Source organism: Miniopterus schreibersii (assembly GCF_964146895.1).
Source record: "Miniopterus schreibersii genome assembly, chromosome: 10".
Lineage (NCBI taxonomy): Eukaryota > Metazoa > Chordata > Mammalia > Chiroptera > Miniopteridae > Miniopterus > Miniopterus schreibersii.
Genome location: NC_138110.1, coordinates 81,857,749 through 81,979,644, shown reverse-complemented (window position 1 = coordinate 81,979,644; position 121,896 = coordinate 81,857,749). Strand labels below are relative to the sequence as shown.

Here is a 121,896-nt window from a genome sequence, read left to right as displayed (position 1 = left end):
AATACCATAAAAAGCTATTAAAATGTCAAGTATTCAAATTTTAATCTCTGTGGGCGACAACACGTATGCAGCAATGTATCTGTGTCTATATGTGCCACTTGGACCCCTGTCCTTAGCTGAATCGGTGGATACTTTTATTTGTGTATTTGCACCGCGCGTTGTAACGAATTGCGGGCGCTTGGATACACTGTGCGAGCCTGCCTTAAATGTAACTGTTGAAGGATACATCCTCGGGGGCGTTCCTGCTGCAGCCAGCAACAGCTGTCCAGGGCCTGGCTCCCGCGCTGCTCTCCAGGCCCGCGCGGGTCGCCGGTCCCCGGAGCTCGCGCGGCAGGATTCCGGGGCGCTCTCCCCTCGGGTCTCCGCCCTCCGGCCCCCTCCCTGCGCCGCACACACACCTCGCAGGCACGCGCGCGCGCACACCACGCGCGCAGAATGGCCCCTGCGTGCAGCCGGCTCCGCAGGCGCAAGCTCCGCCCAGGGAGCCGTCGGGAGTAGTTTCTGCTGCAAATGCCCGAAGTTGGAGAGGCCCCGGGCTGCTGCGGGGAACCGGCGGCACCGAGACACGCCGCCGCGGAGGGTAACGCCCGGGCTGCGGCGAGGCCGGCGGGGCCCAGCGACCGCGGCGTCCCGGACCGAACCCATCGCCGCCGCGGAGCCGTCACGAGGAGAGAACAATACGGCCGGAGCCGCGGGAGAGGCCGGCTGCCCCTCCCGGCTGCCTGCGCCGCCACCGCGGCCCGGGCGCCCCCTTCGCCCGCCCCCCCCCCCCCGCGTGCCAATAATGCGTTAGGGAGTCGAACTGGGGTTTTTGTTCCCAGACTCAACTTATTGCAACTAAGTACGGCCCATTGAGAGTAGCTGGGGTGAAGAAACGGGAGTTTGAAAAACAGAACAAAAAAAATAGAACTTTTTGAGGATAAAAACAGTCATTTTATGTTGCCTTACAGCAGAATCCGTGTTCTGAAGTCTTTCCAGAGGGACCCTTTGATCTCGGTTCAGGACTTAATGCTCTGGTACTGCGCGTCTGAACGCCCCAAACACATTTGCCAGGAAGTTGAGTAAACGCCCCCCCCAGGCCACCAGTAATGCACACGCACCGAGACCACCGGAAGGACACCCACAAACCGCTCTGGACTCGCGGCTCGGGGCTCAGGTGCCCAGGCCGGCCGAGATGCATCCCCGACACGTCTGCACGTATGGACGCGCGCGTGTGTGCGGACCCGCGTGTGCGCGTAAACAGCTTCCCGTGACTGGAGCTGCGGCGGCCGAGTCCTTGGGAGGAAGGGGCGACCACGAGCCGTTGGAATCGTGATTCAGGTCTATTAGGAGCTGCGTCTGAGTCATCGCGAGCTCCAGACTTTCCCCGCAGTGTGGCAGAACTTTGTGCTGATGAGACAATAGTGGAGCGAGTGCGTTTCCTACAGGGCAGACCATTCCGGGGCTGGGGGAAGCCTCGGGCCTGCGCCCGGCCGCGGGGGCCCGACCCCCTCCCCGCGCCGCGCAGCCCCCCGCGCCCGGCCGGCCTCGGGTTCCCCGCTGGGCGGGCGCGTCCCGGGCGCGCACGGGCGGCGCGGGGAGGGGGCCGAGCGCGTGGCGGGCCCCGCGCGCCCTCGCGCGTCCCCCGCGCCTGGGCGCAGCTGGCGCGGTCGGTCTAGTGCAGCGCTCGGCTCCGCGCCTCGGGCGCTCGGCTTCACCTTCAGAGGCGCGGGGCGTGCGCGTCCTCCTCCCCCGGCCGCCGCCTCCCCGCCAAGGTAGGGGCCGCGGTGGGGGGCGCCACGGGCGCGCGGGGGCGGGGGGCGCGGGGCGCAGGGCTTGGGCCTGGACGCGCCTGGATCCGCGGTGTGCGCCGCGGGTGGGGGGCGCCGGGGAGGGGCTCCCGGGAGCGGGGAGGGCGGCTGGGCTTTCCCTGCTGGTAGTTGCTGGGCTCCGCAATTCCAGGAGAGGGAAGATGCAACTTCAGGCGGCGAGGAGAGCGCGGGGAGGCGGTTTTTACCGCAGTGGAGGGGCGGGGTGGGGGCCGGGGTGGGAGCGCGGAAGAGGCTCTGGCTTTGTACACTTCGTCAAAGGCAAGGCGGGAGGAGGGGAGCTGGGATGCGCTCCATCCATTAGGAGACAAAGAACAAATTGCCTTACTTTAAAGTAAAACGCTCTGGCTAATGAAGGTGAGTGATGGGGCTGCGGGCCCGAGGAGCCGCTTCAATTATTCAGGGTTTGGCTGATGGGATCGATGCGGTGGGCACGGAGCGCTGCTGCCTCGGGGACGTGTTTCCGCGGGGGGGGGGCGGTGTGCTTGTCCTTCCCCCTCCCCTGTTTGCCTGTCCATCGGCTGGGAGCGTACAAGTGACCCCAACGTTAAAGAAGTGAGAGGCTGGAAGGGAAGTTAGGGCAGGGGTGGGGGCCAGGGCGAGCGTTCTGGCAGTCACCCGGCCAGGGTGGGGAGGGGGGTCGGGGTGGCAGGGTCTCCTGGGGGAGGCACCCAGCCAGGCTAGGGCGGGGGCGGGGCGGGGGAGATATCGATAGCAGTATATACCCCGGTATGTCCAAGACAAGAATGCTGTGGGGTGGGGTGTGTGTGTTGGGGGGGGGGTAGAGGGTGGAAAAGCGCCCCGCCTGCCATCTCCCGAGAGAACTAACATACTGAACAGCTGTAATGGGTGTTGAGATTAAACCGCCTCGTCAAGTTTGAAAGAAACTTTGTATGGATAAGTTGCTAAAAGCCAGAGAGTGAGGTATTTAAAACAGCGGTTTATGGAGGAAGGTTGGTGCGGTGACAATCAGCCCCGGTGGGCTGGGAAGCCCGTGGACCCTGCGGTTAGGGACCAGAGAGACCCAGCCTTTTATCCGAAAATGTGGGTCTGTAAGTCAGCCCCATTTATTACCAGCGTTAACAAGCTCCCCGCGGCAGCACCAGGATCAGACCCGCAGCTTCGGGGCTCTGCTTGTGTGATTCGCCTTCCGCCGCGCTTGTGGGTCGAGAATTACTGGGTCTCCGTGTGTGCAAAGATCAACTTGCTGAGCCCCCCTTTAAAATATATTCATCCTGCGCCTTATTTAATCCAGATGCACAAAAAGCCATTTGCTGCTGCATTGTTGGTTTACATTTTTTTTTTTTTGAAAAGGCGACTGGTGTAACCTGTGGAATTTGAAATGCAAATAAAAGCCTGTGGGAGTTGAGGCAGAACAAATCGGCGTTTATAAAGTGAAAAAGATTTAATGTCTTTGAAATCATTGCAGAGGGGGAAAAACGAGCGAGGGGGAGTCATTTTTCAGGGAGTGAATTGTGACGTCAGGTCTTTTTGGAAAAGATATTTTTAAGGTCTGAAACCCGGGTCTGTAAAGTGCTTACAGGAAAAACAGATTACAAGATTAACATCTGTTAACATGATCGTTTATCTCCAGCCAAAAATAGGTCAGTTCTTAAGGAAACACGATGGCTGGCGCACACTTAAATAAAATGAAAATAATGAATTCACACATTAGGACCGGCGTCTTTTTATAATCTGACCGATGGAAAAACATTCTTAATCTCGAGACCAGTGAAAGGTCAGAATTCCCTCCGAAGGTTGAGGACAGCTCTTCACCCTGCGTCCACCCCTCCCAGAGGACCCCCTTTCTACTCTGCGCTCCCTCTTCGCCCCTCCCAGGATTGCTAATTTCCCTTCGCATCCATCGTGGAAGCACGAAATATACTTAAATGGGTATTGCCTGAGGTCCCCCTCCGCCCCCCCGTTAAAGAAGGAAGACTCTGCGCGCCGATGGCTAACTTTCAGAGCTCTGCTGTTCTTTGACCATGAAATGAAACGGTGGGGAGGGGGGAAAAAAAGGAAACAGCCTCGCAAAGTTTCCCTGCCCCCTGAGCGAGAGTGACGGCTGTGCCGGCCAATCCGTAGCGGCTGGCTCCATCCCGGAGGTAATTTGGGGGTGCGCGCGCGCGTGCACGCGCCCATGTGTCTGTCTGCACACGGTGAAGTCCAATCAGCCCGGCGCACCCACGGGCTCCCGGTCTGCACCGCTGTGCGCGGCACACGGGGCCGCGCTCTCATCCGGTGCGTGCAGCTAGATGGGCGCGCAGCGGCCCGAACGGAGACCCTGCCTCCTCGCTGCGTCCTCCTGCAAGGCATGGACCTGAGAGGCGCTCTCGGATTCCAGTGGAAACGTGCAGAAGGGAAAGAAAAGAGGAGTGATGCGATTATGCTGTTCGACAGCTGGGGATTGGCTCCTTCCGTCTCGTTCCCACGCAGCAGGCGCGCCCCAGCGCTCTTGGGGTTCGGGTGATGGAGCCCGCTCGCCGGGCTCCAAGCGCCCAGAGAACAAGGATTGTGGAAACTGCTGTGAACTCCGTAGGCAAGTGAAGGCGGCGTGCACCTTACGACTTCAAATTTTATTTTCTCTCTGGAAGTTGAGACTTAGCCCTTGGCAAGTTCTCGAATGTGACCTGCTCAGGGTCAGTGAAAGTTACTCGGGCCCCCGGTTTGTGAGTGCGGAGCACGGGCCGCGTCGCCCACACAATGGGCACAGTCACGGGAGGAGCGCGTCACGGGCCTCCCCGCGCTGCGTGCCGGCGCGATGGGCGCCAGCTTCCCGGGAACGCGGGGAGTGCTGCGCGTGGAGCCCGCGCCCCGGACCCGGCCGTCAGCATCTGTCGCTCGGAGGTGCCCGGCCGCCGGGCTCCGGGATGGGAGGCGCTGCTGCAGTGCGGGGCTGGAGGACCCGCGTGCGTCCCCGCCCTCCCGGAGACCCTGCTGCGAGGCCCCTGGGAGGTACCCGAGTTCCGGCCGCCCGGCCGGACCGAGGTGACCCCGAGGACCCACGGACGACCCCAGACGACCTTCGTCGTCCTCCCGCAGGAACCGAAGTCGGTTACGAGGCGGGGTCCGGCCCCGCGCCTCCAACTCGGGCCATTTCCGCCCCCCGAGGCCGAGCTGGACCCGATTCCGCCTCCCGCCTCCCAGCGAGCGCGCGGGCTGAGGAATGGGCAGCGGGGGGGGGGTGCCGCCGGGTTAAATGTTCCCGATTTCGGTTCCTCCGCGCGCTCGGGCACCCGGCCTGGGGCGCCGGGGGCTGCGGGGCGGGGCGGGGGCGGGGCGGGGGCGGAGGGACTCACCTGCCCGCCCCGGGGGCGGGGGCCGCTTGTTGCTGGGCTTCCTGGGGGCGGGTCGTGGGCGGGGCGGCCGGCGGGAGGTGGGGGAGGGCCCGGCCCGTCCCCCGCCCCGACGCCCGCCCCCCGCCCCCGTCATGTGGAGCGGACGTCACACGCCCGCACTGTAACCCAAGAAGTGAAAGAGACGGGGACCCACGGCCCAACTTCGCACCGTAACAAAGGCGGGGGTCCGTGCGGGCCGGAGGGGCACCCGCTGGGGGGGAGAGGCCGGGGTGCGGTGGGGTGGGGGCGGGATAAGGGGGTGGGGCGGCCGCGGAGCGGGGGCCTGGCCGGGGCGGGGCGGGGGGGTCTGCGCGCGGCGGGGGAGTGGGGGCCAGGCCTGGCCCGGGGTCCGTCGGGGGGCGGGGGTCTGCGCCAGGCCGGGGGGGGGTGTCTGCGTGGCTGGAGGGACGCGCTCTGGGGCCCCGGCGCCGTGGAGACCAGGTAATTGGTTTCTATTTTAAACTTCACTTTGTTCTGGCGGAGGTGGGGCGGTGGGAAAGGCGTGGCCCCCAAGACGATTACATAAGTGTTCACACCTGATCCGGCCCGGGCCGGGGACCCCGCGCGCCGGTGGGTGGGTGGGTGGGAGGTGCCGGGGCGCACGGGCCGGGCGCGGGGCGAGGGGCTGTGCGCGTGGGCGTGTGTCCGGCCTGGCGACCCGGGAGGAGCCCGGCGGACCCGGGGCCGCCCGGGGAGCCCAGATGTGCCCGTGGGCGTGGGCCCGCTGCGGGCCGAGTCCACCGGGTAACAAAGGGCAGGGCTGCGGGGCTGGGCCGCGCGCCGCGCTGACCTAACCGCGAGTCACAAAAGGAACTTTAGACGGTGGTCGTCAGGAGACCTTAGTGTCCCCCGTGAACCTGCCCGTAAGCCCGCAGCCCTGGTTAAAGGCGGTTCAGAAATGGATGCGTCTCCGCGCTGGGGCTGCGCGGTGACCCCCCTTGAAGGGCTGACCGGTGCCGGCAGGGCTGGCCGCTCCCCGCGGGTCCTCCCCGAGGTTCCCCAGCCGCCCGTGACCCGCCCGGGGCGCGCTGGCTGCGGGGTGTACGCGCCGCTCCAGGAGGGAGGCGCGCGCGCGGTCCCCGGGCTGCGTCCTCGGGCCGCGTAAAAGCTCCTTTTCTCGTTGGGTCTCCTCGGTTCCCTCGCCTTCTGTGCGGCGTCCAGATCCCCGTGTTATTTATATTGACACGGACCGGCCAGAACTAAACGTGCCGCGCGCGGCGGGGGCGCGCGAGCCCAGAGTTCCCCCCTCTTGGTAAAATTGGGGAGTTGAGCCGGGCTGGGGGGCGGGGAGGCCGGGCCGAGGGTTGGGTTACAGGGAGGACATCTTTGGTTTCGCCACAGAGCCGGCCGTGCCATCTTGAGTGGGCCCTGGGAGAAGCTGAGCTCAAGTATTTGGGAAAGGGAATTAGACGCTGGATGGGCCGAGGCACGGATGGAGCGCGTCTCCTGTTTTCTCTGGGCTCCTTCCTAGGGCTTTGTTTTCTTAAACTTGCTGATTTGCATGGACTGAAACACCCAGGGCCCATTAACATGCCAAACAAACAGCAGCCCCGGGACGCGGGGAGAGCCCACAGCAGGCCTGGGAAAGCCTCCCCGAAGTGAAACCAAACGGCTCGCTGCAGACTTGGTGGGGACCGGATCCAGCCATCGGGAGACCGGGCTTTTGCTTGTTTTTTGGTTTCTCAGTCATCTTCCCAGAGACCTCGCTGCGGGGTTAACGCACTGGCTGGAGCACTTTAGCTCTGGAATGTGTCACTGGTGACCTGGGAACGCTTTATAGGACTGAAGTTAATCCCATTTATTCGTAAACAATCTTTAAAGTCGCCCGGCTGTCTTAGAGATGAGTCAGTCTGAAGGCCCAGGGCTTCTAACTTTAAAAGCTGTCCCAGGCACCAGCCTGCAGGGAGTAGAAGGAGAGGGGTTGTGGAAGGAGGTCAGTGCTTGCAAGCACCCTGTCTCCACTTCCACAAATAAAACTGCACCTTTATTTTCACCTGTGTTGACCTCACTGGTTCCTACGTGGCGATATGTGAGCCTTGGAGGTGAAGCTTTTGATGCTGAGATGAACAAGGGAAGGAGGCCTGTCTGAAGCTTGGGCACCTTGCAAGGAGGTGTGGGCTCTAACCGACGGTTCCGGCCTTTCCGAAAAGAGAAAAGTGATAGTGTGACCTGCAGATTTACACACGGCTGAGTCACGGGTGATTCTTGAAAAACCAGTACTCGGTTTATTGGGTTGTTGTGGATTTTTTATTTATCCAGTTTCAGGATATGTATTGCTCTTACTCATGATTGACCAGAAGGAGTCTTTTTAAAATTGGGAGGGGGAGTGGCTGTGAGTCCGACTGGAGGTTATGTTTAGAGTTTCAGCAGCATTACACCTTAATGCCAAGGAAATAGGAAACCGAAATATAAGCTGATTACGTCCAGCGGGAAGGAGCTTGTCCAAACGCGTGTGCTTTCCTGATATAAGGTGCTTGTTTTAAATGTTCAAGACAGGACTCTGTTTTGGTTTTTGTTCCATTTTCCCTGGAGAAAAGGGCATGTGTGTTAATGAAATAATTAAAAATGGCATTTTGCTTATAGTGTAACTAGGTTTCTGAGTGAATGAGGCTTCTCTGTTGCATGCGAGGGAGACAAACAACTTTTTCATTGGCATTTGAAGGCCAGTGTAGCTGGAGACGTCCACACTGGGGGACAGGCATGGATTTAGGCAGAAGTCACAGGACTGATGGAAGAAGGCGAATGTTCCCTGTACTTGATGAGATATCGCCATTGTAAACACTCACGTGTAGAAGTAGCGTTCCTTCTTCAAAGGCAGACATCTTACTATGTCAGTGTTTATGCATTTTCGCGTGTGGATAGAGCTGTTCCGACACAATCAATTAGTTCTTTCAAAAATGCACCTCTTGGCTGCCCTGTCCCCTCCTCCTCAAAAGCCCTGGAGGCTGTGGGGGAGTCTGAGGAGCCCCAGTCTTACTGATCGTAGCCCGGAGGAGGATACCTGTGGGCGCACAGGCGTGCTCGGGGCCTGGCGTGGGCTGGCCCGACCCAGAAGCGTGTCCCTCCGTCAGCGTGGGCACCTGCTGCCCAGCTAGCACCCAGCACCCAGAGCTGCCTGGGCTGGCTTACCACGCGGTGCCTTTGGTCTTCATTTACACAGTTATTAACATCTGAACATGAAGAATTAATTGCGTGACTGTCTTTAGCTCCCAGACCCTTACCCTGCTGGTGGAAGCTACATCTTGTGGGCTGGCGTTTTTCATGTGAATGGCAGTGTGGGGATGTGGGTGTGTTCTGAAGCCTGACCAGCGCTGGGAGGCTGTGTCCATGTGTCACGGAGTTGGGTGGCGGGACGCAGCTTCTAGGAGGCAGATGTCAGTGTGGATGGCGCATTCGAGTCTGCGGCTCCGTGCACTTCGCCCGGGGGAGGGGGTTGGGGAACGGCAGTTATTGGGCTCCTTTCTGTGCTGGGCTTGGCGCTCACCGGGAGCATGAGCTAACCCGCGGGACTGTGGCCCTTCTCTCCCTCCCGTCCTCCCTGGGGCTGTCACCCCCCAGCCTTCCTACCCGGTGGCCAACAGCGTGTTGGCAGCAGCCGATAAAGGACTGAATGTGTCTTGGGGCCTTGGGATTGACGGCATTTTCCAGATTCAGGCCTTGGCCTTGGTCCTTTTTGGCTCCAGAAACAAGTGCATTTGGGTGCGGGAGGTGGACAGTTCTCTCTGATGGAGGGTGACCTCTGGCCTCAGTAAGGTGAGATCACATCCCCTCCCCAAATGTGTACGAAGAATCTATTAAATTAACCTTATGGGGAGACTAAAGAAAAACTTTATGGAGTTGAAATGTCTCATCGACTTCTTTAAAAAGCATCTTTATTTAGAATTAACCTTCTTCAGCAGGGGTGTGGCTCAGCTGTAGGAAGGGCCCATACATGGCACCGACTGTGGGTGACTCCGGCCTGTGGGGTGTGTCCGAGCGGCCGGGGAACGAGCAGTTGTAACTGTCCGTTTGTGTTGTCTTTGTCCCTCGAATCCGCCTGCTTGTGATTTGAGCAGCTGAAGCTTTTCTTTCCGAGGCTTGCTGGCCGTCAGATTTATGTCCAGAACGGGACGATTTCCAGTGGCCTGCATTCGAGTGGCAAGGAAGTGTGACTCTGTGGCTCTGACGTTCCTTAAAAGCCGTTTTCCAAAAAAGATGGGACATTTAGCTTCACTTCCAGTGGCACTGAAAACCGCAGAGCAGTAGTTAGAAATGCAGCTGTTCCCAGCCCGCAGGCTTGTAAATATCTGTAAGGAGCAGAACTCCGCGCAGGGCGCAGGGCAAGGCACTTGCAAAGCAGCTGCGTCAGGCGCAGTAGAGACGCTTTGTGTACTTCAGGTACGCGCTCCTGCTGGTTGGTTTCTTTTCCCTGTTGTGTGTGTGGTTGTGTGTTTGTGTGTGTGGTTGTGTTTGTGTGTGTGTGGTTGTGTTTGTGTGTGTGGTTGTGTGTTTGTGGTTGTGTGTTTGTGTGTGTGTGTGTTTGTGTGTTTGTGTGGGTGGGTGTGTTTGTGTGTGTGTGGTTGTGTTTGTGTGTGTGGTTGTGTTTGTGTGTGTGTGGTTGTGTTTGTGTGTGTGGTTGTGTGTTTGTGGTTGTGTGTTTGTGTGGGTGGGTGTGTTTGTGTGTGTGTGGTTGTGTTTGTGTGTGTGGTTGTGTGTTTGTGGTTGTGTGTTTGTGTGGGTGGGTGTGTGTGGGTGGTCAGCAGTTTAATCCTTAAATTCTCAAACTCACTTGAAGAGAAAAGTATTTCACAGGGTAGGGCCAAAGTAGGTTTACAATTGTGAGTACATGAAACAGAGTTTATGCTTGTGTTATTGTGTATTATTATTTTCCATACAAACAATTGTAAACCTCCCTTGGCCCAAACCCACCTAATACGCAACGGTGAAATGTAGACGGTTAGTTCCTTGACGGGGCGGTGGGAACAGGGCGAGAGATTAATGCTGTTTTCAGGACAGAATTAACCTGGCGTTTTATACCTCCAGGGGCAGGTAGACTGCCTCTCCCTGTTGGGCACCCCAGGGAGTTGCTGACGTCAGCTCCACCCTGGGATACAGCTGTCCTCCTATTTTCTTGCTCGTTTGGGGGTAGCGAGTGCAGGCGACATGCGGTGTTGGCTTTCAGGGCCCGTGAAAGGGAGACTTAAAAATCCAGGTTCTCTGTTAAAACTCTGTCGTTTCTTCTTCATGGCTAAGAATTAATAAAATTTTTCCAGCATTATTTAGTAACCCTGGACAAACCCTCTCCTCTTCGAGTCTTCCCATGTGAAAGGAAAGGGTTTTTGTTTAGGAATTTTTTCCTTTGTTTCAGGAAAAGGCAACATGTGTCTGTCTGGGCCATATGGCACTATTTAACCTACACGGCTCAGGCCGGCTTGGCGCTGGGCTCCCTGATTTATTTCAGAGTTCGAGAATGTTCTTTGAAATTCAGTACAGTGCAGGGGCCACCAAAAGTGGTGCGAGAGGCTGTCCCTGGCTCCGGCAGCTTGCTGTCCCGCTGATATTTAAGGGTAGTGAGCTAGTGTCGGTGTTACTGTTCCTGAAATAATTTTTGTGGGAAATAGTTGGACATGAAGTCTTTACTGATTGAGTTAATTCAGGAAGGCACGGAGCCCAGGGCGAGTGGTTAAAATTTCTGCTGGTTGCAGATAGGCTGAGGTTGGGCTGGACTGGTGAGAAGGGACCTTCCCCGCTTGCTTCTGGATCGCTCCAGTGATTTTATTCTAGAGCTAAAAGTGTGTTTGTTCCCCTTAAAGACGTGGCTGTGTTTTGTTTTGTTTTTGGATGGATGAATCTGAACAGATCTTATTTCATAATTTTTTATTTTATTTTTCACTTTAAATAATTTTTTATTTTCCAGTTACAGTCGACAGGCAGTGTTCCATTGGTCTCAGGTGTACACCCAGAGGGTAGACGCTGTGTAACTTACTAAGAGATCCTCTTACTCCGTCCCCGGCTCGGCCGTTACGAGGTTATTGACTGTATTCCCTGTGCCGCGCTCCACGGCCCGTGGCTGTTCTGTACCTGTGATCCTGTTTCGTGGTTTAAACGTCTGTGGTGCTGCTCTGGAACTATCTAGAGGCAGATCTGTAATGTTTCTGCTTGAGAGTTTGTTTTGCTTACACATGCGGGACACGTCTGCATTTCTGGATTGACTTGTGTTTAATTCACAAGGCGGCTTCTTCAGCCACATCTCGGGAATCGGTGAATACAGAGCATCACGGAAGATTCCACCTTCATTTTTAACATCCTGCATGGCTGTGGCCTTGCTACCTATGTTGATGCGTCCTAAACACGTGCCAACACATGCTACCACATGAGAACACACGAGCATGCTAACCTAGGCTAACGTGTTAACCCACACTAACACATGCTAACATGCTAGCACACACCAGCACGTGCTCACACATCCCTGGGCACCTCTCTCATTAGCTTGAATCACAGTTTTTCCTGTTTGAAGGAAAGAAACACGTTTGTCGGTCCTGTGCCCCACAGCAGGACCTTCGTGTGCAGAAAGGTGGGCTGGGTGGCACTGGGACAACCGCGGCTGTGGGCAGGAGCGCCGCTTTTGTCGATGCATAATTTATATCGACATTATCAGTGACCCGGAGAGCACTTTCATGCCATTTGAGGAAATATCACCGTTCACACTGATCATCATCCCCCTCGGGTTTAGATTCCTCATGCCCAAGCGCTCCCTGTCGTCGGCGTGGCCATTAGCGTAATGAGGATAATTTGCCCCTCTGTGCCGCCAAGCATCGGTCAGGTCCGCGTGGTCGTGGTAAGTACGGCGCAGCCCAGGTGCTCACGTGGCTTCCTTGCTTCAAAAATGGCTTTTTACTTTTTAAAATAAGAGACGAAGATGGTCTCATTCCGGAAGCCGGCTTGGAGAACGGGACCCTTCGTAAGCGAATCGAGAATGTGAAAGTGCCAGGTGTGGCCACGTAAACCTGGGGACAGTTCTGTAGAGTCCTGGGATCAGTGGCGGGATTAAAATTGTCCTCAGTAAATGACCCTGGTGACAGAAACGCAGGATCTATTGGTGGTTTTGTGGGGACATTGGCTCATCACTTGTTTCCTAGGTTGACAAAAGGTCACGACCCGCTTAGGACCCGAACGTCAGGAGGGAAGGTTAATTTTCCTAATAGCTACACGTTTTTCAGTGCCTGGAAGACCTGGTTAAAAAGGGAATTTACTGCTGCGAGAATGTGAGATTTTACGTGTCCGTGGGAGACGATTTACAGCCCTTGAGAGGACAAGTGTCAACCTGCGTATCAGGCCGGCTCTACGGTAGGTCCACCGACAGACCTGGGAGCCGTAGACCATTTGGGAAAGCGCATTAGACCCTTTGGGCCCCAAGGCACCCTCTGGATGCTTCCAAGGTGGCGGTTTCCTGCCCTGCCCCTTTCCTGGAGCAGCGCCCAGAGCGTGGACTTCATATCGGTTGGTATTGAATAGATTCTTTGAATGACCAGGAAGGAAAACATAGAGTTTCATGATCCTTTACCTTTGTGACTTTAAGTTTTTTCGATTTGGGCTTGTTCTAGAAGGTTAATACTGAGATTTATATATATGAGATAGTGGGCAGGAAACAGAGAGGGTTTTGGGCGAACCCTGACATTTTATAGGTACTGAAACACAGGGATTTGGTGACGCGGCCAGGGGCGCAGGGATGGACAGGGCTCCAAGCCAGAGGCCTGATTCCCAGCCTACACCAGGCTGAACGTGCAGAGTCAGGTGGGGGGGACAGTCCACATTCAAGGCCAGCTTGTTGCCCTGACGGTAGCTCCGTTGGTTAGGGCACTGTCCCCATGTGCCAAGGTTGTGGGTTCATTCCCTGGTCTGGGCACATACAGGAATCAACCAATGACTGCGTGGATGGAACAACAAATCGATGTTTCTCTCTCTCCCCTTCTCCACCCCCCACCCTCTCTAAAAATCAATGAATTAAAAAACAAAACAGAGCAGTTTGTTAAGAGTGGGGCTTACTGGGAAGTGCAGACCCGGCCAGGACTGGGCATTTAGGAAGGAGGCAGTGTACCGTCCCCATATTTATTTCCCCTCCATGGGTAGCTTGTGCTCCATGGCCGGGGTCACAGATGTTTCCTGTAAGGGGACAGGTAGTGACTATTTGGGGCCTCTCGGGCCCGCCTCTCTGTGGGCACCACCCAGCTTTGGCTGGTACCAAGGAGCAGCCGTGGGCTCCTCAGGAGCAGATAGATGCACTTCACTTACGGACTCAAACTTACTTCATCTCACGTGCCGCAGAATATTGTCCTTTCCACTTGTTCCAGCCACTTAAGAATGTAAAACCCATTTGAAGCCGACAGACTTTACAAGAACAGGTGTTGGGCAGGGTTTGGCCCCGGCTGTAGTTTGCTGACCGGTGGGGACCGTGCTGCCCGATGGAAATAAGATGCACCTGTCATTGGAGATTTTCTAGCGACCACGTGAAAAAAGTTAAAGAAATGGGTAAAGTGATGCTATTATGTTTTATTTGACCCAGTAGATCTAAAACGTTGCTTGCACCCAAAGATGACATGCAGATTACTACCGAGATGTTTTTTTTCTTTTTCACACCAAGTTGGTGGAATCGGCGTTAATTTTCCACTCTTGTTCCTGTGTGGACCTGGCCCCGCTGGCCCCACGCTGGTGGTGCATCTGTGGGGCGCAGGGAGGATGGCTCCGTTGGGAAGCCCCCACTGTCACCCGCGGCCAGGAGCTGGGGTTGAGGGAGGGTCTCCACCCTGAGAGTTCAGCTACTTTGAAACGGACACCGAGGGAAGAGAGCCACTCAGTCGGATCCTAGTAAAGAGAAAACGGTTCTTTTTATCATTCTGGGGTCTGTTTGGAGCCCGGGCTGGCCGTGCGGGCGCTGGGCAGGAGGCTGGGGCTGGCCCTTGGCAGGCCTGCCCTTGGGAGTCCCGGGGAGGTTCACCGAGGGTGCTCTTGGGTCAAGGACCCTCCTGTGTAGGTTTTTCCCGTGTTCCCTGCGGCCAGACCAGCCTCTGACAAAGAGCCCATGGGCCCTGCGACAGGTGAGAGGAACCAGTGAGGCGAACCGCAGCCTCCAGGAGGAGTGCGCCCCCCAGGCATGGGGACCGGGCGGAGGGTGGGCCGAGCCGCACTGCCCTGTGAGGTGGGTGACCCGGCCGAGGGTGGGCCGAGCCGCACCGCCCTGTGAGGTGGGTGACGGGGTGGAGGGGGGGCCGAGCCGCACCTGCCCTGTGAGGTGGGTGACCCGGCCGAGGGGGGGCCGAGCCGCACCGCCCTGTGAGGTGGGTGACGGGGTGGAGGGGGGGCTGAGCCACACCCGCCCTGTGAGGTGGGTGATGGGGTGGAGGGGGGGCTGAGCCACACCCGCCCTGTGAGGTGGGTGACGGGGTGGAGGGGGGGCTGAGCCACACCCGCCCTGTGAGGTGGGTGACGGGGTGGAGGGGGGGCCGAGCCACACCCGCCCTGTGAGGTGGGTGATGGGGTGGAGGGGGGGCTGAGCCACACCCGCCCTGTGAGGTGGGTGACGGGGTGGAGGGGGGGCCGAGCCACACCCGCCCTGTGAGGTGGGTGATGGGGTGGAGGGGGGGCCGAGCCGCACCCGCCCTGTGAGGTGGGTGACGGGGCCTGGAGGGTGGGCTGAGCCACACCCGCCCTGTGAGGTGGGTGATGGGGTGGAGGGGGGGCTGAGCCACACCCGCCCTGTGAGGTGGGTGACGGGGTGGAGGGTGGGCTGAGCCACACCCGCCCTGTGAGGTGGGTGACGGGGTGGAGGGGGGGCCGAGCCACACCCGCCCTGTGAGGTGGGTGATGGGGTGGAGGGGGGGCTGAGCCGCACCCGCCCTGTGAGGTGGGTGTTCATAGGTTGGTTCACCTCACGGTGTGAAAAGCAAGTTGACGGGATGTAGACGCTGTTCCTTGGCCGGGCGTGAGGTGCACCCGCCGGGAGCGCCCGGCAGGCTGGCTTCCTGTTTCGTCCGTGGGTGTGGTGGCAGAATATCAGCCACGTGCTCTTCCTGCCGAGGAGCTGGGGGCTGAACGAGAGGACGGTGTCCCCAGCCTCCCCCCACACTCACAGAGGAACGTGCCCCGGGGGCTCTCTCCCCCCGGCCCCCGGAGACCTGAGACGGGGCGGTCACAGTCGCTGCCAGGCCTGAGTGACAGCTCGGGTGGGCTTGTGGTTGGGGTTTTGACTCAGGAGCCACGTGGACCGAAAAACTGCCCCTCCTCAGAGTGGAGCTGGATTAAGTGTCTCTCACCAGGCCTCTCCTGGTGGGCCATTTAAATATCATAATATGAATCAAAATAAAAATGAAAATTTTCCCCATATCAGTAACAGTAATGGCTCAGAAAAGCCATTTCTTTGTCAAAGCAAACACACCTTTAAAAAAAAGTATATATTTAAAAATATATGTTTTTATTGATTTCAGAGAAAGAAACACCCGTGATGAGCCGTCCATCAGCTCCCTCCTGCACACCCCCTACTGGGGCCTGGGGGTTCACCCCCAAGGTGGGCCTGTGCCCTACCGGAGTCGCGCCTTGACCCCCACGGTTCGTAGGCTGCCGCTCAGCCACTGAGCCGCGCCAGCCAGGCAGCCAGCGAGCCCACCTGAGGAGGCTGCCGCTTAGGGACCTGAGGGCTAAACGCGTCCTAACGGGGGTGGGGGGGGTGGGGGGGGTGGTGGGGTGGGGGGGTGTTCCCGCCCAGCGTTCCTTTGTGTGATTCCTGTATTGTTCCTGGGCTGCGGGAGTCCCAGTGAGAGACGGCGGGATGCAACGGGTCCTGCCTCGAGGACATGACAGTGGTCGTTCTGTGGTGCTGGGAGCTTGTCTGGGGTGGTCTGGGCGCCGGCGGAGGAGAGAGTCATTGGCATAAAACTGAAAGAGAATCACATTGTGTATTTAACACCTGCCTCAAGGTGGGCACCAAATGCCCTGGTTTTTAGGGGACACAGCTAAGCCAGTCTCGGTCCCCAGGTGTCTCAAGGCTGCCGTTCTGTTTGGTGGCTCGGTGTTGTCCCATTTTCAAGGGGAGACGCAGTGACGCTGCTTCCTCACTCCCGGCTGGTCCTGTTCTTTGCGACGGGGCCGCCCTGGGCACACCTCTTCTCCCTGCCCGTGAATCCAGACGCTCAGCCACACGTTTATTGTTTTGACTGAGGGTCAAGTTCAAGTTCCACTTCTTGCCCTGTCTGCCCTGAAATGCGCCTTCCGATAGCGGACGGACTGGCGTTGGAACCGACCAGAGCTCTGTTTACTGTCTCGCCCGCGGAACTGCTGTATCGACGTTTAGAAAACTTATCAGATTTTTATTTTTTAATAAGCTCGACCGGCGTTCAGGTGGAATGGCAAAGTCCAAGTTGACGTTGTTCGGCCGTGATAAGGAGGCCGCTTAGCCCCGAGGCTTCAGCGGCTCGGCGAGACAGGGCCCTGGGCGTGCGCTAAGCCAGGCAGCCGGTCGGTGCCGCTCGCAGGAGCAGTGCGGGCCGTCAGCGCAGTGATTGCGGTTAGCGTGGGACCTGAAGTTCCTCCGAGAGCCTTGCAAATGCACGTGTGTCTCACTGAGGGGGTTTCGTAGGTGGGCCTTTATGTTGAAAATTACTGGAGCTCCCTAGCTGGTCACCCCCTGTTGGCCATCCATCTGGGGGTCCGGAGCTGAGGCGGTTTCTACCCCATCCTGTGTTATGTGTAGGTGTCCAGCTGCCTTAGGATCTGCCCGTCAGATGGCACCTGGGTGTCACAGTAAATCAAGCGTCCTCGTGTAAATGGCTCTTTCTTAGACCTTGATGGGTGGTGGAGGTTCGTGGAAAAGAGACGGAGCTGTAGGCGTCCACTCGGGTCAGAATCTCTCTATTCATTTGAAAGTCGCTTTGTTTAATTCACTTTAAGATGTCTGAAGCCAGCGCCAGGAATGCAGGCCGTGTCCTGGTTTTATTTTTTATTATCTTTGTTGAAAGCATCACAGATGTCCCTCCCCTTTCCGCCCTGACTCCCTCCTCCTGGCTCCCGCCCACCTCGGCTTCCCTGCCCCATCGCCTGTGCCTGTGGACTGTGCCTGTCTGCCCATAAGTTCCTTGGTTAATCTTTTCCCGCCTCCGCCTGCCCTCTGAGGTCCCCCGTCTGCTCCATGCTTCCGCGCCTCTGGATCTATTTCGTTCGTCAGTTTATCTTTTTTTTTTTTTTTTTTAAATATATCTTTATTGATTTCAGAGAGAGGAAGGGCAAGGGAGAGAGAGAGATAGAAACACCAATGATGAGAGAGTCATTGATCAGCTGCAGCCCGCAACCCGGGCATGTGCCCTGACCGGGAATCGAACCCCGATCGCCTGGATCCTAGGTCGACGCTCAGCCGCTGAGCCACGCCCGGCCGGGCCTCGTCAGTTTATCTTGTTCATTAGGTTCCACGGACGAGTGCGGTCCTCTGCTGCTTGTCTTTCTCCGACCGGCTCGCTTCGCTTGGCATGTTGCTGGCTTTGAAGGAGAGGGGTCTTCGTGCTGAGGGCACGCGGAGCGCCTTCGCCCACCCCGGTGGCGTCCACGTCGTGACTTCCGTGGCACCCCCCTTGCTGGCAAGGAGTTGAGCCCGATGTCACTGTTCCAGGGAATTACGGGGAGCCAGCTGCACGAGGCCATTACTGAGTCAGAGTTAAGCATGGACAGCGGGTCCCCCACATCTTACACCGTCTGCTTGTCCTGCATCAGGGATAGAGACAGAGGCGCGTATTTGCTCTAAGACGTACACAGAGGTTGTCAGAAGCAAGTTCCGCAGAAGTTCACAAACGGCCTCAGATGCCACACTTCCCCCTTTGGGGCCACGAAGGGGCTTGGGGAGGGTGTGGCCGGCACAGCGGATGACCGGTCCCCCCAGGCTCACCCACCTGCCTGAGGAACGGAGTGCCGGCCGAAGGCCTGGAGGAGGGCTCTCCCGCCCAGTGGGACGCTTTCCTGCAAGGCACAGCCCACGGGCTGCAAAGTCTTCATCACCTTTGCCACCAAGATATGTACAATCGAAAGAGGAAATTGCGTTTTGAAACAGAAGAACGCGTTCGGCGTTTCACAACACAGATGTAGTTTTATTTTATGCAAGCTGCGGTGTATCGAGTGCCTGCCATGTGCCAATCGCCGTAGTAGTCATTTAAATACATCAGCGTAATTACTGCTAGGAATATTTTCAATATTTATAAACTTAAAAAAATATAAAAATATACATAAATGGTCAAACACAAAAGGCTCACGCTTCGCCAGCACAGCTCACGCTCTTTAAGGGATGGGTAGGGGGTACTTTCAGCATCCTCTGTGTGAACCGGTCCTGATCCACTTTGGCTGTGAGCAGCCAGTAGGAGTGGCCGTGGACACCCGGGAGCTGGACGTCCACCCGGGAAGCTGCCCTGTGTTTATTCTGCCTTGTCGGAGGCTTGGGGGACATTTGTCTTGTTAGCATTTGTCCTAGTGTCAGAGAACCTGTCTGATTTAGTGTTGTGCTCTTGTGGGAATATTTCTTTAGGATAAATCTGATTTTTGAAATGAAGGGCCACTTGAGTTGATAGGTCTTTCCCAGTTTCCCCGCGAAGGTATCAACCTGCCATTTCACACCCCAGCAACGGTCCACGTGAGCCACGGCCCCGCCTGTCACCACGTGGTGTTCTTAGTGTCCTGAGTCTTGGCCAACTTGATAGGGAAGCGGTCTCGCTGTATTTAAAAATCTTTACGTGGTGTTGATCGCGTCTTACGTTTCCTGGTCATTTTATTTCTCTGATGAATCACCTATTCATTCATTCGGTCAGCTTCTCCACTGAGTTTTTCTTGATTGGTTGCTTTTGGAAAACATTTTGTTAATTAGGATCCTCGCCTTGTGCTCTGTGCTTGTTGCCTTTTGTTTATTGTTTCGCATCTTGAGTCTTCTGGAAGTTCTTCTGCTCCCGAAACCCCCGCATAGCCTCGGCCGGAGCCGCGCCCGGAGGTGTCTGGGTGTAAGAGGTTTCCCACCCGAGTGGGCGCAGGCGGGTCTCCCGGTTCTCTCCGTGGCTCTCAGTTTTGGGTCCTGTTACTTTTCCTGTTGATTCCTGAGTAAATTTGGGGCATTCATATTTCACTGGAAAATCAGTCATTTATTTCATCCGTATTATCCAATTTCTTAACCCAGAGTTTTGAAAAACGTATTCTTTTAATTTTCCTTTTGCTGGTGGTCAGTAAACCTAGTGTCCCCCCCCCCCCCGCGTTTTGCATTAGGTCAGCAGGTCACCTCTCTCACTGGGTTACCAAACAGCCAGTTACTGATGTTATTTATCAGTTTTACTTTTGTTCTGAATTTTTTACTCTTTAACATGGAAAGACAAGGGCTTTCATTCCTTTTCTTGCTGTGTTTTGACCCGAGCGTTCCGTTTGTCTGTCTGTCTGGTCAGGGTGGCTGGTTGCGTGTGTCCTGTGTGGGCACAGGGGTTGCAGGTCTGTGTCTCTGACTGCAGTGGCCGGTTTTCTGTGTCCCCCCCGTGGTGACGCAGGAGTCCCAGGAGAGGCCCTGCAGTTGCCCTTTGGTTCCCTCTCGCCCCACTAGTCCCGTGGGGACTTTAACACTTTCCCAAGGGCTGAGCTTTCGTCAGGGCTGCTTGTTCACCCCGGAGCCCCCGGGCCCGGGCCCTGCGGCGTGTTGGAGCCCGAGAGGCCGTCCTCGTGGGCAGGATGAAGCGGCCGCGTCCTCACTGCCTGGCGAGCAGAGCGGCCGGTGTGGGGTCGACGCGCCCGTGACGTAGACCTTCCGTTTCACTCGGGGTCCCCCCGTCCCCCGCCTTCCCCCTGCCCCCCGGAAGGCGTGGCTGCCCCTCCCGGGCCCGTCCTCTGCTGGTCTCCCCACGTGGCCGCTGCAGTGGTCACACGCTTTATGGATTTTTCCTTCTGTTACTGGACATAAAGGTTTAGGACAGTTAGCCTTCCCTGCGATTCCTCCTCTTTGCCCTTAACAATTACACTGTGCAATTTTAGTGCCTTTTTATAACCACGAATTAAACTTTTATTTGCATTTTTCTGGTGTATTTTGTCCGCATGTGCAATTTTTCTGAGTTCCTTGGTTTTAGGTGTCTGTTTTAGAAAACACAAAGTGGGGTTTAGTTTTTTATGCTGTCACAGAGCGTCTTTTAATAAGTGTCCATTTATATTAACGCTAAAACGGATTTTCTTTTTCCTAATTTTTTATAAAAACCTTTTATCGTGTTTTACTCTTTCTCCCCTTTTTTTCTTTATTTTCGGTTTATTGGTCCCTGGATCATCTCCTCTCCTTTAATTCTTGAAATCAGAAGGTAGGTAGAGAGCCTGATGCTTTTAGTTCCTCGAGGGGCTATTTTTATAGCTGTCGCTTAGACTGTGTTTCTCAGTTTGCCGCCTTCAGAAGCTATAGGCGCTTCCTCTCTGCGGAAGTGAGGACGTTGGGGACCGTCCCCCCACGTCGCGCCGTGGCTCCGTTGGAGGTTGTTGCTGTTTATTATTTCACATTATATTTAATGTCAAGAACTGTGGTGATTACGTGTTTTATGTGTGGATCACGGGTGTGTGGACTTGACTCTGCGTATACTCTGCTTACTGGGTTTAGCGATTCCTTATGTTTTTACTTTTCTGCTTGTGTGTCTCCTGAGTCCGCTTTGGGGTGACCGGGTGACCTCTCCATGTAGATTTGTAAGGACGAGCTGGTGAGGACACTGGGCCTGTGGACAGTCAGCTCCTTGAGCCGAGAGGTGCTGGGTGAGTATCTGAGAGAATGGACGTGGTCCCAGCCCAAGAGCAGAAGTTTGGTGCGGGCACCTGTGTGTGCATGTGTATCTGTGTGCACACGCGTGTGTGCATGCATGCTGGTGTGTGTGCACATGTGCACATGTGCATGTGTTTGTGTGCGTGCCTGTGGGTCTGTGCACGTATGCATGCGAGAGAGGTGATAGGCAGGTAAGGTGTGCCTGAAGGGCGGGCGTCTGCCAGGTCACCAGGGACAGGTCATCAGGACTGGACGCTGGGGAGGACTCGGGGGACATCCGCTCAGCAGTGCAAGGGCCTCATTCTGGAGACCCCTGCGGGTCTGCAGTGGGGGCTCCCAGCGGGGGGCTGAGGAGGGGTGTGCGGGGCTGATGGTCGCGGGAGGGTGGTGCCTGCTGCTGGACGCGTGGCCACGAGATGGGAGACGAGGGCCCACATGGGAAGGCGTCCTGGACACCGTGAGAGACAGAGGGGTCCAGGGTGGGGTTGGTCCCCAGGAGGGGCTGCAGGGTGTAGGACAGATGGAGGCCAAGGGGTGAGCGTGGGCCCGTGTGGACATGGTGGGTGTGGGGTCCCCGGGCAGAGGTGGCACCAAGACTGGGGTTTGCTTCCAGAGATGGCAGTGCCACCTGGCTGGGCTGTCACCAGGCCTGGGCCAGGGTCTCAGTTGTCTGCTAGGTGCGGGGTCTCCTGTCAGGTGACATCACATGATCCAGTGAGGTGCTGACTCTTCGCAAGGAGGCCTGACCGCCCGCGTGGACTGTTCCGCCCGTGGTGGCCTGGGCCTCCCGAGTCCCTGTGGAGCTGTGGCTGGGGAAGGGGCCAGTACAGGCCCTCAGGTCTCACCTGGGAGAAGTCAGGGGCGATGATTCAGCTGACAGAGCTGAGGCCCCTCTTGGGGTTCAGGGAGCAGGACGAGGCTGGAAAGCACCCTGTGGGGGTGTCAGGGAGATGAAACACAGCTCAGCCTGGCCACCTTTCGGGGGGGCACTGGGTGGGGGAGGGCACTCCTGAGCGCAGGAGGTTGAGGGTTTGCTGAATGTCATACCCGTGAACTGACCATACACCCTGCACACTGATCAACTTGTTCTTTAAAACTTTTTATTTTATGTATTTATTTTTAACTATGTCTTCATTGGTTTCAGAGAGGAAGGGAGAGAGAGAGAGAGAAACATCAATGATGAAAGTCATTGATCGGCCGCCTCCCTCATGCCCCTGATTGGGGATGGAGCCCGCAACCCGGGCCTGTGCCCCGACCGGGAATCGAACCGCGATCTCCTGGATCCTAGGTCTCGATCTCCGGGATCCTAGGTCTCGATCTCCTGGATCCTAGGTCTCGATCTCCTGGATCCTAGGTCTCGATCTCCTGGATCCTAGGTCTCGATCTCCTGGATCCTAGGTCTCATCCTGGATCCTAGGTCTCATCCTGGATCCTAGGTCTAGATCTCCTGGATCCTAGGTCTCATCCTGGATCCTAGGTCTCGATCTCCTGGATCCTAGGTCTCATCCTGGATCCTAGGTCTCGATCTCCTGGATCCTAGGTCTCGATCTCTTGGATCCTAGGTCGACGCTCAGTCGCTGGGCCCCCTGGCTGGCGTTACACCATTTCAATAGCAATAGTGTTCCTAGCTCTGCTTCCTGCGCCTGCTGGCCGCGGACTGATGAGGACTGTAGGTCAGCACCTTGGATGTGAGTAGAATAAATGCCTGAAAGGTGTCGTTTCATCAGCTTACAAAACACTTGTAAGGAAGGAAGACTGCTTAGGGGGATAAGGGAACGTGGAAGGAATTTAAAAAATCCATTTTCTTGAACTTGATGGAAACATTTTCAAGGGCAGGGTGAGCCTTGCGGAAGGAGGGGTTTATAGAAGGTCTTAGGTCTCATGACCTTAATGTGAATTAAGTCAGAACCTCCTCGCTTTTGGCTGAGGGTGGTTGTAAAGTGTTTGTAACGAGAGAAACACGACGGATTAAAATTCTCAGAATAAACCAGCGTGCACCGAGGGGGTTCCTGTGGAATTCCCGGCTGGGGCGCCCAGAGCTGGGTGATAAACGGGCTCCTCGGAGCCCACCCCGTGTGTCAGTTAAACGCCGTCTCTAGAACAACGTGAACTTGGAGTTCGTGGGGCGGCCGGTGTGAAGGGGGGCCCTGCTGAGCAGGTCTGCGGTGGACGGAAACGTGTCCTTCCTGGCCTTCTCCCTCACAGCCTCGGGTGAGGGTTGTAGCCTTGACGCTTTCGATCTGGTCTAGAGCTGAGACTTGGGGGTGGGGGAAAGGGACCCTTTTCTGTAAGTTTTTTGGCCCAGAAAACTCAGAGCAGAGAAGATGGGGTGGAACAGGGAGCAGGGTGACCCACCAGCAGGCTGCTCTGAATTTGGCAGGAGAAAATTGGCCGCCTCATCCAGAAAAAAAGTTTTTAAACAGTTTGTGGATTCCAGCCATGGCCTCGGACACACAGAAGTGTAACCCTCGTTTGGGGTGATGCTGTTTTAAGGGTAACATATTTCACGTACTTTTCATAATAGAGTGTTTACCTAAGGGAGCCTATAAATGGGAATCACTTATACTTTGTGTTAGGATTTTTAAGGGTGTACAGTGTTAAAGCATTTTCAATGATTGCAAGCATTTAAACCTGTATAATTTTATTTTGAATTTTTTATGGTCTTAAAATAGAGTGTTCCAAAAAATGTATACACACGCTTTGAATAATTATAAAGGCAGTATTTATTAAAGTACGTTTCATTTTCAAAATTGAGCTCCCATCTGTTACAGTGTGTATACATTTTCGTGGGGCACACTGTATACAACGTACAATTTGCCATGTTAATGGTTTCTAAGTGTACAAGCTGGTGCCCACGTTGGTTTTTATAATGAATGAATATTGTTGAGAGGAGCGTCGGGATACTGTCTGAGGTTCCAAGCACAGTGTGACTTAACTTCTCAGGGTCCTGGGCTTTCGAGTGAAATGGCACAAGATAGAAATAGCAGTCGGAGGCTCTGTTTAATCCCAACGTGAAATTTTATTTTTAAAATTAAGGTTTCTGGTCAGGAGACTAAGCTTACTATAATCCCTTTTATCTGCACTGTGGATCTCCTCCCTGGGCCCCACCCAGTAATTTTACTTAATTTCTTCTTACACTGAAAGAAGGCACTTTCCCTTGACGCCCTTGTGGAAACTCTGACTAGGGGTCTGGTTATTTCGATGCAGAAGGGAAACCATGTGATCTAACATCATGAGTACTTGCTTTTAACCGGCCTCTCTGTGTAACACATTCATAGACCTTTACTGCAACTTGTTTTTAAAAAGCTCACTGAATATAAAGATATAATGAGTGTAGCTTTCTTAGTAAAAAAAAAATATATATATATATATATGTATGTATGTATATAAAAAACTAGGACAGCAGGTCCTTAATAATAATAACTTTGGGTGTAATTTGGGGCTGGTGACCTCAGCTTGGCTAATTTTACGTTTTGCTGGGAGAAGGAAAAGGCTGTCCCCGGCCGGGGCGACGTCCGCACACCCTAATTTGACATCAGTTATTTATATTTGGGCATATGGAGCTAAAGATGTGGAAACACTATAACTTCATTTAAAAACACACACAGAACGGTTCCAGAGTGAACTTGAAATGCCTTGGGAATCAGCCCGGGAAGCCCCTTCCTTCGCTCCCGGAGAGGCGGGGAGCGGCCTGTCCCTTCCGGAGGTGCCACCTGGGGTGGGGCCCGTGGCCGCACACCTCTGGGGGCCCGTCCCTTCCGTGGGGGCCCATCTCTGGGGGCAGAGGGGAGGGTGCTGGTGTTCGCTGGGCGGGTCTCAGCGGGGCCACTCGTCTGCCTGCACCCCACGCGTGCCGGCCTCGCGTGGACTCGCGCGTGGACTTGCGCGTGGACTCGCACGTGGACTCGCACGTGGACTCGCACGTGGACTCGCGCTTTCTGTGCTTCTGCCTCAGCGGGCAGCCCGGAGGCTCCCGTGTGCCGGGCTCGCAGCCGTGTAAGGAGCCGCCCGGGCGCGGCCGCCCGCCTCTCGGGGCCTGTGCGGACTGTCCTTTGATTAAAGCAGGAGATGGTTTGATCTGCATTTGCAGGAAAGAGCCTCTGAGTCGAGAAACTGCCAGGGAGGCTCCTCTCTGTGCCGACCGCCCGCACCCACGGGGCACCCACCGGGCAGGTCCTCGTGGTCACCAGTGTGGCCGGGGAGGCTCCCGGGGGAGCCCGGAACACCGCTCCGCTGCGACAAAAACACGATCGCGACAAACTCAGAAGGTCGAAGGAAGACATTAAATTCGATATTAGCGTGAAAGAGAATTTTGGTGCCAACCGGGGTGGGAAGAGAAGGCTTATGTATTTTATCTGCGTTTTGGAGACAGTCGTTCGACTCCAGTGTCGGAGGAGAGTCTGCAGGTGCGGATCCCAGGCGAGCCCGCCGGCGACTTGCCACATTAAATCGGGTGACCCGGGGCGTCTCAAACGAGGGGTGGCCCAGGCGAGGGAGACGCTGGCCCCGTGGTCCTCGTGGTCAGGGCTGCAGGTGGCCTGTCCACGGCCCCGTGTGCCACACAGGTGGTCCCAGTTTCAGGGGCCGGAGAAGCGGGAAAGCAGACCGTGCTCCCTGGAGGATGCTGTCCTGTTGGTGTTGGGGACCAGGGTCCCCTTGGAAAAGGAGCCTCTGCCTGGCTCTGCGGTTCTCGTGCACCGTCGCTGGCGGGTCAAGTTCAGTGGGTTGTAAATTCAGTTCCTGCCCCTCCTTTACTTCTGGAAAATCACGAGAATGCACCTCAGTGGTGAGCAGGGCGATGGCAGCTCCCCCGGGCTCTGCGGGGCCCGTGTCTCTCTCCACTGTAGCTTTTTAAAGGGATTTCTTCCTCGGGCCGCGCTCAGACCCAGGAGGCCGCGTGTGCAAATCTGGACTCGCCCTGAGCGGTGACCCGAGCAGAGCCGTCCACTGCGTCTCCTGAGCTGCTGGGCTCACGCAGAGAGGAGACGGTCCCTCGGACGGTCCCTCAGTCCCTGTCGCTGGCTGGTGGCCGATTCCCCAGCTGCCGAAGCCTTGCCTCTGGTTTCGGGGACGTGGGTTTGGGCTCCCAGACGGTCGGGGTCCCCCCCCTCGGCTGACGGTGATGTTCTGATCACACCTGTGGCCCCGTGGATGTGATGCTCTGTGTAGGGTCAGCCTGTTCCCCGGGAGGTCGCGGACGTCCGGGCACATCTGAGTGGAAGCTCAGTGGCGTCCGACACTCGGGTGGTTTGCCGCCTGCTCTCGGAGGGTCCCGGTCACGGCCGGTGTGACCGGCACAGAGGCTCAGGGCAGCGCTTTCTGGGCGTTACTGACCCACAGCTGCTGGTGGACTCGTTCCGTGTCTCACGTCGATGGCGGTGAAGGGGGAGGTTCTGCGATTTGGACTTGATTGCGTTTTGGAGGACGGGTGGGTGGCAGGGCCCTTCCCCACGTCTTTATTCGAACGCTGTCCGTCTGCTGGGGTCTCGGTGCTGTGTTCCCGCCGCCCCCACCTCAGAGAACGAGGGGCTGCGGTCGCCCCGACCTCCCCTGGTGGACGGAGCCCCTGCCCCCCGAGAAAACTGCTGGAGTCCGGCGCAGCGTCCAGGCCTGATGGAGGCTCTGCTCTGGTTGAAGCCAGGCCGTTGGCCCGGTGTCGTCATCGGCTCCTGGCCAGAAGGCGGCGGATGGCGGCGACAGGTGGCGTGTGGAGCGTCCTGGTGGCGTCGTTTCGGAGGAGAGGGGGGCCGGTGCCCCTGCTGGGGACGGTGGTTTCGCCCGTTACGCCCCCAAGACTGTGCAGACGAGAGGGAGGGTCCCGTGGGGCCAGACAGGCTGCCGTTTCCTGGGGCCGCCAGCTCGAGGTCCTTCCCGGGCTGGGCCACGGGGTGTGTGTGCGGTGGGCGTGGCGAGCGGCCGTGTCCGGGAGGAAGCGCAGCTGTCCTCAGGCGGGAGCGTGGACACCGTCCGCACGGGGGTCAGCAAGGGGCTCCGGGCCCGCGTGAGGCCAGGTGACCTCCGGCAGGTCCCGGCCTCGGAAGTGGGACCCGGGCAGCGGTGCAGGGCCCGGGGCCGTGACCCGGGTCCTGGGATCTCCAGGGGCCCGTGTTCGAGGGGACGCGGTGGGTGGTTTGTCAGCAGTGGTGCTGGGCCCGGACAGGGTGCTGCCCTCCGTGAGTGTGTGTTTCCCAGCCAGCGGGCTTTGGGTCGGGACGTGCGTGTCGGCACATGCACACGCGTGCACACTCGCAGCCGTCTGCCCCCGGAGCCTCCCCTGGACGGGCCTGGGAGGGGCCTGGAGTCGGGTGTGTGCCGTGTGCGGGGACGCGGGGGCCGACGGGGGGACGGCGGGGACGGGATGACCCGACCTCACAGTGCACGGCCGCCACCGTCCGACCCTCCTCGTCAGTGTGGACGGAGCCGGGGCCCAGGGACGACCCGGGTTCGTCACGGATCCGGGCCTCGGTCTTCAGGTGTTTGGAAAGCGTTTGCGGCAGCCGCTGTGACCGCTGCTTTGGCCCAGAGGCCGGGGGACAGCGCTGAGCTCCTCGAAGCGCACACCCTGCCCCGGACCGTCCAGGCTGGACTGACGGAGTCCAGACGTCACGTCCCACGTGGGCTCTCCCTGGGACCCCGTGGGGGGCGGAGCTTTGAGATTCAAAATCACGCCGCCTCGGATTGTGTATTTATCAGAAGCTGTTGCTGGGTGCGATGCTTTTGCTTAGAGAAAGAAAACGTTTTTTCTGCAAGGTCACGTCAGCACTTTCTTCCCTCCCCTGGCCGAGCAGCAGAAACACGGCGCCGACGGTGCTGACGGTGGGGACGGGGAGCTGGAGCGGAAGTTGGCCTGTTTGTTCGGTTCCTTTCAAGAAAAGCGTCGACGGCCTTTTATCTTCAGGAGTCACGACTTGCAGGGATGGGCCGTCGGCTGTCCTGAGGATATATTTTTGGCCAGGCAGGCGGCGGAAACCCTGGGGCCACGTGCCATTGCGTTGGGGGGGGGACCGCGCTTGGGGAACAGGCTGACGGACCTCTGTCCTCAGGAGCTGGATGGACACCCGCTGCTTCAGGGGTGCTCCCTGCGTCGGTGATAAACTGGGTCACCTTATGGCGGTCGCTGGCGGTCGTGGGTCTGGACGGGTTACCTGGTTGGAGTGAGCGCGGTGAAGCGCCTGGGGAGGGCTGTGCCCTCGCAGGCTTTGGATCATCGGAAAGAATTGCTTGGCGTTTGTGCAGCGGCCACAAAACCTTCGCTGCTTTGCGTGGCTTGCCTTCCGGTGAAACACGCTCAGCACCAGGCATCTCCACAGAGCGTGTCTGAGCCGTCGGGCAGAACTCGGCGACGTTGGTGATGGACGTGTGTGTTTTTCCCGGGTGCGCCCGGTGGAGGGAGTTCTGGGGGCCGAGCTCCGCGCCCAGCGGTGTGCCCGGGAAGGTAATGTTTAACGCGCTTTATGGCTCCCTGCGCGTAACGATCTCGCTTTGATTCTCGGGCACAATTCCTCCTTTCATCTGAGGGAGGGGACTTCACAGAAGTCAGAGGGAAGAGACAATGGGAGGCAGGTATTAATTGCAGTCTGTTTTCTTAAACTGGGAGAGAAACGTTGGTTTTGGGTAAGAGGCTGGAAAATAGGTCAGCGTGTCTGTGTCGAGGGCAGACGCGGCCTTGTGCTTGGTTTACGTGGAGTAAAACAGAAGCAGACTTCAGTTAAAATGTGTTCTGCAGTCAACTAAGGGAATTTCAGAGAGGTTTTCCCAGTAGACCGGGAGGCGCTACAGGAAGAGAATGATAGCGACTTTCTCCCTACACGGCTGATTGTTTTCACTGCCGATAATTAAAAAAAACTTAATTATATTAGATGCTGAACTGGTGACAGTTTCAGTATTTTGAGTTTAGGGTCAGTAAAAACCTATAAGCCCCTTTCAGTGGGCTTGTCCCCTGTGGTTTATCTGAGGCCTCTGCTCTCCCATGTTTGTTTTGAAAAAAGAAACTGAGGCCTTTTGCTTTCTCGGGCGGCCCCCAAGCTCCCAGGGTTTCCGGAGCGCTCCTTGCTGGCTGCACTCATCTCGGTGCGGGATGCGAGAGCCAGAGCTGGGAACGCGCTGCTTTTGTGGCTCACGCGTGTGGCCAGCGATCTGTTGTCTGTCTGTGTGAAAGGCTGGGCGGCCCCCTCAGTGAGGACGTTCGTCACCCGAGCCGCCCAGTTTGGGGACATGCGGTTGTAGGCTTCTGGAAATGGGGCTTTTCATGGGACCTTTGCCAAGATCACAGCGCTAGCCGTGCCTGCCCTCCAGGGAGCCGGGGTCCCCGCAGGTCCCCGCAGGTCCCCGCAGGTCCCCGCTCCTGGGATTACCGGGGGCCCTGACAGGACAGTTACCTGCAGGACATCAGGGAGCAAGTTCTGGACCCTGGTCCTTTTGTTTTCTTTTTTGGTTTGTTGAAGTTTACTTTTTTTAAAGGCCAAATGGATTGATAAAGTTCCTACTGAACATAAGACTTGGGAAACAGTATAGAACAGGTAACGCGACTGGATTTTCCGGGATGTTCTTAACGACTGGAGAAAGCAAATTCCCAGGCCCTCCCGCGTTCGTTCCTGGACGTCCTGAGTGTGATTAGTGACTGTGGTCTGTCCACCCGCTTTCATTGTTTCCCCGCGAGGTCAGGTGGGGCTGCCAGTCTCTGTATTTCGTAAGAGGCGTCAGGATAGCTGCTATATTCGTGTTAATTCTTATTTTCCTTTGGAAATACACCGGTCTGTTTTCTTCACGCCGTCCGTAAGCGCCCTTGTTTGCGCCTTCTGTCTGGAGGTGGAGATGGAGCCTCTCACCGCCCTGAACCAGGAGTTTCTTTGGGTTCCCGACAGATCGTGGTCGACAGTTCATAGAAGCCACCTCCTTCAGGATCCCAGTTAGGCCGCCCGGCGTGTCTGCCGTCGGCGAGCACGGATCCTCAAGCTGAGGCCCGAGGCCCCGGCAGCAGCCGCCCGCCCTGGGGAGTTGATGGGGAGTCGGGGTGAACCCGAGCTGACTACGGACCGTTCCGCGGTGACTCTTGGGGACCCACGCGGTGTTTGCTTTGATTTATCTGGAGGTGTTGAACTATTTAAAGGAGGCGTTTGTTTAAGAAAATGGAGCTTGGTCGGCATCCTGTCGGTGGCTGGCTCCCAGCACCGCCTGCCTGAGCACGGCGTGTGAGAGACTCACCTCCGCGTGCTTTCGGCAGAAACGTCGGGCACGTGGCTCTCCGGGGGCCGGGGGCGAGGCTGCCACGGGCGGCGCATCCTTGGGCCCCGGGAGAGCGGGTTTGTGTCCGTTTTCCATGGGGGCGGTGGGGCGGGGTTTCTCCTGAATGCGGCCGATTCTGGCCGCCGGTTACTCTTCAGGGTGGAAATGCAGTTTGCTCATAATGGATTATTGATTGGTCGGAGCGAGGCGGCCTCGAGGCCCTGTCATCGGGGCCGTACTCCCCGAGCAGTGAAAGCCTCGCTTCATGGGGCCGCGGGGACCCTGGCGTGGGGACTAGAAGCCTGGGATTGTTAATCGGGGCGGCGTGGTGTGTGGGGAGAGGAACTCCTCATTGTTGCTCTGGAATTTCTCCCCATTTGTTCGGAGAATGGGCTTTTTGTCTCAGCAGTCGATAAGCGGGGCAGGATGTTAATGATGTATTTTAATTCATGGCTCATAATGCTACAGTGTAACCAGCAAAGCTCGCTTCATTGTCTGCAGAAGAACAAACGCCCAGTATGCTGAGCACACTGGCCCCCAGCGCCGGGCATGCCCGTGGCAGGGTCCCCGGCAGAAACGCGCCCAGGCCCGCTGGAGACTTCTCTTTTATTCCGGGACTCGCCTTTTGGAGCCATCAGGCCCCTGTCCGTGTCCTGAGCCGTCTGTCTGTCTGCTGGGAGGGCATCACCTTCCCTACCTCACAAATGCCCCTGTTACCGGTGCTCCCTGAGGGGCAGGCCCTCCCGACCCCAGGCCCACTGCCCCGGGTCCAGACCTTGCTAATTCTGCCCATTTGTCCCCCAGCAGGTGACCAGAGGGGGAGAGAAGGGTAAGTGACCGCAGGGTATAGAGGAAGCATCGTGCTATGGTTAGTTAATGGACTGGAACGAAAAAGTGCCCGACGAGAGAGCTGTTTGAAAAACCGCACGAGCTCCAGGTTTGCTCCCTAAACTGTCAAATGGGGGGGGCCTGGTGCAGGATTTGTCCCGTCCACGTTCCTGGGGACCCCTCCTGGCCTCCCCAGTGTCTACTTGTTCCACTTGGGTTGCTTTCAAAAATCTTGCCGAGTTGCTTTGCTATGAAAATGACTCTGAGTGTTAGAGGTTATTTGAAAATTAGCCTCCTGGTTCCTTTCCCAGGATAACAGTTTGATAGAATTGGCTTTGATAGTTTCGGGGAAATCAGTACAGAACTGATCGGCTTTGGCTTTGTGTTGGTTTAATTCACAGAGCAGAAGGTGGCAAGATTTTGTGCAGATTCAGAAACATGCTTACTGTTTAAAAACACAGGACGTTTTACCTTTTCCTCCACTGACACCATATTTAACTGGTCGGAAAATGGTTTTTAAAATAGGGAGGAAACCCCTCAGCATTACTGGGTTTTGCCTCGGGAAGCGAGGGAAGGGGTCCTTGTGGACGCCCAGCCGCCCGCCGAGCGTGGCTGGGTCAGTTCAGCGGGTCGTGGTCGTCCTGGGCTGTCTGCGGCCAGGGGTCCCGGTGGCTTCATGGGATGCTGTGGGTGAGCCTCCCAGACACCAGCAAGCAATCTCCTAAAATAAAACGCGCTTTTCATTTAAACAGTTACATATTACCCAGATGCTTTTACTTTCTTTGAATTTCACACACTCGAATGAACAAAAGGTACTTTCCTGACTGCACAGCCTAGAGCCTCTGAGCTTCCTGGGGCCTGGAGGGGGCAGGGGGAGTGGGTGGGGAGTCCTGGGGGAGGGGAGGGTGGGTGGGGAGGAGGGGTGGGGGAGGGGTGGGGGAGGGGAGAGTGGGTGGGGAGTCCTGGGGGAGGGGCAGGGTGGAGGGGGGTAGGGGTGGGGGAGGGGAGAGTGGGTGGGGAGTCCTGGGGGAGGGGCAGGGTGGGGGGGTAGGGGTGGGGGAGGGGAGAGTGGGTGGGGAGTCCTGGGGGAGGGGCAGGGTGGAAGGGGGTAGGGGTGGGGGAGGGGGAGAGTGGGTGGGGAGTCCTGGGGGAGGGGAGGGTGGACTGGGGGTAGGGGTGGGGCAGGGGTGGGGGAGGGGAGAGTGGGTGGGGAGTCCTGGGGGAGGGGCAGGGGGTAGGGGTGGGGGAGGGGAGGGTGGGTGGGGGGTAGGGGTGGGGCAGGGGTGGGGCAGGGGAGAGTGGGTGGGGAGTCCTGGGGGAGGGGCAGGGTGGACTGGGGGTAGGGGTGGGGCGGGGTGGGGGAGGGGAGAGGTTGGGGTGGGGGGCAAGTTGGGGAGGGTTAGGGTGTAGGATTGGTGGAGGGGAGAGGAAGGGGAAGGGAGGGGGAGCAGTGTGCCAGGCCTCCCCCAGAGGAGCTGTGCTCTCAGTTGTGTTACTGGGGCCCCAACTGGGAGTCATTTCTTCTTTTTTAACTTCTTTTGTGAAAAAAAATCTCTAAAAATAGAAATAATACCAACCCCTCCCCATAGATCAGTGTCTCCTACTCTTTGTAAGCCACCCGTGAAGTACCCCTCACAGGTCCACAGCCCTGAGACCGCCCCCCGACCTTAGTGACCCGGGGAAGTCACGGTGGTTCTCAGTGCGGTCTCCTGTCCTGTGCACAGAGTGAGTGTTTCCGCAGGTTCTGGAGCGGCGGGGCTGGGTGTCTGCCCCGACCGCTGCAGCTGCGGGTGGAAGACCTGGTCCTTGTGTTGAACCTGCGGTGAGGCTATGGGCCCGGCGAGCACATAGGTGTTACCGTGGAGTGTTTCAGGGTTCGCTTCCTAAGCGCCTGTTAGTTTGCCCTCCCGAATTGATCAAATCAGGTACTGTCATTGCCAGTGACGAGGTATCTGAGTATTGCATTGACATTTCATTTATTTATTCCACAATTATTATAATACTTGGTATACTTCGGCCATTTACTGTGTGCTAAACACTGCCTTGCTTGCATTCATTTAAACCTCACAAAATACTATAAGTATCCTTACCATCACTTTTAAAGGTGAAGAAGTGGACTGGGGAATAGAACAGAGAGGTTGAGACACTTGTTCAAGGTCACACAGCCAATCCAAGTGAGTGGCAGAACGGCGTTCGGTCTCGGGTTGTCTGACCTTGAGGCTCAAGGTCAAGACCTCCGCTACCAGCACTGTGAAGTCCACTGTGTGATTGACCCTGTGCTAGTGGGGGCGGTTCAGTGGGGAGATAGCTCGATGTTTTGTCAGCCTTCTTGGGAGAGTCACTTTATTTCGGTTGCGCTCTGCAGGTGGAGAAAGAGCCTCTGAGGTCGGGCCGCAGCCTTCAGACCTGCTGCTGTCTCCATGCTCATGTGCTGATTCTTAAAGCTCAGCGCGTATCTTTCATAACTTCTGTATTCTGCCCCTACCCCCCATCCATTAGGATGCACCCTTATGTCATGAACACACATTTTTATTTTCAGTAGTAAACATTTTAAGTTTTCCTATTTTTATATATAGTAGCTTTCAAAATAAAATTTATTTTGAAAATGACACAAGGCATTTTTAAAAAGTAGCTTCAAACTATTCATCTCCAGAGAAACTCGCGATTGCGCGCACACACACTCAGTGAGACTTCAATTGGAAATCTATTTTAAAACCCTAATCAAGCCATTTTTATGCCCAAACAATGGAATTACAGTCTCGTTTGGCGAGTTCCCAGCGGCAGCCTTGGAAAGAGCGTGTAATAAATACAGTAACAGCACTGTGATTCATTATGGGCAAAATCTCTGCTCAGTGGGCTGTGCTTCACGGACGTCTGTGGTGACTGGTCACGTCAGCTGAGCCGCGGACATGCGTCAGCTCCACCCCGGCCCCTCCGTCTGTGTTACCGGAAGACTCGTTAGTCCTGGTTTGGGTGAGAAGCTAGTGTTTGTTTATGTGCATCTTTTATACGGTTGTTACCTCCAGGTTGGCGTGTTCTAGGGGGAGCTGGAACCCCAGACCTCATGTGGCAGCTCAGGACTGACCTTCCTACCAGAACCTAGAAGTGTCACCCTGTCACATGGTGGCCCGCGGGGGTGACCTGCTCCCCACAGGGGCCACAGTAAATGGGGAGAAACCATCCGAGACCCTCCTGGCTCCCAGAGGCTGGGGGGCTTTTTATGAAAGGACAGCAAAGCCCACAGTGCCAAGAGAGCTGGTCACATCCCCACAGCCCTGTAATGGGGTGGCTGCCCCAGGGCCCCTTTTTAAGCGGAAAGTTCTGATGATGGGACAGCATTCATGTTCACTTTGAGAAAGAAGGGATGACTCTTAAATAGCACCCTTGCCAGTGTTAAAGGAATGTTCTCAGAGGTCTGTGGATTGGGCATTGGGGAGAGCTGGTGGCCGGGAATTACATTTCCCCTGTTTCCTAAGAGGTTGGTGAGAGACGTCACCAGTGGGCTGTGGGCACCCGGAGGGGGGCCAAGCCAGCCTCCGTCACTTGGAGCCGTTTGTGTTGATGTTACGATTTCCTTAAGATAATGACATTTGGGGTTAAAATAGTTGCTACCGTCACAGTGTTTCTTCCACTTCTACAGTCAGATATTTCCCCTTTCAGAATTTTTTTCAGTCCTTTGAAAACCATGCCACGCAGCCCTCGCGGGATTCACCACGGGTCAGCTCTGAAGGATGGGGCTGGGCACACGGGACAAGGCGTCGGGCCGCTGCGGGCGCCCTCATGTCCTTCCTCCAGAATGTCCTTGGAAATGGGGGTCTGCGGGCTTCGGGGTAGCTTTGACGCTAGGCTTGGAGGAGGCTGGAGAGGAAATGGAAACCAGTCTCTGTCTTGGCTTTGGCTGGGGGTCCGGGTGACATCCAGGCTGTGCTGAGGATGCGTGGATTTCTTGGGAAGCAAGTGGGGCAGGAGATCCTCAGCCCCCTACACCCCTGGAGAGAAGGGGGACAGTGCTGTCACATAGCACCTGTGGGACGCAGCGGGCCTGGGTGCTGGGAGACGTGGCATCTCCCACACGTGTTTTGATTGGCTCACTGTCTGTATATTCTACTTACCACGATTTAATGGAAATTCCCGAGTTTATGGCACGTTTGCTTTTCAGTGTGGACTCTCCTGGGCCCGTTTGGGGGTTCGTAGGAGTGTGGTTGGGTTTCCCACAGGGCAGAGGTTTGCCCACTGTGCACCGAGCGCAGCCCTGGGCACCCCTTGTCCAGTTCGCTTTGGCTTGTGCACAGGGCGCTGGGCACGCCCAGGCGCCTGGGGGAGCAGCTCGGACCAGGGCCTGCCTCTCCTGGGGTGAGGTCCGCAGGGTTGTCTGCACCCAAGACTCAGCCCTGCGGCCAGTTTCAGGTGCTTTTGGGAGCGGGGGGGGGGGGGGTGCAGGGGAAAATGACAGAACCATGATGGCAAGAGCATTGTAAGGTGGGACAGAGTTTGGGCTTTAAGAGGCCGAGAGGACTGAACCTTGCTCTGGAGCTGGTCTCCTGGCCACGCACACCCGTTCAGGGCCCAGATCTTGAGGCAGCTGGGGGTTCCCTTTCTGCAGTTTTACTAAGTCATCCAAGTTCTTAACTGAAGACTCCTTTTCTTACCACCTGCACACGTCTGTAGGTGTGTCACAGCTGCACCGCCTGGGGCTCAGCAGGAGCTCTGCCTCCCGCCCCTGCCATCGGCCCCCCTCCTTTCTCTCTGCTGCCCATTTCCACCTCTCCTGCTCTTGAAGCTCTCATGCCCACGAACTCTCACCTGTCTTCCCTTAACGATTCTTTCTGATAAAAATTATTTTAGTGCCAGTCATTTACCTTGGCTTATTTTAATTAACACGATTATCAGTAATTAATTGCTTGTTGATCTTCGAAAGGAAAGGAGCTGCGTGTGCCTCTCTGAATTTTGGTTGGTGCCAGTTTCAGTTTGGACGGGATCGGTGTTTGTAAGGAGGACCCTGCGGATCACCGGTGGTGGATGTGATGGGCCCACGTCCCGTGCAGACCTCCCTAAGCTCCTCTCCGGTCTCTCTGTTCCAGGTGCCCGCTGCCCTCCGCCATGCGCTCCAGGTAGGACATGCACGTCGCGGCGGCAGGCGCGTCTCCGCAGCCGGGGAGCAGGCGACTCCTCTGAACATGGAGAGATAAGACCTCGTCCGGCCGGCCCGCCTGACCCAGAGCCCGTGTCCCCGAGATGGATCGCAGCCGGGAGGCCGAGATGGACCTGCGGAGGGGCCCCGAGGTGGCCGGGGACAAGGCCCTGAGCCACAGCTGCTGCATCTGCGGCAAGAGCTTCCCCTTCCAGAGCTCCCTGTCTCAGCACATGCGCAAGCACACGGGCGAGAAGCCCTACAAGTGCCCCTACTGCGACCACCGGGCCTCCCAGAAGGGCAACCTCAAGATCCACATCCGCAGCCACCGCACAGGGACTCTGATCCAGGGCCACGAGTCCGAGGCCGGCGAGACGCGCGTGTCCGAGGGCCTCGACGGCTGCACCAGCCCCACCAAGAGCACCTCCGCTTGCAACCAGATCCTCAACGGAGCCACCACGCAGCTGGACGGCGGCAAGATCCTGCTGAGGAGCAGCAGGAAGGAGGCGGAGGGCGCCCCGTGCGCCGAGGAGGGCAGGGCCGGGGCGCGGTGCTCCTTCTGCAAGAGCAGGTTCGAGCGCAAGAAGGACCTGGAGCGGCACGTGCACCGCGCCCACAAGCCCTTCAAGTGCCGCCTGTGCAGCTACGTGACGCTGCGGGAGGAGTCCCTGCTGAGCCACATCGAGAAGGACCACATCACGGCGCAGGGGCCCGGCGGCGAGGCCTGCGTGGAGAACGGCAAGCCGGAGCTGCCGCCCGGCGAGTTCCCGTGCGAGGTGTGCGGCCAGGCCTTCAGCCAGACCTGGTTCCTGAAGGCGCACATGAAGAAGCACCGGGGCTCCTTCGACCACGGCTGCCACATCTGCGGCCGGCGGTTCAAGGAGCCGTGGTTCCTGAAAAACCACATGAAGGCGCACGGCCCCAAGGCGGCGAGCAAGAACAGGCCCAAGAGCGAGCTGGACCCCATCGCCACCATCAACAACGTGGTGCAGGAGGAGGCGATCGTGGCCGGCCTGGCCCTCTACGAAGTCTGCACCAAGTGCGGGAACCTGTTTACAAACCTGGACAGCTTGAACGCCCACAACGCCGTCCACCGCAGGGTGGAGGCGGGCCGGACGCGGGCCCAGGCCGAGGAGGACGCGCTCGGCCCCGCGGACCCCCAGCAGCTCTTCCTCCAGTGCCTGAACCTGTGCCCCGCTGGGACCGGTGCTCCCGCCCCCGGACAGACTGGGCAGCGGGTGGCCGAGCTGGACCCGGTCAACAGCTACCAGGCCTGGCAGCTGGCCACCAGGGGCAAGGTGGCCGAGCCGGCCGAGTACCTCAAGTACGGGTCCTGGGACGAGGCGCTGGCCGGGGATGTGGCCTTTGACAGGGAGCGGCGCGAGTACATCCTGGTGAGCCAGGAGAAGCGCAAGCGGGAGCTGGAGCCCGGCGCGCAGGGCCCCCCGCGCAAGAGGCCCGGCGCACCCGGCGACCCCGTGTCGGGGTCCCTGGACCCCCGGTCAGCCTCGCGCCCCAGCCGCCGCGCCACCACCCCTGCCGGCCAAGGCAAGTCCTCCGAGTGTTTCGAGTGCGGCAAGATCTTCCGCACCTACCACCAGATGGTGCTGCACTCCCGGGTGCACCGCCGCGCCCGCCGCGACCAGGACGGCCCCGGGGACCGCGCGCCCCGCGCCCGCTGCGGCTCGCTCAGCGAGGGCGACTCGGCCTCGCAGCCAAGCAGCCCCGGCTCGGTCTGCGCCGCCGCTGATTCCCCAGGCTCGGGCCTGGCCGAGGAGGGTGCCGACGAGAGCGGAGAGGAGAGCTCGGACCCTGCACCAGGTGAGCAAGTGCGCCTGTGCAGGCGGGCTGCAGGCGGTGGGCGCCTAGGTGGCTGAGGCCCTGGTAGTCATGGCGCCCAGGTAACCCATGCCCAGCTAGTCTGGGCTCAGGCTTCCTGCACCAGGTGGCCCCATGCCTGGGTATCCCTGAGCCCAGGTGCGCCAGGCTCAGTGTTTTGTCTCCAGGTAGCCCTGTGCCCCAGTGGTTCTTCCCAGGGTATTTCTGAGCCCAGGTCTAGTAGCCCTGCAGCCAGTTGGCTCAGGCTCAGGTAGCCCAGGTGGACCTGGTGCCCAGGTACCCATGCCAAGATATTTGGGGCTCGGATAGCTCTGAACCCAGGTGTCTCAGGCTCAGCAGCCCCATAGCCAGGTGGTTCAAGGTCCTGTACCAGAACGCCTTGTGCCCGGGTAGCCTGGCCTCAGGTAGGCCTGCGCCTGGGTGGCCCTGAGCTCAGGCTGGCGGTGCAGACACGGGTGCCTGTTGCTTCCCTCCAGGCTCCTTTTGCTCCTCGCCCATATGTGTTTGCAGAAACGAACGTCTTGGACCCATTGAGTTGATGGTCTCGCTGGGGCATCAGTCAACTGACAGGTCACACCTGATAGACGCCCCCGGGGACGTGCAGGTCTCTTCCTTTGCAGTCGCAGACCTGGTTCCCTCACCACGGTGTGCACAGGAGCCACACGCGAGCACAGGCACAGGAGGCAGGCGTGCGCTCAGCGTCCCGCGGCCCCGCCTCCCCTGCTCCAGGCGGCCGAGTGAAAGAGTGACTTCAGCTGAGGGCACAGTTATAATTGATCTCCCTGGACTCAGGCTCCCCTGCGGCTCCGCAACAGCTAATTGACCGGGATCACTCCACACAGCAGCTGCGTAAACGTTTAAAGGGGCTCGGCCACCTCTGTTTTTATAATTTTCCTACTTTTTGTAAATTTTAAACATGTTGATACCCTCTTCATTGTTTTGCGTTTTGGGTAATTCTTGCAAGTTACAGAACTTGTCACTTTCCCCACCAACCAGGGTGCTTTCTTCTCCCTGAAAACTGGCTCATGGGTGTGGCTTCTACCTGAAAGGTCAGGCTGACGGAGACCCAGGGGCATCTGCAGGGCTGTGTTTTGTAGGGAGGAAAACGCCATTTATAAGTGTGTAGGCAGGTAAGTGAATAACACTGTGCATTGCCCCCGTTTCCCATCGTTGCTCAGTCACTAGCTGGTGGGAGGGAGCGGAACACATGGTTCTCTGGACAGGCAGGGCTTGTTCCCGGAGCTTTATTTTTCTGATTCTTCCAACACTGTCTCATGCAAAACCTGGGGAACCCGATTGCGACCCCTGGGCGGCATTCTGATTTTTGGTGTTCCCCTTTTTAAATTTTCACAGCTAGAAATTTTACTTGGTCACTTTCCACTAATGTGACTACTTTTTGGAGCATGGGTAAACTATTAGGCTAGTTCTAAATCTTATTTTTTACTTTGAAGACAGATATTTTTAATCCTTGGAAAAGCTCTTAGGTCTGGTCCCCATCTGTTAAGAGGACAGTCAGATGATTCATCACAGGCTGATTCGAGTGCTTTTAGAGGCGAGATGTTGGGAAGATCAAGTTATTGTCGCTATTAATTAGAAATTACTCTCTTTCTCAAGTTCACTAAATTTTAAAGACGATCATTTATTTCTTAATGTATATTTCCTCCGTATGTAATCTAGGTTTTAGACATCTGATACCTCAGCTGATCCTGTAATGAGATTACAGGTGACCGTTGTGTGTAACATGTTGACGACAGAATGAACAGGATACTGTAGCGTATTGAGAGGCTTGGAAAGAAATTTATGGCCCAACAGTTGCATAGAACGTTAAAGAACAGGGTGGGTCCGCTTGGGCCATTTTTTGTAACCCCAGAGGCAGTATCTTTCCTCTAAAACCACCACTTTTCAACCCTAGTGACCTGGTGGTGGCCGGTAGGTAGCACTGGGCCGCTGACTCGCGGACGCCCCTCACGGAGAGAGCGGGGGCTGTGTGGTTCACACTCACGGCCCCTCGCCCGCGGGGCCGGCTCCGCCTCTGCAGCAGCTCCTTGGGCAAAGGAGATGGTATTTTGGGTTCTCATTATGATCTGTAGTGTGCCCTTCTTTTCTTAAAAATTTGTATAACTTCGGAAAATGCTCCTCTTTCCTGCTACTAAAAGATTACTTAGATTTTTTAAACATCCAAGCGACTTAAATTCTCATAGAACTTTGCTGGGACGGCCGGTTGTCATTGTTAGAACAAATACATAGAAACGGGGGGACAAGAGCACAGGCGTGAACCCGGTGAGCCGGGGTGGCAGAGCTGACACTGAAATTCTCATCTTCGGGGCCCTCCCGGCACATCCCCCGTGTGCCGTAGTTTTACCCACAGATTTTTCTTTTACATCCAGGAGTGGATTTGAGTGTTGCTCCTGCGTCTGGAGATCGTTTGCCCTGATAGAGGGATTGAAGAAGCGTCTTTGTTCATGAGGGGATCCTCACCCGGTATTGCTGCCTCGTCCCTCTGACCCCCCCCCCCCGTCACGTGGCTCTCGGCCCACCTGAGGCTGGGCCCGGCGCGCTCACCTGAGTTCTAACAGGGGGAGCGCGGCTGTTGACGAGGTTCGGTGCTTTAAACTGGGTCGCTGAGCCCGAACCCTCCACTGAGAAATGACCGGCCCGGGTAGGAAGCATACTTTCGGGATTCACAAAAATCAGTTCTAGACGGCAGAGTCCGGGCTTGGAGGCCACCGCTCAGGATGGGGAGCGTTGCTTCAGGTCAGAGGCCCAGGGAGCGGGGGACGGCTTGGGGGTGATGTTGCTCCACCGAACTCGCCTGGAGGGACCTGCCTCGTAGTACCCGTGTCCTTAGAGCCGGTGCCTTCGCGAGGAGCGGCTTCCGTCGGCCCCTCCTGGTGCTGGGACCGTCACAGGTGCTTAAGCCTGTCTCAGAGCGAAACCCCCGGGGCCGGTCTCTACAATTTGCTTTCAGATCGTTTCTGCTGAAACGTACGTGACTAGCCCTGTTTGCACTGTTCCCTGTTGGCCCAGCCCCTTCTCTCCCATCAGATCCGTACTCTCTGGAGCTCCCCTCTTTATCTTTGGAAAATCACCCTCACTTAATGGATAGTCAAACCCCGAGTTTTGGATGACGTCGCAGGAAACTGCAAGTAGGTGACCGTGTTTTGACCGAACAAGATGACAGAAAAGGTGGCTCGACCGAGCGGACCGAAGAGCCTAGAACAAGGGCCACAGCACCCGGGCAGCCGGAGGAGAGTTGCAGAGATGGACGGGCGGCCAGGGAGGGAGACGGGACGGGGGGGGGGGGTCGCTGCAGCGAGCGCCGTCCCCTGGTCCCCTGCCCGCCGCCCCCTCCAGAACTCCCGTATTTAATTCTTACTCTTTATAAAATGCAGCGAAGCTCCTGAAGGAGAACACTCAGGTGCCCCAGCTGGCGTCAGCCCACAGACGGAAGGGCCCCGGGTTCGGTTCTGGCCAAGGGCACGTGCCTCCGTCGCAGGCTCGACCCCCAGCCCCAGTGGGGACAAGTGCGGGAGGCAGCCGGTCGCCGTGTCTCCCACACGGGTGTCTCTCTCCCCGCCCTCCACGCTCGGAGAAGCGACGGAGAGACTGTCCTTGGGAGAGAAACCACCACGCGGACGTACTTGACCGGGAGTGCAGACTGCTCGGCGTCTTAGCAACCAGACACCGCCCGCCAGCGCCGCACGCGCCCGGGCCAGGGCCACTGTTGAGGCGGTGCTTTCGCAGCCGTAGGCTCTGAATTACGAGGAATATTGAGCGACGGGGACAGTGCGTCCCACTGTGTCCCGGTTCCAGCGCCGATCGTGCCTGAGCACACGCCCCACCCGTCCCGTCCCCGCCACGCCAGAGTGGATTCATTATCTCGTGAGAGGCCTCAGGCTCCGGAGACCGTGCTTTGGGGTTTTCTTCCCGCGCCGGGAGACACGCATGGGATCTGCGCACGCGGTGCCGTGAAACACACCATGCGAGGCAAACTCGTCTGTGCTGGCAAAAGGCTCGTGCTCTCTCTCTCCTGTGATTTTTTTTTTGGACACAATGTAAAATCACAATTTTTGAGGTGGGAGATGTAAACTCAGCTGTTTATTATGCCCCCACTTTATCATTGAGGAAACTGAGGCACAGAAATCTTACAGTCTGCCCGAAGCCGAGGGGTGTGTCTGTTCCCAGAGGACAGTGTAGCTGGGGGGAGGCACGTGAGCTCGATGCCTAGAAGGTGGTTTTTTTGCAGCGTGTCTTCAGTAAGTTCTTCAGCCCCGTGAGTGCCCAGTTGCCATGGTGACGGTGTGGGTGTTAACGTGTTCCCGTGTGTGCCTGGCGTCCTGGCGTCCTACACACACAGTTCTTTCTGACGGTAGAGTTAGAGCCAGAACTGGGTCCACAGGGCCCAGTTCCCAGCCTGAGAAAGGGCTCCTGTCCCAGGCTGGCACTCGGGGGTAGAGGCGCTTGGTCACGGGCTGGCTCAGCCCCGCCCGGGTCAGGTCCCCGTTGCCCTGGGTCCCAGTAAGGACGCGTGCGCTGTGTTCACAGAGCCTTGTGACGGGACCACTTCCCGCCTTTGCTCACCTCCCGAGTTCTTTGGGTCAGTCCTCCTGGCCCAGGAGACTTCGGCGTCCCAATCTGCTTGTGGGTGATGTTCGGCTCCTTCCCTGTGGTTTAAGTGTCACTTTTGCTATTTTGACAACAAGCTCTTGACTTGAACCTGTTGCTCCTGACGTGAAACATCAGGACTCCTCTCTGTAGATATTGCCCATCAATAGTGAATAGAAACAGCTGAGTTTGGGTCTTTCGCCCCTGTCCCTAGAGGGGTGACCTTACGCGGGAAGGGCGATCGCCAGGTCAGGGAGCGTCTGCAGAGAGAGGTGCTCTGATCTCGCCTCTGACCCATGGGCTGCTAAACCAGCAGGGTGTACGGGGTGAGGGTTAGCCCCAGAGGAGGAAGGCACCCCCCTGTGGTGGAAGCGGGGTCACACCTGGTCACCTGTGGCTCTCTGGTGCATCGCCCCTAAGACAGTGCTTGTCTCAGAGCTGTCTTGGACACATGCCACTGTCACCAGTATTCCTAACACTGCCCTGCCTGTGATTCTGGCTGGTCCTCTACCTGCGACGTGGCACATCTGGCTGCGTCTTCTGCAGGCCATCACTCGTATTGTTGAAGCCCAGGCGCTGTCAGGTTACAGGAGGGAGAGCTCTGGCTCCATATGTGGCTGACCCCCACCCATCTCCTCTGCTGCACCTTCACGGTCCCCCAACATCCATCAGGAGTGCTCCCCTTGCCCTCCATGTGGCCTGAGCGTCCTGTCTCAGTGGCATACACACTGGACACCCCTCCCACCGTCCTGGCTGGTCCTTCCTCTGCCCTGTCACCCTGGAGCCGGCGCTGTGGCTTCCAGGCAGCAACCTCTCTGTTCCTGGAACATGTATGTCTGTTGCAGTTTCCAGGCATCTGTCTTGTGCCATGTGCTGTGAGGACATTGCTCATCTCATGTGGAATTGTGATCACGTTGAGGGCAGGGGTCAGTCTGATTTGTCTGTGGCCCTGTGGTATTCATGATACGAACAGTGGCTGGCAGCCCAACTCAGCTGGATTAGGTTCACCCCGGAAGCTTAGTGTTACCTCCGGGAGGGTGACTTTGTACAGTTGTTGTTTCTGTTGGCTCTCTGGAGGCCATAGCATCCGTAACAGTAACTACACCTAGTCAGTAACAGTAGCGATGCCTGATCAGTAGCAGTAGTGGAGACTAGTAACAGTAGTGATGCCTGATCAGTAGCAGTAGTGGAGACTAGTAACAGTAGTGATGCCTGATCAGTAGCAGTAGTGGAGACTAGTAACAGTAGTGATGCCTGATCAGTAGCAGTAGTGGAGACTAGTAACAGTAGCGATGCCGAGTCAGTAACAGTAACAGTGGTTCCCTTTAGTGCAGTAAAACCTCGATGTAATGGACTAATTTGGGTGAGGTACTGTAGTTAAAGCCAAAAGTCTGTTATATAATAAGGTAGGTTTTCCGAATGTGTATGTTAAAAAAATTGACAAATTACCTGTTTTTACTTATATAGGCACATTTGTGTAGTTTAAGTATATATGAAAAGTTTAATTTCACAGAAAGGTTTTCTTTATGTCACAGTAATTTTAAATTGATACTGAGCAGGTCTAGTAAATTCGTGCGTTCACCAGTCACTGCGAGTAAACAAATGCCCAGGGCTGGGGCGTGGCTTCGCGCACGTGGGAACTTCTGCCCGAGCTTGTTCCAACTGCTGCAGAAAGTCAGCCACGTGGCAACACGCGACTGCACGTGATGCGTTGTGATCACGTGCTAACCGTTTGCTGAACCTTGTTTGCCAGTCGTGACTCTTGGATTTAAACATATAGACTGTAGTTGTAGATACTTGATTATTTATGTCGGCAAAATTATTACAGTGTCTTTTCCTACTGTGGCCTATTTGTAAAACTTGTTAAAGATGACAGTGAATTAATAACAAAAATTATTACTTGTTAATTATAAACAAATTTTGGTTAAAAACATTTAAAAATTAACAGGGTGTTTTCACATATGACAAATGGACCAAAAATTTTGTCCATTAAATTTGAAGTCTGTTAAGTCGAGGTCCCAGCGTTGAGGGTTTACTGTGTGTAAGGCAAACCCTGTGCAGGTGTGTAGCTTTGACATCAAAAGTGCCACGTGACTGGGCAGCACGTGACTGGCCTCCTGGGATGGGCGGGGCTTCATCGCTTCTTTAGCAGCTCTGGTGGGTGGTCGGGCTCCAGTAGGGAAGGTGCCTTTCTCCCCGCAGCTTCTGACTCCACGCATCCTGGTTGGTGCCCCGACTTGGAGTCTACGTCCAGGGCCTCTTCCTGAGCCATGCGGGAAGGTAGTGGAAATGGGGGGCTCTGGCCTTGGCGGTGCCCACCTGACCCCTACTGAGCATAGTGCCCATGGAACATGGGAGAAGGTGTCCCTCATTCCCAATCCGTGTGGTGCCTGGTGTGGCGCTCAGAACAGGCTGGGACACTAGGGCTGGTGCCTGTGGTGGGCGAGGGGTGTCTGGGGGCTCAGTGTCTGGAGGGCCTACAGGGGGCCCCCTGGCTGTCCTTCCCAGAGGGAGGCCTTCCCTGCAGTGGGGAGAAGTTCCAGAGACCCTTCCAGAGCTGCTGGCCCATGTGACCTGCGGCCCCACCCCGGGTTCCCAGGCTTTGGGAGAAGCAGGCCCTCCTGTGCCTTCCAGGGCTGAGCCCCCTGCTAGTGGAGGGTGCAGGGTCTATGCCCAGGAGCTCCGAAGGAGCCCCCCGCCCATGCTGGCGCAGCCTCTCAGGAGCGGGGAGCCTGGTGTCTGGGGTGCCAGGCTCTCTGCTCAGCGGGCTGCTGTCTCATTTGCATCCACCTTGGTTGGCCTGTCCCCGGGGGCTCTGAATTATTTAGTAAGTTCAGATTCTTCAAGCACTTAGGTTTTATTAGCTCGGTGTTTTTGTTGTGTGTGCATCTCTGGCATGTTTTAAATTTTTCATTTATAAGTTAAGGGTGGTTTTTTTATTTTTGGTTCTTAATGTCCTATGTGCTGGAGGGAACCTGAGGCCAGTTTTTCAGGAAACCTCTGTAGCCTGTCACAGGATCCAGTATTTGCATACAATTTGCATAATCTCTGCATATTAAATGATCGTGGTTTTAGATTCAGATTTTACTGGCAGTAAGAAGGCCAGGGGTGTTCTTCTCGTGGTTAACGGCTGGAAGGTCAGAGTCCCGCTGCTGCCAGGCTCTGAGTGCAGGTCAGCCCATGGTGCCCGTTCAGGCCGCCCGTCGCCTGGTGGGTCGCCCAGGCGGCCGTTGGTTTTGGGGGAAGTCCTCACAGGCTAGACGTCTGGGTAACTGCTCGCTGCCAGGTATGTTCCCCTAAGTGCGGGTCGGCGTGTGACTCGCGCTCCCCCTCCGACTGAGGAATGGAGCCTTCAGCTCGGTGAACAGGCTGCTTCCCAGATGTACACCGGTTGCTGTTTGCATCTAAAAACCCGACTGGTTATCATTTTAAACGATAACTCGGTGGGATCCCTGATGACTTGGCGGTCCTCTGGAAGGTTCCCCAGGTGACTGATACCTGGAACCTGCTGGAGAATGCCCCCCCCGTCCCAGGTCGTTACCCTGCGATCGAGCCCAGAATTAGCGTGATCGGAACAGTCCAGTCACCAGACTGGCCACTGGAGAGGTCGTCTGACACTGAAACGACGGTCGGGCGTCCCGTGGGATGTGCAGTTTCCACAGCTCCCTTGATTTGAAAACTCGCCTATGATGTTATTGGTTAAGAAATGACGACTGCGCCCGGCCAGTGTGGCTGGGTGGTTGAGTGTCGACCTGTCAACCAGGAGGTCAGTTCGATTCCCGGTCAGGGCACATGCTTGGGTTGTGGGCTCGATCCCCAGTCAGGGGCGTGCAGGAGGCAGCCGATCAGTGACTCTCATCATTGATGTTTCCCTCCCTCTCCCCCCCCCCCTCTGAAATCAATAAGGACATATTAAAAAAATTGTTACTGCATGACTCGTGAGATGTAATTTAAACAGATTATTTTGGTATTAGGCTAGCAGTGGTATAGATTGAAAATTTTCATTTTTAAGAAATGTTCCTGGGCACCATTTTTTCAAACACGACATTTGGGGCAGAGACGTGGAGGTTGAAAACACGGCACAAACCCTTAAAACCTCGACAGATGGAGAAGATCAGCTATATCCTCCCAAGTGCAGCTAAATGTGTCACCCAAAGGTGACTTACAGTCCCTGAGTGTTGGGGTGAGGGAAGCAGCCCTGGGGCCCTGACTCGGGAATTTTGGAGACTGAACAGGCTGTCTCTGGACAGGTTGTGCTGGGCCGGGAGGAAGAGTCTGCAGTTTCCACGGTGACGGCCCACACAGCACCCAGAATCGGATTCCTGAGATTGTTCAGGAGCCCCAGCGGCCGAAAGGCATGTGCTTGAAGTTAGTTAGGAAGAGAGAGCCACCCAGGCAGCTCTGCCTGTCCATCCCGGGGCAGAATTTCATGATAGTTTTCTTTCTTTTTTTTTTTTTTTTAAATATATCTTTATTGATTTCAGAGAGAGGAAGGGAGAGGGAGAGAGAGATAGAAACATCAATGATGAGAGAGTCATTGATCAGCTGCCTCGAGCCCGCAACCCGGGCATGTGCCTTGACCGGGAATCGAACCCCGATCGCCTGGATCCTAGGTCGACGCTCAACCGCTGAGCCACGCCCAGCCGGGCTCATATTTTTCTTAAGTGAACTTTCTTTTTCTTTGAATTTAAGATCTGGTATTTGGGGGCATTGCTGTAGATGTTTGTAGAAGTTCCCGGAGCTGTGTCACACCTGTGAGCCAGCTGGGCGTGTCCACAGTGGAGATGAGGACTTGGTCTTGGCCTCCCTGCCGTCTGTCCCGAGGCCAGAGACAGAGTCCCAGACGGAGGCCCCTGGACCCAGGGGCACCAGGAAGGGTCACCTGAACTGCCACTGTCATCCTAGTCCCTTTGCCTTGTCCCAGGGTGAACTTGTCACTCTCTGCTCCTTTGTTTGAAGTAATTCATTCAAATATTTGTTTTAGGCGAGAACAAGTTAGAGTTGCCAGATTTAGTAAATAAAAATACAGAACACCTGTTAACTACGCATGTCAGGTAAGCAGTGAATCCTGTTTCTTCTTAGTATAAGTATGTCCCATGTAATATTTGAGACATACTTATGTCCCAGAATCACCTGTCGCGTATCTGGAACTCGGGTCACTCGGCCGCCTTTTCTCTGGGGCGTGTCTCCGCTGGCTCCCTCACTGCGAGCGTCACAGGACAGCTGGCTGAGGAGGAAGGGGGGGACTTTGGAGTTCGCTCTCTTTCTAGTTTTATTTGCTAAAACTTGGAGCCCAGGTAAAGGCCCTGTTGAGCATCAGTGCTACGGAAAAAAAGGTTCAGGAGAGTAAAACAGTATCTTTAGTCTGTTTGCTCAGCTAGAAAGTAGCTCAGCGTTTCTGACACAGTGTATACAGTGTATCAGTGAGATCCGAGTGCTGCGCAGACCGAGACCTTGACCCGGAGGCTTCCCTTCCGTCTCGGAACACAGGTCCTGGAGATGATGCTGTGGGACGGCCTCTGGGCACAGACGGCAGTCACCGGAGGGGAAAGCTCTTTAAAAAAGGTTTTCAGAAGTTTTAATGAGTAACTTAAACTTTGTAAGTGGATGTAGTCATTGTGTCAGTTTTTTAAAAAATTTTAAATTGATTTTTAGAGAGGAAGGGTGGGGAGAGAAAAACTGATGTGAGAGCAAAACATCGATTGGCTGCCTCCTGTATGCGCCCTGCTGGGGATGGAGCCCACAGCCTGGGCGTGTGCCCCGACCAGTGACCTAATCTAATCAGCAGCCTCTCCGAGTACAGGGCAGTGCCCAGCCCGCGGAGCCACACCAGCCAGGGCCTGTTGTATCGGTTCTGATGCTTGAAATGGCTACATGCGATCATTTCAACTGATTTTATTTTTTAAATTTTTAAATTTTACTTTCCAACTACAGTTGACATTCAATACTATTTTATACTAGTTTTGGAATATTCCCAGGGACGTAAAGTTCAGCATAGGGAATATAATATCGTAACAACTGTGTGTGGTGTCGGGTGGGTACTTGAGTTACCGGGGGGGGTGATGTTGGCAAGTTTGGGTCTTGTTTGGAGTTTTGCAGGTGCTGTTTCTGAGTGGAGGCTCCCTATCTTGGTGCCGCTCCGTGGTGGATGCCAGTGGCCCTGGTGTAGCGTAGGGGACGCAGCTTCTCCCTGATGTTTGGGACATTGGCAGACACCCCCCCCCCGAGTCTGGTAAGAGTTAGGGTGCAAATAAGACTCCAATCCCAACCACTGAAACTGTCACATGCGTGGACCTTGCTCCTTAATCCAGAGTCAAAAAAGTCCCAGGAATCGCACTTGACGCACAGGCTGCCCAGATGCAGAGAAATATCTCAGGGGCGCATGATCGACCTGTGGCCGAGGTTTTCACAGATAGTAGCAAATAACCGGTCTAGGACTCGCTCCCCTGCCCCAAAGCGGTCAAGGAAACCAGTGGCCACATTTATTCTTGTTCTCGATTGGTTTTGCCTGCGGATGGCCTGCCTTTCCTTAGTTTTGGCTTAAAAAACTGCTAAGCGAATATGTGTGAAAAAAAGTCCATGGCAAATCCCCGTTCTCTCGGGCATCTGTGTCCTGTGTGTGAACCGCTGGAGAATTACCGGTTTCTTAGTCATGGATTCCACCTCGCAGACGGACCAGCCCCCCCAAAACGGGGCTCCTCCCGTTCCTCCAACCTGACAGCATGCAGACCTCAAGTTCGTTCGAGGGGGTTGGTCTGTGATTGAGCTGAAGGTTCTGGAAGCCGGTGCTCCTCGGAGATGTCTCGGTGAGTCAGTTGCCGGTGTCGGCTTCACCTGCGAGCGGCGGGGAGGCCGCTCCGCCCCCGCCCAGGTAGGTCTCGGGGCGCCTCGTGGCCCCAGCGGCGTTTCGGGCCGGCGGCTGTCGGTCCCGGGGGGAGCGTCGGTGGAAACGCGCCCCGCGGGCTCTAAAGTGACGGCCGTTCTCCTGCAGCCGAGCCCGTCCTGGAGGCTTCCGGGGGGACGGGGAGGGTGATTACATCAAAGTGCAGTTATTGCTAGAGGACTGTTTCTGCCTTAATTCTTCTGTCACGTGCAGGGCTAAGCCAAGAAATAGTCTTTATACTTTTTTTTTTTGGTATCTTAGGGCCCGTGTATTTCGGGCAGTGATCTGGGCGACTTACTGTCGTAAACAGTGTTGTCCCCAGTGATACAGTACCTTGGAGACTCCACAAACACGGGGAAAGAGAAATTAAAAACAAGACTATTGACACACTTATTTCACCAACAACCTGCTTATCCTTTGACTTTGAAAGTTCACAGCGGCGCTTGGCTGAGGAACCCCTGCCAGCCGACGCCGCGCTAAACGGATTCGCGTTTCTCTTCTTTGCCTGTGTAAATACCGTTCTTCATAGGTTGGGACGATGAACGTAAGTGTCAGGAATTCCTAAATCTACGCAGAACCTCACGCAGCAGTAATTCCATAAAAGGAACTGTGTGTGTTTCTGTTTTTAGGAATAATAAAATCTCCAGTGAGGTATTTTCTCTAATTGAAAGCCGCCAAGTTAATATAATTAATTACAGCAAAAAAGGGTGGGGGGGAAATCCTTTCCGGTTTTATTACTTCTTGGCTTTAAGTAGCAAGGATTTACCAGCTGTAAATTCCCAGACAGTATTTTATGGAGGATTACTCAGTGCAATAGGTGCAAGTAGTAAAAAAGTTGTCCTTGGATCTTGCCCCGATTTGCATATTTTAACAAAGCATCTGTTCCCGAAATTGGTGCTCTTCTTGCAAATGCCCTTGATGGAGATGGAAGGTCGTGCAGTTTTCAGATTCTGAAAGTGTCTCCAGGTTCCAGAGTCGACCTTCGGGATTTGCCTTCCAGTCGTCCTGGGTTAAGAGAAGGCTGAGCGCCGGGCGGCAGGGAGAGGGAAGCCGTGGAGCTGGGCTCCCGTCTCTGCCGGGCGGGGACCAGAGCCTGCCTTTGAAGTCGGGGACCTGGGACCGGATGAACCATCCGTGGTTGTTACAAGTGGACGCCTCGGGGTTCAAAGCAGCTCCCAAGAAGGCTGCCAGGTCTTGTCCCAGAGTCCTGGCAGCCGTCGAATGGCCGCAGCCGAGGGGCGTCCTGGAAACCTGTTTATGTCTCAGTATCCAGGCGGCTGGGCCCGTGTTCTCCAGGTTGTGTATGAAGGTCTCTTGGGCTATGTCAGCCAAGCATGGGAACAGCTCAGTGCCCCTGCCTTCCCTCCTGGTTTGATACTAACAGCTGTAACTGGGGATGACCCCCCCCCTTTAATTTGGAGGAGAGGGTGGAAAGTGAGGGAGTGTAAGTTCTTTTACCTGGAATCAGCCGGGAGAGAGGCCGTGTTTGAGGAGGGAACCGTGTGCACACACAGCCAGTGCCCGGGACTCGGAGTCTTTCTTCATGTGAGACCTGCAGCCTCGGTCTCGGGGGGCCCAGGTGAGCGGCGGTGCTTGGGGGTGCTTGGGAAGGCGGCCTCCCGGGCGCTGCGGGCACAGCCCAGGTGCCCCGCGTTGTAGGGCCTGCTGGTGTCTGCTCCTGGAACCCGCAGTGTCCTGATCTGGCCTCTGGGCTCCTGTCAAGTTTTAGGATTTGGAACTGGATCAAAGACCTGGTTGAAAGCCCAAAGCAGTAGGTTTGGATAACTTAGGGATCCTGTCTTGGGGTCATTAATGTAAATAAACTCACAACTTTTGACGTTGGGGAAAGCACGTGTCTCCCCCCCCCCCCCCCCCCCCCCCCCCCCGTCGGCTGTGCCCGAGGACACATCGCTACATGGAGGTGGATTTGGGGAGTGTCACCAGCTTCGCCTAAAAGAGCGGCCTGCGTGTGACAGTTCTCAGTGTGACACAGACCTTCCTGTGGGTCGGGCTCCCCCAGGGGCACCGAGTGCCTGTCGGCTCTGCAGCCTTTATTACTTGATAAAGTGTGTGCCGCACAGCGGTTTCCTTCCTAAGGTAAAGTCGCTCTTTCCGAGTCTTCCCCTCCCCTGAGCCTTAGCGAGTCCACGGCTGGGCTGGAATCGACCTTTATTCGGATGTGTGGGTTTTGCAGGCCCCGCTGCTGGCCGGCTGGCTGAGTGAGCCGGGAGGTTCCCGCGAGCGAAGGCGGCGCTGCCAGGGTCGGACTCGGCGCAGAGGGAGTTAATGGTGGTTGGAGCTGCGGCGACTAAAGCGGCTCCCCTTTGGGGAGAACTTTCAGGGAAGCCCTTTGGGAAGGGCTCAGCCCTCGCCCCGTGTGGAGCGGAGTGTGGGGCCTGAGTGGAGGCAGGCGCCCTGAAATGAACTCTGTCCTCGGGACGGGCTCGCCCCCCCCCTCTGTGGGGTGAGGGAGACGCGTAGTCTCCCACAGTGAGTGCCACAGGAGCCTCTCCCCGGGCGCAGGGGCCTGGCAGACTCTTCCTTCCACGGCGGTGGGGTCCCGAGCCTGGGTCCCGGCCTCCGCTTCAGAAACCACGGGACCCAGAGCTGGGGACCTGCCCCACGGATGTGACAGGTGGGCAGATGGGACCCTGCTTCCCCCTTACCTTGGCCGACTCCAGGGGTAGTTCCTTGGCGATGAAACCTACTGGCTGCTGTCTAGGGTGATGGTGCAGAGAAGGGTCTGGGTGGTGGGAGTGGATGTGTAGTGGACGTAGCTAGGTGCCCACGCTGGAGCCGGGCCGGTGTTGCTGCCTCAGAGCTAAGTGACCGGCACGGGGACACGTGGGCTCACATAGCTGCGTCTCATCACTCGTGCCTTTGAAATTCCCCATCAGCTTTGCTGCGTGAGGGCCTCGGTCCTCGCCCTGGTGCCCAGGGCACCAGTGAGCAGACCTGTGTGGTTCCTGCCCGGGGCTGGGCTCCGTGTGGGCTCCAGGACACAGGGGGAGCTCGCGGGGTGTGGCCAAGAGGAGCCGCCCGCCGCGTGCAGGGAGCTGCTGGTCCCATCTGCATCCTCGGCGGCCGAGCTGTGGTTTTGAAGACACGTTATTGTGTGTGACTAATATAATTTTCCCAGATTCTAAAAATATAACTGTTTCATTTTTTGTAGCTACCAGTGTAGATTTGGGGTGTGTTATATAGTCGTAAAGTCGATAGGAATCTGTGAGTGCAGGAAAAGATGGGGCCCTTGTGTTTCTGTGGCCCGGCTCCTGCTGGCTCCTGAGATTTGTCACTTGTAAGTTTCTAAGGGCATGAACGGATGCCCCCAGCTTTTAAAAATAGCTTTAACGTAAACACAACATGCACACACTTTCTCCTTCTAGAGAACAGTGTATTCCTTTGGTTGACATTCTGGACTTTGTAATTGTCCGGCTGTGGGAAAGTGAGCCACGTTCTCAGGACTCGGGGTCATGTGTGTAATTTTCTGGCTGGACAGTACTGACCCCCGAGGTCCTCCCGGCCCATCCTTGCAGCTCTCTTGTGGGAAATGGTATGTGTGTGCATGACTGTGTGTGCATTGCATGTGTGCACATGTGACTTCTGTGTGACTGCATTGAGATGGCACATGCGGGACTGTGTGTGCATGTGTGTCTGTACATGTGAAGACAGGCACACGCAGAGTGAGTGGGCTGTGATGCTGCTGGTGTAGGCGTGGCCGGTGAGCGTGGCCGGTGAGCGTGGCCGGTGAGGTCCAGGCGGTGACGGGGTGACTCAGCAGCAGTGCGGATCACTAACGTCGTGAACAGTGTTTTCAGTGTGGTTCTGGCTCTCGGCCCTGTGGCTGCAGCTTGGCCGCCACGGCCGGCAGACCTGACACCGTTGCGAGCTGCCAGCACTGTGTGGGAAACGCGGGTCATCGCTGACGGGCGACAGAAACGCAGCAGCCTCGTCAAGGCGTCCCCTCCGTTGGAGAGAAGACACAATCTAAGATAAACTCACTAAGTGGCTGAGTTCAGGGAGCGGAGTGGTTGCAGCTTTTCCAGTCGCCTCCCGTTTTGCAATTACGCATTTTGCTCGTTGCCTTAGTGACCTCGCCGTGTGATGGGGAGGAGCCTGGTTCTCGTCCCTGAAGGCACCGTCCCCTCACCTGGGTGCCCAGGGAGAGCAGAGAGCCCACGGGGCCCTGGGAACAGGAGGTGTCCTGGGCGCGGACCACGGGGCAGGCGGAGCTGAGGTCCTGGCAGGCGCCGGGCCTGCTGCTCCGTCTCTGAGAGGCCACTTTGCTCCCGGTTACTTGATTAGCGCCCGTCTCCCCCTGTGAGGACAGCTCCCCCTGCTTTGCTCACAAATGAATCAGCAGGAGGCGTTGCCGGGACTGGAAAGGTTTTATTTAAAGAGCCAATAATTTAATTAGTGTCAACCAAGATGGCATCCTTAGCAAGTAGAAGAGGGGGCTGAGGTGTCACTTTTGCCCTTAAAATGTGTCCTCAGAGCTGCCCCCCCGGTGGCCACCATCACCTCCCATGCATGCATGCACACACGTGTATACACATGCACACACATGCTTACATGCACATACATGCGCACATGTGTGTGCCCAGGCTCTGCTCTCCTCGCTGTCTAGAAATCGCCCCTCAGTCAGGTCTCAGATGCCCGCTTCCTTCGTCGCTCCTCAGACTCACTCACGTTCTTGACTGGAGAAGGGCTGTGGGGTGTCGGCTGAGCGCGTAGTGGGTGACCTGCCGTTTCCTGGCCCCGGAGCCCTTACCTCTGCCCCAGATGGCGCCTGTCCTGAGTTATTTCGGGCTGGCCGGTGGCTGCAGGGCTGTCTCAGCCCCAGAGGGGAGGCCCAGCCCGTGGCGGGGCCGGGGACAGGCTGAGGGCGCTTCCTTTTCAGCCCGGCTAATAGGATTTGCTGGAAAACCCTGCGCGGAGCATTGCAAACCTCTAATTCATAGACTCGGGGCTCCCGCTTAGCCAAGGCCTCCTGGAAAACAATCACAGAAATCAGATTTTGCAAGTTCTCAAAATAACTAGGAGATTGAGAAACCCGCGTCTGCCCGGGGATTTCCAGAAACGCCGGGCCTCCGGGCGGCGTGTGTCCTCCAGGGGGCGGTGTGGCCTCGATGATCTTTTGTCTTGACTTCAAAAATGGCACAAGCAGAAGGTGGGCTGTAAATTAGGAGCAAAACTGAAGGTACAGTGAAGGGGCACGTTCATCTCCTCTTTAGATAAAAAGGAGAGAATCAAACTAAGGGATGGAGACTCTCGTTCACAAAACGATGCATATATGTGTGGTTTTCTGCCCTTTCTTTTCATTGAACTAAGGACATTGTGATTTCAGTCCTACGTCAGCATGGGGAGGGCTCAGGCAGCCTGCCTGAGGTTACAGAAACATTTAGTTGATGGGGTTTAGGAAGTTGCTTAAGTGATTAAGTAACATAAAGCACTTCTTTTCACTAAGTGGAACTTTTGAGATTTAACATTTATATAATAGTTTGAACTTGTCATGTTGGACAGACAGAAAATCTACATAAATTATACTCATTTATATGTTTACACCCATAAAAGGCTGTAAGATCCCTGTGCCCAACCCTCTGGTGTGGACAAGGTCACTGGCCGGACACACGGCGGCCGACCTGGCCCCGAGGCCCGCGGCCACTGCTCTGCCTGGCAGCTCCGTAACCCGCAGGTACCCGGGTGCTGAGCCGGGACTGGCCATGCCCCGATGCGTCCTCACGAGGATGATGTGTGGTCTGAAGCCGTGTTTCCAAAGAAATACGCACAAAATACGATTGTACCCATGGGTCTTAAAGCAAGTTCTTGGTGTCAGTCTTTCGCTAATAAATACCTGTTGTTCAGAAACAGAGCCGCCTCCATCCCCTTCCTGGAATCTGGGGATCTCCCCCGGAGCAGCCAGAGCGGGTTATATGTTGTGGGCAGGCGCCACCTAGCGGCAGAGGCCGAGCATGGCGCGGGCGCCGCTGCTGGGCTCAGGCCGCTGGTTCCGCACGGAGCAGAGGCCAGTTCCTGTGAAATGGCCTTTGTTCTGCAAGTCAGACACGTGCCTGACTTTAAACCTGGAGACTCTACTAGTAAATCATCTCGGTGTGTTGTGTTTTTTTTTTTTTATAGGGATCTTTCTAATTTCCATGTCAATGCACAGAATTTGGGTTTTGCATTTTTGGATGATTGATTAAGCAGCAGAAAAACTTTGAAGCCACAGGAGGCTCCGTTGTGTGTGTGGTCGTCGTCAGGATGGAGACCCACAGTGTTGCTCCTCTTAAGTCTTTCTTGGCCCCTGATCTCTGAAAACACTCCTTGCGAAGGAGAAAGGCAGTTTAAGTGAAGTGACTTCTCTGTAACACTGGGTGAGCGACTCCCGTTCCTCAGGGAGACGGGTGATCGGAGGAGGGTGGGAAACAGGCCCGTGTGCCCCCCTCCCCTGCCCTTCTCACCCTTCGCTCTCTTCTTTTCAGCAGTTGCTTGGACTGTTCTTTGTAAGGTTCGATCTCTTTTTACCTGTGTGAGACGGAAATGCTCGTTGATTAAAAGCAGGGCTTGTAAAGTTTTGTTTGATGATTTCCTTTTCTTTTTGTATTTGCGTTTTTCCCCAAATGGCCAAGTTCCAGTTTGCTGTTAGATTTTGGGGGCAAAAGAAGATGTAAGAGACACACGGTGATATTTAAAATGGACGGGAGTCCCCCCTCCAGCAAGGGCTAGATTTGAAGCAGCCCAGCAGCCTGGTGACGCTCGGGAGGAAGCAGTTAGCTGCTCGAGGCCCCTCGAACGTGGCGGGCGGACTGCTGCTCGGGAACTGAAGCCTGTGGGTGGAACTGGGTGTTTGTGTGACCTTTAAAGATGTTGATTCTCTAGTCCCTGTGAATAGGAAAGCTTTTGAAAAAATCCTTTCCCAGATTTTAAACTCTAGATTTTCTTGTGTAACGTGGTTACTTTGTTTAGTCAGAAACCCAGTATTTAATTTGTAACCTTTTTCTTGAGAAATCAAAATATGACCCCTAAGCTGCTGAGAGATGTCTGTTTCTGTTAACGTAACTGTAACTACGTTAGTTTTCCAAGTTACATTAATGTGTTAATTACTTAAAATGGAAACGTGCCTACTGTGTTTGATCATAGAGAAAAAGTAGCAGGAACAACTTAGGGAACAAAGTGTCCGTTCGTGTGTAAACATTTGGACGTTGGATGACTCGGTTTGTGATTTGGTCCTGTCGTTTTTCTTACAACTTAGACGCCGTTGCTGCTGTTACAGTTCACGTTGCTTGTGTTGCTTGTACATAGTCTTGTCTGTGTTACGTAGGCCAGAGAGCCCTGTTTCCTCGTCGCTGAGACTTTATTCTCATTACCTTTGTCTTTGGCATTGCTTGTGTTATAAGTGAGGGGGCTTTTCACACACTCTTCAAGAGAAACTTTGGTGACTGTGGGACTGAACTATCGATCCTGAGTTATGAGAAGCAGTTTTGTTTTGTTTTTTCCGTTCTCGTGGAGATCACAGCTGTCCTTTGCTGGGAGTGGAGGAGACCATGCTGTTAGTTTCGCTGTGGCGGCGGCAGTGCCTGGTCTGGGAGCACCGGGCGTCCTTGTCTGCTGGAGCCTCGGGGACCTCGAGCCCCTGACCTAGGTCCCTGGGGAGCACACTTTCCCGGGGCAGCCCTGTGTGTCACTGTGGCAGATAGCAAGTTTGCCTGGGTCCAGGCTGATTCCCTTGTCCGGGAGGGGAACTTCCAGATGCCGCCAGCGGGAGGCGTGGTGGTCAGCGTGGCCTTTGCTTCCCGGCGCAGGAAGCTTCCATCGCGTTTGTAACCGGGGCAGCCGCCTGGACGTGGCAGCCCTGGAGGGGCCCAGCTCCTCCCAGAGCTCCGTGAGCAGCTGGCCAGCCTCGGGCTCTGCCGCCAGCCCGGCGCCCTCTCCATGCCCAGCACCTGGGGTGCCGCTTCTGCCCCTTGTTCTTTTCTGATGAGAAATGGTAACTTCATGTTTTACCTTTGATCCTCAGGGGCAAAGCCACACGGCCGCTGCTTTTCCGGAGATGTGGCTTCGGCTGTGCTCTCCAACGGAGACCAGCGTCTCGGCCTCGGACGTGACCCGTCAGAGCAGGACGCCGGCGGGCCCCGCGCGGAAACCACAGCCTCCGTGTCCGCCCGCGAGGACCACAGCAGAGCCGCTTCCAGGAGACCAGAGCCGCCGCAGTTTTCTGTGGACTTGAAGATGCCAGCGTGTCACCCCAGGCAGGAGGCCCCCGGCACCAGGGACACTGTGGACTTCCCTTCGAATGCCGGTCGGACTTTTCCAGAAGGAGCAGCCCTGCAGCTCCCTCCCGAGAGCCCCGCCAGCCGCCCCAAAGAGAAGCCCTGTGATTTGCACAAGGAGCCTCCTGGGGGGAGCAAAAGGGCACTGGCCCCGGACCTGATCCCCCTGGACCTCAGCGAGCGCTCGACCCGGGACGACCCCCGCCACAAGGAGCTGGCCTCCTCGCTGCAGGCTGCGCTGGCTGTGCACCCCTGTCCCTACTGCAGCCACAAGACCTACTACCCCGAGGTGCTGTGGATGCACAAGCGGCTGTGGCACCGCGTCAGCTGCAGCTCCGTGGCCCCCCAGTGGACGCAGCCCAACGGTCACAGGAGCATCAGGAACAACTTGGTTTTCCTTGTCCGGAGTGGACGCACGGGCCCCCCACCCGCCCTTGGGGGCAAAGACTGCCAGCCTCTGCCCATCTCGAGGTTCACGCGCACCCAGGTACCCGGTGGGGTGCCGGGGCCCAAAGGAAGCTCCTCGCCCCTGGGTGGGACCACGAAGGCCACAGGCACGTCTAAGAGCAGGGAGGGCCATTCTGGGGGCCCCTGCGCGCTCTGGGCGGCTGGCTCCGAGGGGCCTCGGCAGACCAAGTCCGGCCATGGCCCTGAGCAGCATGGAGCCCTGGCCCAGCCACCCCTCCCCAGGCCCAAGCAGGAGGCCAGCCCCAGACCGGGGCCCATGGCCAGTGGTGGCTTCAGCAGAAGTGCCACCCCCACGCCCACTGTCATTGCCCGGGCGGGCTCCCAGTCCTCGGCCACCAGCAGGCTGGAGGACAAGCATGTCATCCCCCTGGCGGGGACCGGCCTGGGCCCTCCAAATAAGCACAGTGCCCCGGACCCACCGAGAGCCAGACTGAGCCCTCAGCCTCAGGGTCAGACGCAGGTGAGAGGGGACAGGGGTTCCCCGCTCCCTCCCCGAGAGCCCCCCTCCAAGGCCAGCCAGGGACCCAGAGGGAATGCAGCCCTGCAGGCCCAGCCCGCCACGCAGGCTGTCAAGCAGGAGCCGGCGTCCGAGGGCCACGAGAAGCGCCTGGACATCCTCAATATCTTTAAGACGTACATTCCAAAGGACCTGGCCAGCCTGTACCAGAGCTGGGGAGCCAGCGGCCCTGCGCCCGAGCACAGAGGTAAGCTGTGCGTCCCTCCTGCCCCCTGCAGCCCCGGCTGGCCCCGGAGTCCCGCTGGGAGCGCCGCCTGCTGACTGGGCACCTACCCTGCACCCCGGGGCTGCCCTCCCTGCACCCTCGCTGGCCCGTAATCCAGCCCTCCTCCTCCAGGCTGCGGTTGGCAAGAGCAGGCAACAGGTGGCATGGAGGACATTTCTCTTGTTATTTTAAAGTTTCGATAGAGGCTCATTGTCCCTTGTTAAGTGTTATTTTTATGTGTGCACAGTGGAACCTCGGTTCTCCAACCTAATTCGTTCCCCAAGGCTGTTCAAGAATCGCTTGTTAGAAAAACGAAACATTGTTTCCCGATAGAAATAATGTGATTTAATCTGTTCCCAGTCCCTATGATTCCCTGCTTTAACCTTTCCTTATTCCCACTACTCTGGAAAATTAGCTTCTATCATACTTTGCAATTATTTTTTTTTAACTCTGTCATTGTTCTCACAACTCTCCTTTTCACTTTGCTGCTGTCACTGACCTTAGGGCCCGTGGAGACTCCCTGTACGTATTTAATAATAATGAGCAGCAAAAAAGACCTGAAAAATATTCACAGCACAGTTTCCTGAGATGTTAACGCGAGGTGTAGGGGTAAACTGACTCACGCGCGCATTCTCTCCTTTGTAGCCGGAGAGACGCGGGACTGATCAGACAGGTATTAGCATGAAAGGGCTGTCGGGTCGAGAACCGAAGTTTTGTTCGACAGCCAAGACATTTTCCCCGTGAACAACTTGGTCGAGAACCGAATTGTTCAAGATGGGAGTCGTTGGAGAACCGAGGTTTGACTGTATATAATTAATGCATCCATCTACACACGTCCGCGGGCCCGCATTAGTGAGCAGAGTCTTGTAGACCAGGAATGTACCGTCTGAAGCTTGGGGAAAGGACTCTTGCTAGTTCTGGAAAAAGTATTAATTACATAGTTACTTCCTTTTCTGTCGGTCCCTCGGTGATGACACCTAACAGTCGTAACGGAACTGCCAACAGGTTTCCACGTGCCCATTGGGTACGATGCCCTTGGTCACGAGTTGAAGGTTGCGCTCACTGCGTACTCGGCACCCTGGGAAACCTGAGTGTTTCCCATGGAAAACAACCCAGATAAACTGACCCCCGTGGACATTCGGTCCATCGACGTCCAGGGAGCTGGAAGCACTTGGGGGGGACGTGGTTCAGGGTTGGAGTCGTGCCAGCAGAGAAGCACCCCGAATCCACTGTGTGAGGATGCCAGGCGGGCACGTGTGGGTCTGAGTCCCTGCTTTTGTCCTGTGACTTTGGAACCTGCCCAGGTCCAGGGCACCTGACCCACTTGTGTCTGTGAGCGATGCCTTCGGCTCGTTTACCCTCGGAGTAAAGCTCAGATGTTTCTCGACTAGGAGAAAACCCAGGGGTTGCCCCGTCTTGGAGATGGTCTGGCGGAGCCCTCAATCCCGGCGGCCTTGGCTCCTGTTCCAAGGGGCGCAGTGCCCTGTGGTCCTGCTCGCAGCCAGCACTTTCTGTGAACTTTCCGGAATGGAGCTGAGGGCCGGACGCCCAGAGATGTCGAGAGGCTTTATGCCCAGTGTTCGTGAGATGCAGGGAGACCCGGTGGCCTGGTTAAGGTTCCCACTCCGTCTCCTGGCAGAGGTGCTCCGGGCCCGTCACGTGCCTGGGCCCACACGCTGGGCAGGTGGTGAAAGAGCTTACAGCTCAGTGCTGTCATAGTTTCCGGTTTCAGTTACATTGAGTGTGACACTTGGCAGTGGTTCCCAGTCCTGCAGGCCGTTTACTGGGAAATGGAGTAGAGCTATATGGGTCGGACCTTGGGGTGCGATGCTGGCCTCAGGTCTTCAGATTTGGATTTTCTTGGACTCGAAAGTGAGACAGTTTCCCACTGGCCTCCAGGCCCCCACTGCTGGTTCCTTTTCCTCCTTGGAAAGTTTGTTTAGGAGGCTCTGGGGTGTTGAAGGACATGCAGAGCCTGGGTGTGGCCTGGCTGTTGGAGAGGCCACGAGGTCACCGGGTGTAAATGTCCTTGTTCCGGAGACTCCGCCTCTGCTACCTCAGTCCAGGAGGCAGGCGCCTCGTCACGGACACGTCACAGAATGCGCCAGTTTTGGTTTGGTGTCCACTGTGATTGCACCCGCCTCTCCCTGACCCTGTGGGCAGGTGACCTTTGCGCCCTAATCTGATCCTGCTCGAGTCCAAATCACCTTTGAACGTGATTCTCTGAGTCTGTCGGACCCTGAATCTTACTCTGTCTTCTGACGCATTCACGCCGTGTCTCCTCGTGGGGCGTCACCCGCAGAGTGAAGGTCACCCCTTCACGTGCAGGCCCTTGATTGCAGCTGGGCAGGAGGAAACACGGGGAGAGTCTTTCCGAGGTGGAGGAATTCATCCATCGTGTGTCCCTGACGATGTCAGTGCTGCTAGTGAGGTCCTGTGATGTTCTCGGTGACGTTTCCGTTCGCACACAGGATGTTGCTCCCAGGCGATGTCTCCGTGACCTAGGTGTTTTCAGAAATGAAGACGGTTCTCGGACACCTTTCCCCACATGGGCTTCACTGAAGGATGTTTGCGAAGAGACGATAGTCTGGAAAGGCTGCCGGAGAGGAAGGAGCTACATGGACCTGACACTGTCCCTCCCCCCAGGCTGCCAGCTGACCCCTTAAGGAGGAAGGAAATAGGTTTTCTGGGATCACCCTAACGTGTGGCGGCCAAGTCTGGAAACATGAATATAATGTGAACTATTTGTTGATAGAGCAGTAGTAAGATAACATCCCTGTCTGCCGGCTGGTGGCCAGCCCGTAGTGTTTGATATTGTGGGTTTTAGAACAAAGATAACAGTGGATAATTCTGGATACAGTAACACACAGGGTCTTATTGGGACTTAAAAATAGTCACTTATCCCAGGGACACGGTAATACGATGACAGGAAAGACTGTGCTTCCTTGGTCTGAGTCTTTCAGACGGGGGGAGCGTCGGACGCGCCCCTGGAAGGCTGGCCGGCCGCCTCACCTCCGAGTCCACCTTGCGCGGACCTCGGGTTCCGGGCCAGGGTGTCAGCCCTGCCGCTCACCAGGGGCCTTCATTTCAGATGAAGTTTGTAACCTGTTGGCTAACTCGGAATTTTGCGGTAGCTTCGGCGTATTGTTATTACTGACCACCAAGGGCAAGGGTCCTTTCTTTAGAAAGTAGAGAGAAAATGATAAGGCGGAACGCATGGAGAAACGCGTGTCTGCGTGTCTGGGCACGTGTTTGTGCCTGAGTGTGTGCACGTGTGTGCATGCGTGCCTGTGCGTGCACACCTATGCACATGTGTGTGCTTGCGTGTGCATATGTGTCTGCACTCATGCTGATGTGCCCTTAACTAAGGAGCTAAGAACTGAGTGGAGGAGTCGTTTGGGAGGAAACGGCGGAAAGATCTGCTCAGAGAGAGGGTTGGTGACCTCCCGTCTGAATGTGACTGAGACACGGCCCTGCTGTCTGTCACGATCGTCAGCCCGCGTCCCCCGTAGGCAGAGACTGTATTCAGTCCACCTGGGAACACCAGGTGCCACAGAGGTGGTCAGAGGTGGATTCCACGGGAGCACCTCTGGGTGGGGGGAGGAGTGGGGACCAAGTGCTTCTGAGCTGAGTTCCCTGGACCCAGATAAGGAAGGAAAGGCTCCCGAAAGACAGTCAGCTGCCGAACAAAGCCCGCGGTACAGCCGTTGCCACGCTGCATGTGTGCTCGGACTTGGGGACCGGGCTGTGGGCCCCCCAGGAGCCCGCAGGCCCACTCGGGCCCAGGGCGCCTCCGTCAGAAGGGACAGAGCTTTCCCTCCACCGACCTGCTTGGTGAAAACGTGGAAAGGGGCCCTCGGGTGGGGCGGCCGCTGAGTTGCGAGTCACGATTTGCCTGTTTTACGGAGCACAGGGCACCTCACCAACGTTAGCCCCTGGTTTGCCATGAATGAAAGGGGGTGAGTGTTGGTGAAAAATGTCTTGTTCCTTTTGTTCCTGGGCGAGAACCCGGTGGGCAGGTCCTTAAATTCCCCCAAGGCCCCGGTTCCGGACTCATCACATGAGAAGTCGGACGGGGCTGCTGCTGGCTCCCGCCCGGCTGCTCATTCCCCCCACGAACGCTCCCTGCGACGCAAACACGGCTGTGTGTGGTTTTACCGCTGCAGGCGTCTGAGCCGGGAATCTTGACGCAGTTTTTGCTGGTTGGACTGAGACCCCTTTACACAGAAGTCAGGCTCTCGGTCCACAGACAGCTCCCTGAGCCCCGTTTAAAAGCGTTGCTTCAGGGGTGACTCCTAGTGAGTAGATTGTGTCTTATTTTCCCATCGGGTTGAGTTTCCGTTGAGCTCGGGGAGGTCTTTGTGGGGCCACCGTGCCGTGGAAATGAGCCTTTTCTTTGGAGAGACCGCAGCGGGGAGGGGTTCAGCCGCGTGAGCATGTGGGCCTCCCTTTCCTGAGCCTCCGTTAGGATCGGAAGGGGTCGCGAGGCCAGTGCTTCAGGCCGGCTTCATTCCCGGGGGTCCCCTGTGGGCTCCGTGGGGCAGCACAGGGCACACAGGTCAGGGCCCCGTGGGTGGGAGGTGGTCGATGGGGGACAGGGGCTTGGCCCAGCATAGGGATGGGGGACGGGCCCCCCCGCTGCCTCCTCGTCCCTGTACCCCGTCCGGCCGCGCAGTGTCGTTCCGATTTGCCTGGCGTGCCGCTCGCTCGGGGCCCGGGGGTGACTGGCTGTTGGCGGAGCCTGGACGAGGGCTGACAGCCCCCCCAGGGCCTGGGCGGCCCCCACCCGGATGCCTCAGCCGGACTAATGATGGTTTTCTCTCTCCCCCCCCACCGGCACCCCTTGGCCACCGCCACCCAGGGACGCTCCGGACGCAGGCCCACCAGGGGGACTTCGTCTGTGTGGAGTGCGGGAAGTGCTTCCCGCAGCCCAGCCACCTGCGGGCGCACATGCGGGCTCACTCAGGTAGGCTCCCGGCCCCCCGCCCCGCTGTCCTGTGGGCCCTGGCGTGTCCTCTCAGGGGTTCACTCTCCAGTCCTTGGCGTCAGCATGGTCCCTGGGGTGCGGGTGATGCCTCCCCTTCTGTGGTTATGCCCATCCTCTCCCGTGCAGCCCTGAGACGGTGTTTTCTTTGCATTGTGCCCTGTGGTTTAATTTGAGATAAGCCTGTTTGCAAATGTCCCATTTTAATTAGAGTAGACGCCTCCTAAATGAATATGCTAATGGGCTGCGGTGCCTCCAGCGACAGGAAATCAAAGCCGAGCTCAGTGAGACACCCGCTGGGTCCGCACCGGCCCCTCAGGAGGCCGTCGTGAGGCCCCAGAGGCTCTTGGGCAGGCGCTGCCCCGAGACCCCGTCAGGCGGAGAGCCCTGTGTCACCCACGGGGAGAGGGAGGCTGGCGGGGTTGTTCTCAGAACTGTGAAGGATCACGCGTGAGCCAGTCTGATGCGAAATGACAGGGGCCAAATGGTAAGTGAGGCAGGAGGAGGGTCCCTTCCCACGTTGGTAATTAACATTGTCAGCCTCGGCTTGCTTCTCGGCCGCGTCTGAATTAAAAAGGGCAGGGGCCCCAGGCGGCATCGCCCTCTCTCTCAGCGAGTGTGGCAGCAAATTGGTCTTTTCCAGCGGCAGGCCGGGCGCTGGTGTCTTTTTCATGAAAGCGCCTGATCTGCAATGGCCCCGATTCCCGGGGCGTCGGAGGCTCCCGCCTGCTCGCTCACGCACCCCTTGTCCCCACAGTGGTGTTTGACTCCAACGGCCTCCGAGGTGCTGACGTCCACGCCGCCTCCACGGATGCCCCCAAACAAGTAGGTCTTCTGACGGGAGTGGTGGGAGGCTGGGGTGGCGGGGAGGTAGCGGGAACGTGAGCCACGGCGCTCGTCACGGAGCCACAGGGCTCTCGCAGGACAAGTGTTCAGGCCCCTTCACCCCGCAGACGTCTGCCCGGGGCCGGACGTGGAGCCCGGCCTGCAGGACCACCCAGCCCCCGGCGGCTGGAAACCAGAGGGTGGTTCCAGCTGTTCACGGTCTTGGAGAGACGGGTGGGGACCGGAGACCCGAGGCGTTCACACTCTCACCCCGGGTGTTTTTATGTGTATTTTCATGAGAAGAGATTATGCTCAGTCTCCTCTCTCCAGAGCTGTTTTTTCTCCATGTCCTGCACATCACACACAGCCGTGGCCCTGCACACGTGGCCTGTGTACGCGCACCGTTCAGTGTCCGCACAGCCCGGCGGACTCGCGGAACCGGCGCATGGGGACTGCGAGCCTCGCCCTCCAGCGGGGACACACCTGCCACCGTCGCTGTTCCTCAGGTCATCCTGGGCTGACGGCACGTGGTTCCAGGGCTCCCCTTCCCTTTGTCCCTCCTACAGCACGTCACGGCCGCCTCCCCACCTCCCACCAGCATCTTCTGTCGGGTTCTTGCCCTAGAACATCCATAAGTGCAGACGCTCCGCTGTGGGTGCGCAGGGTGTGTTTATACCAGGTGGACATCAGGCCTCCGGGTGGTGAGGCGGAGTTAGGGTGCCCCGCCTGGCGAACGTACCCCCCGGAGGGACCCTGCTTGCTAACGAGGGCGATGGGGACGTCGGAGGGACCCCGGGCACCCCCTGGTCTGTCTCTGGGAGAGAATGGTGAGAGGCGACGTGGCCTTGCCCAGGACCTCCTGTGAATTAGTGATCACCCTTCCCTAGGACAGATGTTACCTGGCCGGCGACTTCCTTTGTGTATGTTTATTTTTATTGCACGTTTAGAATTCCTGTTGTTGTCCAAAGCCTGTCTTCCTGTGTCATTGACAAGATGCTTTGCTGTCTGTTACCTTGTTTTACTAAGTGACTTTGCTCTCGATAAAAACCATAGTTTCAGAATGTCAAGTAGTTATTTCGCGATGCTGCTGTGACAATCCATGAAATAACAGCCCCGCTGAATGCGGAATTAGAAGACTCCCGGACACGGGTGACCTCGGCCGCACGCCCGGGCCTTCTTAACAGAAATCAGCCCCTGTGACAAGAGCCACCCGTGCGCCTGTGGGCGCGTCCCAGTGAAGTCGCGCCGTAATTGGAGAATTACACAGTGAGATCCCCCCCCCACCCCGAGTCAGGCCGCAGGGTCCTGCGCGCACCGGCGACCCATTAAGTCCACCCGAGACGCGGCTTTTCCACGTGTGTGTGACGGGCGGGAGCCCGGGCAGATGTGACTAGCGCAGGGAGCGTCTCGGGACGCGCATCCGTCCGGCTGCCGCTTATTAATTCTGCCGGAGCCTCTCCCATGTTCTGTGGTGGGGAGAAGAGCTCGGCCACGCCAGCCGCCCGACTGCGTGTTGACTGTTTCTGTGTCCGCACAGTTTGCAGGGAATTGGCAACATGTTACTCAGCCTGGAGCTGCGGGAGAAACGGTTACATTGTATCGCTGTCTGGTGCTCGGCCCGCGGAGCTCGAGAGGCTGAGCCCTGCTGGAGGCCCTCGGCGGCCAGCTGTCCCGTCTCAGGACGGCGGCCACTCGGGCCGGCGACGCGCACGCTGAGCTGGGTTCACGGCCTCCCACTCGGGGAGCTGGCGCGCTCGCCGCTGTGTCCCGGTCCTTCCGTGCGTGGGAGGCAGCGGTTGGCTGGTCTCGGGACGTGTCCGGTTCTCCAAGGAAACGCCGTTTTCCTGACCGCGCGTGGGGTTGAAGTGCCTGCCGGGCTGCCTGAGCCGGACGACGCCAGGGGAGGGTCAGCCTTGGGCTGCGTCCCTCCCGCAGCTCCCACGGTTTGCCGACGCCGCGGCTGCTGAGGGCACGTCTTAGGTTCAGAGCGCAGCTCTGTGGCTGTTTGTGTCCGGGGCAGGACGCCTTGTCGCCCAGGCCTTTTTTCGTGGTTAGTGTGCGTGAGCAACATTAACTCATGAATGTTTAAATCGGATTCTTTCCCTGGGGGCTTTAGAAACTGTGGCTTATGGGCTTAAAAACAAACAAACATATAACACCGTGTATTCCTGCAGAAATTACTGGGTGACTCCTAACATTGACGGACTTTTATAGAGACACACGCTAGATGCCAAATTACGCAATTGAAACGATGTTTGGGAATCCAGTTTTACAGGAATCGCTTATTCACTCACTAACATTATTTCTTGAGTACCTGTGATGTGATGTGCCAGGCTCTGTAATATTGGGGTGACAATTAGACGTTGGGGAGACGTCCTTTTTCCCCTGCTTTTACGGCTTTTAAGGTCATTGGGTGGTTCAGACAAGGAGACGCGACGAGCGTCCCAGAGCCTGGACTCTGGATGGCCGTGCGGGGGTCAGAAGTGGGACAGGAGCCCTGGCTGGTGTGGCTCAGTGGTTAGAGCGTCGGCCTGCAGACGAGGGGCCGTGGGCTTGATTCCCAGTCAAGGTTCGTTCCTGGCCCAGCTGGGGCGCGTGTGGGAGGCAACCAATTGATGTTTCTCTCTCTCTCCCCCTCCCTCCCTCCCTCCCTCTTTCTCTAAAGAAAAAATAGTGGAAAAATATTGGCGGGGAAGGATTAACAACAACAAAAGCCAAGAATGATTAAGGTTAAGAAAATGCCTCAATAATTATAAAAATAATAAACATTAAAAAAAATAGTGGTACAGGAGCTGGAGGGACCCAGGTGTTGGTCCGTGTGCTGAAGTGCGTGGGTTTCGCCCGAAGGCAGAGCCAAGCCCCGAGCCGGGGCACTGTCCTCGCCGTTGGGTTTGGAAGGATGTCGGTGGAGGTGGGTGGAGGTGGTTCTGGACGGTCGGCGGAGCACAGCTGTGCAGGAGCTTGGGGATCCCCGTGAGGGACAGGCGGCCGGTTTGGGGTGGGGCCCTGGGGCCCAGCTGTGGATGGAGCCTGTGGCGCAGTCGGTGTCTGCGCTCCGGGGTCGCATCCTCGCGCGTTGCTGTGAAAGGGCTGGTGCCCCGGAGGTGAGGCTCCGTCTTTACGTGGAGCATCTGTAGCTGTGGGGGTCATTCTTCCAGTTCTTGGCATGAAGGCTGTCATTATTTATACTTGTTTTTCTTTTTTTAAATATATTTTAACATTGATTTGAGAGAGGAAGGGAGAGGGGGAGAGAGAAACATCCGTGAAAAACATCCACCGCCTGCCTCCCGCACGCTCCTCACTGGGGATCGAGCCCGCGACCCGGGCCTGTGCCCTGGCTGGAAACCGGACGGTGACCGTCCAGTTCACGGGTTTTGACGGTAATTCTGATCACAAAGGTAGCTAAGAGTCCTAGCAAAATTCTACACACGAGGAGCAGTTTGTGCCCATTGTCGCTTTGCAGATGTTCTGTCGTGTGCTTGGCAGGATCGATTTCTAGTCATCAGTATTCATCGTTAGAACATTTTTTGAAAATAATATGCTGAAAAATAGGTATCATTGTCCTGTGACATTCAAAAAAACCCAAAAAACTAGAAGGGTTTTCTTAGTGTTGTGGAGAAGTGGTTTTTCTGGTATATGGTTGTGAAACATTAGAAATTAAAGTTTAAAACCAAGAAACGTTAACCCTCTCTCCCCACCCCCCGGTCTGCGCATTTAAAAGAAAACGAGTTTTATTAAGATTCTTGGTCAAAATTTAAAGACTGTGATTGTTTATTTCTTATTATTCTAAGTGTTTAAAACAGTTAAGCTGCAGAAATAATTCCAATAACAGGAAGTGAGGAAACGATGGCGGCCTGGCTTGTTTCAGCCGCGGCTGTTACAGCTCCGGCGACGGGCCTCGCGTAAGGTCGGGGCCTTCGGACGTGGGCGCGGCCTCCCTTCAGTGTCGCCGGGAGGTCCTCCCCCAGGCCCAGGCCCGGAACTCAGCTCGTTGCTCTCGGCTTTATTTCTGTCACTACTTTTCGTTACTCTTCACCCGCTCGGGTCAGACGGACCGCGTGGGGCTGTGCTGCGCTCTGCGTGGCCCCCACGTCCAGCCCGGCTCCGGAAGTGTCCCCGCGTGTGCATCTGGTTTGTGCTACAGAATTTTGCTTTTCTGAGCCCTCCCGGCCCCGTCTTGCCACCGGGTTGGCCGTTTCCCCGGAGCGGGTGCCGCTCTCGCGGGGGAGACAGAGGAGTCTGACCGTCTAGGTTGCAGGGAAGGCTCGTCTGAAGCTGCTCCTGGGAGGCAGGACAGTGTGTTTAAAACGCGCTGTCCGGCCGGGCGTGGCTCAGCGGTTGAGCCTCGACCTGGGATCCAGGCGATCGGGGTTCGATTCCCGGTCAGGGCACATGCCCGGGTTGTGGGCTCGATCAGTGACTTATCATTGGTGTTTGTCTCTCTCCTCCTTTCTCTGAAATCAATAAAGATATATTTAAAAAAATAAATAAAAAATAAAACACGTCTCCTCGAGGTTAGGGAGCTGCAGCTAACGTCGGGGTCTCTGCGGACCCCACGAGGTTGCTCCCTGGAGGTCGCTCTGTGTTCTTGGGTGTGGGTACGAAAATTCACAGCAAAGACGCACTTAGAGGCCAAAAGGCGGAAATGAGCTCTTCTGTTCTCTCCTTTTCTCACCCAGGGGAGAGACCATTCTAACCCGGACGCCGTCCAGACAGTGCCTCTCAGAAAGGGGACCTAGAGCCACGCTTCCAGCGACCCCGGTGCCCCCGACGGCCCTTAGCAGCCCCCTCCTGGACGTCCCGGCGGAGACTGACCACCACGCGCGGACGAGCCGCTGAGCCCTCCCACCGACACCCGTGGGGCGAGGCCTCTCCCAGCCGGACACTTAGAAATAAATGAAGATGCTGATCTCTGGAATTCCGTGTAGAGACCCCGCATGCATCCGTGTGCTCACCGATGTGACCCCACATTTCCTGCGATGAACGGTGGCGCTGGCGGGCACTGGGGCGCGCACGCGTGTGCGTTGCTCACGACCGAGTTGGAGACACTGGAAAAGAGCTGCTGGTGCAGCGAAGCCCCCGGGGAGGGCGGGCAGTCAGGCCGGGTGGAGCTCGACAGTGTTACTACTACACGTCCTGTCCAGCTGGTATTTAAGTCACGAAGGGGACAGGAAGGAGAGGGCGCGGTGCTGTGCACACCAGGCGGGCGGGTGGATGAGACCCTCGCTGGTCCACGGTGGGTCGCCTCCCCGGGGGGCCCTTTGCATCCCTGTGGCCCCTTTCGCGCCCCCCACCCCCCAGGGTGGCGGGTGTGGGAGTCGGCCGTGGGGACGTTTCTGTTCTGCGTCGGGAACGGAGCGAGTTGAACACTAAGGAAGCGGCTTCTGTGTTTATTCTCAGGACCTCTTGGTACAGGGCTACATTCTGCAAACCGCTCACAGAGGAAGGCTGCCCGTCAGTCTTAACAAGTGACCTGGCCACTGTGTCCCTCCCGGTCCGGCCGTTGTAGTCACGCAGGAGAGCCCTGGGCAGACTTGGGGACCCTGATCCCCAGGAGCTGGTGCTCTGGAACCTTCCCCCCCTTTCTCCCCCCCCGCCCCACCCCAGCGAGTAGGCGTGTTTTCTTCCTGGGCCTGGGGCTCTCCACAGGACGGCACCTTTGTCCCCAGAGCGTGGAGGTCCCCAGGCCCCTGGTGCGGGCGGGCGGCTCTATATACCTCTTCCTCAGTCATGCAAATGCAAGTTTTTGTGGTGGGCTTGAGGCCCCAGCAAGGGATCTTCAGCCCCGCCGTGTCCGCGGTGAGATCCTGTTCCACAGGCAGATGTTTCCTTCTGGCCCCGCGGGGCGGGCGGCACCTCTGAGAGCCTCAGAGCTTTGCACATAGGATTTTATGCATTATCAGAAAACTGCTGCCTTGAATGACAATGTTCTGTGAAATTTTTCGCAAAAGCTTTACTAGGTTTTTTTTAATTGTGAAATTTTGTAAAGGCAGGAAGCGGATTATAAACGAGCATGTGAGATATATTTTTCAAAAAAGCAATAATTTTACATGTACAGAAATTACCCTTAATCTTTAATACTGGTGAGAGCGACAGTTTACTTCATACCGTGATGGACTAGCGCAGTTTTTGTAGAAAATGGGCTTCTGATACAAAGATGTGTTTAAACACCCCCCCCCCGAAGTGTGGTTTCCTTGTTCTAATGATTTGTTGGATTATTATATTATTATTATTATTATTGTTATTAGTTAGTGTTTGGTTCTGGATTCTACTTGTTACTGAATTTAAATTACTTGACGGTTCAGGTTACTTTGTGACACTTGGAAAGAATGCAATGTAACCGGCTAGCTTATATACACATATATACATGCACACATGTATGCACACACGTATGTGTGTGTATATCTAATTTTTTACTTGCTTTTCCTGACATCTTACACCAGATGCGTCCCAGGACGACCTGTCCTGTTGGTGGGATTGGGAAAACCCTTGCAGACGTGGTTCAGTGACTGCCACCGGCCGTTTCCCTAAAGTTCTTTCGAGCAAAGTTGCAGATACATTCCTCTGTTCACCTTAGAAACCGCGAGGCCTTTCTGTTCTGATCGTTTCCCCGCAGCGATCCTTTCATTTCTCTGACTTTCTGTTTCTCGGCTGAAAGTGAATGGCCAGTGACAGTTTGGGGGACACACAGGGGCTAGCGACTCAGTCCCGGTCTGTTTCTCTGTGTTTGTCATTAAAATAATTTCTGTACCCAAAGTGACACGGAGGTGTCGTGTCCCTTCTTACTGTCTGGAAGCAGCATCAGGAGCCACCCGGCACCCGGAGCCGGATGTGTCTTCTGGGAGGTGCCTCCCCGGGGAGCCTGGTGGGCGGAGGGGTGGTTGCGGGCCGCGGGCAGAGGGTGCAGCCGGGTCAGTGCAGGTGGTCACAGCTGCACAGCGTAGAAGTCGGGTTCCACCGAGTGAACAGCCGGAGGGGACCCCCGAGAACGCCACCCTCCCACACCGCGTCCCGGCCCCACTGCGGTTTCTCCTGTGGTCCTCGGTATTGTGTCGGTTCCTTAGCGACCCGTCCCCGTCAGCCCTGCCGTAGTAGTCGACACGACTTGTGTTCTTATTTATTTAGCCGATGTGCTTTGATTTCGCTTCTGTCCGAGCGGTGGTTCTGTGCGGCCTCCTGTGAGGCACCTCTGACTGTTTCCGACTTTCTACTACCTCTGCCGATCTGCTGTTTCCTCGACCTGCACGGGACTCCGCAGCGTCGGCGTCCGACGTGACTTGGACAGTGAAGGGTTTGGCCGTCCGCTCGCGGCTCCTCCGTGTGTGCCCCCGGCCCGCCTGGGCTCCCGGGGGTTCCTGGCCCTGCGGCTGCGCTCACCCCGCTTCCCTGGCTCCCGTCGCCTGCCCGTGGTCGCGTTCAGAGAACACGTAGGTGACGAGCTCACAGACGTCTTCCAGGCCACTCACCCCTGCTCCCCAATGTGAAGAACGAACACTTACAGGGAAGACTCTGCTGCCGGTCACCGTCTCCGGGCAGCGGACCCGCTGTCCGGGCACTTTTCCGCCTGGCTCCCGGGCATGCTTAGGGCCACCTCAGGGGGACAGGTTTCGCCTTGGTCAGAACACAACACACGTTTTCAGGCCACATGGGTTTTGCCTTTTTGGTTTTGGAAAGTATCAGATGCTTTAAGGGGTCTCCCCCATAGTTATTTATTTTTTGAACTGAGAGGGAGACAGGCTTCCTGAGGTTTCTCACGGCGATTCCCCTGGGCATCGGCCTGTGGCCACCGGTGAGAGGAGGGAGGCTGATCTTAGCCAGTTTGGCCACTCCACCCCCAGGGTCCCTGACATCCCACACACAGCCACGCACGGACACGTGCCCGGGGCCTCGTAACTCGGCACACCTTAGGGTGGACTTCGGGGTGCAGCAGGGAGCAGGCCGCACCTCCCTGGGGTGCCGGCTCTGGGAGCTTCCCGGTTCTTGACACCAATAGAGTGGAGCTCGGAGGACGAGCGTCTCCTGCATCACGGGTGAGAGGTGTCCTTCCCGGCACCTGCCGCTCTCACGGCCAGGCGCTCTGCCACATTCCTTCTCGAACCCCCGCCCCCGCCCTCTCCCCCACGAGAGGCGTCAGAACGTAGGGAAGGGACCGCGCCTCTGTGCCCGGCTGCCTTTCCCTCTGGGTGTCGGCCGGGCGGGCGCTCGCCTGTTGGTTTACGGCTTCTAGCTTTGCCGAGTTCTAGTCGCAGGAGGTTTAATTCACTGAACGAAGAAAGGAAACAGTGACAGGCGGGGCTTCGGGGAGGTTCCCACGCACGCAGAGCCCCGCGTGCCCTGTGCCCTGTGCCCTGTGCGTGACCTGGGGAGGCTCTTCGCCCTTCGTCAGTCTTGCTAATTATCCTTTGAGGCAGCAAAATGCAAAAGACCATAGAATTTGTATTTCTTTTTTTAAATGCAATTTATAACATTATATTTTGTACTCTTTATATTAGAATTTGTAACTAGAGTGATGTATTTAACTCTATTTCTGAAAAAAAAAATAATTCAATGTTTCAGCTGTGTGATAAAATATTTAGATAAAACATATCCGTTCTATTGGAATTTGAAATCAATAAAAACATCTTGGCGTTCTTGAGATTTGTTAGACCTTCGCTGCTTCAGGAGGCGGTTTACGTCCTCGGGCGGCCGCCGTGGTCTGTGGTTCTTTGTTTGCTGGCTGGACACGCACCGGAGGGATGGGGTCCCTGTTATTTAAGCAGACGCGCCTTTGGGGTGCTGCTCAGCTAGTTCGCCGAGGGGGGTGCCAAGGTGGCCGGAGTGTTTTTTCGTCTTCTGTGGACTCGGGATATACACACACTTTAAAAATGTTTTTGGGGTGACCTCCCTTCCCAGCCCAGCTCCTGTTCCCCACACCAGCCCACACGCGGCCGTCACGCTGACCGATGACAAACTGTCCAAACCCGGGGCCGCGGGCGGGGCCCCAGTCACCCCGGTTTGCGGAGCAGGTGGCAGAAACCGTACTGGAGGCCTCGGGCGAGCTAACAGAATTTTAATTTAAACATAAAATGTACGTAAGAGGAATTCCTAGGCCTCCGCGGGCCACACAGCGGCCTTCTCGGGGCTCCCCCTGCAGGCAGGGCGAGGCGGCGCCGACCCAGCGCTCGCCCTGGGCTCCGGGCTCTGAGGAGCTTTGTCCCCACTTCTCCAGAACCTTCCATCCCGAACTCGCCCCTCCCGCCACTAGGTGGCAGGCGGCAGTCACGTGAGCGCAGAGCGACGCCGGTTTTGAATTCACGCACTTTATTCGTGAACACTGTCAGCAAACACTGAGCACCTGCTGCCGGCCGGGCAGGCGGGCCTGCTGCCTGCTGGGGGCCGCCAGGGTGACGGGCGAGGGAGGGCGCTCGGGGCACAGGGTCCCTGGCGCAGGCCGGCGACGGCATTCCTCCCTCCCGGACGGGAGCACCTGCGGCGCGGCCCTGGGCGCCAGGCACCTGGGACGGTGGGTTCGTCAGACACCAAGGCCCCCCCCTCAGGGCTTCCCCTTCTCCCGGGGACGCAGGCCGGTCAGATGAACGAATACAGGCGGCAGCCTCAGGAGGGGACGAGCAGTGGGCAGAAGAAACGTCGAAGGTCGGTGAGTCAACTCCAAGGGCTCCCTAGATTTTCTAGTCGAAGTATCTAGATAAGGGCTTGACAGTAAGTCCCTCTACAAATACGATTCCACTAATGCTAGAGATACTCCTGGTTTTGGGAAAGACTCATATCTGATAGTTTTGGTTGTCACTTGAAAAGGCTGCTGAAGCCCCGTTAAACCCTGTTTTTCTCTGTTCTGGTAAAAAAAAATGCAACGTCGTCGATGTCCCAGGACATGGGCCGTGCGTTGTGAATAAAAATCCCTGACAAGACATTCGTGCCTCTGGGACCCTCTTTCCTGAGCGCTTTGCTCAGCTCGCTGGCTCCATTCAGTGCTCGGCTCACCTGCCCTCGCAGAGGGGCCTCTGCCCCGTCTTATCTAAAATGCAGCTGCCCAAATTCTCTGTCCCAACTCGCCTGTTTCTCTTCATAGCACTTACCACACAGCACCGTGTGCCATGTCTGCATGTGTACATGTATGTGCGTGCATGTGTATATATGGGTGCTCTTCTTGTTTGTCTCCCACACCAGGGTGTCTTTCTCTATTTTTCATGGATCTGCAAATTTATTAGAGTAGGTCTGTCCTTTCTCTCAATTATCTTCTCTATGACCATCTTCAGAGGCAGGGATTCTGTCCAGGGCGTGGTGAGGCCCTGATGATATCACCACCACCCAGCACCACCCACCATCACCCACTGTCACCAGCACCACCCACCATCACCACCACCCACCACCACCCACCACCACTGTCCTGACCATCACCACCCACCATCACCCCCACCCACCACCACCCACCATCACCACCATCACCATCACCACCACCCACCATCACCCCCACCCACCACCACCCACCATCACCACCATCACCACCACCCACCACGACCCACCATCACCACCACCACCCAGCACCACCCACCACCTCCCACCATCACCTTCACCGTGGTGGGAAACAATCTGAAGACGAAACCCCTTGCTCTTGGCTCTCTGCTGGCTCAGCCAAAGGGAACCTTCCAAGCCGTCTTCCCTGACTGCCGGCCCGTCTCCAACCCACAGACGCCACCTTCGTGTTCTTCGGGGAGAAGCATGGGAAGGAAAAGCCTGGGCCCTGTTACTGCTCAAACTCTTTCTCTTTTGAAAAATGATCCTTTTATAGGTTTGTCTTGGCAGCAACACCCAAACTGTGCAAGTGATTTGGGGGGAAAAAAGAAAATGGGCATTTCCCGTAATCTGCTTTGAGACGTGATCTGACACCCGCCTGCTTTCAATCGCCTGGACTTCACCATAGAGACGAGGTTCATGGAAGAAAGGCCCTCACGTGGGGACGTGTCGTCCCAATGGCTTCAATAATGGCCGGAACCTCTGCTGTCACCTGCTGCGCCCGGGTTCCCGGGAGAGGGAGGGACATTGCTCACGGTCGGGAGGGGCCCCTCTCCAAGCGCGGCCCCAGCCCCGGGATAGTACCTCCGTGTCCCTCAGCGGACAGACCCTGCGGTCACTTACCCGGACACCTCCATCCTCCCGCCAGTGACAGTCTGATCACCCACGTTTACTTTAAAGCCACGCCGCGTGGTGAGTGTGGAGTTACTGTGGTTCAGGGGGTCTCGGCTCGTTTCGGTGAACACTGTTCCTCTAAAGGAACTGGAAGGGAGAAACCAACGGGAGGGTGTCGTGTGCCGTGTCTCCAGCTGACGACGGGCAGTTTGACCCCACGGTGTCCCTCCCGATGTCCAGCAGCCCCCCCCCCCCCCCCCGGGCTGCTCGGGCGCCTGTTTTCTAGGAGGTTTGGAGGCAGAGGCGGCCGTGGCCGGGGCTGGCTCTCCACGCGGGAAGCAAAGGAACAGGCGGATCCCGGCGGGAGGAAGGCGCCCGCCCACGGCCACAGCCCCCCTGCTGCCTCTGGCTCCCCGGCCGTGTGTGTGGGGGGTGGGGGGTCCCTGGTTCCTCCTCCTCTTTGTTTTTAGTTTGCACTAGTATCTTTATTCCAAACGACTTTCATATTAGACTAAATATGTTCATTAAAAAAAATTAGTAAAGAAAAGTAAACAGAAAGGAAAGAAACAGCCTGACGTCCGCCGTGAAGGGACAACCGGGAGCGTTTCAGGAGCGTGACCCCAAAGGGCGTTCGTATGGGACGCGATAGCTGAGATCATAGGATGTGTTGGGTTCTCTTAAAAGGGTTGTATTTTACACAACGTTTTATGCTGTTTTTTATTTATTTTGTATATATATGTTTTATTTTGTATATTTTTTGTATGATTTAAAAAATGTTTTAACTGATTTCGGGGGGGGGAGGGAGGGATAGAGACGCGGGCGATGGGCGAGCCGCGGCTGGGCTGCCCCCGCAGGCCCCCTAAGGAAGGTTTCGCCGTTCCCTCCAGGTATCGGGCCGATGGTGCTGGAGACGGGAGCCTCTACCCCGTAATTTGTTTAGCGCGCTCTGCAGTAGACTTCATTGAAAAAAAAGGTTTATTTGTTTTGACAAGCCCTGGTGCCACCGTCGCGGTGTGCCGTGTCATAATATACACTAGTCCCTGCAATTAGCTCGGTGGCACCATGACTCGGAAAATGGCTGCTTTATAATTTTTGACAATTTGAAATTCCACCGGAGCGAGTGCTCCCCGCCGACGCCCTCGTTGCCGAGACGATGATGGGTTGGTTTCAGCGGGGCCGGAGCCGAGATAAACCACCGCCGTCCCAGGCGGCCCGTGGAGGGCGCCCCTCGCAGGGCTGGGCGCGAACGTCCCCGAGAGGACAGTGGGCGGAACGCGTCGGCCCCGGCCAGCGTCGGGCGCATCGCCGGCGAGACCGTGTGAGGGGACCCCGCGGACCAGCCTTCGAGGTCCCGACTCTCCCATGGCTCAGCCAGACTTGGACTTAGAATTTCTAGGAATTTCTTCCAGAAGAGTAATTATTTTTTTTGTATTTCTTGACATTCCTGGTGCCGTTCTACCTTTGATTTGAATCTGATGTTTTTTCTAAAGTAATTTTTTATTGATCTTTTTGGGGGGGGAGAGGGAGAGAGAGAAACATTGACCTGAGAGAGACACATGGATTGGTTGCCCCCCTCACGGGCCTTGAACGGGGCAGAGGTTCGAACCTGCAACCTGGGTGTGTGTCCTCGGCCGGGAATGGAACCCAGGCCCTTTGGTTTCCTTTATCCCTCCACAGGGCTGAGGGAGATGGTCTCATACCAACGATACTTTACAACGTAGAACAGTCACGGACAGGCTTCCAAATAATTCCCGAGTCTGACTGCCCTGCACGGCCTTGCTGCGCTCCCCCGGGTGCCGCGGTGACCTGCTCAGGTCCCCAGGATGGGCCGGTGGCTCCGCGCCTGCGAGGACCAGGGAAGGCTCGTCCCACTCCCCCGGCGGGAGGCAGAATGCCCTTATTTTTATTGTAGTTTTTTGTATTTAATAAACAGGAATTTGACAAAGCACTACAGTACAATCATCTAATGGTCTCCATTTCACCCCGTAAAATTATTATATTATTATAGCCTTAAAATGTTAAATATGTCACCATTCGAAGAGAGTAAGTAAAACTCGGTTTATACAGTTAAACCCCCTGACGTGACCCACTGTGCTCAGCACAGTCTCCCACCCGCAGTGTGAAACCTCCAGGTTTCCTTTAATTCCGTGTTTTTAGTGTAAGGACGAGAGGACGGCTGGTGGCCGCGAAGTTCCCAGTCAAGTGCTGACGCTCATCGCGGGGACCCGCACGTTTCATAACGTTTCGAGTGGACGCCTGATGTTTCAGGTCCTGAGGTGTCGGCCGGTCAGTGTGGACGCCGGTAACCCCAGAGCCTGGGCGTGAAACCACTTTGGAATCGGTGCGAATGGCCAGGAGAGGGCCCGAGTTACACTGGAAGCAACTGAGATAGTCCTTTCGGAAGTTTCAGTTTCTCCCGTGGTTTTTTATGAGCTCTCTGAATATTACATTTTAGATTGTTTTAAATGCTTTTTTTCCTTTTTTTTTTTTTAAGAGAGGAAGGGAGAGGGAGAGAGAAACATCCATGATGAGAGAGCCACTGATCGGCTGCCTCCTGCCCGCCCCCGACTGGGGGTGGACCCCGTAGCCGGGGCATGTGCCCCGACCGGGAATCGAACCCCGACCTCTGGTTCACGAGTGGACGCTTAACCCCTGAGCCGCGTGGGCCAGGGCTGAATATTATGCTTTAAAGGCAGAGCAACCAGAGCAACCTGTCAAACTGGGAGCTATTTTTCAGGACACGACCGGACACCCCGGCTGCCCCTCTGCACCCGCCTCCCGGACACTGGAGTGGCAAAAACCTTGTCGTTCACAAGTGTCCCGGCTCACGTCCCTCGCCGGGGAGGAGGGACAGTCCCAGACGAAGCTGTCACAGACCGAGCTTGGTTTTGAAGAACATGAAACGTGGCCGCGCGCCTGTGCTGGGAGGGAGGCGTGATGGGAGCGAGATGGAGACACCCGCGGGCCACCCCACTGTGGTCGTCTCACCCCCTCCCTGGCCTCACCCCTGTGTGTCCCTCAGACAGTCCTGCACTTTCCTCTGTGGGAGGGGATCCCACGTTCGTGCTTCAGCGCAGAGGGGAGAGCTCAGAGATGAAATTAATAGTTATTTTCCCCTCAAACCCCCTCTCCAGCAAACACACTGTGAACGATGCTTAATAGTTTTGGACGGAGGCAGGATATGCAAGAGAAACCCTTCTTGAAACTGGAAGCCACACGGGGGGACAGGTGTGGCCTCCCAGGGGAGGGGTCATTTCTGGGAGAAGACACCAGCAACACCCATCCTTTCAGAGCCAGAAACCCCAGATTAGGGCGCACGGGAACCCCGTCTCCGAGGAAGCGCAGCACATCCCTCGGGCTCTAGGGCAGAGGGTTCCGACCAGGGTCCGCAGTCTGCTCTTAGGCCAGCCTCTGCCGGAGCCCGGGACCCCTTTCCCAGCTTCAGCTTTATTTTTACAAAGTTCACTCTGCAAGCTGGCATCGAGCTGGCAGACCTGCGGGCGGCCGTGTGAATGCTCACGGGTGGCAGAGTCCGGGACAGTCTGCCCCCGGCTGGCGCACGGGCCAGGCGAGGACTCTGCCCACGTCGCAGGAAGCGGGACAGTGCGATTTAGCAAATTATAGAGAGAAAGCAGGTGCCCACCCGGGATGCAAAGTGGAGATGCTCCTTCTCGAGGGGCCGTCTCCGCGCCCAGGGCGGGCGGCCCCTCCTAGGGGGTGACGACGCGGTAATTCAGCCGCGTCCCTCCCACATCCAGTACATTTCTGCTACTTCACATGCTGCGGAGGCCCTTCGGTGAGGGCTGATCGGGCGGGAATGGTTCCCTTCTATGGGGGCGTATCCGTGGGATCAGAGGGTGGAGGCCGTTCGGGTTAGTGGCCACTATTCATGTTATTGGAAAGACCTCCCTCCCGCAGTGATTGTCCCTGGGTGAAAGCCTAGCCTGTCTGGGAGGGGTTCACTGGCCCCCTGCGAACGGGTCAGCACCACAGACAGAGTAACAGAGGTCAGGGCTCGTGCTGAGTCCAGACTGAAGGCCAAACGAATTCACGACACCTCCTGGCTCGGGCGGGGGAGCACTTTTACAGAAGGGTGTGTAAATACGGACTAATCGGAGGTCCTGGGATTCCAGATGCCACGGACGGTTGTGACCCGGAGCCCTGGTAATAGGCGAGGGCAGGTGAGACGGGCTCCCTCTGAGCGACGGCTCACACGGGGGGTTTTGCATGAAAAGTGACCCCTAATAAGTGACCTCTGCTCTTCTCTTTTCAAGTCACTGGCAGTAATGAGTGAAAGGAGGGAGCGTCCCGCATCCCCCGTGCTAGTCACACCTTACACGGGGGGAGGCCTTCCTGGTGGTGGCTTCCGCTCGGGGAGACAGAGGAGAGGATTCGTTGCAGGGAATGATTTTTTCTTTTTCATTTTGTTGGGGGGCTTCCCAACGAGCTCCAAGGGAAGGAGACAGAAACACAAACACGTGTGACGCCGTTAGGGTGAGTGTTTCATTTCCTAAGGCATCTGCCCCATTCCGTGGCAGGGAGCGCAGCCCCCCTGGAATGCCGGCCCCACCTCCCGCTCAGGCCGTGACCTGGTGGCCTCTCGCCTGTCAGATCTGCAGATCTTCAGGGGACACGCGGATGTTTCAGCAGCTCGGAACCCCTGCCCAGCGATCGTGATTTCCTGGGGACTGCTTTCCACGCACAGAAAGTTCTGGTATTTTCCCAGGTTTCAGCTGGATCCAGACAGCAACATTAAATAACAGAGACGTCCCCTCCCCTCCCCACAACATGCAACTGTCTTTCGTAGTCTTTTTTTGTTGGTAATCCTCACTGGAGGATATTTTTCCCATTGATTTTCAGAGAGAGTGGAAGGGAGGGAGGGGAGAGAGAGGAGAGAGAAACATCGATGTGAGAGAGAGACATCGATGGGTTGCCTCCCACTCGTGCCCCAACCAGTGTCGGGAATTGAGTCTGCAACTGAGGTACATGCCCTTGGCCGGAATCGAACCTGGGACTCTGCAGTCTGAGGGCCGAAGCTCTAACCACTGAGCAAAACCAGCTAGGCCTGGAATCGATATTTTTTAATGTAATAGAGATCATCAGAATGAGTTAATTTATAGGACACCTACCTGGTGGCACAGAGTTGCTTGTTGTGGAACGCCCCCACCCCAAAATACACAGGTCCTGCGATGTGGTCGCGGGCTGAGAGTAGGGGAAAGACCTAGGAGAACGTGTGGGTTTCTCCTGTTCAATAATGAATTGCATGTCTCTAACACGTGCAGGTCTATCAGATATATGAGTTCATCTGTGTTAGTTTGGGTAAGTTGTGTTCTCAAGGATTTTGTTCGGTTTATCTATGTTGTCTAATTCATGGGCAGAAAGTTTTTTACTTTGAGACCTTTTTTTAAAAAAAAATCCAGATCTTTAATTGTGATGAGACTAATATTTTAACAGACTGCATTTTTAGAGCCAGTATTGGGTCAGAGCAGGGATCGAATCCTACTTATTTTATGTTTAATTTGCTTTTCCTTTTATAGATTCTGAAGGTAGGAACTTAGGTCACTTATTTTGAAACCTTTCTTCTTTTCTAAGAAAAACTTCTAAATCTATAAATTTTCCTCTAAGTACTGCTTTAAATTCATTCAACAACTTTTGATATGCTGTATTTTTTATCATTCCCTTGACCGTATTTTCTAATTTCCTTTTATATTTACGTTTAGTCCTATTGGTGTTCTCCACAGAAACAGAACAAGTAGGGAATAGAGAGTCTATTATTAGGTCCATAGTTTTCACTAAACTGGGAAATTTTCACCCATTATTTCTTAGATTTCCTTTGCCGTCTCTCTCTGGGACTCCAATTGCATGTGTGTTAGACCCCTGGGAAGTCTCCTTCGGGTCCTTGACACCCTCTCTCCCTTCCCCTCTTTCTGTTACTCAGGTTGCATTATTGCATCAACCTGTTTTTAATACACTGAAACTCTTCCCTGCTCTCTAGTCATATTCAGTCAATTTTCATTTCAGTTACTGTAGTTTTTAGTTCTATGGTTATTTTAATAATTTCTCTTTCTCTGCTGTGTCTCCCCACTTTTATCCATTCCTTATGACCATCTTTCCTACGAGATTTTGAACTTATTTGTAATATCTGATTTAAATTGTTTTCTACTCCTTCAAACATTTAGGCCACCTGTGAGCTGATTTTTAATGACTGCTTTTCCCTTGACTGTGGTCACATTTTTGTGTCTTTTTCTTGTCTACTGATTTTTGGTTGTGTATTTGAGAGGGCGGGTGTTACGTTGCAGAGACTGAATTTTATTATATTCCTGTGAAGAGTGTTATAGCAGTCAACCAACCTGCCCAGACTTGAACTCCAAACCTGTCTTAAAATCTCCCCTCCTAACTCCGATTTTCCTGAAGTTTCCCCTCTGCATATACAAATCAGCCAAGGATGTGGGCAGAATTTATATTTGTCACTTTAAGTCCAATAGTTGTCTTCTGAATTCCCTCTGTTAGCTGTAATGAGCTGATTAATTTTAAATTCTCTTAGGATATCAATTGGGATTTATAGAATTCATTAATTCAAGTTGGAAAAATTGCTAAGTGATTTCACTGAGTCTTCCAAGTGGTTTATTTCACTGAGTCATCTAAGTGATTTTGCCGAGTCATCGTAAATGATTTTGCTGAGTCATCTAGAGATGCACTTAAGGAGAGAATTAACAGTCACTCAGGCCGGAGGTGATAAACTGGAAAAATTCCAAGAGAAGTTGTTTTCCCAGTAAAGTATAATACAGAGGTTCTCCCCCCTCTCCCCCCACTGTTCATTAAATGATAGAAATTATATCTGGAGCAAAAATGGAAGGAATTATTAAAAACCAGATTCACATGGGAACCACTATTAAGGTAACGCATGATCTAACAGGTCTCCCGGTTCTGGGGAAGAGCTGTGACTAAGTTTACTCAAGGAATCTGGGTCCTCTTGGAGCATCGGTTTTGTCTAGTCCCCCCCTTTTTTTGAGCTCCCCAGCCCCATGGTTTCCCACTGGAGGAAGTCTCACTGTATGAGGCTGGCAATTAAATAATGTGATTAGTCTAAACTCTCAGAATGCTTGGCCAGAGTTCCCAGGTAGAGAAACTATCATCTTTGCCGTGACCTAATCCCTAATTCTGAAATGAATAGATATTCAAGCCATTAATTAGAGAGATGCTACCTTGTCGCAGAAGGAGACTGAACTCAGGCAGACCCGCAGAGCTTTGGTTTTCTCATCTGCAAGAAAGGGCTGAACATTTTATCTCACTGGGTATTTCTGTGTGACGAGCTCCAATGGGGCAGCTGCTGTGAACAGGGTGGAGTGGAGGACGCCCCCGGGGCCGGGGAGGCCCCAGCCCCAGCAGAAGGTGGATGATTGGGCGCCGCTGGGACCCGTCGGCACAGGGCGGGGCCAGCACACGTGACCCTAAGAGACAGAAATGTCCAAAGTAGGGGAGCTCACCGAGCCTCTCATAATACGATTTTCCATTGATTTATATGATCTTTTATGTGGGAGAAGTTTGTATTTTCTTTAATCTAGGCACTGCCCATTCTTATTAGTACGGTTCTGGGGGATGTGTGGCTTCGATCGTAACTAAGAAGTGAGTGTTCTTCCCTGTTCCCACAGTTCCTGCTCATATGTTAACTTTCGTATCACCAGCGGGGGCCCAGTCAATGGCTAGGAGTCCTCCTTGGGGATGTTCTGTAAGGACACCGTGAGTCTGCCTTTCTCTGTATCTCCTGTTCCCTAACTCACTGTGCTAAGAGGGAACCTTGAATAACGGTGGGGATGGCAGGGTCGGTGTTGCTCTGATTTTAATGGAAAATGGTGTGTGTGTGGGTTCAGTAGGACTTTTTCCTTGCATTTCAGATAGGCCTGCATTGTTTTTTACTGAATTAAAAGGTCTGGGGATGGTGCCCAGGAAATGTACTTTGGGGGGGTGTCTTTCAATGACTCTAATACCGGCCGGTTAGGAATCCCGCGTAAGAGAATACAATTAAACCCGATGGCAGCTTCGCTCTGGCTTGCCTGGTGGTTCTGGTCCCGAACAAACATTCACTTGGAGCAATTTTAGAAAAATAAGACCCATACACGTACACGCAGTTTCTCTAGAAGTCTCTACACGGAAGGAGGAGTGTCATATTGGCAATAATGTGAAAAGTTTCCGATTTAAATAGTCGTCCACCCTGTTACCAACGACTGGTCCTCGCTGGGGCTCACTGGTGTCAGAGGATGTGGTGCCACCCAGGCCCAGGGCCGGGGCAGAAAGAGTTATGAGCTGTAGGACCCCGAGCAGGTTCTCAGCCTCAGTTTCTCTGTGAAACGGGATCCAGTGGCTCAGTCTGCAAGGTGATCGTGTGGATCGAGACGGCGAGTGAAGCACGTCGCCTGTCAGAGGCTGTGGAAATGGCATTTTGTTCTGAGTATAAACACTAGGAAGCGAATTAGCTTCCCTTCCGTACCTCGACCCCAGACGGCGCAGCTGTTTCTCTGTAAATAACCTCGCAGGTGCAGTTATTTACATACCCGGGGCTGCTATTTGAAGAACGTGAACACAGAGAGCTATTTGTGGAAGAGGGAGATCTGCCGTCATTCAGGCAGCACCCCGGTGCCTCGCTCGGGTCAGGGAGAGACTTTCTCTCGACCCGCTTGAAGGAATCGGGGGCAGGTGGCGTGGAAGCTCCTTACGAGTGACAGCCGGGTGAGCAGCGTTGAGACTAACCTGAGAGTATGAGTGTATGAGCTGTAGTGTATGAGCTGTATGTATGAGCTGGCTGGGACCGCTGCAGAGTTTTCTCGTAATAACAAAAGACTTGAAAAAAAAACAAAAACCCAATGAGAAAACCTTTTAGTGAAAGTAGGAGAGACTGGGAAATAATTGTGGAGTGTTGCGTGTTAGTTAGTTAGAGAACAGCCTGGTAAGGGAAACGAGGGGGCCCCTCTCCGAGCCTTTAGAGAACGCCGTAGTTTCTGGCCCCCGGACAGGTGGGCCGGCGGGTGCAGCGCTCTGTGGACAGAGCGGCAGGACACGCCACCCGGGCGGGCCGGTTCTGCGCGTGTTTAAGTCGCTCCGTTGAATGCGGCTCTACACCAAAGGCCTCCGAAGGAGCCGTGGGCCCCGAGGTAAAGGCTGAGCTCCCGGCCGGCCGCTGCGGGTGCCTACGGCCGCTTCACTTCCCCCACCCATCCTCGGGACAGACCCCCAGAGCTGCACTCACTGCCCTTTAAAGACACACGCGTTCCCGGAAAGAACGCGGGAATAGAGCCGTCGCCGTGAGCTCTCTGTATCTAACAGAGAAGCGGTTTTGTCTTTAAAAAGACACCACGGCTCAGAGTGATTTCCTGCCTGCCGCGGGCTGGCCGCCGGTCCCACCTGGGGGGCGAGGGGCCGCGGGCAGAGGGTCCGGCCTTCGTTGGCAGTTTGGACTCACTGACGGGCAGGGAGAACTCGCTTCCTCCGAGCACGTGTCCACCAAGGGCTAGCTTTTCTCGTCGAGGTCAGGCTCACGTAGCATGAAACTGCTCTGCAGCGTCCAGTTCAGTGGCATTTAGCACATTCATGATATTGGGCAGCCACCCCCATCCCAGCATCCTCATCGCCTCAGGAGGACCCCCACAGGCACAGTCTCCCTGCCCACCCCGCAGGCTACCCATGGCTGGAACCACTCATGGCCTTTAATCTCTACGGACGGCAAGAGCCCAGCCGGTACCCCTGTCTCCAAAGACGCAGGAGGAGGCAGAGGGGAGACCAACTTTTAGACAGGAGCCCCCACCAGGAAGGGTCCAGTGGGGAACCCAGGTGTCTGTGCTGCCCAACCTGGTGAAGGTCCCCCAAACCCGGCTTGGGTGTGTCAGTCAAGGCCACGGATCGGGGGGCCCTCACTGGGAGACTGGACTCTGCCCTGCTGTGGACTAAATTGTGTCCCACAAGCTTACAAAAGGCTAATTGGAATGAAAATGGCACAGCCGTCTGGGAAAGAGCTTGATGGCTTTTCTAAAAACTAAACATACACTTACCCTGTGATCCCAGAAGTCACCCTCCTGGGCATTTACCGCTGAGAAATGAGAGGTGTTGTCACACAAATACTGAACATGGACGTCCATCGTAGCTTTATTCTTAATAATCCCAAAGGGTGGACGCCCCCGATGCCTGCCCATGGTTGGTCCACCTACGCCTTGGACAACCATTCGGCAGTAAAGTGAAATTTTCTTAATACAACAGCCTGGGTGAATCTCTAGAGAAACGCGTTGAGTGAAAAAAATTAAGTGCGGTTTGATTTCATTTATGCAACATTCTTGATATAAAATTACATGAATGGAGAAAAGATTAGGGGTTACCGGGGGCAAGGGAGGGGCTGGGGGCTGGATGGCTGTGGGTGTGGCGACAGGAGGGCATCCTGAGCCCTGTTCTGTGTCGTGACTGAGCCGGTGTCCATGACCTGCACCCGCTCTTGTTTTATTGGGGAAGCTGGGTAAGGGGCTCGCAGGATCTCTGAGCTATTTCTTGCAACTGTTTGCAAGTCTACAACTACCTCAAAAAGAAGGTCGATTGAAAACAACAGAACTATCAGTCTATGAATTTGCAGGTTTGGTGACGGAGGGTCTGAGGTCCCTTCTCCTGGCCTCAGGTTCCAGCACAGGGGCCGTCTCGGCTGGGTGGGCACAGGCCAGCCCTGCCGCCCATGGACACCCGGAGAGCCTGTCACCCTCGCAGGCCCTGGAGGGGGCGTTCGTCACCCACGGGAAGTGCGTCTCTGAACCGTTAGCGAATTCTCACGGAATTCTCTTCTCGCTACAAAACCGCGCCCGGCCTTGCGGTGGGAGCACAGGCGGAGCGGCAGGGCCGTCCCCGCCGGCCCCAGCAGCACGTGGCTCGCCGTGCGAGGCTGTGTGAAAGGCGGGGGAGCATTCTAAGCCGCCTGACTGACGGACCCCAGAGCCGCCAACACGTCTACGCACCAAACTATGTGACCGGGAGACTGAGCTCTTCAGGGCTCCGACTATGACGATTCCCCACGATGAAGAACCCGTCACCGACTTTCTTACTTACTGTTCCGATGAGCTGATTATAGGACATTAAAGTCAATGGACAGTATCCTTGTGACTTACGGACGCAGCACAGTTTAGCTGGTGATAGTGTTGGAAATACAGTATAACCATAAATCATATCTCAGCTTTTAAAGCAATATTTTTCTCACTTTCTGGAACTCTGTGGGTCTGTTGGTGCCCACTGACCATCCATTTATTTATTCCACAAGCATTCGGTAGACACAGCATGCTCTTCTGGGCCAGTGTCGTCAAAACAGGCTTTGTACTTAGGCACCTGCACTTTCACGGAAGACTTTAATTATTGGGAAACTGCCATCCCAACATATTGAAACAAGAAAAAAAAATTCTCCAAAAGCACATCCTTTATCTTCTGTTCATGCTTCCGTGATATTTGGCCCTAAGGGAAACGACCTCTGTCCTGTGTGGGTGCCCATGACAGGATAGAGAAAAGAGATTCTAAACCCAGAGCTGTGCTCCCTACGTGTAGGATTTTGATATTTTTGCATTTTTGTTTTCATAACTTCCCTGTGGTGATTCCATGTTTGTTGTGCCAATAGTTTCATTTTCAAATAAGGAGTCCTGTAAGTGGCAAATCTCAGAAAAGTCTTGTTTTCATGATTATTTTCACTGCTTTTGTTATTGCTTTTCTACTGATATTGAATCAGCTAAGTTGTCCTCAAGTTTAGCTGAGACCGAGATGTTTGTGCTGAAAAACTTGCGCACCGAGCAAGTGATGCTTCCTGTGAACGGTTCTGTCCAAGATCATAGCCTTTCTTTTTTATGGAAAAGTTTGTATTCTGTGCAACAATTTTCTTATTTTCAGATTTTAACATTTAATTCATTGAATCCACTATCCAAAATTTTTCGTCTGTGTATTTTGCTCTTCTTGGACCAAAGTTGTTGACGTCGAAGTGCCGTTGCTCCCCCCACCCCGTGAAACCCGTCGCCTGGAGAGACACTAATGAGACCTGACCGAGCAAGGTGCACAGGTGTGCTCTCAGGCTGGATTGGCAGGTCCCCGACTCGCACTGCACAGGTGCACACGCATGCTCGCTCGCACACACGGAGAGCTGGGTCCGATCAAAGACTTCCATTTGGTTGAACTTGGCAATGATTTTGAAATGTTGACAACTGTCAAATTAAGATCACCCAAGCCATTTCACAGGCTCAGATTTGGATGCAGGTCCCAGAACAGAAGGAGAGAGCTCTGGCTACCGCCCAAGAGGCGTCCCCATCTATCACCCGGTGAGCCGTGCTCTGTGAAACGGAGCCTCACGGGGACGGGGGAGGTCAGCACCGACTTAGAAAGTGTCTCTCCCCACTTTCACCTCAGTCTGAAGGAAGCAAAGAGATTGGTCCTTTATGTAAAATGTGCACATAAGGAGCTGGGTTGGGGTTGCTTAACTTCTCTCTGGAAGCCTTCCCCTCTCTTCCTGCCCCAACCTTGGGAGAAGCATGAATGTCCTTCAGTGGGGCGTGGGGCGTGGGGCGTGTGGCGTGGGGTGTGGGATGTGGGTCGTGGAGCGTGGGGCGTGGGGCGTGGGGTGTGGGGTGTAGGGGGTGTGTAGTTCCATAGTGTGTAGAAAAATCATCAACATATTGAAATATTTTGGGCATTTCTTTTGTGGATGTGGATTAGAATTTACTTGGGCTCTGTGACAATAAAATGACCACAAAATCGGCTAAAAGCAGACACTTCCATTAAATACCCAAGTTTTCTTGCCTTTGGGGTGTGAGATGATAATTGTATGCCCACTGAATGGCTGTTTGGGGCAACTCGGACACACGTCTCCTATGTGTAGCACCCAAGGGAACGGTGGAGCTTCCACACACCGAGACTCCCCTTTGCCCATCCCCAGACTCCAGGCCATTTCCTGACTGTTCCTTTCTCTCAAACCTCTGCCTTTTGTTTCTCAGTGTCTTTTGAAACTTGAATAGGGAAAGGTGGTCCCTGGAGGCACCGGCTGTCAAATGTTCCTTCCTCCTCCTTAGGGAACCTGCACCTTAGTGGGAAGGAACCGCATAGAGAGAGGAGGGTCTCAGCCTGACCAGCTCCACTGGCCTCTTCCCTGGGTGTCAGGCGGAGTGCAGAGGGTCAGACGCCCAGAAGCTGTTGCTGAGGGTGAGAAGGTTGGGTACTGAACCTTGTCAGGCCATCTGCATATACTGGGGGGGCCCTCAAGGCACAGGGTGCAACCTGAACCCCCATATGTGGGAGGCAAGGTTGGATGGACCCTCCTCTTGGGATGCCTTCTCTTGAACTTGAAGCACCAGCTAAGGCTCTTCTGTGTCCAGAGCAGCCCTGTCCTGCCCTGTGATGAAGACTGATCACCCTCAGGCTGCTGAGAGAGAATTGGAAGCTAGGAAGGGGTGCCAGCCCCAGCAAGAAGGGTGGGAGGATGTCTAATTTTCTTTAATTTTTCTTTCTTTAATATGCTTTTATTGATTTTAGAGAGAGGGAGAGTGAGAGTGAGATAGAAACATCAATGATGAGAGAGAATCATCGAATGGCTGCCTCCTTCAGGTCCCCCTCCTGGGGATTGAGCTCAAAACCCGGCCATGTGCCCTGACTGGGAATTGAACCGTGACTGCTAGGACCGTGGGTTGACACTTAACCACTGAGCCAACACTGGCTGGGCTAATTTTATTTTTTAATTACAGTTGACATACAATATTATATTAGTTTCAGGTGTACACCCCAGTGATTAGACATTATATAACTTACTAGATGATTATCCCAATAAATCTCATAACCACCTGGCACCATCTATAGTTATTAGAATATTATTGACTCTGTTCCCTATGCTGTACTTTACATTCTGGTGACTATTCTGTAACAACCAATTTGTACTTCTCAATCCCTTCACCTTTTTCACTCATGCCCCCAAAGCCCCTCCCATCTGGCAACTGTCAAAATGTTCTCTATATCTATGAGTCTGTTTCTGTTCTGTTTATTTTTTTAGATTCAGTTATTGATAGATATGTATTTATTACCATTCTATTGTTCATATTTTTATCTTAATTTTTTCTTCTTTGTAAAGAAGACCCTTTAACATTACATATAATCCTGGTTTGGTGGTGATGAACTCTTAGCTTTTTCTTGTCTGGGAAGCTCTTTATCTGTCCTTCAATTATAAATGGTAGCTTTGCTGGGTAGAGTAATCTTGATTGTAGGTCCTTGCTTTTCATCACTTTGAATATTTCTTGCCACTCCCTGGCCTGCAAAGTTTCTGTTGAGAAATCAGCTGACAGTCTTTTGGGAGCTCCCTCATAGGTGACTAACTGCTTTTCTCTTGCTGCTTTTAACATTCTCTCAAGGCCACTAATTGCATAACTTGGGAGATAAATTCTTTCATTTTCCATTTACTCCTTTGGGGAAAAAAAAGGGAATGGTAACGTCTTCATCTCCTACCTTGAAAGATGGTCATGAAGGTAAAAGTTAAACAATAGTTATAAAAATGCCTACAATGGAAAAATCGGTACAGTCACAATGATGTGCGGTAATAATTATCCTTGGGAATAAAGGGCACCAGTGCAGTGTGTTTAGTGGGTCAGATCTGAAAGATCGTATGTGCACAGAGCAAAGCAAATTCATTTGTATTCAGGACTTTGGTGGGTCCAAACATGACACGTGGTTTCTGTAAAAGAAATACATTATACTATTTTCTTTCATTAAATATTATCAGGTTTTTCTGAGCATCAGTGACTCAAACATTATCTGGGCAAGAACTCATTGCTTCAAAAACCAACCCTTAAAATCATCTGAATAAAATGAAGTTCTGAGAAGACATGAGAAGGGAACATGAGCATGTACCATTGGTGTCTTTTTTGATTCTGTGTCTGGGGAAAATCCAGCTTCCACATAGCTCTGAGGACATTCCTTCTAAACTGGCACATGCCAGTTTGGATTAGTGGTTAGAGGGTTTAAGGGTCGCAGGTTTGATTCCTGGTCAAGGGCACATACCTCAGTTGCAGGTTTGATTCCTGACCCAGCTTGGGGGCTCGAGCAGGAGGCAACCAAGCGATGTGTCTCTCTTACGTCATGATGTGTTTCTCTTTCTCTTTTTCCCTCCTCCCTCCCTTCCGCTCTCTCTAAAAAAAAAAATCAATGGAAAAAATATCCTCAGGTGAGGATAAAAATAAATAAGTAAAATAAGAAACTGTCTGGCTGCATTTCCCTGTTGTGTTTTCTGTAATGTTCTCTTACAGAGTTTATTTGGCTTTCACTAATATTGCCTAGATTTACACTGAAAAATAATCTTTTTGTATGCATTTCACCAGAGGGGACAACTGTGATTTAACAGTGAACATCACCCCCCACCTCAAGGCTTTTGGTGGGAAAGAAGCTGGCAGCTGTGGGAGTGGCAAGGCTCAGCCACTTGGGCGGAGAGTGCACTTGGGTCCAGTGGGTGCACTGAGGGTTCCCGCAGCGGCTAGCAGAGCCCCCAGGTCTCCCTGCTAATGTCTGAGGAATGACAGGGCTTGCGGCTTGTGACAGCTTGTGTCCTCAGGGTGGAGATGTGGGGAGGGCTGTCGCCTGCTCCAGCCACAAGATGTCACTAGCACTGCTTGGTGGCCATGGGTGCCAGCAGCACATGGCTGCTCACAGGATTAGCGGGTTGCCTTTAATTTTTTCTGCAGAGTTCTAGAGCATCTTAGTGGAAGGTGATGACTCAGGGTGCAGAGGGGACTCCCTTTTCTTGTCTAAATCCATGCAAATCACAATAGCATTTAGGAATTCCTTGATCCCAGAAACTCAGACAGGACAGTAAAGGTGAGTCCTGGGAATGGGAATTAGCACATGTTGCCTTATGCGTGGATGGGGCAGTCAGCACAGGCGTGGCACAGGCGTGGCACAGGAGCCAGCTTCCACAGCCTGTACGTTTCTTAGTAAACTCTAGGCAATGCTGTATTCCCCAGCGAGCTTCAAACATTTTGAGTGGTTAAGTGGTTGGAGTGTTTACGAGAGCTGGGCATTTTGTCCCATCAAAGGGTCGCAAATTCAGTGTCATTACTATCCACATAATAAATCTCCATTTAACAAAACACAGCTCTGGGTAAGGGTTCTGTGTACCCAGGAGAACCTTTCCTGCTTCTGAGGTCCTGGCTGGTTCAGCTTCCTGTGCCCTCCTGTGCCCTCCTGCCCCTTTCTGCCCCTTCCTTTGCATTCCCAGGCCTCCTTCCTGCTACCTCCACACCCACCCTGCGGGGGATTCCTGCTCCAGTAACAACGGGCATTTTTATTTATCTCACATGAGGGGCATGGCTGTTCAAGGAAGTGCAAAGACCAATTTTGTGGTTCAGCAGTTGTGGTTTCTGTGGGATGTTCCCCCAGCGGGTGCTCCTCGGCCCAGGTGAGCGGGTGATGGAGGCCTTGGGGCTGGTGACCAGTCCTCTCCTTGTTTCCTCTCAACGCTGCACATCCCAGTCCCTGAGCACAGGACTTTCTTTCTCTTACAACCAAGCCTAGTGCTCAAGTCAGTCTTTTCAACGCGTCACCTTGACAGAGCAGGTCAACTTCGGAAAGGAGGGCCACACACCTCCCTGCATCTCCTCGGGTTCACACCACAGGCGGGCAAGACGCAGGCAGTGTTGGGGTGCAGGGTTGGGATGCAGGGTGACGTCCTTCCTAATGGGAGCAGCCAGGAGGGCAGGCGGGTGCTGTGTAAAATACTCTTAAGTTACAATATCATAAATTACAAAAGGCTACATATTCTGGGGGTTGAACCTTTAAGTGGTGTATTCATACTAAAGTTTACCAAACTCTCAGGGCAATGAAATAGATGTTTACCCAGTTACATTTTTCTTTTCTGAAGATTTTCATACAGCCAAAGTGACAGTCGTTTTGTGGAACGTGCAGCCCCTACGTCGCTAATTAGGAATGGGCGGGGATTCGTTCTTCGTGAAGGTTAAACAATTTTTAAAACCCTGATAGACACTTTTAGGCCTGATGTACGTGGCCTTTGATGGAGGAACCAAGGACTGGTGATGATGCAGCTAGAGTGGGATAAAATGCTGGCTATGTAGTAACAGCACACGGGACCCTTTTTGGTATCTGTGGGACTGAGCATCAAATACCTGAAAGTGGGTGACCCCAGCATGGGGGCTGTGGGAGGTGTGGGGGGCATGGGTCAGGCCTCCTGCATTGTCCTGGCAGGACCGCCATCCTTATGTGGACGGCGTGGCCCTGATTTTGTAATTCCCCACATCACACAGCCAGAGAGAGCCCCTGAGGCTCAAGCTTCCCCAAGTACTTACAGGTCAACCAGAAAGTGGTCTGTGTGCCCGGAGGATGGGATGCACCGGGAGGCTGACCCCCTCCAGGCCCATTCCCTCCCCAAGGGCAGAAGGGATTTAGCTTCTCTGCTGGACGGGGCTCCCAGTGCAGCCTGGGTGTGGAAATGGTGATGTCCCTGAAAATTGGGCCCAGGCCCCCCACTAGCAATCATAGCAAGAGGACGGCTCTCAGCGCTGGTGATGAGGGTGGAGGGCGGCCTGGCTCCTTCCGCACCCGGGCCCCTTCCCTCTGTGCACAAACCCTTCCGTTTTTAGCGAGGGGGGCTGGTTTGGGCCTCCTCAGATGTCCGGGTGTTGTGGGCCTGGCCTGTGGGGCTCCCCACCAGTCACCCCCCCGTCCAGCTTGTTCCGTGGGATTTCACAGGGATTTTGTTTAAAATGCGACCCGGAGGTAGTGCAACAGTGCGGTTTTTCCTGGGAACCCGTGGTCCCCTGCCCCCTGCTCGCTCACGCTGTCCGTCTCCGTGGCGATTCGGAGGGAGATCAAAGCCTCCCGACAGGCGCTCTCCTACACAGTGTTCCCGACACTCCGCTCTGTAAACAGCTTCTCCTCTTTTTTGGGTGGAGGGACATATAAACACGCCGAGTGAGATGGATGGGCTGTCACGTTTCTCCCTCAGTCTCTCTTTGACTTCGGTGAGCGGGCGGGGAGCCCATCGGCGCCTCCCCAGCGCCCCGAACCCGGCCCGTCTTCTGCACACGCAGACACAGCGGGCAGACACACGCAGGGAGCATCGCCCCTCAGGCTTCATCGCCTTGGCCTTGGGCAAGGTCTCGGTTGTCTTCCCCTTAGACGCATTTTGTGAGGCGAGGACTGCAGGGACCTTTCTGCTCAGTCCCCCCAACGAGCAAGGAGGCCACCAACGCCCCAACGCTGAGCCCTCCCCCCAGAGGAAACAGAACAGACCGGAGCACAAGACCGCAGGGAGCTGAGTGTTTGCCTGTCTCTCTTCCAGTTTCTCCAAAACACGGGCCCGTGTGGGCCCAGATGTAAAACCTGTAACTCTGCTGAGCACCACGAGCCCAGCCTTTTCAGGTCTTTTGCTTTCCCCGTTTTTCAGTAATTGCAAACAGATTTCAGTGACTGCTGGTAACGCAGGTTTCATGTCCCGGGCACTTGAGGCTGCCAAGCTCCTGAGCGTGAGGAGCGCTGTGTGCCGCCGAGGCCGCCGCATCCCCCCCCCAGCTGTCCACGTGGTCACCCGGTGAGGCCCTTCCCAGGAGGGTTTGTTTTTCCCCTTTGTCATCTGGAAAATAGCAGCTTCCTTGGCTTTGGTGAAATCGCTGTTTCGGACACATCTGGGTGTGAGGGGCTGTGTGGGAGCCCACCTTTGTGCAGGGGGACCTCACTCGATCTGGGGTGCAGTCAGAAGGGCTTCCTGACTCCCAGGGCCTCTGGTTGTGGTCCTTGCCTGGCTGGCAGTCTTGGGTGTGTCACTCTCTAAACCCAGGGCCAGAGCATCGGCTCCCTAGACATGAAAGACTGAGGGGGACTCCCTGGGGGGGGAGGGGAGGTGACCGCCCCCCCAGGATGCACGTCCCCTCCTCCGGGGCTCCCTGCCTGCCTTCTTTGCCCTGATGTTCTTAATTCTCTCGTCTGCTGTTGCCAGGACGATGGGAGGCAGGAATGAGAACCTGGGTGGAGTCCAGGCCTGTCCACGGCTCTGCTGCTTCACTCCCTGAATGTCATTGGTTTTTCTGAGTGTCCTTAACCCAGTGCTGTTGGTTTAGATGCAGAACAGAGTGGCTCTTAGCCTGGCGCATGGACTGCCCTCCCCCTTTGCAGAGCCTGCCATCTGTCTGCCAAAGAGAGAGAAGCCCTGACATATTCTTGGGGTCTGCGCGGCCCTTTTGGGGTGCTCTGCACGATTCATGGTGAATTCCAGAATTCCAGGTGGCCCCCTCCCCTTCCTTGTTCCTACGGCTCTCGCGAGGCCCTGCTGTGGCCCCTGAACTGGAGGCCCCGCAGCCTCCAGCACTCAGGTGTCTACGGGTTTCTGCTGCTTCCGTTGCTGCTGCTTCCCCCGATCCCTGCTCCTGACCCTGCGAGAGCTGATCCACTCACGTCCTCCTGGAAGGGCCTGTGCGGCTCTTCTGCATAAAGATTTTTCATTAAAAAAAATCCAAAGAGCAGAGTTGCTGAGCGAGCTAAGGGGAAGGGGCCTCTCCGCCCTGGGACTCCCGCAGGCCAGTGAACGGCTGGAGCCAGCTCGGCCCTGGAGAGCCACGGTGGCTCCTGTCATACACTCAGACACGGGGACATGCACAGTTTGGCAGCCTCCCCACCTGAGCTCGGGCTTCCACGTCTGAACTAATGCGAACCCTGGAAGTTTCTTTGGCCTTTGAGAGTGAGGAAGGGAGCAGGGGGGCAGGGGAAGGCAGGGACATGTCTCTGGAGTCGCAGGGGTGGGGTTCTCCCAGGAAGGAGCCCTGGTCCCCTCCACACTCGCTGGACAAGGGGAGGGTCACTGGAAGGCGTTTCCCTCCACCAGGACCCCCAAAGCCAGCGTGGAGCCAGGGTCCCTCCCCGAGGACCTGGCCCCAGGCGAGGCCCCAGGACAAGCAGGCATAAATCCGGGCGCCCGACGAAATCCGGCCTGGATGGCAGGCAAGTTATTAGCCGCCTGTGAAACTAATTGTGATACTGATACACTCATTTCTGCAACGTCTTTCAAAGACCGGTGGTGATGGGAAACAGCTGTTAGATCCAGGGGAAGAAATGGGAGAGAGAGAAACGGGGGAGCTTGGAGTTCAGTCCTGCCATCAGTGTTCTCTCTCTCTCTCCCCACCCCAAAGGCCCTCCTTCCCCTGTTATCCCCCAGACAGTGCTCCCGGCGGGGACACCCAGGTGCCAGGCCTGCCCAGAAGGCTCATCCACCGAGGGGAGTGGAGAGAAGAGAGGTTCCCTTCCCCTCACGTTCACGTCTGTAAAATAGGTTGGGGGCTCGGGGTAAAGCGGCGGAGGCGCAGGAAACGGGAGAGAGACGCGAGGAATGGAGCTTTGGCTGTGGGCTTCTTTATGAGGGCGCAGGTACAAGAAGGGGGTTCAGATCTCATGCGATGATTAAAGGTCCCGTCCATCTGGGCTAAGACCCTGCGGGACTCGCTGGGACCTGCCCCTCGGGTTTGGGGACTTCGGTCCTGGCTGTGGACCCGGCCGGGTGGTCTGATGGCTCCCCGCACCCCCGTCCTTCTCCTGCGTGGTTTCACCCCCCCCCCCCCCCCCGGTCCTTAGTATCCGGTATGTTGTTAACACCTCGTGAAAATAAAGGGGCTCAGACCAGGGGAAGGGGGTGGAAAGGGGTCCCCTCCCCCTGCACCTCCTGGACTCCAGTTTGTTCTCCAGAAACGTTTATTTACGACCTCCTCCGGGACGGTTTCCCATTTATAAGGCTGTGTCATTACTTAATGGGCTGTCAGTGATGCCGCCGGCCTGGAGAAACAGGAACTCGTCGCCCCCGTGTGCTGCGCGGGGGCCACTCCCAGGCCCCACCCCAGGGGCCCCCGAGGCTGGGTGTCTCTCCTTCTCCAGACCCTAAAACTGGGCCCAGAATGGCCGAGACCCTTGTCGTGCGCGGGGCAAGCTGTTTTAAGGCAGTGATCTTAAAATATGGATGATTACGACTTACTCCTTTATTGTCTGAGCTAACATAATGAACCCCAAGGGCACTGGAGATGTGCAGAAACTAGCAGCGGGGCTCAGCTCCCGCGGCCCTGTCTGTGAGCGTTAGGACCCCCGCTGACTCCCGCCTGCCGGGAAGGGCCGGCTCCTGCCCCGCTGCTGTGGGCTTGGGGTTAACAGCCCCTCGGAGCGCTGGGATCTGAGGATGGGGTGGGGCAGGCAGGGGTGTGGGGTGACTCCCACGTGCTGTGAAGCTCGGCCTGCTCTGCCGCCCTCCCCCCCTGCCCTTGCTCCAGCCGCCCCTAGAAAGGCCAGAGTTGCAGCAGCAGGCCTGGCCGGGCCTTCTCTCCTGCCGACCCGCCTCCATCCTGCTCGGAGAGTCGTCTCCTCCTTCCTGGGCCTGGGATCAGACAGTGACGCTCCCTGGAGGCTCCCTCCCCTGCCAGAGCAGACGGGCGGGCCCAGGCCCATGGCTGGGTCGGCTTCCTTCAGATGAGCAACGGGGAGACCAGGAAGACGCCCCGTGTGCGTGCGTGCGCCCCCTCTGTCTCCAAAGGGCAGCCTGTAGAACACGTATGCACATGGACACGAGAGAAAACCTGGATTCTTACTGTAGCTTCACCAGTGTTTTCCTTCTCTTCAAATTCCTTTAAACAAAAGACCTCGCGCTCGGTCCTAACCAGAGCCACTCACCACACAGAGCCACTCACCCTGAGCCCGAAGACACAGGCCTGAGAGGGTGGTGCCCGCCTTGACCCCCTCCCAGCAGCAGTGGGAAGCAGGGTTCGGGCGCCCGCCTGGCCCGTCTGGCTCTCGGGGGCCCTGTCCGGCGTGGCAGCCGGTGCTGCAGGCTGGGCGCTCACACAGGGCTCATTTCCACGCCACGTGGGCTGCAGGCCTGTGAACCCAGGTCTCCCTGAGAGCCGCCTCTGAAGGGCTCCCCTTGTAGCGGGTGCCGCCCCGGCCTTCTCTCCACAGGGGTTTGGTTCCTCTGGCCTCCACATTTGCCCTTTGGGCCTGAAACCCGAGGACTAATGAAAATGAGAGAAAAAGTTGGATCTGATCAGCATTGATCGGGGTGTGCAGCCGGAGGAATCGATGTATGGACGGTGCACACGTGCAGCAGGCGAGGGCGGGCGGGGCTGCAGAGGGCACCCCGGGCCGGGATCCCAGGGGTGGGCGTGAGGAGCCTGCCACCCCGAGCCCACCGTCCCTCTGGGCTCTGTCACCAGCTGTGGGAGGAGCCCACCTCCCAACTGTGCCCAACACTCCGTGCTGGTTGGTACAGAGGGCACCGATTTTCTTGAATTCTGGGCCAGACCAGACCTCAAATAAGAAATGAGAAAGGAAGGGAGCCTAAAAAACAAGTTAATTCTTCTGCAATTTCATTTTATTTCAAATAATTAATTTCCAGCTCCACCCTCTTCTTTCAAGGGGAAGAGCAGTGGCATTTCGTCTGCTGGTACCCGGGGGGGACATGCTCGCCCCGGTGAGCGTGAAGGACTCACAGTCCCGGGTGCTGCCCAGAGAGCCCCGTGGACGTGGGGACGGTGCCGTGCAGGCGGACGCAGGAGAAGTCCATCCCGCCGGCCCCTCCATGACCCCAGCCCAGCCTTGGCCTGCTGGACGTTCAAACCAGAGGGTGTTTTCACTTGCAGGGCAGCGGCTACCCAGGGATCCCCATGGAAGCAGCATGAGAGGTCTCTGTGCTCGGTGTGTGTGTGTGCCTGTGTGTGTATATGTGTGTGCGCGCATGTGTGCATGTGTGTGCATGTGTGTGTATATGTCTGTGTGCATGTGTGTATATGTCTGTGTGCATGTGTGTGCATGTGTGTATGTGTGCATGTGCGTGTGCATATGTCTGTGTGCATGTGTGTATATGTGTGTGCATGTGTGTGCATGTGTGTGTATATATGTCTGTGTGCATGTGTGTGTTCAAACAGTGAATAAACGAGCTGGGGCTCGGTGAGGCTGGCTGTCCTCGGTCCTGGTTCTCTGGACCCTTTCCAAGGGTTCATGCAGCTGAGGAGCAGGGTCCCAGCAAGCCCATCTCGGCTGGTCCCTGCCAGGCAGCTGCGGGGTGTTCCCCGTCTCCTGCCCAAGCCGCAGGCTGGGCGCAGGCTTGGCGGGGGCCAGGAAGGGGTTGGGATTCCCTTAGAGACGCACAGTGATATACGGTCCACTTCTCGGCAGTGACCGCCCACCTGTGTCACCACTGCTGTGACAGGGCAGCCACTGAGGCCCCCGGGTGCAGAGCCAGCGCCCTGGGACGAGGGCAGGTGGATCCTCAGAGGGAGGCAGGTGACGGCGGCTCCGGAGGAGCTTCGCTCCGCAGTGTCAGGAGGACGCGCTGCGCTGCGCCCAGAGCACAGACGAGGGGCGACGCAGCGGTTAGCAGGTCTCCGCAGCCTGAAAATGAGCGGGGTTTCCCAAGAGAATCACAGGGGAGGCTCCGGAGGAGTTTCAGTTCTCAGCTCTGCCTCCGCTCCTGACTCGGAGGAGAACCGACCGCAGTCGCGGAGGGGGCTCCGCTCGGCTCCCTCCCGTCCCGTCAGCAGGGCCGTCGGATTTCAGGCCGTCAGTTATGACTAGGGTCAGAGGGTCAGAACGGTCGTGTTTGCCGTTTCTTAGGGCCGAGAGTAAAGTTCTGCAGCACTAATCCCACCCTCTCTATTATTTTTTTTTTCTCTAACTTGAAGGGCATTGGCCTCCCGAGCCGACATGTTTTGCTGACTCTGTGTTTTGAAACGATCGTCCCATAAACATTTTCTCCCAGCTTCGCAGACGTACCAGCCGTTTGCTCCAGGCGGAAAGTAGGATGAACAGCTAATGACTCCAGGCCTCCGCCTCCTGGCGTAACAGCAGCCTGCGCTTTGTTCCTCGCTTGATTTCTAGGCTATTTCCCGTCTCTGAAGACGGGGGACCCGTGCTCGTGCGAACAGTTTCCACAGTATCTGGACGGAGAATCACAAACGGCTGGTCGTCACCTCAGACGCCCTGGGCCGTGGGTGACGGTGACACCGCAGAGCTGTCCCCAGCCCGGGGGAACATTGAACACCTGCCCCTGCAGCCTGCAGCACAAAGTGTCCATTTTATTTTCACTGATGGTACAAGTAGCTAAGAGCTTTTCCTGGCAAAATATTCCAGTGTCCATTTAAAAAAATATATATGTTTTTATTGATTTCAGAGAGAGGAAGGGACAGGGGGAGAGAGAGAAACATAAATGATGAGAGTCACCGACCGGCCGCCTCCTGCACGCCCCCGACTGGAGACTGAGCTGCAAGCCGGGCCTGCGCCCCGACCCGGAATCAAACCGTGACCTGGTCTTCTTCTTTTTTTAATGCAAGAAGAGCACAGGTAGGTGGGGAAACACGAAATAAGCACGTAAATAATTCATAAAGATCTCGTTCGGCTCCAAGGTGAAAAGTAGAGAAACCTCGCAGAGCGTTTGCCAACCTCCCAAAGCTGCTAAATTCACGCAGACGCTGACACCTTCCCGCAAAGGAGACATTGTCTTCAGTTTTCTCCACGCTTTTTCTTTTCATTTATTTATTTACTTTCTGAAGTCAAATGACCACTTCCTTACCCACATTTCACATGTTCAATGTCTTTATAAATACAGGGGAATAAAATCCTGGAAACGGCAGCAGAAGGCCGATTTTGCACCGCAGCTTATTGGGTGAGCGCGAGGGTGACCCAACTCCAGCTTTGGTTTCCGAGGCGTTCGTAGCTCGTGCGTGCGGTGCCGGGCAGGGCGCCTGGAGTGACAAGACGGATCCCGATGGCTTCAAGGCTTCATAAAACACCCACCATGGAGGAGTCACACCACAGACAGTAACGGCTTCTTTGGACCTGCTATGGTCTATTGGGTCAATAATAATCCGCTTTTTAAAGAGCGCCGACATATGGATTTACATGCAGACTGTAAGGGCTCCCGATCTATCAGGTAAATCCGTGAACTTTTAGAATTTGTCTGCGTGTCAGGTGCATGGACAAGTAGAAGAACACAGTGTTGTGTCAGACAGGCGTCGGGCATAGACCGATGCAGCTCCTTCCCAATCACAGATGAAAGAGATAGACAGCCAGGCGGGCAGGGAGAGCATCCGTGACCACAGACATGTAGCACTGCCTTTTACATTTCACCTTTAACTGGCTGTATCTATAAATACCCTAGATTACTTGCAACAACGTAAACTGTATTCCATAAAATGAGGTTATTTTTATTTTATTTATTTTTTAATATACCTTTATTGATTTCAGAGAGAGGAAGGGAGAGGGAGGGATAGAAACATCAATGATGAGAGAGTCATTGATCGGCCGCCTCCTGCACACCCTCTGCTGGGGATCGAGCCCGCAGCCCTGGCATGTGCCCTGATGAGGAATCGAACAGCGATCTCCCGAATCCTAGGTCAACGCTCAACCGCTGAGCCACGCCCGGCCGGGCAATTTTTAATCCAAACTATATTTAAAACACCTTGATGACACAATTTTGCAGTGGGCTGAGGCATAATAGTTAATTTACACATGCAAATTGTTCTCTGTATTTATTAGGTCTCTGTGAAAACGGAAATTCCTGAATACACAGCGCCCTGGCCACACTTAGTAAAAGTGCCCATCCTTCCCAGCAGGTGGCGCCGTGCGCAAGACGCTCTAGAAACAACAGGAAAAGGTACATCTACACATTCCCCCCAGCAAGCACTGACATTTAGGGGGAAGCAAAATATCTCCCAAAGAGGGAAATGAAACGAGCAGTTTCCAGTAGGAACAGCGGCAGTTTTACCTGCTGAAGAACCCAGAGCGGCGCGGGGTCAGGGGCCCTTCTTGCTGTAAACGTCCGTCTCTCTCTCGGCTTTCCTTCTGCTGGAAAATTTTCTAGAAGAAACGCCTCGTGAATTATTTAATAAATCTGCGAAGACAACCGTGTTTCTTCAAAGAGATTCTCCCCAATTCCCTCCAAACACGTGGTGCAGCGGATGCGGGCCGGCGGCCGGCGTGGCCGTGGGCGCCCACACTCTTTCGCAGGCTGCCGGCCACGGATGAAGCCCTGGGCTCGCTCGCATCCTGTTCTACTGGCTGCAGGTGTGCGCACGCTGTCCCTCTGGCTAAACCCAGTGGTGTCTTTGGTTCTCTGGTGACTGCTTGTGTGTTCCTGCCTGAGCCCTAAAAAGGAAAACAAACGAAGAATTTTAGGCACAGAGTAACTAGAGAATCCACCGCTGGAGAACTTGGCTTTTCTCGAGGTAGAGAGACGTCTTTTGTGTTTTTAATTTCTCTTTATTGTTGAAAGTATTACGGATGCCCCCTTTTTTCCCCATTGACCCCTCTACCCCGCACCCACGCCCTGCCCCAGGCCTTTACCACACTGCTGTCTGTGTCCAGGGGTTATGCATATAAATTCCTTAATTAATCTCCCCCCCCCACCCCCCCAACTTCCCTCAGAGATTCCTTAGTCTATTCCATGCTTCTTTGTCACTGAATCTATTTTGTTAATCACTTTATTATGTTCTTTAGATTCCACATATACGTGAAATCATGGGATGTTTGCCTTTCTCTGCCTGGCTTATTTCGCTCAGCATAATATTCTCCAGGCCCCTCCATACTGTCCCAAAGGGTACAAGATCCTTGTTTACAGCTGCGTAGTATTCCATGGTGTGAATGTCCCACAGCTGTTTTCTCCACTCATCTACTGATTGGGCTGTTTCCACATCGTAGCTACTGTAAACTGCGCTGCTATGAACATAGGAGTGCATATAGCCTTTCTGATTAGTGTTTCAGGATTCTTAGGATACATTCCTAGGAGTGGAATCACTGGGCCACATGGCAGTTCCATTTTTAATTTTTTGAGGAACCTCCACACTGTTTTCCACAGTGGCTGCACCCGTCTGCATTCCCACCAGCAGTGCACCAGGGTCCCCTTTCTCCACACCCTCGCCAGCACATGTCGTTTGTTGATTTGTTGATGGAGCCCTTCTGACAGGTGTGAAGTGACTCCTCATTGTGGTTTTAATTTGCATCTCTGATGATTAGCGACGTCGAGCATTTTCTCATGTGTCTCTTGGCCTCTGTATGTCCTCTTTGGAGAAGTGTCTATTCAGGTCCTTTGCCCATTTCTTAATTGGGTTGTTTGTCTTTCTCTTGCTGAGTGCTATGAGTTCTTTGTACACTTTGGAAATTAGCCCCTTATCAGATGCATCCTTGGCAAATATGTTTTCCCAGACCGTGGAATTCCTTTGTACTTTGAAGCTGTTTTCTTTTGCTGTGCAGGAGCTTTTTAGTTTGATGTCGTCCCATATGTTTATTTTTTTCTTTGTTTCTCTTGCCCTAGCAGATGTATCAGTGAAAAGTCCACTACCTGGGATGTCTGTGACTTTACTGCCTATTTTTCTTCCAGGATTTTTATGGTTTCCTGACTTATATTTAAGTCTTTTACCCATTTTGAATTTATTCTTGTGTATGGTGTAAGTTGGTGGTCTAGTTTCATTTTTTTGCGTGTCCCTGTCCAATTTTCCCAACACCATTTATTGAAGAGACTGTCTTTACTCCATTGGCTACTCTTGCCTCCTTTGTCAAATATTAACTGACTACAATTGTGTGAGTCTGTTTCTGGGGTCTCTGTTCTGTTCTATTGATCTGTATGCCTGTTGTTGTACCAATACCAGGCTGTTTTGATTACAATGGCTTTGTAGTACAGCTTGATATCCAGTAATGTGATCCCTCCCACTCTGTTCTTTCTCAAGATGGCTGCAACTATTTGGGGTCTTTTTTGGTTCCATATAAATTTTTGAAGTGTTTGTTCTAGATCTGTGAAATATGCTATTGGTATTTTAATAGGGATTGCACTGAATCTGTAGATTGCTTTGGGTAGTATGGACATTTTAATGATGCTAATTCTTCCAATTCATGAACATGGTATATTCTTCCACTTGTTTATGTCTTTCTCTATTTCTTTTTTCAGTGTCCTGCAGTTTTTCGAGTACAGGTCTTTTACATCCCTGGTTAAATTTATTCCCAGGTACCTTATTTTTTTAGTTGCAATGGCAAATTGTATTTTTTTTTTTTTTTTTAGTTTCTTTTTCTGAGAGTTCATTGTTGGTGTATAAAAATGCTGTCGATTTTTAGATGTTAATTTTGTATCCTGCTACCTTGCTGAATTTATTTATCAAATCTAGTAGTACTTTGCTGGAGTCTTTAGGATTTTCTATGTATAACATCATGTCATCTGCAAATAATGACAGTTTCATTTCCTCCTTTCCAACTTGGATGCCTTTTATGTTTTCTTCCTATCTGATGGCTATGGCTAGGACTTCCAGTACTATGTTGAATAAGAGTGGTGAAAGCGGACAACCTTGTCTTGCTCCTTTTTTAAGGGAAATGGTTTTAGTTTTTATCCATTGAGTAGGTTGCTGGCTGTAGGTTTGTCATATATGGCCCTTATTATGTTGAGGTATGTTCCTTCTATTCCCACTTTGCTGAGAGCTTTTATCAGAAATGGGTGCTGGATTTTGCTGAATACTTTTTCTGCATCTATTGATATGATCATATGATTTTCGCCCTTCATTTTGTTTATGTGAGGTATCACGCTTATTGATTTGCAGATGTCATACCAGCCTGGCATCCCCAGAATAAATCCCACTTGGTTGTGGTGTATGATCTTTGTAATCTATTGCTGGATTTTACCCAACAGGTCTGACTCACCTAATAGGTCTCACAGGACCTAAGAGGTCTCACCTGACCTAAGAGGTCTCACCTGACCTAACAGAGCTGGGAGCTTTGCCTGATCCCCACCCCCACCCTCACCCTCCCCTGGGTCTGTTTCCTTCGAGTATCTACCATCCACAGTATTGATGGCCTATCAGGAGGCAGGTATCTCTATCAGTCTATCTGGAATTGTCATCCAACCAGAGATTAAACTCTGCCTGCCTCCTTCCTAGTGAATTTCGGTCTCCACATTGTGAAGCTTTCAATCAGATTTCAGCTGTGCGTTTAGCTTACAGAACCCTGAGCACTTATCTCCCCAAAGCAGGGAATTGAGACCGTGTTTCCCTCGCAGGGTTCCAAGACCTCACCCTGCAAACCTGTCCACATTTACGGTCTCCCCTCCCCCACTCTCTCCCGCTCTTTCCAGTTCCCTACACACCTAGGCTCTTGGCTGAACAACAACAATAAACCAAGCATCTGAGTAAGGGTCGAGTGCCAATTCTCAAAGCAGTTAATCCAGGGGGGCCTCCTAGTGTCCTTAGCTCCCAGGATGGAGGAGCTCAGCTGTGGACAGCATCGCTGTATGTGGCTTCTCATTTCATCCTCAGGAAACAGCCAGACTAGAAAGGGGGTGTCAGCTGTGCACATCACTGGTCTCATCATCGATGCCTGGGCGGAAGCTGTGGTGTGTGAGGGACCCTAAGAAATAAACATCGCCTGTTTAGGACAAATTCAGAACAAACACCATGATACCAAATCAATATTTATCTTGCGTTGAACCATGTGATGCTCAGAATTCCCAATAAATGGACTGATGCGATTTCGGATAAAGAACAGCCAGAGGGCAGGGTGAGTGCATTCTCTCCAGAATCCTGAAGGGCAGTTGGTCCGTGGACAAGCCAGACTGGAATTGATGAGAACACTTCCTGCCACAAACAGGGGAAATGATGGCAATTAAGACCATCTACAACTCAGCCCGTTTTTATTATTATTATTTTTAATTAAATGTTTGCTAATGAAACCCAGCCCTGTGCCATGGATGGGGGTGGGTTTGCATGTGATTGGGGTCATGTGAGGAGAGGATCTGAGGCTTGTAAACAAAACTACCCATTGAAGGCCTGAGACATTCAGCTTCTAACGTCTCCTTTCTCTACACGTGTGTTTCTAAGGTAATGTTTTATGGGCGAGCACAGTGGAGCTCTCATTGCTGAAAAGCCAAATGTTATCTTCTGTGAACCCTTTGGAATCTAAAAACCTAAATGGTCACTCAGACCCGTGTAAACAGGAGTCCGGGTGGAGGCGAAAGGCTAATGGGCCAGGGCTCTGCTGTGAGCTGGGATCGAGGTGAAGGTTTTACCTGCTCTCGGAGCCCTGTTGTTAGTCCACAGATGCCCCTACTCCTTAAGGTCAGGCTCAGTGACTGTCCTGGGCTGGGATCATGCCTAAGTGCTTACAGCCCCTCAAAGCACATTCTGGGAGGAGACAAGGCTGCAAGTTTCTCTCTCCAGCAGGTTTACTTCCAGAGAAACCAACCCTCAGGTTTCTACCTAAAGGCAACCTAGATGGAAGAGGCTTCTCTGGTGGCTGGAGCCACGGAGAGCTCTGGGTGCAGGGCCAGTCTGCTTCATTGTCTGTACCTTGGAGACCCCGCTCTCCTTCCTGTGGCATTGGAGCCTGGCCAGTCCCTGTGGAGCCTGAGATTGGGAGAGTCCCATCCATGCCAAGGCCCTGGGGGGATGGGGCTAGAATGGGACTTTTGTTGACAACTGGACACGGAGGTCACCAGGGCAAATGTGACATCAGCTAAAGGTCAACCTCAGTCTCATGCCCATGAAAATGCAGGTGCTGCAGAAGGTCCGAGGTGCTTTCTGAGACCCCGACCCATTGCCCACATGCATAATCTCACTGGCATCAGGTAGAATGGTCCGTGACACGGAGTGTCTTCAATACTCCATTTTTAATATCCACAGTTCAAAAATGTGGCACATAAAGGAAAAAATCACCCTTTCTGCAGGCTTTGGCTCTTTATGGCAAACTGAGGAGGCTAAGCCTTAGACAATCACCACAAAAATATCAACTCTATCACACTTACAGCCATGAGAATGACCAGCTCAGTAGAGCAGATGGACGGGAATGGGGTGACCCACAGTGAAGTAAGGTTCCCCACATTCCTCCCTTTATGCCTTAAACTCGGGCCTGGACAAGAGCGACTGCACCTCTCGCTCCTGGCTTTTATAGACTGTCTTCTAGTTAAACTGCAGGTGTGCCCACGTGGACTTGTTTTCAAAGTACATAAATATCTTAAAATCTTCTCTAAATGGCATCAAGGTGATCCTGTTACTGAGAACAGGGCGGCGATAACCGGCAGGTCTGTGCGCACATTGCATCACTAAACGAGACGGAGAGGCCAATATTCGCTGCACTGATTTGGAGATCTATTGATTTAGTCATTTCTCTGCCTGCCCAGGAGATAGCCAGGGAGATCATTTCCGGGGGGAGGGGGCGATGTTTGGTTTTGGAAGGCCGTGTGATAACATTGGGTCATTTAACAAGATTTCTGTGTACTAATCATTAACAACAACACGTCATAGACAATAGTGTGGTGATGACCAGAGGGAAGGGGGCTGGGAGGCGGCAGGAGAGGGCACAGGGGGGATACGTGGTGATGGAAAGAGACGCGAGTTGGGTGGTGACACACAGTACAATATGCAGGTGATGTACATAAAATTGTACCCCTGAAAACTATAATTTTATTAGCCAATGTCATCCCAGTAAATTCAATAAAAAGGAGATTTGAAAACGAACACTTTGTTTCTGCCCCTGAGGGTTCCATGGGGCGGAGGGATGGGAACGGACACAGACACAGACGTGGATGAACCGGGCGAGTGCGTAGTTCGGTGTGCTGGCGAGAATGGATGTGTAAAAGGTGAATAACTATTAGTTTTATCTGGGAGACAATAGAAAGACGGCGTTTGGCTCAGGCTTTGCAGGAGGAGTGTTGGAGGTGAAGAGAAAGTGGGAGGTAATTAGGGGAACCCTGGTCTCGAATTTGTGCAAGTCCATGTTGCGGGCAAATGAAGAATGGTTTCTGCCGTTTTATACCAATTGGGAAGGATTTCTGTTTTGCTTCCTTTGATTTTCCTATCAGCCGGCCGAGGGAGTTTCCTGCCACCACGCCCAGGCGAGGCTTCACTCAGAGGTCCGCGCACCATCCGATTCCAAAGCGACATTATCGACAAAACCCCCAGCCTGAGCCAATCTCAGCGTCCGCTTAGCTGCCCGCAGCCGCAGAAGCGTGATTTAGCCGAGCCATTTCTTACATCACAAAATGACACTGATTAGAAAGTAAAGCAAATCTCAAGGATTTAGAAATTCACTTTAGCAGCAATTAGAAGTCCTGGCTGCAGCCACCAGGACGGTCCTCTCCCAGTGTGCCAGTGAAAGGAGGGTTTGGAAGTCTGAGGCCGTCCCCCGGCCTCCCCAATAATTAAACACCACAGGCAGCAATAATAAAATAGCCCGATTGGAATTTATCGCACCATAAACCGTAACAGGTACACGAAAGCATTTCAAAATCAAATAATATCATTCACATTAATCACGACAATAATTACAATTATTTGAAATATCAGGACTGTCAATCCAGAGTATCTCTTAATTTTAACGCCCCAAAACATGGGACCATTCATTTTCTTTTCTTTCTTTCATTTTTATTTTTTTTAATTCTCACCTGAGGATATTTTTTCCTTTGTTTTTTCAGAGAGTGGAAGGGAGAGAGAGGGAGAGAGAAGCATCGATGTCAGGGAGACACATCGACTGGTTGCCGCTGGCACACGCCCCGACCAGGGCGGGGGATCGAGCCTGCAACTGAGATACGTGCCCTTGGCCGGAATCAAATCCAGGACCCTCAGTCCATGGGCTGCTGCTCTAACCACTGAGCCAAACCGGCCAGGGCGGGACCATTCATTTTCCACGAAAGTCCTAGACAGGACGTACTTAAAGTTGTCCATTCATACAAGTACGACCACAGCTGTGCATGGCCCGCTCTGTAGACAGAGGCTGTAAAACCAAATATGCATATTTTAAACTTTTAAATGTGCAGGGTGTTAGATCTGGAATTTCTCTCTCCAAAGAGGCAGATGGGGACGGGATATCTAGATATGAAAATAAGCTGCGCGTTTCAGAGTGTCGGGTGGAGCGTGCTAATTCCCCGCTCGGCGCCCGGGAGGCAATGATTTCGTGAAAACAAGGACAGGTGCATGGAAAAGACACTGCGGTGTCAGGACGAGATGAAACAATGTTAATTTGTAGAAATCCGTGCCTCTGCCAAGGCGACCGAACCCGGTATTCAGCCCCGTGGCGTCTTGGCACTCGGGTGCCCAGAGACCCCGCGTGGAAGCCCCAGCAGGCCCGGGATGAGCCAACACAAAGGGAACAAGATGTATCTCCCTCCTCCCGCCTCGGGGCTGAGCCGCGAGCAGGTAGCCCTGTCTGAGGAACTGAGAATCACAGGAGAGACGCCGGGCCCCCCGCAGACCCCAGTCCCCAGTCCCCAGATGACACAATGCAGGAGAAACACCCGGGTGGGGGAGACCGAGGCAGGAGCAGGGGAGGGGGGAGGGAAACCCCTCCCTGGCAGCCACTGTGGATTAGGGTTTAGGAGTTTGAGGTTCTCGCCTGTTGGTAAATTGATGTGTTTTTCTGGCATGAAATGTCCGAGTGTTAGTGTGGTCGACACCTTCACAGCATCTGGGAGTCCGAGCCTGAGAACAAAGGTGAGCCTTAATTCCAGTTTGGATGTTAATTCGGCCTCAGTAAAACACTCCAGTAAAACCAACATTCAAACAGGACCCAGAATCCAAGAAGGAGCCAAGGATATGAAAGGAAAACAGTAACTCGGAGGGCTTTGAAATCTATAGCAATTTGCTTAAAAACATTTATTTTTCTGCCCTCAGATTTTTCACAGTCCCTGTTCCCACTCCATCATTTAATGCGGCTTGTCTGGAGCTGACCGGCGGTCTTAAAAAACGTCAGGTCTTCACTTTCCATTCCAGAAATAAGACCCTCCCAGGGCCCTGCACGTGTTTCTGTTTCCCATCTAAGGTGTCGCCGTGTTCCGGCAGGGCGGGCGGATCCGGGCCGAGGGGGCCTGGGCTTCAGCACCGTGCTCCACAGCGACTGATGGTGTGACCTTGAGAAGTGGGTTCTCCCGACCTTGGCTTTTCCATCTGCAGCTCTGGGCGCGGGCTGGACGCTGGACCAGAGGGCCCCCAAGGACGCCTGCCACCACCTCCCTCAGCTCTGTGGGGCGTCTCTGAGGACAGACCTGCACTGGTAACATTGTAGCGAGTGGGTCCCACATACATTGTAGTGAGTGGGTCCCAGATACATTGTAGCGAGTGGGTCCCACGTACATTATAGCGAGTGGGTCCCACATACATTGTAGCGAGTGGGTTCCACGTTAGGGAGTTTGTGACGGGCAACACAGCAGATCATTGGCGCAAACAAGGATGATCGATGCAAAAACACACACCAGTGTGAGTCTGTGGGGCTGGTTCCCGACTGTCGGAACGTGAGCAAAACGCGCTGCTCGGTGTTGGCTTCCGCCTCGGGAGCGATGGCGACGAGCGCGGCGCCCAGGCTGCCTCCCCGCACAGGCCGCCAGGAACCCCAGCACCATGGGGTCCAGCTGCCTTCCTTACCTTTTAGGGTCTTATTTATCTTTGTGGGGGCAGGAGAAGTCTCTCATTCCGGTTTTGAGAGGTACTTGTTCCAGCCTCCAGCTAGAGCTCGTGCACTTCCTCCAGTTCAAGTTTTAAATGTGCCCCCAGGATTTCGGGGTCCTCCTTAGTGGCCTCCTTCCCTCCCTCCCGCTTCCCGTGCAGGTGGGGAGAGGGGAGGCGGTGGAGAAATGCCAGTCAGGGTCGTTAAGTGCGATATTAACTCATGTCGGAAATATCAAGCAACAGTGCAATGAAATGAACTCGGGACAGCAAGGCCATTAAGAAAATGTGCCATTGGGGACAGGGCTGGGGTTTCCGGTGGAAGAAGTTCACCAGGTACACACCTGTACGTGTGCGAGGAAGCGATGAAACTCTTTATGGCCCTTCTAATTACGTTCGCGCGAAGGAGGAGAGACTTTTGGCGCCAGAAGCATTTTCCTAATTCACTTTATTGGTGGCAGGATCCAGTTTTTTTCCATTTCGATGCGATGGAGTCTGTGTGGAGACGAGGCCTGGGGAGGTGGCCGCGGATCCGAGACCGCGCTGCTCTGCTCTCTTCCGCTTCTGTTTTTGGAAAATATCAAAGCCCAAGCTTCGGGTTTTGTTCAAACCTGTGAAAGCACATATCAAATATTTCCTTATTTCTTTTCACAGTTTCATAGGAGAGGGTGTTTTATCTCTTTTCCTGCAATTTAACGCAGGTAGGAATTGTCAGTCTGCAATTGACAGGTAGTTGTTCCAGTCAACAATGAGTTGCTCACATTTCGGATGATCCCCCAACATAGGCAGTGCCTGTCAGGTGTCACAACAGTGGGAACACTTATTAAACGACAGCGAGAAACGCAGTAATTTGGAGCCCGGGGGGGGGGTGTTGGGGGGGAGAGGCGGCTGGCGTTTGCTAATGAAGTGTGATCCCCCTGCCCCCACCCAGACCCCAGATGCGCCTGCAGAAGTCCAGTGGGGTCCGGGGGGCCTCAGCGCTGGTCCCCGGGGCGATCGCTGCTCCCACCGCCTGGTGCTGTAGGTGGGGCCCCTGCCCGGCTTTCTGACCCTGCTGTTAGGCAGGGCTACGGGCCTGGAGAAGCAGGTGAGGCGAGGTGCTGGGCTTTTAGTTCAGCCCTGAAGAGCTGTGTTTTAAGCTCTAATGTGGCCGGGGTTCCAAGGTGGGCTTCCTTCCCCTCAGCACCCACTCCTGGCCACCCCTCCGAGCACCCATATGGGGGGATGGGCTTTCTTAACAGCCCTTTCCCTCTCAGGAAATCAAACCAGTCAGCCCCCAAATGGAAATTAATTCAGTGACTGTGAAAGTCTTCTCTTTACCACTCTCAGCACGTGTGACTTCAGCTGCCTCCGCTCACAGTTGTTACGGCCGCTGACGTGGAAACCCACCCCTCCTCCGTGAGAGGGGCCCGGCCCACAGGGTGCCGGTGGAAACGCTGACCTACGGGCGGGGTTTTCTTTCTCATGAGAAGGAGCAGCAGGCGTTTCACAGAGCACTTATGCCCAGACGCCGTAAAGGGATAGGCTGATGAAACCGATCCCATGTAAACTTAGGACTTCCCATGGCAGAGGCCACAGTGAAAACACCAGCTGCAGTCTTCACAAAGTATCTGCGACGTAGCGGAGAGTCAAATCTTTATGTATTAACTTCCTAATATGTAACAGTGCTGAAAAAAATCACGAGCTAAACAGAAAAACGGGCAGCTCATGCCAGAAAGAAATGCGAGGGTCGGCCGATGAGTGTAGGAGAAGATGCTCCACCTCACGGTACTTTAAAAAATGCAAATAAGAAGTGAGGTTGCATTTTCATTCATTTAAAGTATTTTTTGGCCTGGCCAGTGTGGCTCAGTGGTTGAGCGTCGACCTAGGATCCAGGAGATCGTGGTTTGATTCCCGGTCAGGGCAAACGCCTGGGATACAGCTCGATCCCGGGTGGGGTGCGTGCAGGAGGCAGCCGATCAATGACTCTCTGCATTGATGTTTCTCTCTCTCCCTCTCCCCGTTTCTCTCTGAAATCAATAAACATATATTAAAAAAAAAAAAGTATTTTTTGAACAAGGACTTTGTACCGTGCCCTGTGCTGGTTGCTAGGTACACAGGTGCCTGTGTAGTGGTCACTGTATTTGCAGGTCCGAAGCTGAGGTTCTAGACCAGAGCACGAGCCACCAGCCACCCGTGGCTGTTTTGTGTGTGTGTTTTTTGGTTAACCCTCACCCGAGGATGTTTTTTCCATTGTTTTTTTTTGTTTGTTTGTTTTTTTTGAGAGAGAGTAGAAAGGAGAGAGGGAGGGGAGAGAGAGAGAAACATTGATGTGAGAGACGCACCAATCGGTTGCCTCTCACATGCACCCCACCAGGGCTGGGGGTCGAACCCGCAACCTAGGTTCATACCCTTGACCAGGAATCGAACCCTAGACCCTTTGGTGCAAGGGATGATGCTCTAACCACGGAGCCACACCAGCCAAGGCACACATGTGACTTTTTAAATTAAAATAATATACATTAAGTGACATTTAGCACTTAGTCCCTCAGTGGCACTGGCCACGTTGTAAAGAGCTGAATGACCACATGTGGCTGTTGGCTGCCAGGCTGGCCAGCAGAGGTCTAGAGCGTTTCTAGAGGACAGATAGAGCTCTTGGCTAACATGGCTCCAGACAGACAGAAACTTAATTAGGCAGCAAAGAAATGTAAATAACTTCAAGATATAGTAAGTTCGTGATGAGAGCTAACCAGACAGAGGAAGAACGTATCAGAAGAAGCTTACTTATTTAGGGTGGGCAAGGCAGTGGTGGTTAAGCTGAGACCCCAAAGAAGAGGAGTCGGCCCTGTGGAAACAAGGGGGGTGGGGGAGAACCTTCTGGAACATTCCAGTGAAGGAGGCCCAGGGACCAGCAGGGGGCAGAGCTGTGCCCGGCAGGGACTGTGCAAACACCGAACCAGCCTTGCCCCCTTGGGATGCATCTCACTTGTGCATCAAACCTCAGCGGAATTCCATTTATAGTAATAGAACATCACAATAAATAATAGAATTGCGAATTCTTTGTGGCTAATATTTCGTTAAGAATTTTTGTGTCTATGTTCATGAAGGACATTGGTCTGTAGTTTCCTTTTTTTTGTATTTTGTTGTTTATTCTTACCTGAGGATTTTTTTCCGTTGATTTTTAGAGAGAGAGAGAGGGAGAAACTTCAATGTGAGAGAGAGACATCGATTGGTTGCCTCCTGCAGTCAGAGATCGAACCTGCAACTCAGGAACATGCCCTTGACCAGGAATCAAACTCGCGACCCTTTGGTCAGGAGGCGATGCTCTAACAACTGAGCAAAACCTGGTCTGTAGTTTCCTTTTTTAAATACTGTCTTTGATTTTGGTATCAAGGCAACATGGACTTCATAAAATGAATTCAGCAGCATTCTCTCTTATATTTACTGAAATAAACCATATAGTGTGGGTGCTAATTCCTCTTTAAATTTGGGTTGACGCCTCTAGTGAAATTATCTGGGCCCAGGGATATTTTTTCCAAGAGTTTTCAAATAATACAGTCGATAACTTTAATAGCTACTTGGATACTTAAAATATTTCACATTAGAGGAGCTGAGGTATTTTGTAATTTGGAGGAACTGGCCCTTTCACCTGTTAAATTACATTGTAGCATTGCTTGTGGTATTTCCTTAGTCTTTTTTTTTTTTTTTTAATATATCTTTATTGATTTCAGAGAGAGGAAAGGAGAGGGAGAGAGAGAGAGAAACATCAATGATGAGAGAGTCGTTGATCGGCTGCCTGTTGCACGCCCCCGACTGGGGATCGAGCCTGCATCCCGGGCCTGTGCCCTGACAGGGAGCGAACCCTGATCACCTGGATCCTAGGTCGACGCTCAGCCGCTGAGCCAGGCCTGGCCGGGCTCCTTAGTCTTTTGATGTCCATAGGGTCTGTAGTGATTGCCCCTGTTCTGTTCCAAATATTAGTAGTTTAATATGAGTAATTTTTTCTCTCGACCCATGGCTTATTTAGAAGTTTTATCATTAGTTTCCAAATATTTGGAGACTTTTTTTCTGTGATTGTTTTATTATTTATTTTTAATTTTATTCTAGTGTCTAGTTTAAATGTGGTTAAAAAACACACTGTTGATTTTATTTCTTTTAAAATTTGCGAGGTTCCCTTTATGGCTCAGAATATGGTCCCTCTTGGTAGTGGGCCCTTGACAAGAACGTGTTCTGCAGGTCGCTGTCGGGTGGAGCGTTCTATAAATACCACGTAGGTCCTAGTGGTTGATGATGTTGCTGAGTTCATCTGATTTTCTGTGTTGTTTTCAATCAGTTGTTGAGAGTGGAGTATTGAAGTCTCTACCTATAATTTTGGATTTGTCTGTTTCTGCTTTCAATTCTGTCAGTGTTTGTGTCACACCTTTTGCAACTCTGATATTTGACACACAGACACTTAGAATGGTTACCCTTCTTTGTTATTATTAATGTCCCCTCCCCCTCATTACCTCCTCCCCTGCCCCTCAGTTCCCGCTAGTCCTGCTTCCTCTGTGTGTTTTTCCTTAAAGGAAAGGTCAGATGGAAGGACCACCGTCTAAGTCAGAGGGTCTCCTGTGGTTGATTTAGGTGATGGTGGATGGCCACCCCTCCACCCTTCGGTGGAGCATAGACGGGGCTCCCTTGCTTGTGTTTTCCATTCTGAGAGTCAGTGAGCAATGTTAGGTGTAGGAGTCATTTCTGTTTCATCCCAGGAAGGAGATCAGTCCGGGGCCAGGAGAAGTGAATTCATAATAAATTGGTCACTGGTGCTAAGTGAGGGTGGGCATGTAGGTCAGACAAGGTGCCCTTGGCGTTCCCTCCCGTCACCCAGACTATGGCCCATCTTTTCACTCAGTTGCCCAGTGACCTCAGCGTGGTTTTCCTGAGCTTTAACTCGAGCGTGTGTCGGCACCGGGCACGGTCTCCCCACCACAGGTGTGTGCCACCGGAGGCGTTTCAGCAGGCGGGGAATGTGTACGTCCTGTGTGGACATAAATTCCTCTCTCCCTGTCATGTCCTGACATGGCCGAGATTTTCCTCTGCGCCCAAGTGGGGCCATGGGACCTATGCGGTTAAATCCACCCCCTGCAGGCAACCCCTCAGGGACTATGGTAGGTTATGAACCCCACCCAGACTACGGATGGAGCGGCCGTCGCCCACATCCCGGCCTAAGAAAAACTTCAGAGCGGTGACGCTACAGAACCACCGTAGGACAGGACGGGGGGCTTCGCACGAACACCTGTCCTCGGGGAGACTGCGCCCACGGACGACAACCGGAAGCCCACGGGACCGTCGATTTGGGTTTGAAAATCAAGGTTTCCCCTTCGAAATGACATCACCGCCACCACGGGCTCCTCTGCCTGTCCGGTGACGGCCTCAGAGCCCACAGGTGTGAGAGAGCCAAGACATTCCCGTCCCAGCAACGCTGTCAAACGAAGAGAAACTCTCTCCGCAGGTTGCTTTGCTGTGAAGCCAGGAGGTGTGAGTCGTTCGTAATGAAAAAAGGGAGACGACTGTGGACCTGTCGTCTGTCAGGCGGAGCGTTCGGTGCCTATGATGGGGCTTCAGGTGTTAACGGTGACAGAAGTGGGTCCCCAGGAGCCGGGGGCCGTCCCCGAACCACCCACACGTGGGATTATGAAGCATGTGGGGAGGGGACCCCGCTGAAGAGCAGAGGGGGTGTCAGGGGGATGGGAAGGTGGCTGCCGGAGAGGTGAGCCCGGGGTACAAAGACGCCCGGGGAGGACGTGTCCCCGTGAAGAAGGAGGCCCCCCAACACAGAGACCCGGAGAAAGGCCGAGGGCCGAGGCGGCCCGTCCCCGGAGCGGAACGGGCCTCAGAAAGCAGCCCCGGAGCCGCCCCGTCCTTGTTGGCTGCACGGCCACTGACTCGTCTGGAAGTAACCGATGTACAGAAGGAGCCGAGTGGGAACCGGGCCAGCGCCCCGAGCCAAGCGCTCCAGGCAAGTGATCAAGAGAAACCCCCCCCCCAACTTTCTTTCTTCTTTTGTAAATTCAAGAACATTTTACTTAAAATGAAATTTCCTGCAGGGTTCGCCTCGCCTTTCATGTGAAGACGTAGTATCTCTGGGAATAAAGGAAGGAGAGGAAATTGAAGAGGCCGGGAGGGCGGGCGGCTGGCGGCTTGGCCTCTCCCCAAGCGACCCTCGGGGAGACCACGCGGGGCTCAGAGCTCCAGGAGCCCACGGGGTGCTGGCGGTTTCGGGGCCCGGCTTGGGGTTTGATAAGCACCCCTGTAAAGTGATGGAGGGAAACCAACCCTGATCCCCGGTCCGGGCAGAAATTCTGTAAATTATTTTAAGATGAGAGCAGCATGGAGACCAGAGAGAAGCAGCCCACAGCCTCAGGTTATTTGTGTCTGTTTCATTTAAAAACTCGGTGCTGCGTGAGCATTAAATGCTTGGTCCCCGTGAGCACTGAGCAACCTGTCCGGGTGTCCTCGAAAAGCCAGAGGGTTTGTCCCCGGGAGGGTGACGCGGTTATTTATAGGGCGGGAACTGGGCACCGTGGTCAGCCTCCCCTGCATGACACACGAGGGGCCGGGGAGATCACCCAGCTCACTGGGAAGTTTCCTACTGGAAACCTCGAGGTGACCATAGGGGGTGTCCTCCCATCCCCCCCACAGCAGAGGTGTCATGTGGTAACGTGCTGGCTCGTTTAGGCAGGGGATGGGCACTGGCCGGAATCGGGTGTCACCGACGAGGGAGGCCTTCCTGCTCACCGAGGGCAGAGGCTCCCAGCAGGCGGCGCATTGTGTCCCCCAGAGGACCTGTGGTGTCACGCCCGCGGGTGTCACATTAGGGGGCGCTATTCCCGTCTCCTGGGTAGAAGCCCCCACAATGCACAGGGCAGCTCCGGCCTGAGGAGTCCTCCAGCGGGAAACACGCATAGTCCCACGCCGGGAATCCTCCGGGCATCCCTGGTCAGGGGCGTCCCTGCACGGCGTCGATCTTACCGTCAAAGGCGTAACCTCCCCGGACCTCTGAGAACACCCCGTCCTCAGTGTCCGTGTGGCTCTTCTGCGAGGCCCCGGGGGCTCTGGAGGGGAAGGAGACCTCACACGAGTTGTCTGAGCCTAAAGTTGCTTTTGTTCCACAGCCAAGGCCTCCCCCACGCCCCCCCAAAGCTTCCCTCAGGGTTCTACTGTTTCCCTGACGGGGCTCCAGAAAATTCATCAGCGCTGCGGAGAGGTGGGGGGCACGTTTTATCCTGAGCACAACTGTTCCCGCTACAGCGACCCCAATGCGACAGGTGACCTCGCGGGAGGGAGGGCTGATTTCCACTGTAAACTATCAAGACTTCCAACCCTCAGGTGGCTACGGGGGGGGGGGAAGACTCGACCATCTGGAAGGATCGGCCAGAAACCGTGCCAAGGTGAGGACACTCGTGAAGTGGTTTTCCTCCCTCCGCAGCTCTGGCGCTCACCTGGCGCTCACCTGGCGCTCACCTGGCGCTCACCTGGACGCCCCGGACGCCGAGTGCCTTAAAGGTGTTCGCCCCGGCCGTCCCAGGAGGCACACGGCCCCTCCCGCTTTGTGCTGAAGTTTTGCAGATGACTCCTGGCTGCTTATGGAAAATATTAGTGTCGGGTTTTCCTGTTAAGCTGTTTCTGCTGAAGCAGAATTGGGGTCAAGGGAAGCGGGAGCTGCCTGTCCTTGTTCCACTTTTATCGAGGGAGAGCTTGGGGCTCCGGCCTTGTCAATCTCCGGCGGGCTCCTCTCATTAGAGCGGATGATTCATGGGTTCCTGTGCACTTGATCTGGGCGATAAGTGGAACCAGCCTCGGACCGGCTGCTGTGGGCGGCGCCCTTCCCGCCACAGCGTCTTCCGAGGCTGACGTAACTGGCTTCGGGCTGATGTTTCCATTGGGACACGCGGGCGGGCGTGTTTGAGTGGCTCGGACTCCACGCAGCACCCCACGCTCGGCCTCCCTCCTCCCTGCTCTCAGGACGCTCTAGGTTGAGATGGTTGTTTGGGCGCAGGGCACGGAAGGATGCAGGGTTAAGGGCGGCCCCCAATCCCAAAGTTCCCCCAAGTCTCCAGCTTCCTTAGCCCCGCAAGGGGTCAGGCAGCGAGGGGCTCCCCCTCCTGGCAGATCGGGGTACAGAGCAGCCCTGGGAAGCGGGCCTGCCAGGGACTCCTTACCCTTCTCCGAAGTGAGTTTCCGGGTCCCGACGGGTTCGCAGCTTGCCCGCCAGGCCCTTCTCCCGGCACCCGGACGCTCTGCCTCCCTCTCGATTCCCGGCGTCTGTAACTCCATCTGCTCAGCCACAGGCAAGTGCCAGGGGAGCACCTGGCTGCTTGCAGAACATCCGGCCTGGGCGCCTCCGTGATCCGGCCAGAGGGGTGGCATCTCAGAAATGGTGCCTGGGCCCGGCCGGGCGTGGCTCAGCGGTTGAGCGTCAACCTAGGATCCAGGTGATCAGGGTTCGATTCCCGGTCAGGGCACATGCCTGGGTTGCTGGCTCCTCAACCCCCAGTCGGGGGCGAGCAGGAGGCGGCTGATCAATGACTCTGTCATCATTGATGTTTCTCTCTCTCTCCCTCTCCTTTCCTCTCTCTGAAATCAATAAAGATATTTTAAAAAAAGAAATGGTACCTGGGGAGTGCTGATGACTGTGCCCAACTGAAAGGAAGATGCTGCTAATGCTGAAAATTCCTAAAAAAGAGAGAAGACCACAGATGATGGTTGTTGTGGAGGCTCCCTGGAGGCGGCCGGTGTGGGCTGGAGTTTGGAGAAGGATGAGATTAATAATAATAATAAAATAATGATAAACTATTGTTCCCTGAGCCTACTGGAGCCAGGCACTGTCCTAAATGCTTACTGCGAACAGTTTTGCTTAAGCTTTGTCTTTTCTCGAGGTGGGTGCTCTGATAATCCCCACTTTTTTTTTTTTAAATATCTCTTTATTGATTCATAGAGAGGAAGGGGGAGGGAGAGAGAGAAACATCAATGATGAGAGTCATTGATCGGCTGCCTCCTGCTCGCCCCCGACTGGGGGTTGAGGAGCCTGCAACCCGGGCCTGTGCCCTGACTGGGAATCAAACCCCGATCTCCTGGATCCCAGGCTGATGCTCAACCACTGAGCCAGGCCCCGCCGGGCTGATCCCCACTTTATAGATGATAAATTGAGGCAGAGAAACAGGCAGAGGAACATTTAGAGAGGGAACGTGCATGAGCCGATGCATCAAGGTGGGGCTACGGCTTTGGAACGGGAAGGGGGCTGAGAGAACGTCAGGTCTTGGTGACACTGGGGCCCGTAGAATAGAGAGTGGCCACGGGGTGCCCGGGGAGCCGAGTGGGCGTTCTGTCAGCCTCCCCTGCGCTTGCTGGGTGACCCTGTCGGGGAGAGCGTGCGGCCACCTGCTGGGAGCAGAGGTGAGAGGTCGGCTGGTTTGCGTGCGGCGGGCGATCGTGGTGAGATAAAGGCTGTGGGGTGAGGAGGGAGGCCTGGGAACTGGACACCAGGCCGAGCGAGTCGAGGTGGGGCCGGGGCCGGGCCGATGGCCACGCTGATCCCTCAGATGGCAGCGGGAGTGGGAAGCCGTGGCCCAGGGGCTGGACGGGCGGTGGACGGCGCTCGCCGGTAACTGATGACTCACCAGAAGGAAATGAATCTTCACTTCCTATCAATTCAATGCAGATAATTGTGATTGTAAGAGGAAGCGAACCGGCAGCGATCACTCGAAGGATAAAAGGAAACGCGGAAAGAAAAAACCACCACCAACAAAATCAATCCAGATGTCTGGCTCCTGAGTTATCGGAATAATTTTCGGGAGAAGGGGCCGGCGAGGACCAGCTGCTGTGAGCCGGGTCTCGGGAGGGATTCTCGTGGGGTCCCGGGTCCCTGCCCTTCCCCAGCGCTCTGGGGGTGCGTCGCTCGCCACACTCACAGGGAGGCGTCTGGATAGAGAGATCAGGTTTGTCTGGGGCTCTCCGCCCCTGCCTCCGAGGGGGCCCGGCGCCCACCACCCGCAGGAGCATCTCAGGGAGGCTGCTTCCCAGCTGGAATGCAGGGGGTGTTTGGAAGCTAGAGCTGCCCTTCTGGCTCCAAGAATTCTTGGCTTGGAAGGGAGATCTGTGGGAAGCTATCCTTCCCCGGAGATCCCTCGGTGACATTGTTTAATTCTCCAGTTGAGTCCTGAGATAACTATTAATAAAACCGTTTATGAAGGAAAAGGCACATTAGCACCGGACAGGGGGAAGCTGGTGTCCTGAGGCAGGTGTGACCCCTGCCCTCCGGCATCCACATTTCCTGCGCCGGTGGGTCCCTTGACCGCAACATACGCAAACAACAGATAAGTGGATGTCGGCTGAAGGTCAAAGTGTGGGAACAAGACGTTCTGGCCTGGGAGCACTGGCTCTGCGGCCAAGGCACACCTGGACTCGCCGATCGTCCCCCCGAGAGGAAGGGTGACACTCGCTGGGACACTGAGTCGACGCCATTGGCCTTAATGCTACGGACTGGCTTACGGGAGATAAGACTCTTAGTGCCCAAACTCTGTGCAAAAAATAGAAATTCTTCAGCCGTTAGTGATTTGATTTAATGTGCGAGTCAAGCGTCCCTTTCTGGGAGACAGGCAGGAAGCATGAGTGAGTTAGCCCCCGAGTGACCCACGCTGTCCACAGTGTTGCTGAGATGCTGGGAGCCTTCTCCGTCCCCTGCCTGGGGCCACCTGCCCATCTGGGAGCAGCTGTCTCGGCCGAAGCCCATCAGAGGCTGGCTGAATTCTTCCACCCGTTCCTGTCCCTTTCCTGGGGGGTCAGAGTTCCGGTGAATAGCTGGAGGTTTTCTTACACAAGTCGTTTCGCTGTGGAGCCTCCTGTGTGGGCGTTTGGGAGGGAATATTTGCTTTTTTCATTCATCGAGGATCCTCTTCGAACACGTGAGCCCCAGGAGCTCCTGCCCACGCTGGGACGGCCCTTGGCTCCGGGCATCCCAGCCTCCCTGGGCGGTTCTGGGTCTGTTTAATGATTGGCACGTGGCCCTGGAATGCCGTGTCCACCCGCCACCCGCCGCTCGGCCTCTGCGCTAAGTCGGGCAGGACCGAGCTGGGTTGTGTGAGAGGCTCGGGCGCCTCGCTCACCTCCTGCCAAGGTCAGAGGAGTCCGGCCTTGAGTCAGGTCTGTAGGCGGTTACTTCCCAGTCTCTTCTGATGAGAAGAATCCCCTGGGTGCGAACTGCAGAGTCCTGAGCCTGCGCTGCAGGACAGACAGGGTCTCCCGGGAGGGGAGCTGGGGTCTGCGTGTGCCACCAGCGGCCCAGGCGTTCCGGTCACCTGGGAAGTCAGGGAACCAGGGACAAGCTTGTGTGGGCCCCGGGATCCCAGACAGAGGCAGCCCAGGGCGATGGTCTAAATCCTCTGCCTTGAACATCGCTGAGCCGGGGTCAAGGTGTCCTGGCCGCAGGGCCCAGAGGGCCTCAGACTATCCTTTAGGACACGCGCTGGTCCTGGATGATCTCCGAGAGCTGGGGCAACACGCTGGTCCTCTGGCCTCCTTACCCAGGCCTCTTGCTGATTCTTTGCTTATAAAACACAGACCTGCCTCCTGGGGAAGTGAGGGGGTCGCTCCCAAGGTGGGCTTATAGCAGGTTTCCAGGGGAGACTGCTGTGGAATTGCT

At 54.9% G+C, this 121,896-nt stretch overlaps 1 protein-coding gene across 6 annotated transcripts; it reads left to right on the top strand.

Annotated features, from left to right (window-relative positions):
* Window positions 1–1,738: 1,738 nt before the first annotated feature.
* On the top strand, window positions 1,739–71,455 carry ZNF516 (zinc finger protein 516). Of its 6 annotated transcripts, none has more exons than XM_081149006.1 (6): window positions 1,739–1,754; window positions 36,050–37,920; window positions 57,444–58,868; window positions 63,748–63,852; window positions 64,628–64,695; window positions 69,375–71,455. In XM_081149006.1, exons 2-6 carry the CDS (start codon window positions 36,204–36,206, stop codon window positions 69,432–69,434), a joined length of 3,375 nt encoding a protein of 1,124 aa, XP_081005132.1. In that variant the 5' UTR covers window positions 1,739–1,754; window positions 36,050–36,203; the 3' UTR covers window positions 69,435–71,455. The 6 variants fall into 6 exon arrangements, with proteins under 6 accessions (XP_081005132.1, XP_081005137.1, XP_081005134.1 ...); XM_081149009.1 differs by lacking the exon at window positions 1,739–1,754 and having other exon boundaries at window positions 57,444–58,183; window positions 58,704–58,868; XM_081149011.1 differs by lacking the exons at window positions 1,739–1,754; window positions 63,748–63,852; window positions 64,628–64,695; window positions 69,375–71,455 and adding exons at window positions 5,286–5,331; window positions 59,532–63,473 and having other exon boundaries at window positions 57,444–58,183; window positions 58,704–58,868.
* Window positions 71,456–121,896: the final 50,441 nt, after the last annotated feature.

What these genes read in the sequence shown, in the direction of transcription:
- ZNF516 (XM_081149006.1), top strand. Translation starts at nt 36,204, where the DNA reads ATGGATCGCAGCCGGGAGGCCGAGATGGACCTGCGGAGGGGCCCCGAG. An exon ending in GAGCTCGGACCCTGCACCAG is followed by an intron (nt 37,921 to 57,443) that starts GTGAGCAAGTGC and finishes TTTGATCCTCAG; the next exon opens with GGGCAAAGCCACACGGCCGC. An exon ending in CCCTGCGCCCGAGCACAGAG is followed by an intron (nt 58,869 to 63,747) that starts GTAAGCTGTGCG and finishes ACCGCCACCCAG; the next exon opens with GGACGCTCCGGACGCAGGCC.